The 144179-nt window shown below is 41.4% G+C and overlaps 1 protein-coding gene across 1 annotated transcript; it reads left to right on the forward strand.

Annotated features, from left to right (window-relative positions):
• The first annotated feature begins 9298 nt into the window (after nt 1–9298).
• Nucleotides 9299–90321, forward strand: LOC104672797 (cyclin-Y-like protein 2). The gene is made up of 12 exons (XM_010376650.2): nt 9299–9402; nt 10637–10735; nt 26221–26299; nt 61700–61774; nt 63977–64011; nt 68714–68814; nt 71578–71613; nt 74776–74827; nt 75653–75772; nt 80539–80705; nt 89014–89176; nt 90211–90321. Exons 3-12 carry the CDS (start codon nt 26221–26223, stop codon nt 90319–90321), a joined length of 939 nt encoding a protein of 312 aa, XP_010374952.1. The 5' UTR covers nt 9299–9402; nt 10637–10735.
• Nucleotides 90322–144179: the final 53858 nt, after the last annotated feature.

The raw sequence follows: 144179 nt of genomic DNA on the forward strand, positions 1-144179 counted from the left end.
TTGTCCCTACCCAAAATCTCATCTTAAATTGTAATTCCCAAAATTCCCACGTGACAAGGGAGAGACCAGGTGGAGGTAAGTGAATCATGGGTGCATTTTCCCCCATGCAGTTTTCATGACAGTGAGTGAGTTCTAATGAGATCTGATTATTTTATAAGTGTTTGGGTAAGTTCCTTCTTTGGTCATTCTCCTTTCTGCCATCTTGTGAAGAAGGTGGCTTGCTTCCCCTTTGCCTTCCACCATGATTGTAAGTTTCCCGAGGCCTTCCAAGCCATGTGGAATTGTGAGTCTATTAAAACTATTTCCTTTATAAATTACTGAGCCTCGGGTATTTCCTTATAACAATGTGAGAACAGACTCATAAAGCACATTCCTTTGCATGAATGATACGCCCAGAATGGGTCAGAGCCCTGCAATCTGTTGGCTGGAAGGGCGGGGGCTCTGCAGAGCTGCAGGGAAGCAAAGTCAGCTGAGGGTTCTCCTGTGCTCCTGTGGTTGTTTCAGACCAGCCTGTGTGAGCAGGTATGGGGCATTCTGGGTGGTTGGACTGTGCAATTGCAGTCACATTAGTGTGTGCACACAAGGGAGTATGTGAGGATCTCCCACCATTCACCTGTGACCCTCTCCCCCAGAGCCAAGCCCCTTCCTGTCCCTCAGTGTCCAGTTAGGGGTCAGATTTCTTTTCCCACTGAGTCCTGTTGTGGTTGCTGACTCTTCATGCCTCCTGATTGAGAGAATCAAGGTGGAGATCAGGGACTAAGGCAGGACAGTGAGGGGCTCAAGATCCCCCAGGCCCAGCCCCCATGCCCAGTGTATTCTCCCTCTTCCTGAAAGGGAAGTGACCCAGACCTACCCCTTCCCTCTGCTATAATCTGATCCACAGGCCTGTCCATTGCTCCCTTACCTCCCCTGTATCTACCCCTGAAATGACTCATTGCTCTGGGGGCTGTTCCTTCTCTGCTCCAGATCATCCTACCACAAATGGGCCCAGAGTAAAAGACATCAGGGAAGAAAAGGGTATCTGGGAGTCTTGATCTCCAGACTCCTGGGTCCTTTTGATCCACAGGTTGAGCCTGACATCACCACCCCTAAGAGCCTCAAGATCTCCTAAACAGAGAGCCTTCTGTCCTAGGGTTTAGGGCCACTTGCAGCAGCAAGGCATTTTCAGAGGCCCTGGATTGAGGATAGACTCTGCCTCACTCCTGTTACATCCAGAGTATGCTATATACACCTGAAAAAGCTCCCTCACTGTCCCTAGGGAGCTATGTGCTCAACTAAGGAGATGGGCTCAGGAACATGATGGTAACTCAAGGTTCTGCCAACATTACTTGACATACGAAAATACAGAGGTTTCTAGCACTGTCATGGCCAAGATTTTGGTTTTGGAGACCTGAGAGCTAATCAGCCTAAAGATCCCTTACAGGCCCTGAGCATCCCACCTTCTGGCTGTAGGCCGATCTGCCAGTTCCTTCTCCAAGAGGCAGTGTTTGCTGACTATACCCACATGAGCAGTGAAGGGCTCAGTGTCAGAACGCGCAAACTTAATGGATTCTGATCTCTGGGAACCAAGAACACAAAATGCTCCCTGACCCGTACAGGTGAGGTGCACAGGCCATGCCCAGCACATCAGGTATCCTCCACACCTCTGGAGGTGTGCTGGCCGGGAGCCTCATGCTGGCACTGCAGAATGGAAAACAGGACAGACAAGTCACGAGAGAAACTCCCACCTCAGGAAGGAAGACCAGACCTGTCCCTAGGACTGAAGGACTAGTCCCCAGCACCAAAGAGTACATGGTCCTCCATCACAGAGTGTACTATGTTGACTTGGCTAAGTGAAGAACTTCCAGATTCCAGGAATTTTTCTCCGTTCCTGAGAAACATCCCACTCAGTAGGACATCCCCAGGATCAGAACATCTTCCACTCCTTCCTTCTCCTCTTCTCTTCCCACATCTATCACTTTCACCTCAAAGACACCTCCTGAGTCAGGTCCTTCCTTTCCATCTTCCCCACCTAAACAATCAACATCTGTCTGCTCCCCAGCCTGCCACCCAGAGCTCTTCACCAGGCTGCTTATACCTGACATAAATCTGATCCTGTCCTTCCAGCTCTGACCCCTTAGACTTCAGAACAGGGGCCAAACTCCTTGGCACAGCACACAAGGCTCTCATTATCTGGTCCTTCCCCCTGCCCACACCCCATGCCTATGTGCCAGCTAACAGAACACCCATGCTCTTCACTGTGCCCTTCCACATGGTGTTCCTTCTATTGGAAATGCCATTCCTCCAGTTTTCCACCTGAAAACATCCCACTAGTTCTTCAAGTTCCATGTTGAATGTCAATTGCTTCATAATACCTTCCCCAGCTCTCACAGGCTGAGCGATTGCAGCTACTCTTGACCTCCTAACCCTGGGTTTGATATTGCTGTCCCTGCACCTCCCTGCTTGAGTGGTCTGTGTGTGTTTTATGGTCTCATGTGAGTTGCTTGGGGGCACCAGCTCTGCCATTCATCTTTGTACTTATCCTCTTCCATCCCCACCCCAACCCCCAGGCCTAGCCTAGCACAGTCACCTTCAGTGAATGTTTAGAGGGCAGATGAATACAGCACGAGTGGATTAAATTCCTAACACATATATGCAACTGCTTTTCAGATCTGATATATTTTTTCCCAAAGCATGGTCCTCAAACTCCTTGTATCAATGTTACAGAGCATGGGGACGCTTATTAATCCCACAGATCCACAGGCCCCCACACCAGACCTGCTGAGGCAGAGGCTTTCCCTCCTTATGCTGTTCCTGGTCTCCCTCCTGAAAAGCTTCCTCCTCCTTCCCACCTCAAGACTAAACCCTTCTCCTTCTTTGGTGTCCCATCCAAGCCCTGCCTCCTCCAAGCAGCTCTCCCTGATCCTATTTCCCTGTTCCATCTAATCCAGTTATAGTCTCTCCTATTAATCCCATCCCTCACCAGATCTGGAGCCCTGGGCAAGGAATGCATGTTCGTTTTGTGTATCATAGGGTACAGCCTGGCACAAGGGGCATGGGTGGCAGATACTCAGAAAACAATTTGAACATGATCAACAGGAAAGAGCTGGGGCTTCCAGTCCCCCTGGCCCCCACCTGCAGGTTAAAGTGGTTTCTCAGTTGTCTTTCCTAGGGCTCATCTGAAGGGGACAGGAAAAGCGGTGGCTTTTGAGAGTCCTGGGGAGGTCGGTCACCCCCTCAAGTCCTCAAGTCAGGATGCTTCCTCCTCCATGGATATCCTACCCCTTCCACCAAGCATCAACTGTGACCAAAGAAGTCTGTGGACAATCCTTCATTAAAGACCCTTGTCTTGTCTAGTAAACATAACTGTGAAATCCCATACACCAGTCAGGGTCACAAGCCCTTCTCCAGGCTTCCTTCTAAGGAACCTGTAACTAGCTGTTTTCCTATCTGCCTCCCCACTGCCTGCCAGCCCTGTGGGGCACCGATCAACACTGGGCCTTCAGTCTCCTCCCTACGGCCTGGCACACATTAGAGACACAATGCCCAGTGAATGAGTGAGTGACCCTGTGAACCAAATAATCAAGAATGAACACTAGGACAAGGCAATATGAGATTTCTCCACCCCGCATACTTTGTACTGTTGGGGCAGTGACCTAGCAGAGAGCAGTGGGAGAGCCCTGTTGCTCTCCACCTCTCCCCACTGCTCCTGTACAAGCTTCCTAAGTGAGGCCAGGAACCGATGAAGGAAGGTGTGGGTCTCCTAAAGCCCAGCGCCATCCTAGCCTGTACCATCATCTGCAGCTCTGACCTTGCCCACTATGTGGGGCTGCTCATGCTTACTGGCACCCAGTTCCTGGGTCACTAACCTACTCTCCTTTATTTAGCACAGCCTTGTCTGCTTGGGGAACACAAAGCCCTACTCTATCCAGAGCATTGTCCTATCTAATCCAAAGCTCCTATGCTGTGATGGGTGCCAGATTACTCAGTTTACCTTGCAGTGGATTCAAGACAAGGGTGTGCTGTGCTCTCACCTGAAAGGAGGTGGTCCTGGGCTGGAGTATTTGAGGGAGCTACTGCAGGTGCGTTGAGTGGATGAAGGGGTCTGCCTCTCCCTCCTTGCTGGAGGTTTTCATCCAGACAGGGCAGGGCGAGCATCACACAGAGGTCTAGAGCCCAGTGGGCTCAGGCAGCTATAGACCCCATGACTCATCCCAGGAGTTGCAGGAGAAGGGGAAAGTGAGACAGTACTCTGCCTGTCTCTCCTGCCTCCTTCACCTTCTGCAAGAGTGGTTGGTGGATGCATTTCCTTGGGGCCAGGCCACCAGGCAGAGCTTCCTAGGGGAGCTTTGGGAAAAATCTGAGGCTTCCCAATAGTCTGCTGGAGCCCTGGAGTCCAGGCCTGGATGAGGATGTGGTAGGGGGTAGGTACCAGGTCTCCCTGCCCCATGGCTGGTGCCCCTTCAAGTCCAGCAGCCTGCCCCATCTTAGTCCCTGTTCTGACCATGGCTGGAAGGAGACAGTGGGGAAGAGACTGCCAAGACCAGCCTGCCTTAGTTGGGTGGATGGGAGACAGAGAGGGAGCCAGAGACCACCTGGGTGGAAATAGGAGGGAGCCCTCAAGGGTGGGAGGTGGAAGGGTAGGAGGGAGGGGACACTGCTAACCTGGAGTGTGACTAGTGAGAGGCAGGAGACCACAGTCAGAGGGCCCAACACACCCTGCTCTGCAGAGGATGGCAGTTTCTTTCAAGGGAGGGTCGTTTCTGTCTGCCTCTCAGTGGTGGCTTGGCCTCCGGAGAGGCCGGCTGCTCCTGGGCCTGGGCTGCGCTGAGGCTGTGGTCCTTTTTGGAGCCAGATTGATGTCTGGTCAGGCTCTTTAGGACCGGTGACCTTTCTCAGATACCAGTCTCCTTTATGAGCCTGGTGTGTTTTCTCAGACACTTGTCTTTTCTAGAACCGACTTCTCTGAGATGGACCTTTGCTCTCTCACTGCTATCTTCTCCAACACTGATGCCTTTCTTGGGGCCAGTGTCTTCTCTGAGACACCTGACTTTTCTGGAACCAGCTTCTTCTCTGAGCTGTCTTTTCTGATACCACTGTCTTCTCAGATAGTTTTCTCCAAGGCTAGCACCTTCTTGGAGATGGAAGTTTCTTCTGAGACCAGTCTCTCATCCAGTGCTGTCTTCTCTAGCATGGAGGATTTCTGTGAAACTGGGGACTTCTCTGTTTTTTTCCCTCCCTCTTGGTTCCCTGCTCACCAAGCTCTCCTCCTCCAGGGCCCAGGGACCCCGCTGCTCCTGGCTTTGTCTCTGGTGAGGTGGGGTCTCCAGTTCCTTCTTGGGGACTAGGAGATGTTGCATGGCCTGCCAGGGTCTCAGCTGTCCCTTCCCTCCTCTGCCTCCTGCCTCTCCCAGATGGGGGCCTATGCAGCCTTCACCACCTGCTACCTCTGCCTCTTCTGGCAGGTTATGATACCTTGGATGTCCTCATCCTCATCTTGGGAGGCTGGGGGCAGTGGCTTGGAAACCTATGCTTCTTCTATGCTTGAGAGTCTGAGTAGGGAGGTGGAGTTGGAAATATAATCACAGAATATCAGAAATGGAAGGGACCTTGGGTGTACCTACCCAATGGAGATGACTTCAGGATCACCATGGGGAATACAAGAATGTCAGGCCCTGGCCTCCTCCCCACCACCACTCAAATAAGAATTATCTTTACCTACTCTACATATTGGACTTCCAGGGGGTCATTAGAACAAAGCACTCCATGTTTTTTTAAAAAGTTAATAAATGTCTAGTAAGGAACTATGCCATGTTTAGACATAGTCAACAAAAATTAAGTAACTATATTATATGTGCCAGATCCTGTGCTAGGCATTGAGGGTCAAAAGAAATAAACACAGCTCCTGCCCCTTAGATCTTAGATCAAAACTAGAAGTATTCAGGGATTTGCCAAAGGTCTCACAGCTAATTGACAGGAGAGCTTGGAGTGAAACCGAGGGCTTCTGACGCACCATTCCACTTTCCTGTCAGTCGCATGGGTACAGTTCAGACCAAGTGATAGCTACAGGTATGACTGTGGCCTAGGGCACACATCTTGTTCTCCATTCTCTGGGGGACCCAGGGAAACAACAGCATGAAAGGATTGTCAAAAACCCACAGCACTCGGCCTCAAGCGGAAGGAGATTCTTTTCCTTCCTCAACTCCCTCTTCTCCATGTGATTTCAGGCAGGTTAACTCACTTTCGAAGCCTCAGTTTTCAAATTTGCAAACAGGGCTTGCAAGGAAGTAAAATGAGACTCATCTCATGAGAGTGCCCAGCACAGTCCTGGCATGCGAGTGGCATTCAGTAAATTCTTGGCCTTTCTCTTCCTTTCCTCATAATCTCAACGTCTAGATGGCAAAACCAGTTCCAGTGTTCCTCCCCTCAGAAGTAAATTACGGGGATCAGGATTAGAGGGAGGCAGCCTGGCTAAGAGGAAGAGGTGTGCCCCAGAGCTGGACAGATCTGGATATAAACTCTGGCCCTGCTGCTCTGTAGGTATACGATCTTAGCAAATCCCCTACGTATCCTTCAGCCCAGTTTCCCTTTTTGTAAAACGGGTTCACAATACCTCCCTCTCAGGGGTATTGTGAGAACTCAGTGAGCTTTGGCCACAAAATGTCCCACAAAGTTTTGACTCATAGATGATCTCAATAGTGACAATCATTGTTATGAAGAGGGTGGAACCTAGCTGGGCTGAGGGGTGTGGAGAAGGTGAGGAATTTGAAATTTATCTTTACATCCTTCAGCCTCATTCCTTGGGCTTCAGTGCTTGACCTGAACACGCTGCACAAAATCTGAGGCAGTTAATTCATCCCCACCACCCAGGATACTACAATGATGCCCTGGCCCCTACCCTGACCTGAGCACTTGATGATCTCCATCTGGCTGAGCCTGGGAGCCTCGTTCTCTGTGGTGCAGCTCTGGCTGCAGTGGCACCATCTGAGCTTCTGCTCCTCCTTATCTTCCAGAGACCACTACCAGGCAAGGCTCACAGATGGGAGGAGAGGGTCAGCACAGCACAGAGAAACACAAGACCCTCCCCATTGCATACTCCTATGGGGCTGAAAGAAGAGACCACATACCCTTCTGGCCTTCATTGAACACAAGAGGCTGTCAAATGTCTGAAATGTGGCTGGTCTCAACTGAAACATGCTGTGTGAAATACACACTGGATTCTGAATACCAGTTAAAACTCTCATTAAGAATTGTGTATACTAATTACATGGTGAAATGGCAATATTTTGGATACATTGGGATAAGTGAGCTATCATATTAACATAATTTTACTTTTTACTTTTTTAATGTGACCATTCAAAATTTTAACATTTTAAACGTAGTTCACATTATGTGTCTATTAAATCTCTCCAAAGCTGCAGGGAATTGGTTTAAACCAGGGTTTCTCCACCTCAGCATCACTGACACTTTGACAAGATAATCCCGTGTATGAGGCTGACCTGGATTATAGGATGTTGAGCAGCAAACTTAGCCAATATCTTCTGGGTGCCAGTAGTAGCATCCCCCAGCTGTGACAATGAAAATGCTTTCTAACATTGCTGAATGTCCCTGGGGGGCAAAATCACCTCAGATGAGAATCCCTGGGCTGGGCATTACTCTGGACTTCAGGGTGGGAATGTGAGGCCTCCCTGCCTGGAGATGACTAGGAATGTGGAAGGGTGGGCATGGTTCTGCCTGAAGGAAGTAGATGAACTTGCCAAGTGCCTCTCTGTTTTTGGTCCTGCGATTCTTAGATAATATTTCTCGGTGGACAGTCAGGGAGAGATTTCCTCAGAGTTACTCAGTTGCCCATGGAATTTCTTAGCTTTGGGGAGGGGGAGACTTGCAAACAAAACCAATTATACCTGAAAAACCCCGATATCATCTCCCCTTTGCTTCCCAGGGGCTCTTGGGGTCTCTGTCACCTTCTAGACGAAAAGAGCTGAGTCAGAGAGCTTGACAGATGGTGATGAAAACTCAGACAACTTTTACTTGTCTGAGGAGCAAGGGGACCCCACACACCATACTTTTGGCTCCTGTCCCAGTGACCCTTAATTCACATGGTTATCCAAGTACTCTTGTAGCCAGCCAGCCAAGCCCCGCCAATTTATCCATCTACCACTCACTCACACATCTGTGTACCCAGCCACCCACCCATTTCAATCATCCTTGTCCCACCTTCCCTACCACACACTCACCCCCTGCCCCCTAGCCCATCTTCCCTTCCAATCACCACACCTCTTCTAATCCAACCAAGGAGCAAATGCATACTTGCTGAGCAATTGTGACAAGCCAGAACCATTTCAGGAACTGCGATGGAGAAGGGAGGGGGGGTCAAAGAACATAGCAGGGTACCTGCCCTGGAGACACTAACAATCTAGTAAGAAACAGAAGAACGTCCACCACCAACTCCCCCAACCAAAGTGCACAAGTCAGTCTGCAGAATGAGAACACAAATGCTACAAGCCAAGATTATCTGGAGAGGCTCAAGGAAGAGACTGAACCTAGGCTGGACTCAGTGAGCGACCAGGCCTCGGATGTGGTCACTGGCAGTCCAGGCAAAGGTAGGTACTGAGCACTCCAGGAGGCCAGAAGGTTTGGGGTTTGCTGGAGACAAGAGGCTGTACTTCCCTAGGAAGGCAGGAGAGGGCTTGAACAGGGGAGTAGCAGACTGTGAGAGTCAGTCAGGTGAGCCCTTCTTGGAACCTCCCTCTGTCTCCCCAGTGCTTACACCTGTGTTGGAAAAGGCCTTTGTCTTCCCTTCCAGAGTTACAGCAACGACTATAAGGCCTACCCTTGCCACTCCTGGGTGCCAAACTCTCCCTTCTCTTTGCTCTCCAGCCTCGCTTGCTGCCCACCTCTAGTTCCTACTGAGCCTCTTCCCTCCTGGATGGTATAAAATGGTGCAACAGGGAGTCTTAGAAATGGCAGTCAGGTGATCTGGTTTCTAGTCCTCTTGCCCTTGGGTAAGTCATTTCCTTTTCTCTTTTTCCATTTTCCCTCCTAAAATCAGACAAGACAGCTCTCATTTTTTTCTAGGTCCAGCATCACATACATTGAGCCAATATTCACTAAATGAATACTTCTGAGCATCTATTATGTGCCAGGCACGCTTCCAGGGACTAAAATCAACAAGATCCTCCCCTTCATGGAGCACAAATCCAGAGTGGAGGAGAGTCAGACCATGAGTGAGGAAAACAAGCTCATGAACAAAATGTGCTAAGTGTCACTGGGACAACAGAACGAAATAAGCAATGTGGGAGAGGGTGGCTGGGTGATGAAACCCTCTGAGAGACCTGGTTCATGAGAGGGAGGCAGAGCCGGATCTGGCAGCCAGAGTCCCAGGAGGAGGGCACAGTGAGTGCAGAGCCTGGATGTGAGGAGGTAGGTATCCAGGGGAAGAGAGTAAGTGTGGGCCAGAGAGTGGCCTTAAGGGAAGTTGGACAGGGTGGCAGGGCTAAAGCATGTGGTCTTGAAGACCAAGGAAGGACCTTGGGTTTTAATCAAAGTGTGCTAGAGAGCCCTGCAGAGTTGTACACAGAGAAGTGACAGGGTGGGATTTCTGTAGTTTCAATCTCTCTGGCTGATTTGTGGGACAAGAATGGAAAGGGCAGGGGAAAGGGGAAACAGGAGACCTGTTACGAGGCACCTGACAGAGAGATATGGGAAAGGGATGAATTCGGGGCACATTCTGAAGAAAGAGACACCAGGTTTGCTATTGGATTGGATGTTGGCTGTGGGGGTGGGTGAGGAAAGAAGAATTAAGAATGAGATTTTTGGCCTGAGCCATTCCTGGAGCTACCATCAGCAGGACGGAAAGACCAGGGGAGCAAGGAGTGTGGGGGATGTTGGGTGGTAGAGTAGAGGGACAGGTAGGAAATAAAGACCTGTGTTTCTGGCTTGCTCCAAATGAGATGTAAGTAGTGAAAAGCAAAGGAGATCAAGATGCTGCAGTCAAGAAGCTGGAAAAATACCAATCAAGGGCGTTGGCATAGACAAAGGAGCGAGGGCCTCAGTCAAATGCTGCTGTGAGGGAGAATGAGACCAGGTGGAGCAGTGAGTACAGGGGTGCCAGGCTTCCTGGAAAGGGCAGCTTCGGTGGATGTGCCAGAGCCTGACCCAGTTGGTGAGTATGAATGAGAATGAAGAAAGGAATTAGTGATTAGCAGCACTCTTTTGAGAAGTATTATCGAGAAGAAAAGCAAATAGAGGGGTACAGTAAGTACCTAGAAGAGGATGTGAGATCACAGGATGCTTTTTTAAGTTGAGGTATAATTTACATAAATGTACAGATCTTAAGTTTTGCTTTTCTTAAAAAAAAAAAAAAGAGCAAATGCAGGAGAGGAGAGAGGGCCTGAAAAGAAAGGGTGATTAAGATGTCCTGCAGTAAGGGAAACAACTTCAGGATAGAGCATCTTTTTTCTCTAGTACCCAGCATGGCACCTGGCACCCAACAAGTGCAGATCAAAGTGGAAGAGCAAGGCAATGTAAATTTCAGCAGTGCGGGGCTCTTCTCCTCCCTAGGAACTACTCAACCTCTGCCTTGATACTGAAGAGCACAAAGCAGGAGAAAACTCTATGTCTTTCCCAAAGGCAATCTGTCTGTCTCTCTTCCCAGGAAGGTCAGTGCCTGCCAATCACTCTACAGGAAAGGATGTACCTTTGAAGAGGAACTTTCCGGACCCTCTTAATTCTGCCATCAGTGCAGCTCTTCCAGGTTAGAACCTCAGTCCCTCTGTCAGTCTTACCTCCACTTCCTCATGCAGAATGGCCCCAGTCAAATGTTTCTTCCCATGGCCTTCATCGTGGAACTTAAGTAAGGTTCCCCTGGGCCTCTACATGACTCCTGTGGGCTCTGGGTTGTCTGTAGAATGATCATTCATCATTCACTCACTGCATACAAACTGATGGTCTCTTATGAGGTAGGATTCAATGTCCCACCTCTCCTTAGTTTTCTTGTTCAAAATTAGAAATGCCAACTTCTGCTGTCTTTCATCTGATACCACATCCCCAGCCCCCACACCCCACACCCGTGTCCCTTGCACATAGTCTGGGAACAGTTCTTGCCCTCCAAAGCTGAGGGATTCTTATACTGGGGAAAGTGACCCACATAGCTCAAAACACCTCTTCCCTGAGCTGGCAGGGCTGGAGCCTCCAGGACCCCTGAATCGTGAGCAATCCAGTTTCCACACGCTGCCCTCAGCCCTTGGGGAAGTGGTCTATTTGTTTACCCTCCAGTGAAGACTTATACGGTGTCTGATCAGAGCCTGATCTCCTTGGAATTGACTCATTCGCCAGGCTGGATCTGGTCCTGAGAGGTCTCCAGGGGGCTGGGCTGTAGGAGGTGGGACCCAGGCATCTTTTGAGTGTCCCTGAGCTTCACACCAAGACCCCACAGCTCACTCGAGGTGATGTGGCTACCACTCCTCCTGCTTGGGAATCATGGGGCCACCTTCAACCCCTGACACTGGCAAAACCTGAGTCCCTTGAGCATCACCACCCAAGCCTGGGAAGAAAAGCTGTCTCCAATAAGCAAAAGTTATGAGGAAATTGATAGAAATGGAAGGCAAAGGTCAGTCCCCAGGAGGGACCGCAGCAGGTGCAGGTGTTGAGACTCCTATGAGAATAAATAAATAATTAGGGGCTTAGAACAGTGCCTGGAATTTGCTGATGTGGAGAATAATAATCAATAACTAAAGGAATAAAGGAGGAAGAAAGGACACTCACATGTGTGCTTACTCCAATGAGAGGTACTGCTCTAATGTCATTGACATTCCTCTTTACAACAGCCCTGGGAGGTAAGTGCGTGCTATCCCCATTTTGTATATAACTTTCCCAAGATTACACAGCTAATAAAATAGGAAACCAGCCAGATGCAGTGGCTCACATCTGTAATCCCAGTACTTTTGGAGGCCAGGGCAGGTGGATCACCTGAGGTCAGGGGTTTGAGACCATCCTGGCCAACATGGTGAAATACCATCTCTACTAAAAATACAAAAATTAGCCAGCGTGGTGGCAAGTGCCTGTAATGCCAGGTACTCTGGAGGCTGAGGCAGGAGAATTACTGGAACCCAGGAGGCAGAGGTTGCAGTGAGCCAAGATGGTGCCACTGCACTCCAGTCTGGGTGACAGAACGAGAGTCTATCTCAAAAAAAAAAAAAAAAAAAAAAAAAAAAAAAAAAAAATGGAAACCAAGATTTAAATCTAGGTCAGCGTCTCAAGTGCCCATACCCTTAACCACTTTACCACTGCCAAAAAATGCTGCTGGGGAAGCCTGGCTCTAAAACAGAGTGAGGTTCTACCTCCTTGGGAGCTCAACAGCTGAGCATTCAGAAGGAACAGAGGGACCTCTAAGGTGTGGGATTTCTCACCCCAGGACAGGCTGCAGCTCAGGGCACAGCCTGGGAGGGCAGAGTTTTGGGGAAACCCAGTGGCCAGTGCAACATTGACCCTCAATACCAGAGTCAGGCCTGGGGTGAAACCTAAAGGCCCCAACAACTGGGGGTCCCAGCAACTCTCCCTAGTTGAGGGCACAGCCCCAGCTGATGCCTACCACTGCTTCCCTCTGAACAATGCTTTCCCACAGTCCTGGCCTTCACTGGGGGACCTATTTCCCTCCTTGTGCCTGCATGTCATACTGCTATCCTCCCTATTCCAGACTTCACCAACTCCAAAATGGAGCTCCTCTTTTTCTCTTAAATTCTCTCTAAAGGACATGTGCCCTGTTACTCACTGGAGAGTTTGTTTGGATCTCTCCTTTTGGAATTTTCTTCCTAAAGTTTAACTTCCATCTATTCTGCAGCAACTGACAGCAACGGTTTAAGTGCAGTGGTTAGTAAAGGTCATACTTACAAGTAAAATCCATTTTCCCAAATTGAATTACAGGTACATGCCCCTTATACAACAGATCAAGGCTCAGATGCTCTGGTTAAAGTAGGGAGAGGATGTGAAGGCTGCCCCAGAAGCATTTTCTGGAACCCTGGGGCTCAAGAAACATAATTTTCAATTCTTAGGGGCTAGGATAGAGAAATGGGGAACAAAGGAGAAAGCCGCAGTGGGGGCTGGCCACGATCTTGGACCCACCTTCATTCCCTAAGCGGGGCAGGCCTTAGGTTCTCCTTCAACATAAAGGGTCACTGTGGGTGGTCACTTCCAGCCCTGATGGTCTTGGGCAAAGTGTTGGGAGTGCCTGGGGCAGTGCATGAAGGTAGGAAGGCAGCTCAAGCTCCTAGAAAATGATTAACCACTGGCTACTCAGTCCCAGGTGCTCTCAGATCTACCCCTCACCTCCTGCAGACAGGCCAGTCGAGGGAGAAAAGATCAAGGCCTCTGACCAGGGCACCCAGCCAGCCCACTCATCACTGCCCCTATCCCAGGACTGGAACACTAAATTTTCTACTTAATGCCAAGGTAAGCTGCAGATTGGCCCTCAGCTGCCCACCAGCCTCCCCACCCACACCCTGACTAGGATCATGCTTGTCACACTCTCAGCACAGTCCTCCCAATCCTGGCAGGCTCCGTTGACAGTGACCTTCTCTCCTCCCTCCCCACTGAAGCTTGTTGTTCACTTAGGGAGTGAAGCAGAAGTGGTCCTCTATTCCAGGTGCCTCATTAGGGTGACTGTTGATGGCAGCTGCACCTGCCCATGGGGCTATATGAGAGCTAAGACTGGACAGAGGGGACAGGTCAGGGGCCCCTGTGGCTGAATTGGTTCCCCAGGGGTTTCCCTGGCACATACCCTGGACATCCTGTGGGAACTTGGCTCCACCCATGCACCCACATGAGTCCATGTTCATCAGAGCAATGGACAAGCTAAGGCCGGACTTGCTCCCATTTCCAGTGCTCTAGCTGCCTCCCTATACCACACACCCCTGTACATATGCAGGTGTGTTTACAGACATAAAATGATATCTATCCCACCAGACTGTGAACTTCTGAGAAAGTAGTGTCTGGTTTCCTTCTCACCAGAGACTGTTTCTGAGAAAGAAGGGTCCTTGGCCTACTGCAGGCCCAGAAACCTCCTTCCCACTGGACTGCACAAGGGTCCATTCTCCATTTCTGATCAAGGGCTTAGATTCCCAGTGTATAAGCTTATTCTCATTCAAATTAGTCCATCTTGCAGATAGAATTAGAAGCCAGGGGATGACCTTGGGAAATACAGTCTATTGAGTCTAATTGTTCTTGCATGTCTACTCCATGTAATAATGAAGAATTTGCTCCTTTAGGCTCCAGTACTGACAAGGAGCTATTATCCATGGGAGTGAGATTAGTCTGATAGAACACAAAAGCCACACACATAAAGGGCTGCTTTCAGCCCCAAGAGGAGGCACCCAGGCCAGTACTGAAGCGAGAGAGGGAGGGGCAGGGAGGTGCCTGACCAGATTCTGCTCATGGGGGAATTTTGACTGGAGTTGAACAATACATCTCTACCAGGTCACACCACAAAACAGGGCCTGTGTCAAGACAATGCACCTATCTGTGCTTCAATTTTCTTATATATAATTGGGTGGTGATGATAACTATCTTGCTCATCTAGTGGAATTACAGTCAGTAACAAACACGCAATATAATGTACATGAAACCTCGTTCATTCATTGATTTTTTTTTTCTTTAAAACATGGTCTTGCTCTGTGGCCCAGGCTGGAGTTCAGAGGTGTGGTCACCACTCACTGCAGCCTCAATTTCCTGAGCTCAATCAATTCTCCCACATCAGCCTCCCAAGTAGTTGAGACCACAGGTGTGTGCCACCATGCCTGGCTAACTTTTACATTTTTTGTGTGTAGAGATGGCGTTTTGCCGTATTGCCCAGGCTGGTCTCAAACTCCTGGGCTCAAGAAATCTGCTTGCCCCGGCCTCCCAAATTCTGGGATTACAGGCCTGAGCCATTGCACTTAACCTATTCAATGATTTTCTTTTTTAAAATTTTTCATTTGTTTTTACTATATTTTACCATTCATTAATTTTTAATAAACATTCACAATATCTGATACTCACTAGGCATCAGACATGTGACAAACATCATGCTAGGTGAGGCAGCTGATGTAATGAACAAGATCCAGTCTGAATGTCCAAGCAACAAAGCAAAATTAGCACTAACCATAAAAAACAGCAATGATGGTGGCGAGGATGGTGGCGAGGATGGTGGTGGTGATGATAGTAATGATACATGTTCACCCCAGAAGGCTCTGATGCCTGGTGACTGATTTTTGTGTGTGGTGATTGTTCCTCCTCCTGTTCATCTTGGTTATGAACTAAGAGAGATTAAAATGCTTTTGTACAAAGGAGAAAGGATGTATGTTCAATGAAATACATCTCTCTGCCCATTTAAATGTAGAATTTTCAAGAGAGGCAGGGATATTCAGTGTTCACCACCTGGGTGAATGGATTGGTTTTCAGCATCTGCCCTGAGAGGCTCCAACCACTGTCACATCTTTGATCTCAGGCCTGTGGGGGTAAGTGTGTGCAGGAGGGTTAGGATGTGGCATGTGGCCTGGGAGCTAGCTTTCCTCCCTGGGCCTCAGTATGTCCACTTGTGAAGTTAAAATGTCTACTTTCCCATTGCTTAAGTTTTCTCAAGCTAACTTATCACACATCAATCTACTGAGATTCACAATGATGATAATGGTTTACCAGAGAACAAAGAGAAATGTGTTTTATATATATATACACACACACACACACACATACATACATACATAATATATATCTTAGATATAGATTATATATGTTATATATCTGTATACATATATGGGTTTTGTTTTTGTTTTTTTTGCATTTTTTTTTCTGTAGCAGCGGTCTTACTATGCTGACTGGGCTGGTCTCACACTTCTGACCTCAAGCAATCCTCCTGCCCTGGTTCCCCCATATGCTGGGGTTACAGGCATGAACCACTGCACCTGGCTATGTTGCATGCTTTTGAATACTTTTTGATTGAAATAAGACATTAGAAATACCCATGAGCTAGTATTACAGAGCAGGTTTCTCATAGATAAAGACAACAAACATCCCCTACTACGAGTGTTCTGCTGTGGCTTTTAATAGTATTTACAGAATAACTAAGTGAAACATGAAAAGAAAGAAAAAAAAAAAACAGAAAAAGAAGTGGTGCTTGTATAAAGTTCTTGTATATAAAGAGAATAAGGAGAAAAAACTATCAAAAATATGGAATATATAGCAGACCTGTTTTCTGAAGATAGTTCCTGTATTTCTAAAGTGCTGGGAGGATGGAGTGCAGAAGAGAGGTGGTGGGAGAATGAGATTTGCTACAGTACACATCCATATTTGGGGCATCATGGCAAGTTCCTGTTCCCTATGCCACAGTGGTGCAGTTGACAAATTCTTCAATAGAATCCACTCTCAAACATCAACTTTATAAATTATCTGAAAATATAAAATTATAAAAGAAAAAAAATCCCAAAGCATTTATTTCAAAGACAAGCTAAATAAAATTTGCTACTGACTTACTTCAAATCTTGCATAGCAATGAGTAACTTTCTTTCCTTAGATATTCATCTTCTTTAAGCCAGGATTTAGATTACCGTAACTATATCTTATGATTAACTGAATAGCTTCATTAGCAATTTCTTCATCAGGTAATTTCATGGCTATTTTCCAAACGAAATCTATTCCTATCAACTTCAGCTTTTCTACATTCTATTCAAAAGATAAAACAAATTATATAGCACACCAGGATCACAAAATTATAGACCATTATTTTCTGTTACATCTTGAGTCCACAACACTTCAGTTCAACATCAATCAAGGCTTCAGGACCTCAGCTATATATGAAAACACTATAATACTGATATGGACCTTGAAAACAAAAACCCACCAACCACAGAAGCACCGGCAACCTCTGTGGGAGCTAGAGTAAGTGTGGAGAGTTTTCTTCATATGTCCCTAAACCCAAAGTGGACATATACATCAACAGGCTATTGAAGCAAAAACACAGAAGGAATAAGATGGGCCCCCATCTTCATAACTTTTCTTCAAATGGAAATGGAGTCAGGCTAGAAGCAGCTACTAATTCTTGGGGTTCAAGCTAGTTTCTCCAGAGCTCTGTTAGAAATACCAGGATGGGCCAGGTGTGGTGGGGCTCATGCCTGTGATCCCAGTACTTTGGGAGGCTAAGGCCAGGAGTTCAAGACAAACCTAAGCAACAGAGCGACACCCATCTCTACAAAAATAAATAAAAACAATAACAGGATATAGGCTTTACAAGAGCTTGTAAAAATTTTTACCACCCAAAGAAGCCAGATATTGAAAAAAGGGAACTTGAAAGCCAGCTCTCACTTCGGTCCAAGGTGTCCAGAAACTGGGGGCCCCTGGGGAAAGGACCGCAGACACCTGTGGGCCGGCTCCGTGGGTGGCCCTGAACTTGGATGGTGGTCCGACGGCTCCGGGAACCACGCAGGCTGCTGTACCCACTGGGGCTGGGCTCACCAGGAAGTAAGATCAGCAGAAACGGGGTCGCTCACAACTGGTGCCAGGTTCGGGTTCCTTAGGCCTCTAACCGCAGGGCCCCGTCCCTCCCGTGCCTGGTGGGTGCTTCCTCAACTGCTCTCTCCCCACGACGGGGCTGCTCTTTTGCCCAGGGACTCTGGGGCGGTCCCGGCCCCCAAGAGCGCGAGGTCGCAGGTCCCAGTACTCATGCCGGAGGCCCTGGCGTGCTCGGGCTGCCCACGTGGACCTGGGGTCCCCACGCCTGGCTCTGGCACCGGCAGAGGGAGGGCGCCCTCCGGAGTGGGCGCCCTCTGCTTCGCTGCTGCCAACCCTGCAGCTGGAGGTCAGCTCCTCTCCCCAGCCATCCAGGCCTCAGCTCTGCCCTGCCCCGTGGCCACTCCGCTGGCCACTACCCTGCCCCGTGGCCACACCGCTGCTGCCCCAGCTCTGTCCTACCCCTGGTCGCGTCGCCAAGGCAGCCGCCACAGCGCAGTGCTACCTTCTGGGCACCAAAGGAGGGACCTCTCCTTTCCCCAGCCATTCTGCCCCACTGTCTTGTTCTACCCAATAGCCGCCTACCTCTGACCATCCCGCCTCCTGGTCTCCCTGCTTCCACTACCACCTGCCCGCTGCCTGCTGCTCCAGTCCCCTCTGCCGTGGCAGCCACTGCCACCGTCCAGATAGTGCAACATCCCACAGCGGTCTCCTTAGCGCCCGCAAGTTCCAGCCTCCGAGGGGGACGCTGGCGGATGGCGTCAGCGCCAGCTCCTCCTGCTCTGACAGAACACAGTACAGCCCTATGCGAAATCCACAGGAGAATCAAACCCTGGACCAGGCCCTCAGCAGACTTTTATACCAGCTTTATGCAAATAAAGGCTCCTGGAACACGTGTTCTAATGGAATGAGAGCAAGTCTATAGGACAACTCTGATTGGATAATTGGTCCAATCAGATTAGGCCAAAAGGTTCCTCCTCATCCAATCAGATCATGTGTCCTAGGAGGCTGCACTTGCAGAAGGTGGGTAAAAAGGCTGTTGAGGTGGGGCGGTCTTCTCGTTTGACACTCTTCTGGGTCTGTGTGCTCTGCTGTCCTATTCTGGCAAAAGGAGGAGGAGCTGGCCTATCTGCTGGGTGGCTTTATTGGAGGCTGGAGTCTGCAGATGGCTGCAGTGAGATGGCAGCCGCTAGGAGGGGGACCTAGGGCAACAGGAGGTTGGTTGGTGGGCGGATGGCACGGGAGGTAGTCTCGCACTGCTGGAGGTGGCCTAGCTTCAGCATCAGTGGAATTGATGCAACCACGCTACCAGGGGATGAGGGATGTGACTTTGGAGTTGGTGGCCGGGGGGATAGAACACTGCTGGGGCCGGGGGAGGAGGGTGGTACAGTGTTGCAGCAGGTGGCAGGGCCAGGGAAAATAGGGTTCATATTTCCAGCCAGGCTGGGGGACAGCATGCCCATGCAGATAGCCTGGGAATGTCAGGATTCCTGCCATGGATTCCCAGGTTTGCATCCTTGCACTTTGTGTGGCCAGGATTGCCTAGGAGCCACTGGGCAGGGAGAAGCCCCATTATGGGAGAGAAGCAGGGAAGGAAGAACCCAGGGGGCCCGGGGGTGTCGGGTCTTGTAGATAGCTGCATCAAGAACCGGGAACTCGCACCTGGATGAAAAGGGGTCACCAGGTGTGCATGGCACTGAGGGACTGGTTCCCAGTTTCTGCTGCTCCTAATTCCACCACATCATAGCTCCAGTGGTTGCGATAGTGTGCGTGGTGCCCCGAGCCTCAAGACCTCCACCCAAGTGCCGAAACACCGCCAGGAGCCAGGGACTGTGTTGTCCACAGCCCTCACCCCCAGAGCCCCAGTTTCTGCAAAGACAGGCTGTACTTTGGAGGGTTGGTGGGCATGAGTGCATCAGCTGAAACCTGGACCCTTATCCTGAGTGGCCAGCATAACAAGGTGACACAACTTAGTGTCACCACTCTCCTCACCCTACTCGAGTCAGATGGTCTAAGGTGGAGTGTGTTCAACCACAGGGAGGGGCAGATGTGAGATAGTGGTGGGGTAACACCCAAGTTGGCAGTCAAGGTCTGGTGGGATGTGGAGGGTCTTCTAGGAGAAGTGGAGAAGTGGAGGGGCCATGGGGCTATGGAGTCAGGAGAGGGGTGAGTATGCCAGGCCCACTCTAAACAAGTACCATAGTCCTCCAGCCAAGCTGGCCCCAGCAAGCCGGGTGCCATCCTACCCCTGTATCTGCTGTTAGGCACCAGGTGGCCTGGCACAGAGCAGGAGCCTGCCTCCTGGTGAAATCCAGCTCCCATACCTAGCCTGGCAGCTGCACACACAGAGGCCATTGCCCAGTGAGCAAGTGGGTTTGGGGGAGGGTGGTCAGCCCAGCCAGCAAGATAATGAGCTGGGAGTAGAGCCACCTCTGGTTGGGCTTTAAGGTGGAGTCTTTCCAGACCTCCAGCACTCCAGGTTGCCAGCTGCCTGCTGAGGTTCTGAGTTTACTCCTTAGCCCTCAGTTTCCTCACCTGACCAGGAGGACCTATATGGCAGTGTTTAGATTATTAGACTTGTTACTTTGGGAAACCCTCAGCCTACTGATGGTCTGAATATTCACAAGTCTGAATTTGTTGCCTGTTGTCTGGGATTGACCCAAGGTCTTCTCATATGAGATGGGGATCCCAGGACCCCTGCATTTAGGATCCAACCACCAGCATCCCTTGTGGGCCCACCTGGGCCTCTTCATTCCAGTTGTGTACAAGAACCAAATGTCCAGACCTGGTGTCCTATCTGTAGCTCTGTTTTTCTTAGTGTATGTTTGCTATAATGGCAAACATACCTGCACCTCGTGGAGGTGCAGTCACGTCTGTTCTTTTACAGGTTGTCTGCAGAAAGCTGCTGTCCTGCTACAGTGGCAGAGTTGAGTCTTTGGGACAGAGATCAGTGGGAAAACCTGAAAATACTGACCTCAGGCCCTTTAGAGACCATTTTTAATTCTTGATTTGAGAGTTATATGGTGGGACTGGAGGCTTTGCACCGAATCTTTTATCACCACCACTGCTGTAGTCTCTGCTGGTGTGTCTGTCAAGTTAGGGTGCCATGGTGCCTCCCTTGAGGGTATTGAGCTCCAGTGTGCTAGTTTTGGGGGTGCCTGCTTCATGGTTGCTCATCTCACCTGCAGAGGTCCTGGGCCTAATCCGGGCCAGCAGGATGAGTTGGTCATTGAAGGCTGGAGCCTGCAGGTGGCAGAGGCACTACGGAAGCTGTGTTGCAGTTTGTGGCTCTGGGGGTGGTGACTCCGGCTCCCTGGACACCCAGGATGTATCTTTTTGAATTTGGAAACCTTCCTTAAACCTCCAGCCTCAGAATCCAGCCTGATAATCCCCAACAATCACATGTAAGTGTGCATTCAATACATGTAGTGTATTTGCAGAGTTATGGAACTATAGGCACAGTATAATTGAAGTGCATTTCCATTCATCCCAAAAAAGGTGATGCTGTTTGCGACCAGTCCCTATTCCCTTCTAGCACTAGACCACTGTATGTCTCCCCTCTGTCTCCAGAGGTTTGCCTTTTCTGGACTTGCCTTGCCAGTGGAATCACAGAATGTGGTCATTTGTTGCTGGTTTCTTTCTGGCAGCTTAATGTGTTTGAGTTCCATTCCTTTTGTAATGGAATTTTGTAAAGTATTATTTTTGTAATACTTTACAAAATAACTTTACAGAATTATTACTTTACAAAAGTAATAATTTTGTAAAGTATTATTACTTTATTTTGACTGACAAAAAGTATAATAAAGATATACCACCCATGTTTTTCCTTTCATTCCTTGAAATGTATTCAGGTAGTTTTCATCATGAACGTGCTACAGTGAATCTTGGTGTGCACGTAGGCTATCATAGCTTATAGGCGCATAACTGGGAGTGCAATTGCTGTGTCAAAACAGTAGTTCCTTCTTAAACATTTTGAAAAACTGCCTCATTGTGTCTTAACTGGCTGCACTATTTTACACTCCCACCAGCAGTGTGAGATTTTGCTGTTTTTCTCACTCATGACAACACTGTTGTTGTTGTTGGATTACAAGGTGTAAAGTGGTATCTCTCTGAGGTTTTGATTATAATTTCTCTAATGGACTAATATTAAATACATTTATACATACTTATTTACAATTCGTATGTATTTTGGCAATGGTAAAAATTTATATTAAAATCTCATTTTTAAAATTTTATTTTTGTCTCTTTTTATAGTTCATATTTTTCAGTTTAAAGTTAGTTTTAAAAAATCAGTTTAAAAAAAGTCTTAAAAAACATTTTAGATTAAAGTTACAGTTTTTAAAAAAAGTTACAGTTTTAAATAAATGTCCTTCCCCATGTGTTTTTTGGGGGGTTGTATTTTGAATAGTATTGTTTCTTTAATTATATTTTGAGAATGTTGGTAGTGCACAGAAATGCAATTGATACTTCTATCTTGATCTCAATTGTCTGCAATATTGCTAAACTTATTACTTTGAGTGAGTTTTTAGTAAATTCCTCAGGGTTATTATTATTATTGTTATTGAGACAGTATCTCAGTCTGTTGCCAAGGCTGGAGTGCAGTAGCACAAATACAGGTCACTCCTTCCACCTCAGCCTCCAGAGTTGCTGGTTCTACAGGCATATTGCCACCCTGCCCGACTAATTTTTGTTTATTTTTTGTAGAAATGAGATCTCACTATGTTGCCCAGGCTGATCTCAAACTCTTAGACTCAAGTGATTCCCCCACTTTAACCTCCCAAAGTTCAGGGGTTACAGGCATGAACCACTGTGCCTGGCTAGGACTTCTTATACATGAGATCATGTTTTGGATATGAAAAGGCAATTTTACACTTTCCTTTGGAATCTGCAGTCCTTTTCTTCATTTGTTCTTGCATGATTTTTTAAATTATACTTTAAGTTCTAGGATACATGTGCAGAATGTACAGGTTTGTTACATAGGTATACATGTGCCATGGGGTTTGCTGCACCCATCAATTCGTCATCTACGTTAGGTATTTCTCCTAATGCTATCTCTCCCCTATCCCCCCAACCCCCCAACAGGCCCTGGTGTGTGATGTTCCCCTCCTTGTGATTTTTTTTAACAATGTCGTCAAGGACAATGTTGAATAGAAGTGGCAAAAGCGAATATTTGTGCATCTTGTTCCCAGTCTTATGTGGAAAACATTCTTTCCACTAAGTGTGATGTTTTCTGTAGGTTTTCTATAGATTACCTTTATCAGGTTGTGGAAATTCTCTTCAATTATTGGTTTGGTTAAAATTTTGGTTATATTCTAGGTATAGTGAGTTTTTTTTCTGTGTCAATCCGATAACCACATCTTGGTCTTCCTTCACTTTTACAATATGGTATATTACATTAATTGTTTTAGCCACTTTATTGACATATAATCGGTGTACAGAAAACTGAATGTTTATTATATTCAATATGATAGGTGTGGACAAACACTTGTGATATAGAACTACAATCAAGATAATAAATATATCTATGTTAATTGTAATGACCACAGGGCCCACACATTCAGGGACTGAAGAATCATTTAGAAGAATAGATATGAATTGATACATCAAGTTGTTTTAGTTGCCACTTAAACTGCATATCTGTGCACACTTCCTCTTGGTATAAGCGTCCTTAATTATTTTTAAAAATTGAGTTCGTTTTGCTAGTATTGAGAACTTATTTTGCCAAATTCAACAGGGGTAGTGTTCTGCAGTTTTTTCTTTTCTTCTGTGGTTTTTGTGTTATAGTAATTTTGGCCTAGCATAATTAATTGGGAAGTTTTTCCTTCTCCTTTTTTTGTATTTGTAAAGGATTGGTTATAATTGTTCATCAAATATTGGCAAAATACACATCACTGATGCCATCGAGATTGGGAATATTCTTGGCATGAAGATTTTTATTATTTTTATTTTAGATTCGGGGAAAACATGCTTGTTTGTTACAAGGGTATATAGCATGATGCTGAGGTTTGGGCTTCGACTGAACGCCTCACATATGCAGTGAATACTATACCCAATAGGTACTTTTTCAACCCTTGTCTCCTTCCTCTCCCCACATTTTCGAGTCTCCATTGTCTTTTGATTCCCATCATTAATTCCATGAGGACCCAATGTTTAGCTCCCATGTTTAAGTGAGCACATGTGGTATTTGTTTTTCTTTTTCTCTGTTAATTTGCTTCGGGGAAAAGGCCTCCGACTGCATCCATGTTGTGGCAAATTGCATGCATCCAGCTCTGCTATACATAATTAACACCAGAAGCCTCAATTTTTTTTTTTTTTGCAAAGATAGGGGATTGGATTAAATGTATCCAACGTATGTTTTTAAGTAGTTTAAATACAGAGCCAGTTAGATCACTTGCTCATTTTGCTAAAATATATTTGGGGAGAGAGAAGGAGCATTTGAGGATTTTAGGCTATGGATGGCCCCACATTCTCATTTAAATTGTCATGGGACCATCAGCTAAAATTAAAGCATTTTACCCAAGAAAATGCTTACTTTCCTCACAAGAGGATATTTGCATCTGCTACAGAATTTTCTTTTATCCTTTATCATCATTTCCGGTTTTCTGGGTCCTTTAAGGCTGTTTTAAGCTTTGTGTGGACTGATAGACAAGATGTAATTTAACTCTTAGAGAATCAACCTATAGCAAATTTCAGAGGACAGTTCATGTGATCCCTTGATTCCATTCCTATCCGGTGACTTCCCCTGTGTGGGAAAGATTTCCAAAGATTCATCAAGCAATAATATATAACTTTCTTTTGAATTATTTTTCCTCGGTTTTTTGAGCATGAATCTTCAAGAAGAAATCATTTATATAATGTATATTATTTAGATACTTTGTAGCTGCAATTTGGCATGCAAAACTATTTTTAACAGGTATAATTTTCTAAATATATCGAATAGAAAATATTCATTTCTAGACACAGCATTTGTGCATATTAAAAGCTGTTTACTGAAGAAAATAAAATGTACGATTCTATTTATATGGGGTACCTAGAATGGGCAAATTTAGAGAGGTAAAAACAGAATAGACTTTACTGGAGGTAGAAGCGAGAGTTGTTTGGTGAGTACAGAATTTCTGTTGGGAAAGATGAAAAAGTTTGGGGCATAGGTAGTGGTGATAGGTACATAGCATTGTAATTGCATTTAATGTCACTGGATTGTACACTTACAAATAGTTAAGATGATAAATATGGCATGTATATACACAATAAAAGCCTGTAACTTCTAAGAAGATATATATATATATATATATATATATATATATACACACACACACACACATATATCATATGTACGTACATGTATACATATACATGTGTACATGCATCCATAGGCTTCAGATTAAATTTGCCTCTTCTCCTTAATTTATTATAGAAGGCCAAGTTAGGTAGGGAAGGAAAAGTAGATTAAGTTGGTCCTGGGAATTTTTTTGTTTTTGAATTTTATTTGGCTTACCACTGAGAGTAGAAACTCAATTTGAATGTGGGTGCCACTCTTCTTTATAATTCAGAAAATATTTCACTATTTTGTTTATTTGCTGTAAGGGCAAGGACTCTATTATTTTTTTCACTATGGTACAAGAATATTTTTAGGACTGAATAGTTATAAGATGCAGAGGAAGGTAACCTTGAAGCTCAATTCTCAAAGTGTTTTGTATAAAATTTACCATTTTTGTAGTGTTGACCTTAGGGAATTTTCTAAGCTCACCTATTTGGCTTCAATGAACTATAATATAATGTGCAATTTCTTTTCTTGTAGGCCAAGAAGTAGCCATGTGAACAGTTGGGATTTGCTTCCATAAAATTCCTCTCAAGTCAAACAGGTCAGAGAAGAAACTAAAAATAAATTTGTGGAAGTCAGCATTCATTTATGACTAACAAAGATGAGGAAAATTCCATGAGAAATAGCAAGCGCAGAGCTGCTTCCTTAATAAAAATCTACCAATCTACTTCAAATTTAAACCCAGTTGTTAATTAAAAGAGACACATAAAATACATTGGCATTAAAATAACCTCAGGAAAAGGAAACCTGTTATCACCTCTCTTTTTAAACATCATTCTTGAAGTGCTAGCCCGTGCAGACAGGGAGAACTGAACAAGCACGTATATAGGAAAGAAAATGGAAAACTTGTCATTTTTGGATGATATAATTGTCCACCACGGAAACCCAGAATAGTCAACAGTAACTTAGAACTAGTAAGAGGTTGGTTACAATTGGATATTCATTTAGAAAAGTCAGGAAGTTGGGCATGTCTTCTACCTGCAGGTCTGGGAATACATCAACGAGGGAGGTGGAACACAGGTTCCAGTTGGGTCTTATGAAAGTGAGGAGGAAGCACGTGGGCAAGGCAGGACTCCAGAGGCACTAGAGGCTGATGGCTTCTCTTTGTTCTCCCCACCACTTTCGCTGGGGCCCAGGAGCTGAGTTCCAAGACTTGGGGAATAGTGGGCTTCTGGAGTGAAGTGGCTGATGCACCAAAACATCTTTTAAAGAACAGATAAAGAACAGAAGAGTACCTGGGAGAGCTGGTTGAAACCAGGACATGGTGGGACCATTGGAAAGGACTCTGAACCACAACAGCAGAGGGAGATCTAGACTTGCAGGGACCCAGCCTCCACACTAGGCCTCTTTAACTAGAGTGAGTTTTGCTAATTTGAAAAATGACACCAAACAGAATTTTACCATTATGAGTGATGGTCAATGTTTCACCAACTCTTTATTGACAGATGAAGCTGCTTTGGTGGAAGGTGCTAAAAAGCTGGGCTTTGTGCAGTGAGAACACCATACTCAGTCATCATGGAAGCAGTAAGTGGCAAACTTGTGCACATTTTAGAACAGCTACTTTCTTGACGATTGTGTATTGGACATACCATGTGTATTGTATTGCAAGAATGATAGCTAAATGTTTATTTTTCTATCTGTGAAAAAACAGAACTGTTGAAAAGTTGTTAATGTAATTATATTATTAGTGTTATTTGCATTACAATACTTGTTCATTCTTTAAGATGCTTCCCCACACATCTTTTTATATTGGTGTGAAAATATTAGTAGCAAAGAACTTCAAAAGTCTAGTTTTCATTCTACAATAGTTGGAGAATTAATTTTGTGTTGCACATAAGGGCATATTCTATGTCTCTTATAGCCTCAGCACCTAAGATTTCTTACACAGTGAAGCCTCACAGTCCTTGGCTTCTGGCTGGCTGGCTGAGAGAGAAGAGGTCAAAGCTTAATATCTCTAATCTATATAGGAGGGTTTTTCTTCACTAAAGTAAAGGGAGGTCATGTATTTTCTGATTTTATTTTTTTTAGTTTTGCTCCCTATGGTCCAGAGGAAGAAACTTAGTGATAGAAAAAAGATTATATTAAGAATAAGATCAAATAGGGACCCTTGAGATGGGCAACAGGGTAAAATGATGAGGATAAGCAGGGCAGGGAAGTTTGTCATGATGACCAGTTAGAAGGGCTATGATGCATTCGAAGTTCACTTCCAAGAGCTATAATAGAGTGATATTGTTTCTGACTGTTTAGTACTGTAGTCCGCTTTTGCCTTTGCTTCTGTGCAAAACCTGTGAAATATCAGGCCTTGTACAAAGTGCTTATTTCTTAGCATCTGCAGTTTCTTTTCTTATGGAGTACAAAGATCAGATTGTGTTTATTTTTATTTTAACCAACAGAGGGAATTTAGCTTAGGGAAGTGTGCAAAAATAATAAAACAAAGTGCTGATTGAGTATAATATTTCCTTTACAGAAGCTTTTTAAAAATGAGCCCTTTCCCTCTTCCATTTGAGGCTTCTAACCTTAACTGGAGAACTTTCAATTGTATGGGTGCTGCAACATTTATCTGCTTTGAAAAAATGGAGGTTAGGGGTGGTGGGAAAGACAGACAAGAATAGCGGCTTCTGCCACACTCACATGCCAAAGAAAGATGAGCTTCTCGAGAGCCTGTTGATACCGTCCTCTTGGTGTTAGATGCCAGATTGTACCACTTTGTTATTTCATTGAAGTTTTTAGGTCATATTTCTGGGAGTGAAAAAAAACAAAAGTCTGGGCGCGGTGGCTCAAGCCTGTAATCCCAGCACTTTGGGAGGCCGAGACGGGCGGATCAAGAGGTCAGGAGATCGAGACCATCCTGGCTAACACGGTGAAACCCCGTCTCTACTAAAAAAATACAAAAAACTAGCCAGGCGAGGTGGCAGGCGCCTGTAGTCCCAGCTACTCGGGAGGCTGAGGCAGGAGAATGGCGTAAACCCGGGAGGCGGAGCTTGCAGTGAGCTGAGATCCGGCCACTGCACTGCAGCCTGGGCGACAGAGCGAGACTCCGTCTCGAAAAAAAAAAAAAAAATACCCTATTCATTAGGACTTGTAAATAATCATAATAAATATAATCCTATTAAACCATTAATACTGGGGTGTCGTGGAACCACAAATTGTCAGATTAGATATCAGGTATTTACCAGGTATTATGATGACCTTGCTGGTCATCATAAGAGCTGAGTCCGTGGATGCACGAGGAGGTGGTTGACATAGCCATGGTACCGAGAGATGTGGCTCCTGGGAGTGGAAGCCCTGCCGCTAGACAGTGGATAGTAGCACTGAGTACCTTTATGAACCAAGATCTGAGAGAAGATGGGACAGGCTGAGGAGAAAGGGAACTGGTGGATCCAGAAAGAGGTGAATAAAGATGGGTGAAGGCTGGATGAAGTAGATTATTAGTTGTATTTAGGATACAGTGAGGAGTAAAGAGTTGTGGAGATGATTATTCAGTCATGTACTTGGTCATTCAAACACATTACTTCACTGATTATTTCTCTCACCCCAAGAGGTGAGTGCTATCACTATTCATCAGTAAGTCAAACACTTAGTGGAAGAAACTGAATTTAAATTCACCTCTACTGGGCTCCGAAGGCTACATTCTTTCTACTGTGATGTGTTAGGGAAATACTAGATTAGATTAAAAAGTTTGAAAGCAGGCCAAGTATGGTGGCTCACTCCTGTAATGCCAGAAATTGAGAGACAGTAGGATCACTGGAACCCAGGAGTTCAAGACCAGCCTGGGCAATGCAGTGAGACCCCATCTCTCAGAAAACAATTTTAAAATAGCTGGGTGTAGTGGTGCACACATGTAGTGCCAGCTACCTGAGAGGATCACTTGAGCCCAGGTGGTTGAGGCTGCTATGAGATGTGATTGCACCACTGCACTCCAGCCTGGGTAACAGAGTAAGACCATGTCTAAAAACAAAAACAAAAACATTTGGATCCCACCATCTGGGATTTTATAGATGGAAATAAATTGTGATTCTTGACTGTCTAACTTGAAAGAACCCAAAGAAGAATAGCATTTGAATAACTGCCCTAAAACCAGGTTATCATCTCTTATTTGCACCAAGATCCAAAAGCCTTTGAATTCCAAAAGTTTTGTCCTAAGTTTGGGGAATAGTCATTCGGCAGCAAAACCTAATCAGAACTGACATGAGGCTATTATAATCTTTACGAATCTCATTACATGTGATATTCATACATTTTGCTGCAGAAAGTGGATACGTTATAGCAAACAGTCTTACCCCAGACCCTGCTTGGTACATTATGATAAATGGTCTAGAATGTGCATATACCTTTATAAAATTGGAAAATTCTGAATTCAGAAGCATAACTAGCCCTAAGGTTTCTGATGGACCCATGCAGCTTTGTGTTCTTCATCTTCATTTCTTGGAGGTAGCTACACCAGCCAATTGTTAGGACAGCCATATCAGTGAAGAAAAATGAGAAGATTTTACCAGAAGAGCAAGCTATGACCCTAGAAGACTTGTCAGAAAATAGTACATGTTGCAAGAGGCTAGAGGTTGGGAAGGGGAGAGAAAGCAGAAGAGATGGGGGCAGAGAGAGACAGAGAGAAAAAGTGGGTTTATGAGTGGGAGAAAATTGCTTTGAGATTTTAATACTTTACACTTTTAATAGCTAAGAGTCTATTTATTTTTTTCCTTTAGATGGTACAGGAACAGACATTAGGAATCCTTAAAGTCCTGGAATTTTCTAGGCCTGTATCTCTTTTATACACTTAAAATAAAATATGTTTTAAGTGTATGAAGGAGTTTTTGAAAGTTTAAGTGTATGAAAGTTTTTAAATGTATCTTTTTAAAAGCTTTATCTCAGTTCGTTTGTATGATTGTATGGCATGACTCAATATAGTACTTAAGCGTTAAATACAGCAAACATCTCTCCAAATCTTCTTCTCCTTGGAATTTGAGACTTTTTTTTAAAGAAAATGAAGTAAGTTATTTTCTTTGTTTTATTTAACAGAAGTTTCATCTGCTCCTTTTCTTTATACTTCTAGAGTTTGATGTTCTTGCATCAGCAGCTGCAGACGAGTCTGAATAGTTTATATGTGTGATGAGGGCATTATTTTCATTGGCATTTCCCACGTCCTATGAGGTCTTTCTCCTAGCTGCATCTGAGCATGCCTCTGGAGATCTGAAAAAGTGACAAATGATGACAGATGAGATAAATTCGTCTCATTAGAGGGTTGGTCCATGTAGGACAGCTCTCCTGCACATGTGTGTAAGCATTTTCCCCCAGAGCAGTTTTGAAAATTAAGACCCATACATATTTTTTAAATTATTTTATTCCACTAGGATATTTACACTTTGTTATGAGAAAACGCATCTTAATTTTTTTTTTTTTTTTTTTTGCCTCTTTAACCTTGAATGGTTAATGCTAAAACAGGGTTCTGTTGCTATCTGAATCGCATCTTTTCCTGTTATTAAAGTTAGGGTAGTTTTTTTGTAACCTTTATTAAATGATTCATGAATTGTTTGCTCTGTCTGCTTTATAAGCTATTGGATAAAGGTCAGTACTGCATTTGCTTGTAGGAAATACCTTTCAGATCTAGCCTTAAGGTTTGCAAGTGTGAACTTTGGTTAGACAACAACCCTTGGTGTTACATATTTAATGAGAGAGATTGGGGATAGTTGATGACTGTGATAGCTCATGGATTGGGTGGTGATGGTGTTCTGGGTATGGAGGTGAGGGACGTGTTAGGCAGCTCTCCAGAATTTTTTATGCCCCATCTCTTGTTGGAGACTGTCCATTACTCTCTAGTTGCATTAACTAGGACCAGCGGTTAATGGACAAGCAAGAAGGAGAAAAGGGAGTTAGATAAAATTGGGTGAATATGGATTAAGATGTGAATATTATTATTATTATTATTATTATTATTATTATTATTATTTGAGATGGAGTTTTGCTCTTGTTGCCCAAGCTGGAGTGCAATGGCATGATCTTGGCTCAATGCAACCTCCACCTCCTGGGTTCAAGCAATTCTCCAGCCTTAGCCTCCCAAGTAGCTGGGATTACAGATGTGCGCCACCACGTCCAGCTAATTTTTTGTATTTTTAGTAGAAACAAGGTTTCACCATGTTACCAGGCTGGTTTCAAACTCCTGATCTCAGGTAATCTGCCCGCCTCAGCCTCCCAAAGTGCTGGGATTACAGGCATGATGTAATACCTCATCTGGCCGATAAATTTTAAATTATATGGGAGAATAAGAAAGAACAGGTCATTTGTGGTTATAGTTGTGGTCTCATCTCTTTTTAGTTAATCTTTTACCTGATGCCACTTAATCTTTTTTTTTCTTTTTTTTTTGAGATGGAGACTCACTCTGTCACCCAGGCTTGAGTGCAGTGGTGTCATCTCGGCTCACTACAACCTCCTCATCCCACGTTCAAGTGATTCTCCTGCCTCTGCCTTCTGAGTCGCTGGGATTACAGGCTTCTGCCACCATGCCCACCTACTTTTTGTGTTTTTAGTAGATATGGGGTTTCACCATGTTGGCGAGGCTGGTCTTGAACTTCTGACCTCAAGTGATCCACCTGCTTTGGCCTCCCGAAGTGCTGGGACTACAGGCATGAGCCACTGCGCCCAGCCTCACTTAATCTTGATAACACTCTTTTCAAGCAGTTGCTTTACCTATTGAGAAACTAAGACATGGATTTGATTTTTGTTGTTGTTTTTTGGTTTTTGATATGGAGTTTCGCTCTTGTTGCCCAGACTAGAGTGCAGTGGCGTGATCTTGGCTCACTGCAACCTCTGCCTCTTGGGTTCAAGCGATTCTCCTGCCTCAGGTTCCCAAGTAGCTGGGATTACAGCTACGCACCGCCATGCCCAGCTAATTTTGTGTTTTTAGTACAGATGGGGTTTCACCATGTTGGTCATGTTGGTCTCGAGCTCCTGGCCTGAGGTGATCCACCCACCTCAGCTTCCCAAAGTACTGGGATTATAGATGTGAGCCACTATGCCTAGCCTCTCTTAATTTTGATAACGCTCTTTTCAAGCAATTGCTTTACATATTGAGAAACTAAGACATGGATTTGATATCTTTGGTAAGTGCACACAACCACTAGATAGTTGAGAGAGAATGCAGCAATTTATCCAGAGCTGAGGAAAGACTATCCCCACTCTTAGGTATTTAAAGTTGATTTGGAAGCACCAAACTGAGGAGCCACAGAAATGGGTGGTCCAGGGCCTGCTGTAGTTGAGGCATATCTCAGAAGGATAACATGTTGACATAGGCATGGATTGGAATGTATAGAAAAGGAGAATGGCGAGGCTTGTGTGCACTTGAAGTCTGGAGGTTGTGCATGGAAGGATGAGTGGGAGATGAGAGGAGGCCGCACAAGTGGGTGGAGAGCAGTAAGAAGAATTTATGGGTGATTGGTACTAACCAAAGCCTTGGTGGGTGAGGATGGACCATGATGAAAGATATGTGAGGAACTGTAGATGCTTTGGTGAGGAAAGGATAGAGGAAGAGTTTATTGGTGCTGAATTGGGAATGTTCTAGAGGTTTGTAATTTTTCCTACTCCAGTTTAAAGATGAAACAATGAGGAGCTTTTGAGTCAAGTGGATCTATACTGAATCTTCCAGTTTGCTACCTAAAGATCAAGTTACTTGATAATTCTGAGCTAAAAAAGTAAAGAATACTTTTAGAGAGTAGAGCCGGAAGTCAATCACATACACAGCCAGTGACAGAATTCTCTTTTCCTTTTTTTCCTACTGCAAATAGCTTTGCTAGTATATTTTTATGGCAGGGGAATAAATAGGTTTCTGTCCATTAGATGTAAATGAAAAGACTAGGATATACACAGTTATGTTCAACTTTGAGGAAAAAGGTAGGGAAAGATAAAACTTGACCGTTTTTAGGAGTGTCAGGCCACCTTTTGTTTTTATTGATGTTTAGCTGTAGGACACACATTCTATCAACAGAGCAATGGTGGCCTTTCATTTTTTACTCTCCCAGTGACAGAGAAAGGATGTAATTGTTCAAAGTCTTTCAGTGCAACTTTAACTCTACTGTAAAGGGGCTGTAAGTATTGGTGCAGTGTCATGTATAGCAGAGAGTTCTTGGCAACCACTTTGTCAATCAGCTGCTTTTCCTAACTGCGGTCCTCATAATTTTCTTATTGTTTGCCCGAAGCTGAAAGGCTCTTTCAGGTAGGTTGTCAAGTTGACTTAGGAGTAAAAACCCATGGATGATAATGGTGGTTCAAGGCAGAGTGGCACACATGGTCAGTTTCAGCCAATAGTTGTTTCAGAGACAGCAACTCAATGTGTCAGGCAAAGTCCTTAGAGTATGAATTCTGATTCCAGTTTTACCAGCATTGTGTTGTGACTTTGGGAAGATAAAGAATTTTGGTTGGCTTGTGATGATCTTCTTTAAGTGCTCTAATATATAGATATATGTTCTCTAGCAGCTATTCTTCTCAATTGTTGTGGTTTATTTTTTGTTCATCACCAAGAGCTGTGTTGTGGGTACGAGGGCAGTGTCCAACTGTGACTGCATTATTGCTGCTCCTTTTCGTCAAGCTTTTTGTCCTGTCTGCTCCCTGGTACCCAAATCTAAATGTATTCTCTAAGGAATTTGTGAATCTTATTTTTTTTTTTTTTTTGTATTTTATGTATTCCCTAAGGAATTTGTGAATCTTATTTGTGAATCTTATTTGTTAAATCGTGATCTTATGTATTGAGGAAAATAATTATTAAGCTTATTTTATTTGACTGTCAAAAATATAAAGCTATTCTAGGATTACTGATTAGTTGAAAATCTTAGTAATCTTTACCAATTGTGGGAAGAACAGTGGTTTCATTTGAGTACAGTATGACTAGCGGCTTTTAAAAATGAGGAATACATGGGGATTCTCGGGGCATTATATTTTACCCATGAAATAATTCTGTTTTTAGTAATAGCTACTTAAATTAATTTCATCTAAGTTTTGTTCTCACATTATCTGTTTCTTAAGCTTTTTATTTAACATTATATTTTACACAAGAAATAATTATTTTTTAGTAATAGCTACTTAAATTAATTTCATCTAGGTTTTGTTCTCACGTGATCTGTTTCTTAAACTTTTTGTTGATTTGACATCGAATTCTAAGTACTACAGAAAGTACAAAAGGTATAAATGTGAGGCAATGGAGAGATGAAGGCTGTAAATATAGAACAGTGTACATACGAAAACACCACAGAGGCATATTCTATTTGTATAGGGTTATTTTATTTTTACAGGATTTGTTTTTTTCCAAAATTCAAGCTAGGCTCCTCTAGTTTTTATAGCATATTAGATTATCTGTGGAATCCAGTACCCTAGCCCTGTTTGTCATGATGGAAATAGTCACAGGGCAATGAACTGTGTACACCCACGTGTTTCTGGGCAGAAATGGGTTGGCTGCCTACTGGGTTGTGTCTTACCTGATTAGGAGCTTCTTCAGTATCAGGAAGCAAAGTTGTACTTGAGCAATTTAGAATGCGCATTTTACCTTTTCCACTTCTGCACAAAAATGTAAATGTTGGGATATGAGTTTTACAGATTTGGGTGCATGTAGGCACTGATGTTTCTCTGATGACTCTCCTGGCAACTTTGGTTCTCCCCAGTGTTGTTTTTGTTTGACTTTTATGTACAGAACAGATTTTAGTCTTGTTTGGACACATCTATACCCAATTGGTTTTCCAAGGCTCATGCCTGAGCCCAACCGAAGTCTGTACTCCTATTTGACCACTGAGTATTCTCATGGACACTGGAAAAACAATAATACAAAGCCATGCTAAGCACACTGGCTACAAGGTTTATTGAAAGGTTTTCCAGGCACAATGTTTCCATATTTTTATAGGATAGTGTATTTTGTGAGACACTTTAAAAAGTATTAAAATACATGGGGGAAACATTATGCCATCTGGATATTTTGCCACAAAAGGTAAATGAAATGTGAAAATGCTATTTTTGACCATTGGAGTTATACTTTCTGGTATGTTGGCTGGCTTCACAGGAGCATATTCTTCTACTGCCTGCCCCTTTCCCCTCCCACCTACTCCTCCTGTGCCCATGGCAGGGACTAGATGTGTAGCCAAATCAAACGTCAATTTCCTGTATAGCCCTCTGTAACTCATCACCAGTAGTGCAGAAAGAGGAGGCATCACATGTAGAATCAACTTTGGTTACTGGTCTCTTTCTTAGAAAACTCAAACAATGTCATAACTGTCATAAGAAAACTGTTTTCTTATTCCTGTCTTATCCTTTTGACATTGGTTGATCTATGACTTGAACAAATAATTCATGGAACCCATTGTGAGCAGGAAAGGAGTTATCTGAAAGACTTTAAACGACGCTGATGTCAGGTTTTCCTGCCAGTGATGATAGCTGGAGATATGCTCAGATGCTGGCTGCTTTCTTGCCTCAGTGTGTTCTGCTGAATACACGATGCATGCACTTGTGAATACATGCACATACATGGGTGTAGCTGCTTGAAAGGCTGGATCTTTCATGGGACAGCACATTAGGCGTTTTTTTCCAAACAAGGTCTCATAATGTCATCCAGGCTGGAGTACAGTGATGTGATTATGGCTCACCGTAGCCTCAAACCTCTGGGCTCAAGCAGTTGTCCCACCTTAATCTCCCAAGCAGCTAAGATCACAGGTACATGCCACCAAGACAAATATAAAAGAAAATATATATTTTCTTTTATATTTATTTTGTAAAGATGAAGTCTCCCTATGTTGTCCATGCTGATCTCAAACTCCTGAGCTCAAGGCACATTGGACGTTATGTTGCTATGTTGAAACATACTTCCTGCTTCCTCGTATTAATACCTGCTTACCATACATGTACACATGGATAATGCACAGCTCCTGTATCTCTCTGCTGTGGGGAATTAACTTATGCAACTTCCTGTGCACTCTCCATCTTACAGTAGAAGTGGTTTAGTTAAAAAATAGGAGAACTGTTTTTAAATATCCCTTTGGAACTGTGTAAATGTTGAATTAAAGTGTCCTTAAAAAGCAGTGGTTTCTTTAACTTTTGAGCATGTGTGATGTCCCCTGTGAGGTAAAACATTCTGCTTGCTTCCATTCACCAGTGGCTGATTTGCTGGCTTGTGCACTCTGTGGCTTACGCTGTTCTCTCTAAGGATGATTATGAGGAGTGGCTGCAAGGCTATTAAGAAGCCAGCACTACGTTGAAAAATGGAGCTCAGTGGTTGGAAGAGTGTGGTCAGATCATTGAGAAGTTAAACACACATGATAGTCTTTACAGGTCCAAGAAGGACTTAAGCAGCTACTGAACAAAATCTTTAAACAGGCATCCTTATACTATATAGTGATGTTCTCTTCTTGTTCTCTGTGTTTCTTGTTCTTCTCCTCTGCTTGTTCTTTTTCTTGTTCTTCTCCTATTCTCTTCTCTTGTTCTCTGAGACATTTCTTTGTTTGCTTTAAGAAGCACTTAATTTTCATGGCTATCTGAAATATCTAGCCACCCTCAACTAAGAATGACAGCTTAAGAACTCTCAGTCCAAAAACAGCATCAGTGACTTTCTGGCTTTGCTTAGGATTAGGCTTAATGAGATTAGCTCACCGTGTTGAGTTACATGAGCAATCAGAATGCTGTGGGATGATTAGACAATGTATACACTAAGCATTCTCAGACTTACTTATGCTAATAATATTTAAGCTTTGCCATTGCTACTCTGTATTGCCTACTTTATTTTGTTGTTGTTGTTACGGTGGCTCTCTTCACTCTATCCCAAGGCATTAGGTAGCTTTCTTTTATGGGAGTCCCTCAAGTCTGAGAGCTGGATTTCAACTTTTTCTGTTTTATGTCAGCAACAATTAGACCATCCATTTTCCAATTTCTATAACTTTGAAGCCATCATCTGTTTGCTTTTTTCATTCCTTTTTTATTTTTTAATTCCTTTTAGTATTTTATGCTCAGTTTTTGTGTTTCTTATTCAATTGTTTATATTTAGTTATTTTCATGGAATTTGGGTAGGAATAGAACTGAATTCAAGTGTTCATTTGCCTTGATTTAGTGGAACTACCCAAAATTACTTTTAGAATCTGAAAACAGTGATTATATAGACTGGGCAACTTACATAAAGAAAGAGGCTCATTGGACTTACAGTTCCATGTGGCTGGAGAGACCTCACAATCATGGCAGAAGATGAAAGGCACATCTCACATGACAGCAGACAAGAAAAGAGAACTTGTACAGGGAAATTCCCCTTTTTAAAAGCATCAGATATCGTGAGACTTATTCGCTATCACGAGAGCAGAAAAGGAAAGACCTGTCCCCATGATTCGATTAGCTCCCACCGACTCCCTCCAATGACATGTGAGAATTCAAGATGAGATTTGGATGGGTACACAATCAAACCATATCAGCATTTTACTTGCAAATTGTATTTTAAAATTATATTAAGTTACTATGTTGCTAGTCAGTCACAAAACATTTAAACAAATTGCGATGCCAGAACTCATATATTGACATGCAGTGACTCCTGGAAATCAGTAGAGAAATGTATTAGAAAAAACGTTCTGGCAAAGACCAGGCTGATTGTTGGCCTTATGACCCAACCTCAGGCATTGGTCACATTAGCTCACAGAGCTAAGAAAAATCAAGTACTAACCTTGTTATCAAGACTTTAGGTACTATTGCTTTAGATAGATAAAAGATTTATTACAAAGTTATCCTGAAGAATATGTCCCTCATCCAGAGAACCCAGGAGGTTATGATAATCCCTGGAAAGCCTGACCAGTAGTAGTAAGAGTAAAAAATTACATAGGGATGTGAGTGCAGAAATATTATCTCTACTGAAAATAAGTTTTATACTAGGCAAGAGTTACAGAGTATATGTAAAACTTTAGCACACGGAGTCAAATCAGATGTATAAGTTCTATATGGTTTATGGGTTAACAATGGTAAATCCACTATGTGTATGAGAAGTGAATTAGCACAAATGATTGGAATAGCAAATAACTCCAGGGTTCAAGATGAGTTAATTGCTAGAGCACAAAATAACCAAGACATCTCTGACTTATGATGGGGATGGGTAGCAGCAGTTTGGATGAGACAATACCCAAACATCATTCCCAGGTTAATCTAAACTAAAAAATGGAAGATTTTAGAAGAAGCCATTAAAATATCTCAAGAATATGGAAGATTATTATTAATGTCTGATGGGACAGTACTTTATAGAATACCTGGGAAATTTCCCATCAAAAATGACTTTTTAAAAAGTCAAGTTATTATATCCAAGATAAATCCAATTACAACATACACATAATATACCATACTGAGGTGGGAAATTAAAGAAAAATAAAATTAAAAAGAAAGAGAAATAAGCTTTCCTGTAATAGGCTGACTTGCCCCAGAGGCAGCACCAGGCACAGCCCAGACCCAGGAAAAGTCTTTTCCTGGGTAATATTATCTAATATTATCTAATGTACTCTGGAGACTCTCCCAGCACTCCCTCAACGTAGGCAGAAGAAAAACAAATTTTCCTTTGTTTTAGGGTATGAGTTTATAGATTCTTGTTCTCTGAATTAGTAACGTCAAGTATTCTGTTTTATCTAAAAAATACAGCGAAGGTCATGAGAAGCCTGAGCAGGCCTGAACTACAGCTGTCTAGGCACCATAGTGAAGGTTATGGGATAAGCCTAGGCAAATCTAGATAACAAACATCTGGGTTACATAGCAATGGTTATGTGCAATCCTGAGTTATGAACTTGTTACAATTTGATTAACTGTCTTTGTCCTGCCTCTGTATCCTGCTTTCACACCACTGTAAGCTTGCTTGTAAAGCGTGTATAAAAGTCAAGTGCTGTCTTTGTTTTGGGCCCAGTCTTTGGATGTGAGTCTGCTGGGCCTGAATGCAGTCAATAAAAGATTCTCCTATTTTAACCCGAGGTCTCTCTTGTCCTCCTAAATCCCACAACAATATAACACTAATCTTTTGACTGCCATAAAATCTTTCTTGCCTCTAAACCAACACTTCATTCTATAGTTTAATCTTCTTTCCACTTTTTCTGTTCTCTTAGCTTAAGAAAAGATTATGACAAACTCTTTGTATGTTTTTCATATGTACTTGCAAAAGATTATACAATTTTATTGTGATTATTCTTGCTTTAGGCTGAAACTTCCCTAATCTTCCCTTAGAGATTGTGGCATAGCATGCTAGTTTCCTTTTCATAGCCAACTGTTTCTTCTGCATTTATCACCCTAGCTATGTGATTATGTTTTCTGAGCTTCCCTGCAGCTTGTTACGGCTATTCGACTAAGCTTTAAGCCAGTGATTTGTAAGCACTGTGCTATGAGTACCTTCTAAAATCCTTCTGCCTTCTTCTCTTCATCTACCAAGCAATCTGGAATGAAAATAGAATAGCTGAACATCAGTAGTCCTCCTAGGTAATGCAGGCAGCAGTGATGGCAACACAGTCTGTTAACTCCTTTACTAGAAGATAAGTTTCAGAACAATAAGAATCTTGTTTATGTTGGTCAAAGCAATATCCCCAGCACTCACACAAAGTGTATGGCATGTGCTAAGGGCTCAGGTATCAAATGAGTATTGAATGAATGAATAAATTAATTAGTTGACTCTGGAATCATGAGTAAACAAGGTCTCAGCTTATTTCACATAATCAAACTCCTGATTATTTCAAATCACATCACTCTATTATTTTTCTCTTTACTGCCTCAGCCTTGCCAATGTTATAGAAAGGTAAGATTTTTAAAAATGTACATCAATATTCGTTTCCATTAAAATGTTTTGAAAGCTATTTTCATAACAATGCTTTCCAATATGTTCCTGCTTAGCAAGTTTAAAATTCTAGGACTTCAGACAATATTATTCTTAACACAGAATGTAGCCACTGGATCCTGAGGATTTCACTAGACATTAGTTACTGAAGCTGAACTTTCTTGAATTCTTATCCTTCCACTGTGGCCTCCCGCATTTCAACATATCACCTATACTTATCCTCAAATTTTATTTAAATTTTTCAACAGAATTAAATTAAATATTAATCATCACTCCTTCCCTGTTTTTTGAAGTGATCCTTTTCTTCCTATGATAACAACTCCTCTGGGTCCTTTTCATGGCCACTTTTGTGGTTATAGGGTTTGTAAATACATTTTTTTGCAAATGCGTATAATTTTCTTAATTATTTTTTACTCTTCCTCCAAAGTTGTTGCTATTTAACTCTTCGTGAGAAAAATTAACTCGTGTTTTACTTTTGTTATATACTTATTTATACTTGAGCTCCTTGATTTTTGCTCACATTGCTTTTCAAGTTACTTTCCTTTTAGAGAAGACATCATTTGGTTTTCATTAGGTGTAGCAAGTTTTTCTTGATAGGTGTATCAACGAGTGTAGACTTCTCTGTACATAATTTTCTTTTTCCGGAGTAGATTTTTGAAAAGTCTATTAAAATAGAGAAAAATAGAAGTCTTCAAAAGAACTCTTCCTAAACCTCCCCTCTACCAGAACTATTTCTATAGTCCATGGTCCTTTCTCCCTTCTTACTTTTGTCTGAGTCCAAAACTAATCTGTCCTTGATCTGCATTTCATGCACTTGTGCCTTCTCAGGGTTCTTTTGTGTTTTTTCTTCTCTCTTGACTTCAAAAATGAGGTTTTTGTGTTGGCTCTTACCCTTTAACATAGAACTATACCCACCCTTCTAAAAAATCTCAGAATAAAAAGGCTTGCTTTACCATATATCTCCTTTACTACCTCATCTCTCTTCTCAGTGAAATATTTGGGAAGAGAAGTACTCAGTTTATGTCATCATTTTCTCACCTCCAGTTCACTTTCCCCACTGCCTGACATCCAGCTCACTCACACACATCCCTTGTCACTAACTTGCCATAGACAATATTTAGCTTTCTTGTCCTCCTGGCAAAATTTGACTCTGTGCATTGGGATATTATGTATTCAGTACCTATTGACCAGGCACTGTGTCAAGTCCTGCTGTTATAGAAATGAGAAGCAGACATCCTCTCCATTCTGATGAGACTCAATGGAGCAGCTATTCCTGATTCACATACAGATCCCTTGACTTGGCCTAGATTTTGCAAGCTTCACTTAATACTATGTAAATCTCCCTATTCTCCAAGTCTTTCTTTCCAATTCCCCTTACTATACACAACTTCTCAAGGCAATTATCTCCATGTTCATGGCTTCAGTTGTTTTCTCTATTCTCTGAGGACAATACAATTATAAATGTTTTCATTTAATAGCTTTATTTTATACAAGATGCCTCATTTGCTATAAACACAGATTCAAAGTTCCTCCATAAAAGTAATCGCTAAAATACGGTGATATTTTTAGCATGCAAATTTTAGGGAATTTCCCAAATTACTCTTAATGGTTTGATTTAATATATGTATTGTTTTTGAAAACACATGTTGGGATGTCACAAATGGACTTAGCTTACAGAGATTTATATCCAACTCTTGACTAGAGAGCTCCATTTTAATGTGATGCTGAGACTAAAATCCTATGTTTTCTTTCTTACCTATTTTTCTTCCTACATTCTCTGCTAGGAGAAAGGCACCACTGTTTCCCCAGTCCCCTACACCAGAGCCTTAGCAGCTCTGTTTTCCCTCTATCTCCCCTCTTCACATATAATTACGAAACATTACCTGTTCTATCTCCCAAATGATCACAAAACTTTTCCCTTTGCTTTAGTCACTGCCACTGCCTTTAACATTACTATTCTTTAAGATGAAGCCTGTTAGTTGGTCCTGTTGTTTCCCGCAATCCCTTGTTATTGTTCAGAGTGACCACACTGCACACACCTCTGACAGTGATGCCTCACCAGTGATGGTTCAAAGATTCTCATGTTTTCAGAATAAAATTAAAACCACTCCAACACCAAATTTGGAATCAAATAGACCTGGGTTTGTATCCTAGGTTCATGCACTGTCCAGAAGTGTGGTCTCAGAAACTGAACTCTGTAAGCCTTTGTTTGCTTCTCTGCCTAAACTCACTGACAGTGGGGACTGTTTCACATATACAGTGCCTGGCATGTAGAAGAGACTTAATCAATTATTATTATGCCAAAGGATAATAGACAGAGACACAAACAGGAAGAGGCACAAAGTGGTGGATCCCATGCCAGCCTGGAAGAATGAGATGAGAGAGCAAGAACTGGGCATTTAGGGAGGGAGGAAAGAAACTGACTGGACCCTATGGGGAAAACCTAAGGGGTGGGAATGCAAGGCAGAGCCAATCTTTGTTCCTGGTGCCCAGCCCTGGGAAAGCTGGCTACCAGGCATGAAGGACCCACAGGGTCCAGTCAGTTTCTTTCCTCCCTCCCTGAATGTTCTTGCTCTCTCATCTCATTCTTCCAGGCTGGCATGGGACGCTCCATTTTGTGCCTCTTCCTGTTTGTGTCTCTATTTATTATCCTTTGGCATAATAAGCATTATTTGAGGCTTTTTTTTTTTTTTTTGGTATATTCTTTCCTGTTTCTAAATAATGTCTCAAATACCTCAGTGTTCCAGTACCTATCACATTCTCTCTCTTTACCTGTTCAGTTGGTATCTAAATAAAGGAACCAGGTAAGTGCCCAAATGTGTTCCCTTCCTTCCATTTATTAGAGTATGGAAGAAATAATACTAATACTCAGGACAATTCATACCCAAATATTTTGGAATTTCTTATTTAAACTCAAAATAGAGGTTGCCATGGTATTCTTAATAGGTTGTTTTAAGTCACCTTGATAGAAGTTGCTAATTCCTTCTAACTATAATTTGAACACAGAAGGAAAGAAGAGTGTGCTTAAAATAATTAGGAAAGATGTGAAATGTTACTGCCAGGGCTGCAGAAAAATTAGAGTGTTTTTCCCTCCAAAGGAATTTACCCATGAAGTTCTGTTTACTTTAAAATTCCCAGTTTATGCTGGGTGTGGTGGCTCATGCCTATAATCCCAGCACTTTGGGAGGCGTAGGCAGGTGGATCACCTGAGGTCCAGAGTTTGAGACCAGCCTGATCAGCACGAGAAAACCACTCTCTACTAAAAATAAATAAATAAATATTAGCCAGGCATGGTGGTGGGCACCTGTAATCCCAACTACTTGGGAGACTGAGGCAGGAGAATCGCTTGAACCTGGAAGGCAGAGTTACCATGAGCTGAAATGTGCCTTTGGATTCTAGCCTGGGTGACAGAGCGAGACTCTGTCTCAAGAAGGAAAGAAAGAAAATTCCCAGTTTAACACAAAATGGGTCTCCAGATTTATTCTGGTGACTTAACAGACTTTGTTTACCTCCTTGTTCTAAAAGAGAGGTGAGGTGGTTCATGGTCAAAAGTTTCAAAGAGATGAAACATAAGGTTAGACTTCAATTTGTAATGTAAAGATTGAAAGTTAAAATGCCAGACCTTAACTATGCGACAGTGTTTGTTGCCATGGTTCCTCCTTCCGCCTCCTGCCAGAAGCATCTTGTTCAAAGATGAGAGAGTTGGAGTTCTTCAGACTTTAAACTGCTGGGAGAGGCAGGGGGATGGGAGGAGATAGAAGAGAGGAAACATTTGAAATTTTGCCTCTAAAATTTTGGAAAGAGATAAATCTAGGTAAAAATAATTCTGGGTAACAATATGTCTTGAATAAAAAGTAAGTCTTCCAAAATAGAAAACACTGTATCATAAAGATATTTAAATCCAGTTGGTTCATTGGTTTCATTTAAATGTCAGAGATTTCATTAATTTAGAGGAAATGTCTTATAACTCTTCTATATAAACTTTGGTTGGGCTCTTAAGTTTTTAAAAAGGTAGAATAATTAACACTCATCATGAATGTGACTTTGTAACTGGGATGTACTATACTCACTTTTCAGGATATTTCAGAATTGTCTTAAAATAAATAAATACATTATGTGAATTAATTGATTATACCTTTATCTGCAAAGCATGTAAGTACTTGTGCAACTTCTGCTTTGTTTGGAGGTGTAAGGTTAGACTCTGAGTGATTTTACACACGAGTTAGTAAATGGGTAGTTTTGGGTGAGAGCCCAAAATAGGCTCTCTCTTTTCATTCTTTAGGATTTACAACCCTTTTTTTTTTTTTTTTTTGAGATGGAATCTCACTCTGCTACCAGGCTGGAGTGCAGTGGTGCGATCTCAGCTCTCTGCAACCTCCACCTCCCGGGTTCAAGCGATTCTTCTGCCTTGGCCTTCCAAGTAGCTGGGACTACAGGCACCTTGCCAACATGCCTAGCTAATTTTTGCATTTTTTAGTAGATATGGGGTTTCACCATGTTGGCCAGGATGGTCTCGATCTCTTGACCTCGTGATCCGCCCACCTCAGCCTCCCAAAGGGCCGGATTACAGGCATGAGCCACCTCACCTGGCCTACAACACATTTTACGTATGTCTCATTTGACCCCTCCAAATACAGATAAGGCCTGTGTATGTTCTCTCTATATGGCTAATGAAGAAACAAAAAGATCTTAAATGACTAGTAAGACAGCTACTAAACAGAACTAAGGTTTTTAAGTCCTCAGAATGACATGGAAATGATAGATATGCTGAATTTAGTTCTTTAAAGTTTTTAAAACTCCAGAATACATCTTATATTTTACCTGTAAAGTAGACCTGTCCTTTAAAATGATTTTTTAAATGATTTATTCCATTTAAACTTCATTTTACACAACTCAAAGACAACATTTACCTCTTCAATTTTTTTTTTTTTTTTTTTTTTTTTTTTTTTTTTTTTTCTAAATAAAGGAGAGTCTGACTATGTTACCCATGCTAGCCTCAAATTGCTGACCTGGGCTCAATATATTTTTCCACCACAGCCTCCTGAGTTGCTGGGACTACAGGCAATCTGTCACCTTGCCTGGCCCTATCTCATGTCTATACATTTATTTCAATGGGTAAGAATAAAAGTAGAGGTAGTGAAATAGCCCAGGTTTGTCATTCAAATAAACAAGTTGATAAATTCTAAAGAATTTATCTTGGTTACTGTGAATTGAAGCTGAGGGTGCATAGGACAGGAGAAGGTGGCAAGAGGCAGGTAAGGGACCAGGCATTAAGCATAGGGTGATAAGGAGTGTTACAGCAGAATAGCTCTTAAAAAAAAGTTTGAGCACAGAATTTCTCATTTTGTGTTGATTACCATGACCATTAAATTTTTATTTCAATTTGTCTTTTTAATTGTATTTGTGTGGAATTCGATAAAACAATAAGCGAAATCTCAATTTCAGCATTTGCCTATTAACTTTTCATAGAACCACAGCTGAACACCAAATGATAAAAGTATAGACACATTGAAAGGTTGCTTTTAAAATCTTTATTTGAGACAATTTTATATTGGTATTCCTGGAAACTGAGAAATTTCTACTTAGATGTGAAACATCTTGGTTTTTTATAATGAGGAATTGAATTATTTCGGTTGTTTAGAAAAAAATAGACACAAATTATGCTCTACTTTTGTCTTCTCTCCTGAAACATTTCAGAAGAACATGATTTATTTAAGGCATTTCAAACAGCTGTTTCTAAGAACTCAGAAGTGTTTTTTACTACCTTACCTTCATTTAGCAGCATAGGTAATATAACTCAAGGTAGTAACCGTAACACAAAATAAGGTACCGTGATCTTATTATCCAGTTTCACTATTACTCACCAATTTTTCATACAGCCTTTTATGTTCTGACTTTAGAAGCATTAGTAATTTGGGGGGTAAAGGTGCCCTCCAGTGACCCATTTCTTTCCCCTACCCTGGGGGTGAGCGAAGGAAAGAATGGACAATATGAAGTGAAAAAGCCTCTGAGCAACAGACTTGTCCTCTTTTTGGTAGCTATTTTAAGCACTCCTTTCCATTGTGTTTAATGGAAAACATACAGAAAATACAGAAAAGTAATTTGTTATACTCAGAATACTCAAAGCTAACATTCATTATGATTCCGGTATTAATTCTTTCTTAATCTTTATGCATGTGAATATAACATTTCTTCAAAAACAAGATTACTGTAGATGTGCTGCTTCCTAACTTTACCTAACATGGTGAAGTAATGACATAAGTTCCTGAAACAGTGCTTGACACCTAGAGAGCACTCCAGGATATCTTTCCATGCCTGTGCACCTGCACCCTGTTCTACCTCATGCCTTCTAACAGAATCTTGGTATACCATGGACTGGTTGGAACGTTACTTATTTACCTGTCATTTATGATTGGACATCTTTTACAGTAACATCATACACAGTTCCATTTTTTTTGATCCTGGGGACACAAATAAAAAATGTACTTTGATAATTGTTGCATTGTACTTCCCTATAAAATTCAGATGTACGTTTTTGTCTCAGAACATGAATCAATGGGATGAGTCATTTTGTAGTTAAGGTAGTTTAGTATTAAATGTTCCTTTGCCAAACCGAAGTTAACCATTAACTTTTCACTGGACATTAGAAATTCTCATTAAAATTTTTGTGATTCTTGGTAGCTCTTTTGTGGTTCTTGGACGTTCTGAATAGCTGCCCCTTTAAGAGTTCTGATGCTGTCTTAGATGACCAATCAAGAGACAGCACTAGAAGAAATCTTAGAAGATGTGGGAAAACTGGGAGAAGCTTAACTAGTTTTAGGTACGCTGAAACATATCTAATGAGCATATGTGTTCCAGATGCAGGGCAAATGGTACTACACAAGACAGACTCCCCATCCTAACTCTGAACCTTACATTCTAGAGGGAGCTAGGAATCAATAGCACATGAATAATCAAGAATGTGAGGTGGTGAAATGTTTAGAAGAAAGTAAAACAGAGCAATAGATTGAGGAGGAGGGCAGTTTTACACTAGGGAAGGAGGTGGATGTTGGCTGCTTTCCTTAGGTGACATGTGATCAGTTCTAAAAGTGAGGGGAACCTTGTGAGGATGTGGGGAGCTTCCACACAGAGAAATAACTGCTTTTGAGGTCCTTACATGGAAGCAAACTTGGTTTGACCAAAGGACAGAAAAACACAAGTGTGGCTGCAGCAGATTGAAAGACAGGCCAGGTGGTTAAGACCTTACAGAAAGACACAAGGATGGCTGCAGCTGAGTGAAAGGCAGGCCACGTGGGTTAAGACCTTGTATGCAATGTGAGCCCTGACAAAGATTACAGACTTTGTGATGAGAATCCATTGGAGGATTATAGCCCAGGGAATACTGCTAGTTCTTTAAGAAAAAGATCAGATTAGCTGCTTTGTGAGAATATGCTGGGATGCAGGTGAAGGTGGAAGCAGGGAGACCAGCTAGGAGGCTGATGGAGTGGTTCAGATGAGAGTCAACAGTGAACAGAAAAATAAGAAGCACCTAAAATAGGCTGACTTGAAGAAATTAAGTGAATCCAGAAGTAGGTAACAAAGTGATCAATAGGCAAGTCACAAAAAAATGCAGATGATCTTTAAACACATATTAACACATAAGAGAAAGGCAAATGAAAACTATGCTGCAGTTTCTCTCTTATTGGGAGAAATTTCAAAAACTTTCCAATACATCCTTTGGTGTGGCTGTGAAGGAAGTTGTGTCTATATGTTGCTGGTGGAAATGCAAAGTGGTTTGGCTCCATGAAGAAAAACTTGACATAATCTCACAGCATTGTAAATGCATTTATTTATTTATTTTATTATACTTTAAGTTCTAGGGTACATGTGCACATGTGCAGGTTTGATACATAGGCATACATGTGCCATGTTGGTTTGCTGCACCCATCAACTCATCATTTACTTAGGTATTTCTCCTAATGCTATCCGTCCCCCAGTCCCCCACCCCCCAATAGGCCCCAGTGTGTGATGTTCCCCATCCTGTGTCCAAGTGTTCTCATTGGTCACTTCACACCTATGAGTGAGTCATGTGGTGTTTGGTTTTCTCACTTTGTGATAGGTTGCTGAGAATAATGGTTTCCAGCTTCATCCATGTACATACAAAGAATATGAACTCATCCTTTTTTATGGCTGCATTAGTATTCCATGGTTATATGTGCCACATTTTCTTAATCCAGTCATTCATTGATGGACATTTGGGTTGGTTCCACATCTTTGCTATTGTGAATAGTGCTGCAGTAAACATACATGTGCCTATGTCTTTATAGTAGAATGATTTCTAATCCTTTGGGTATATACCCAGTAATGGGATTGCTGGGTCAAATGGTATTACTAGTTCTAGATCCTTGAGGAATGGCCATCAGTGGAGGCTGCAGAACAACAAAGATTGTCTGCCACAATGGTTGAACTAATTTACACTCCCACCAGTAGTGTAAAAACGTTCCTATTTCTCCACATCCTCTCCAGCATCTGTTGTTTCCTGACTTTTTAATGATTGCCATTCTAACTGGTGTGAGATGGTATCTCATTGTGGTTTTGATTTGCATTTCTCTGATGGCCAGTGATGATGAGCATTTTTTCATGTGTCTGTTGGCTGCATAAATGTCTTCTTTTGAAAAATGTCTGTTCATATCCTTTGCCCACTTTTTGATGGGGTTGTTTTTTTCTTGTAAATTTGTTTGAGTTCTTTTTTTTTTTTTATTATTATTATACTTTAAGTTCTAGGGTACATGTGCATAACGTGCAGGTTTGTTACATATGTATACTTATGCCATGTTGGTGTGCTGCACCCATCAACTCGTCAGCACCCATCAATTCATCATTTATATCATGTATAACTCCCCAATGCAATCCCTCCCTCCTCCCCCCTCCCCCCTCCCCATGATAGGCCCCAGTGCGTGATGTTCCCCTTCCTGAGTCCAAGTGATCTCATTGTAGATTCTGGATATTAGCCCTTTGTCAGATGAGTAGGTTGCAAAAATTTTCTCCCATTCTGTAGGTTGCCTGTTCACTCTGATGGTAGTTTCTTTTGCTGTGCAGAAGCTCTTTAGTATAATTAGATCCCATTTGTCAATTTTGGCTTCTGTTGTCATTGCTTTTGGTGATTTAGTTATGAAGTCCTTGCCCATGCCTATGTCCTGAATGGTATCGCCTAGGTTTTCTTCTAGGGTTTTTATGGTTTTAGGTCTAACATTTTAGTTTTTAATCCATCTTGAATTAACTTTTGTGTAAGGTGTAAGGAAGGGATCCAGTTTCAGCTTTCTACATATGTCTAGCCAGTTTTCCCAGCACCATTTATTAAATAGGGAATCCTTTCCCCATTTCTTGTTTCTGTCAGGTTTGTCAAAGATCAGATGGTTGTAGATGTGTGGTGTTATTTCTGAGGCGTCTGTTCTGTTCCATTGATCTATATATCTGTTTTGGTACCAATACCATGCTGTTTTGGTTACCGTAGCCTTGTAGTATAGTTTGAAGTCAGGTAGCATGATGCCTCCAGCTTTGTTCTTTTTTGCTTAGGATTGTCTTGGCAATGTGGGCTCCTTTTTGGTTCCATATGAACTTTAAAGTAGTTTTTTCCAATTCTGTGAAGAAATTCATTGGTAGTTTGATGAGAATAGCATTGAGTCTATAAATTACTTTGGGCAGTATGGACATTTTCACTATATTGATTCTTCCTATCCAAGAGCATGGAATGTTCTTCTGTTGCAGGAAGTCAGGGACCTCGAATGGAGGGACTGGCTGGAGCCACGGCAGAGCAACATAAATTGTGAAGATTTCATCTTAATATGGACATTTATCAGTTCCCAAATAATGCTTTTATAATTTCTTATGCCTGTCTTTAATCTCTTAATCCTGTTATCTTCGTAAGCTGAAGATGTACATCACCTCAGGACCACTGTGTTAATTGGGTTAACTGTAAAAATTGATTGTAAATCATGTGTGTTTGCTGTAGTACCAGCTACTCAGGAGGCTGAGGCAGGAGAATGGCGTGAACCCGGGAGGCAGAGCTTGCAGTGAGCCGAGATTGCACCACTGCACTCCAGCCTGGGCAATAGAGCAATACTCCATCTAAAAAAAAAAAAAAAAAAAAAAAAGTGTGTTTGAACAATATGAAATCAGTGCACCTTGAAAAAGAACAGAATAACAGCAATTTTTGTGGAACAAGGGAAGACAACCATAAGGTCTGACTGCCTGCAGGGTTGGGCAAAAAGAGCCATATTTTTCTTCTTGCAGAGAGCCCATAAACTGATGTGCAAGTAGGAAAGATATTGCTAAATTCTTTTCCTAGCAAGGAATATTAATATTAATACCCTGGGAAAGGAATGTGTTCCTGGGGGGAGGTCTATAAATGGCCGCTCTGGGAATGTCTGTCTTGTGCAGTTGAGATAAGGACTGAGATACATCCTGGTCTCCTGCAGAACTCTCAGGCTTACTAGGGTTGGGAAAACCCTCAGGCTTACTAGGGTTGGGAAAACTCTGCCCTGGTAAATTTGTGATCAGACCAGTTCTCTGCTCTTGAACCCTGTTCTCTGGTGTTTAAGATGTTTATCAAGATAATATGTGCAGTGCTGAACATAGACCCTTATCAGTGGTTCTGTTTTTGCCCTTTGTCCTGTTTTCTCAGATGCATGTGATCTTTGTCGGATCCTTATCAGTGGTTCTGCTTTTTGCCCCTTGAAGCTTGTGATCTTTGTACCTACTCCCTGTTCTTACACCCCTCCCCTTTTGAAATTCTTAATAAAAGCTTGCTGGTCTGAGACTCAGGTGGGCATCATGGTCCTACTGATATATAATGTCACCCCTGGCAGCCAGCTGTAAAATTCCTCTCTTTCTACTGTCTCTCTTTATTTCTCAGCTGGCCAACACTTATGGAAAATAGAAAGGACCTATGTTAAAATATTGGGGGTAGGTTCCCCCAATATTCTTCCATTTGTTTGTGTCCTCTTTTATTTCATTGAGCAGTGGATTGTAGTTCTCCTTGAAGAGGTTCTTCACATCCCTTATAAGTTGGATTCCTAGGTATTCTATTCTCTTTGTAGCAATTGTGAATGGGAATTCAATAATGATTTGGCTCTCTGTTTGTCTGTTCTTGGTGTATAGGAATGCTTGAGATTTTTGAACACTGATTTTGTATCCTGAGACTTTGCTGAAGTTGCTTATCAGCTTAAGGAGATTTGGGGCTGAGATGATGAGGTTTACTAAATATATAAGCATGTCATCTTCAAACAGGGACAATTTGACTTCCTCCTTTCCTAATTGAATACCCTTTATTTCTTTCTCTTGCCTGATTGCCCTGGCCAGAACTTCCAACACTGTTGAAGGTGAGAGAGGGCATCCTTGTCTTGTGCCAGTTTTCAAAGGGAATGCTTCCAGTTTTTGCCCATTCAGTATGATATTGGCTGTGGGTTTGTCATAAATAACTTTTATTATTTTGAGATACATTCCATCAATACCTAGTTTACTGAGAGTTTTTAGCACGAAGGGCTGTTGAATTTTGTCAAAGGCCTTTTCTGCATCTATTGAGATAATCATGTGGTTTTTGTCATTGGTTCTGCTTATGTGATGGATTATATTTATTGATTTGCATATGTTGAACCAGCCTTACATCCCAGGGACGAAGCCAACTTGATTGTGGTGGATAAGCTTTTTGATGTGCTGCTGGATTTGGTTTGCCAGTATTTTATTGAGGATTTTTGCATCCATGTTCATCAGGGATATTGGTCTGAAATTCTCTTTTTCTGGTGTGTCTCTGCCAGGCTTTGGTATCAGGATGATGCTGGCCTCATAAAATGAGTTACAGAGGACTCCCTCCTTTTCTATTGATTGGAGTAGTTTCAGAGGAATGGTACCACCTCCTCTTTGTACCTCTGGTAGAATTCGGCTGTGAATCCATATGGTCCTGGAGTTTTGTTTGTTGGTACACGATTAATTATTGCCTCAATTTCAGAGCCTGTTATAGGTCTATTCAGGGATTCAATTTCTTCCTGGTTTTGTCTTGGGAAGGTGTATGTGTCCAGGAATTTATCCATTTCTTCTAGATTTTCTAGTTTATTTGTGTAGAGGTGTCTATAGTATTCTCTGATGGTAGTTTGTATTTCTGTGGGATCATTGGTGATATCCCCTTTATCATTTTTTATTGCATCTTTGATTCTTCTCTCTTTTCTTCTTTATTAGTCTTGCTAGTGGTCTATCAATTTTGTTGATCTTTTCAAAAACCAACTCCTGGATTCATTGATTTTTTGAAGGGTTTTTTGTCTCTATCTCTTTCAGTTCTCCTTTGATCTTAGTTATTTCTTGCCTTCTGCTAGCTTTTGAATTTGTTTGCTCTTGCTTCTCTAGTCCTTGAGGTTAGGGTGTCAATTTTAGATCTTTCCTGCTTTCTCTTGTGGGCATTTAGTGCTATAAATTCCCCTCTATACACTGCTTTAAGTGTGTCCCAGATATTCTGGCACATTGTGTCTTTGTTCTCATTGGTTTCAAAGAACATCTTTATTTCTGCCTTCATTTCGTTATTTACTCAGTAGTCATTCAGGAGCAGTTTGTTCAGTTTCCATGTAGTTGAGCAGTTTTGATTGAGTTTCTCAATCCTGAGTTCTAACTTGATTGCACTGTGGTGTGAGAGACAGTTTGTTGTGATTTCTGTTCTTTTACATTTGCTGAGGAATGCTTTACTTCCAATTATGGGGTCAATTTTAGAATAAGTGCCATGTGGTGCTGAGAAAGATGTATGTTCTGTTGATTTGGGGTGGAAAGTTCTGTAGATGTCTATTAGGTCTGCTTGGTGCAGAGCTGAGTTCAAGACCTGGATATCCTTGTTAACCTTCTATCTTGTTGATCTGTCTTATATTGACAGTGGTCTGTTAAAGTCTCCCATTATTATTGTGTGGGAGTCTTAAGTCTCTTTGTGGGTCTCTAAGGACTTGCTTTATGAATCTGGGTGCTCCTGTATTGGGTGCATATATAGGATAGTTAGCTCTTCTTGTTGAATTGATCCCTTTAACATTATGTAATGGCCTTGTTTGTCTCTTTTGATCTTTGTTGGTTTAAAGTCTATTTTATCAGAGACTAGGATTGCAACCCCTGCTTTTTTTGCTTTTCATTTGTTTGGTAGATCTTTCTCCATCCCTTTATTTTGAGCCTTTGTGTGTCTCTGCATGTGAGATGGGTCTCCTGAATACAGCACACTGATGGGTCTTGACTCTTTATCCAATTTTGACAGTCTGTGTCTTTTAATTGGGGCATTTAGCCTATTTACATTTAAGGTTAATATTGTTACATGTGAATGTGTTCCTGTCGTTATGATGTTAGCTGGTTTATTTTGCTCATTAGTTGACGCAGTTTCTTCAATGGTCTTTATAATTTGGCATGTTTTTTCCATAGGCAGTACCAGATGATTCTTTCCATGTTTAGTGCTTCCTTCAGGAGCTCTTGTAAGGCAGGCCCAGTGGTGACAAAATCTCTCAGCATCTGCTTGTCTGTAAAGGATGTTATTTCTCCTTCACTTATGAAACTTAGTTTGACTGGATATGAAATTCTGGGTTGAAAATTCTTTTCAAGAATGTTGAATATTGGCCCCCACTGTCTTCTGAGTTGTAGAGTTTCTGCCAAGAGATCCACTGTTAGTCTGATGGGTTCCCTTTGTGGGTAACCTGATCTTTCTCTCTGGCTGCCCTTAACATTTTTTCCTTCATTTCAACTTTGGTGAATCTGATAATTATGTATCTTGGGGTTGCTCTTCTGGAGGAGTATCTTTGTGGTGTTCTCAGTATTTCCTGAATTTGAATGTTGGCCTGCCTTGCCAGGTTGGGGAAGTTCTCCTGGATGATATGCTGAAGAGTGTTTTCCAAGTTGGTTTCATACTCCCCATCCTTTCAGGTACACCTATCAAACATAGATTTGGTCTTTTCACATAGCCCCATATTTCTTGAAGGCTTTGTTCATTTCTTTTTACTCTTTTTCTCTAACCTTGTCTTCTCTCTTTATTTCATTAATTTGATCTTCAGTCACTGATACCCTTCCATCCTCTTGATCGAGTTGGCTGTTGAAGCATGTGCATGTGTTATGAAGTGCTTGTGCCATGCTTTTCAGCTCCATCAGGTCATTTAAGGTCTTCTCTACACTGTTTATTCTAGTTAGCCATTCGTCTAACCATTTTTCAAGCTTTTCATCTTCCTTGCAATGGGTTTGAACATGCTCTTTTAGCTCAGAGAAGTTTGTTATTACCAACCTTCTGAAGTCTACTTCTGTCAACTCATCAAAGTCATTCTCCATCCAGCTTTGTTCCATTGCTGGCAAGGAGCAGCAATCCTTTGGAAGATAAGAGGCACTCTGGTTTTTAGAATTTTCAGCTTTTCTGTTCTGGTTTCTCCCCATCTTTGTGGTTTTATCTTCCTTTGATGTTTGATGCTGGTGACCTACAGGTAGGGTTTTGGTGTAGATACCCTTTTTGTTTATATTGGTGCTATTCCTTTCTCTGTGTTAGTTTTCCTTGTAATAGACAGTTCCCTCAGCTTCAGGTCTGTTGGAGTTTGCTGGAGGTCCACTCCAGACCCTGTTTGCCTCGGTATCACCAGCAGAGGCTGCAGAACAGCAAATATTGCAGAGCAGCAAATATTGCTGCCTAATCTTTCCTCTGGAAGCTTCATCTCAGAGGGGCACCCAGCTGTATGAGGTGTCAGTCAGCCCTTACTGGGAGGGGTCTCCAAGTTAGGCTACACAGGGGTCATGGACCCACTTGAGGAAGCAGTCTGCCCATTCTCAGAGCACAAACGCCCTACTGGGAGAACCACTGCTGTATTCAGAACTGTCAAATAGGGACATTTAAGCCTGCAGAATCTGTCTGCTGCCTTTTGTTCAGCTATGCCCTGCCCACAGAGATGGAGTCTATAGAGGCAGTAGGCCTTGCTGAGCTGCAGTGGGCTTTGCCCAATTCGAGCTTCCTGGTCACTTGTTTACGTACTCAAGCTTCTCAATGGCAGATGCCCCTCCCCTAGCCACACTGCTGCCTCGCCATTCGCCATTCGATCTCAGACTGCTGTGCTAGCAGTGAGCAAGGCTCCATGGGTGTGGGACCCACTACGCCAGGCATGGGAGAGCATCTCCTTGTCTGCCAGTTGCTAAGAACTTGGGAAAAGCACAGTATTTGGGCAAAAGTGTCCCATTTTTCCAGGTACAGTCTGTCATGGCTTCCCTTGGCTAGGAAAGGGAAAGCCCACGGCCCCTTGAGCTTCCCGGTGAGGCGATACCCCGCCCTGCTTTGGCTCTCCTTCCGTGGGCTGCACCCACTGTCCAACCAGTCCCAATGAGATGAACCAGGTACCTCAGTTGGAAATGCAGAAATCACCCATCTTCTGCATCGATCACACTGGGAGCTGCAGCACGGAGCTGTTCCTATTCTACCATTTTGGAATGGATCCCCGTAAAAGCATTTAAATCCAGAAATCCTACTGTGAATAATTTTTCCTGAAGGTGTACCCATGAATATAAAATAACATAAACACAAAATTTTTGTTCTATTATTTTCAATAGCAAAATATTGGAAATAACTCAAATGTCTAGAAAGGGACTGGTAAAATAAACTGATAAAACCATGCAGAGGAGAACTATGGAGCTGTAAAAAAGAAAGAAATCTCTCTTTACTGCTATGGAGTGATTTCCAGGTTATATTATGTAAAAAAAGGCAGGAGGGACTGGGTGCGGTGGCTCATGCCTGTAATCTCGCACTTTGGGAGGCCAAGATGGGTGGATCACGAGGTTAGGATATCAAGACCATCCTGGCTAACACAGTGAAACCCCATCTTTACTAAAAATACAAAAAATTAGCTGGACGTGGTGGCAGGCAACTGTAATGCCAGCTACTTGGTAGGCTGGGGCAGGAGAATGGTGTGAACCCAATAGGTAGAGCGTGCAGTGAGCTGAGATTGCGTCACTGTACTCCAGCCTGGGCGACAGTGCGAGACTTCATCTCAAACAAGACAAACAAACAAAAAGCAAGGAGGAGAATGTACAGTAATATACCTAAAAGCAGGCAGGGAAGATATATATTTGCTTACTGTTAAAAAAAAAAAAAAAAAAAAAAAAAAAAAAAAAAAAAAAAAAAAAAAAAAAAAAAAACACTGGAAGGGATTCTTGATGATGATGTGTGACAGTTTTTCCCTTAACTTCAGTGGGTAGACAAAGTACATATTTGCTCAAGATGTTATTTTGGCATTGGTTTTCCAGTGAATGCTAACCATTCATTTTTGCTTTTGAGTTAATTTGTGAAAGCTTTTCTTTTTTTTTTTTTTTTTTGAGACGGAGTCTCGCTCTGCCACCCAGGCTGGAGTGCAGTGGCCGGATGTCAGCTCACTGCAAGCTCCACCTCCCAGGTTTACGCAATTCTCCTGCCTCAGCCTCTCAAGTAGCTGGGACTACAGGCGCCTGCCACCTCACCCGGCTAGTTTTTTGTATTTTTTTAGTAGAGACGGGGTTTCACCATGTTAGCCAGGATGGTCTCGATCTCCTGACCTCATGATCCGCCCATCTCGGCCTCCCAAAGTGCTGTGATTACAGGCTTAAGCCACCGCGCCCGGCCGTGAAAGCTTTTCTTTGTAATATATTGTGCATTTTTTAGTATATAGATTGCTCTTACATTTCATTTGATCCTCATAAAGTTTTGAATTTGTTTGATATAAGAATTATACTTGTTTTACATGTTAGGACAAGGCCTCTGAGAAGTACAAATCAGGTTTTTCAAGGTTTGGATATATAAGACTTGGTAAACCAAGAGTGTAAATTCTACGTAAGACTAGATAGAATGACTCATATGAATTCAATTGAATAATCTTTTTATTTTACCTTCTTAACGTTTATTAAAGTAATTAGGCTTTAGAGTTAAAACTATAACATTCAATGGTGAGAAATGAAAAGGAGGTACTTATAAACCAGAAGTGTTCTTTTTCTTTTAAAGACAGATTATTGCTCTCACACAAGCTGGAGTGCAGTGGCATGACCGTAGCTCGCTGCAGCCTTGAACTCCTGGGCTCAATCTATTCTCCCACCTCAAAGCATCTGAAGTAGCTACGACTATAAGCGTGTACCACTATGCCTGGCTAATTTTCAAAATATGTTTTATAGAGATGAGGGTCTCACTGTGTTGTCCTGGCTGGTCTCAAACTCCTGGTGTAAAGCAATTCTCCCACATTGACTTCCCAAAGTGTTGGGATTACAGGCCCAGAAATGTTCTTAAATGCGTAAGAAGTAGAGTTAAGTGCTCTTAAGACATATATAGGCCAGGTGCAGTGGCTCACGCCTGTAATCCCAGCACTTTGGGAGGCCGAGGCAGGCGGATCACGAGGTCAGGAGATCGAGACCATCCTGGCTAACACCCGTCTCTACTAAAAATACAAAAAATTAGCCAGGCGTAGTGGTGGGTGCCTTTAATCCCAGCTACTGGGGAGGCTGAAGCAGGAGAATGGGGTGAACCTGGGAGGCGGAGCTTACAGTGAGCCGAGATCGCGCCACTGCACTCCAGCGTGGGTGACAGTGCAAGACTCTGAAAAATAAAAATAAAAAGAAAGAAATACATAAAGGGGGAAAGTATACTACCTAATATGAAACATCACAGCTCAGTCACAGTCACTAAAACAGATCGAGGAGTTAAAAAGATATGGCAAGACTGAGAACTGACATGGAGGAACTGCAGTGGTTAGGAAGCCGGAGGTGGGTTTGTCCAACCTGGGAAAGCAGAATCAAGGCATGAATGAGCCTGAGACGGGCACAGAGGAGCTCCACGTGTGCCCTCACGTGATACAGGCAGGCCAGCTCAAGGCTATCAGGTAGATAGCATCTGAAGTGAGAAAAGTCTGGCATTAGATTAAAATCTCAAACTGCATCATAATTGAGAGTCTTGGAATGTTTTTATGGGCCATAAAACTAATACCAGGTACAGTATAGAGATGATAGAGCAGGTCGGTAAATGCAGTAAGTCTTTACATAAACAGATGCCCAGCAGTTGGCTAGAAAGTGTTGATGTATTTTATTTAATTTGGATACATGAAAGTAATATGTTGAAATTAACCTCTTTCTCTGAATATTCTCCTTCTGTCAGTCAATTCCTTAATTACTGCCCTCTCCCTTTAATATTTTGACAAGAAAAATTATTTCTTGCCAGTTTTCAGTTGCATAATTTTAACACCTTTGGCCTTTAATAATGCATTTTACTTATTCTAAATTGCATACATTGTTTGTTACATTTTTAACATCTTTACAATTGAGATAGATCTTATGATTAATAGAATCTTAGAGAAAAACCAGTATTCATGGTCAGTGGGTCTACAGATTCCTTCTTCTGAGGGATGTTTACATTTAGACCTGAGCATAACTTTTTTAAGTCATACATTTCCCCATCATTCTATTATGCTGCCAGATTACATTGTAATTTAAATTGATAATACAAAAATGCTGGGTCTTCAAATACAGTGATAGTTATAATCCCTAATCATTAGATCAAAAATATTTTCCTAGTTTCAAACATTTTAGGAGGTTACAAAAATAATTTTTGAAGGCATTCACATATAAGTTGTGTAGTTATTGTGTTTTCATCCTCTGGAAGTCTCTAAATCTCTTCATGTGCCTGTTTATGGGGTCTAATATTTTATTTAATGGTTGGCCACCTTTTGTGACAATGAAAAACGAGTAGTGTGATTTCTCAGAGTCTTCTTAGGCTATTGGGAAAAGAGTTAATGGAGAATGCAGAAATAACAGTGTATGTGTATAAGTTTACTGTCTAATGACTCAAGTGTCCGTTCTATAAAATAGCAATATGTGGTATTTGCCATCAGCAGAAATTACAAGTTATATAGAAAATTGTGGTAGGCTATAGACATAAAATGAATATTTTCTGTAAACCCCATACAAATTAACACTAGCAAATTCCTAGTGAATTCAGTACATACAGTATGTACAAATGATATGAAATTCATCAAAGTTGAAATAACATTGTTAACTATGGAAAAATGGTCAAAGTGTATAATCTAATAAACAAATACAAGCTAGAGCCTCAATAGTGTTCCTCCTTCACATCAGTAAGAATTTTTTTTAAGTATCAGAAGCTGAACTAGAAGCTAAAACTGGTGTGATTTGTAATCCCCTAATATGCCCATATCTTCTTTAGAAAGCAACTTAGCGCTGTATATTGATTCATGAAAACAATGTCACCTTTGTTCTAGTCATTCCACTTTTGAAAATCTTTCCTAAGGATCTCTAAGAAAAGTACAAGATACTATACATGAAGGTTTTCCTCATAAGAACAAAACTTTGTAAATGCCTAAATCACCAACAATAGGGCATTGGCTAAGTAAAGTACAGGAATAACACTTGATGAGCCAATATTTTCCAAAGGGGTCGAGGTCATTTGTAAGAAAACAAAACATAAAGGGTGTACTGCTTAGAGCTATTTTTTTACCATGCATAAGGAAAACAAAAAGTAACGGTTGTGAGTTTTAAACAAGGCATTATCTTGGCTCTTGCAAATTTCTGTTCTTGATAAGACATTTCTTAAAGAAGTAAGCAAGAGACTTTTGCCTATTCCTACCTTTAGTGTAACCATCAATACTATCAATAGTGCTGACTAACCAGGTCTCTTACAGTTGCCAGTTGAAGAAAATCCACCTCACAATAGTTAAAAATGTTTATTGAAAAATTAACTTGTATAGCCAGGGAGTTAACAGGAGTCAGTGAGGCACTACTTGACCAAGGAATCAACTGATATCCTCAGAACCTTCTCAGTTATGCTCTTTTCTGTTGATCTCTCCTGAAAAATACCCTTCTCTTGATGGCAGTGGAGCCACTGGCAAGTCCTGGTCAGCTACCAGTCCTGTGAGTCAGTTCTTCCTTTCTCCTCTAGTTCTTGGGAAGTCCCAGATGAACTGTGATTGACTGGCCAACCCCTTGGTCAGATGCCCAGCATAAAACCCCAGGAATGGGGGTTGTTACTTGGGTGATCTTATTTTATTTCCTGTATGTTTTCATTTCTTCTTGATTTTCATATTGAAATACACAGTAGCACGTCTTGGTTTTATGTGCGGGGTATATGTGTATGGGCATAAGCCTGCTACTTTTGGAATCTTGTACATAATTTTCCTGGGCTTCCATGGAAAATTCCAAATTAAACATTATGACACAGGTACTGAAACATAATATGAATTCTGCAAACTTTACTTGTTATGTTTCACACTGAAATGATAATATAAAATTTGCTTTTTTGATAGAAAGTAGTCATGGACTCTTTCAGAAGCTTTAGGTTAGGGACAGATATACAAGTTTCTTTCTGTCATGTTGTGCACAAATGATTTTTATTTTTCCACATAGCTAACATTATATCATCAGATTTTCAAATATGTGGGAAAAAGCTTGAAAATGACTTTTGTGTAAATTTTTTACATAAGAATAGTTTTCTCCCAATGAACTTCAAATCATGGAGAAAAAACAGATTTTTTAGCTATGTAATATTCTTGTGAGATGGCAGTATTATTAAAATGGATGATTCAGATTTCTGCTAAATCAGAAACTCCCAAATTATTTTTATACTAGATTCTAACCACTTTAGTTGGAGGGAAGAAAAGGATCATGGGTAGATAAATTTGTGAATTGCTGAGTTGGACAGTATTCACTAATAGACTGATTAGTTTTTACTATATCACTGTGCACTTTGATTCTGTAAAAGCAAGGGATAGAGTGGATTGCAATTTGCCCACTAAACCCCTTTTAAAAAAGTAGAACAGTTATTAATATATGATTTGGAAAATATTGCCTTAACTATTACTCTGTGTGGCTCTTCACCTAGTTTCTTACAAGATTGCTTAAGATAAGTGGGTTGAGATGGACAGTGCTGAGAAGTGTCATAGGTTTGTATTGTTTTCCTTTGTTACAACTTGTATTATGTGATGACAAAGTTTGTTTAATAAAAATTCAGAATATTATTTTTAGTCTTGCTTAAATGGATTATCTCACTTTGATGCAAGGTGGACTGTAAACAGACCTACCTTGACATACGTAGGGCCAACGTTTTTTAGAAGCAGGTCTAAGTAAGATCTGTTTCAAAAGTACTCTTGATGAAGTCCCAGATGAATCATGCTGTTGGAAAGAAGTGAGATTTTAGCTTTGGAAATTTAGGGCAAAAGTTAAAAATCATTTTCTGACATGAAAGTGTCCTTGTAGATTAGAGCATTGAACTTTTCATGCAGTCCACTTAAATCTACCTTGATGAATTGCCCCTGAATAAATCACAGCTAAGTAAATGAATTAGCCATGTTATTTTCTGAGGGATATTGGCCAAAAAACAGTTCTCTTTATTTTACCATATTTTATATATTTAACTAGTTTCTGACAGTAATTTTTCCACAGCATCACTTACTGCTTGAGACTATTCCTAAAATGTGCTGCGAATATCAGTAGAGAGGCAAGTGATTATATTTGTATTTGATAAGTAGAAGTGGTAGATGCAGGAGGCAGATGAGGGGCAGGGTCCCTGGAGAATCTGTGACCTGCCTATGCACTGGGAGAATGGGGTGGGGTCACGGGAAGTTTGCATCTTGTGCAGTGGGGAGGAGCCTGGCCTTTTCAGCTTGTGTGTGGTGGCCTGGTATTCAGTCTGTGAGCTGGGAGCCCGCTGGAAGGATCCCCTCTCGCTTTTCTGAGATTATTTTTTTTCCTTTTTGCCAAATAAATTCTGTTCTACTCATCCTTCAATGTGTCCTTGAGCCTAATCTTTCTTGGTCATGTGACAAGAACCTGGTTTTAGCTGAACTAAGGAGCAGAGTTTTGCAGCAGCAGGAGTAGGGCATGTCATATGACTTCTCTTTTGCATTAGATTATTTAGTTTTAGTCTCTTTGAAAGTCCTTGACATAGCTCAGTTTTATTCCATATATATACAGAGAGACTATAATTTTGCATTCCCAAGTAGAATTATTATATTTTTGCCTTTATTTCCTTCATATTTATTACTAGAAACTTTTTTCAGGACCATTTAAAGTGATTAAAATGAATATGTAGCTATTTTAAAAATCATTTTTCCTGTTCACATGAATTATCACATTTTTTTTCTCTGTAGATAGAGCTTTGGAGCCAAACCCTTCTGATGATCCAAGGGCAAGCACAATCTTCCTGCGACAATATCAAACAGATGGTGAGACGACATTGTTTTTCCACCAAGAAGACGACTGAAAACTCTCTGTCATAATGAGTATTTTACAGAAAGTATTTAGAAAAACTTACATTGGTTTAAATTTTTCAACTTTTCATATATTCAATTGTCCTGTTTTAATGTGTAATGTACTTTAGTTGTTACTGTGTGAGTGAAAACATGTAAACTCTCTGTTCACACATTTTGCTACCTTTTAGCAATACCATTTGTCGTGATTTAAGAGTAGTCATAGATTTATCTATATTCATAATTTTTTGTCTTTTGCCCTTTTTCCCTTGCTCCAAAGAGTTCATTTTAATGATGAATGATCTAATTTAGGCTTCAGCTTGGTTTTTATTTAAACAAATAAAAAATCATTTGTTCATCAATGGGGATTGAATTTGTAATTTCAGCCTCCTCTTATACAGTGCTTTAACCATATGAGTTTATCACATCCAAGTTTATGCTACTCAAAACTTTTAAGCTATTAAACTTCTCCTGTTAATGTAATATAAATTTAAACATCCAGTACTACTGCTTATTTTTAAAATGTTATGTTAAATTCTAGTTTGATTAAAAAGCCATACACAACCAAGTTTTTTTAGTTAATTTCAACAGCAAGAATATAAATGAGGGTTCCATAATAATATTTGAAGTAATGCAGCACAATAAAATATGGGTTTCTAATTGTGCTTTTATGGTTTGTGTAGATTTTGCCTGCCTTAAGTCAGTCATTTCAGGTCAGGACTTGTGTTTGTTCATTTTTGCATTGCTATAAAGACATACCTGAGTCTGGGTAATTTATTTTTTTAAAAAGTTTAATTGGCTCCTAGTTCTGCAGGTTTTACTAGCATAGCTTCAACACCTGCTTCTGCTGAGGGCCTCACCAAGCTTACAATTATAATGGAAGGCAAAGGGACAGCAAGTGGTTTCACATGAGAGAGGGAGCAAGGGAGAGGGGAAGGGGGAAGGTGCCACACTCTTAACTAGCTCTTATGTAAATTACCAGAATGAGAATTTGCTCATTATTGTGAGGATGGCACCAAGCCATTGATAAGGAATCCACTGCCATTACCCAAACACCTCCCAGGAGGCTATGTCTCCAACATTGAGGGTCGCATTCTCATATGAGATCTGGAGGGGGGAAAATACCTAAACTATATCAGAATTGTATTTATCAGTTTCTTCCAGAGCCATGGGCTTCTCACAGAGTGTGTGGAAGCAGTGAAGGCTATTTCATGTCCCTCAAGTCTTCAGTGGTAGGAATGTTTGCCTTCAAGGCCTTCCAGCATCAAAGGAGGAGGCAGTGTAGGAAACAAAGCATGGCCCAAGTCCCTCTTGGAGCTTTTATTATTCTGGCCTTTGTTAGAAAAAAAATGACTTCCTTTGCTGCAGATACTATGTCAAATTAAGTTTGCAAACTCATTTTAAAATTTAAATGTAAGATAGGTTACTTTCCAGTTGTGCAAAGACACATTTTTTTTGTTGGTGACATATTAGTAGATGACCAATAAGTGGTTTGAGATGCTTACAGGGATTCTGGTGCATCTACAGATTTGTACCTGGCCAGGAACTAGTTCTTAGAGCCACTAGCTCTTAGATTCTGGTAATTAAAGTAAGCCATGTGTAAACGCAGAGCGAGAAAATACCAATGAATCGTGGCTCATATATGCAACAGTTAAACTTATTTATTAGTTAGATTTCTCATCTGGCTTAATTTGTTATGCCCATTTTTTTCTACATGAGGGTTATTTCATTTGACTGTAGAATATATACATATATAATTATATAATACATATATATTTCGCCCCCCTCCCTGAGACGGAGTCTTGCTCTGTCGCCCACAGCTGGAGTGCAGTGGTGCAATCTTGATTCACTGCAACCTCCGCCTCCTGGTTCAAGCAATTCTCCTGCCTCAGCCTCCCAAGTAGCCGGAATAACAGGCGCGTGCCACCATGCCTAGTTGTGAATGTAATAGAATATCTGTTAGGACAAAAAGTAAAGCCAAGTTTTAAGATTTTACTTTATGAGATTTATTATGCCCTATAATTTAAATTATAAATAGTTGGAAATTATTTTTAAATGGAATTTTGTCTCATTTTGCATAGTTATCCCTATGTTATTCCTTTTGCATAGTTATCCCAGATGCTAGCAACTATTTTATTTTGTGATATTTGTATCAGAACTAACTTTTTTTATTCTTAGTTCAAGAAAAGAGAAAGAGCAGCCGCACAAACCATGTAAGTAAATACTCACAAAGTTAAGAAATTCATAGTTTGAAGTAAAATATGTCTATCTTGATTCCTTAAAAATAAAATGGGGACCCAGTGCTATTAGCATGGAACTCTCTTTGTGGACTTTGTAAATGTCTTCTATCTTTCCAAGTATCAGATTTATGCAGAAAAGTCTTTAGCTTAGTGTGTCCACCTTTTAAAGGATGTGACATGCAAGTTAAATTTTCAGAATCTGGTTGTGGTATAAAGATCTTTATTTAATCTTAAAATAAATCCAACAACAAAATTAGAATAGCTAAGTTAATTTTCCACACTATCTATTGACTTTCTGGTATAGCAGGTAAAAGCACAGCTTTCTGGGTACACCATGATGTTATTTTTTTCCCACTGTTTTTTCCAATTGTAGCACATTTTTTATTAAATCAGTAATATTTACATGATTCTGCTTATGCCAGTGTTATTTACTGCTAAGTCATATGGTGTTTCAGCTGTGCATCTGCATTACATATCCTTCATTCATTTAAATGGTTCTGACATCTGAGCACTTCTGCACTTCTCCCAGATAATCCTTTTCCTCGCCTACTTTAGTTTACCCAGCCAAATGCTGGATGTTAATGTAATATAAATTTAAACATCCAGTACTACTGCTTATTTTTAAAACGTTATGTTAAATCTTAGTTTATTTGATTAAAAAGCCATACACAACCATGTTTTTTAGTTGATTTCAACAGCAAGAACATAAATGAGGGTTCTATAATAATATTATAGTAATCATAGTAATAAGAGTAAGTAGCCCTGGGCTGGTCTCTCTGCTTTCACATCCTGTAATTTTTAGCATAGAATTAATTGTCTGACTATATACATTTGCCTGTTCTCTAACAGTTATTCTTACCCCAAGTGTTGTAACATTTGTCACATGCATATCAAAAATATTCATCAGCTCAAATACATCTGTTTTATATTTCTCTTAGGGCAACTTTCCTTGGCCCTTTGTCATCATAGTTCAATGTAGAGTGACTTTCCTAGATATGCTACATGCTTACTTTTCTAGGGTATCTCTTGAAAGTCTTCTGAGATCTCACATAATTGCCCTCCTCTGAGAGATTCCCTGAGTCCTAGATTCTGTGTTTCCTTCTGCCTTGTTATCCTCTCTAGTTGTACTAGAGCACATTTTCCTGGGAAAAGGCATGTGGGAATATGTTTAGAGACCCAGCCAGTCTTAAAACCCTTCCTCTTTGATACAGAATAAAATTTTAGGTTGAAACTAAATGTTACAGTTCTAAAGGTATTTTGTAATTCTGTTCTCATTACAGTATTGTTTTTTAATCTGTTACCATTGTATGATACATTATTTGTAACTGGGTTTTACATATCTCTAGAAGCTTTTTAGGACCTTCTTTCTCTCTGGGATTCTGAAATTTTAAAATACAGCTTAGTGTGGGGATTTTTCCCTTTACTGGAGCTACTAAGTCTTCAGATCATCTCTTCAAGAGAATTTCTTTTCTTCTCTATTTTCTCTATTAATTTTTTTGATATTCTTGTTATTCAGATGCTGGGCTGCTTAGACTCGTGTATCCACATTGGTTTTTAATCCCCTCACTCCCTCCTACTTTCCAGTTTGTCTTTTCATTCTACTTCTTGGATATTTTTTACTTTATACTTTAATATTTCTCTTGTTACTCTTGTTGAGGATTTTTTTTTAAGTTTTGCTTCTGAATTTTTACTGGTCCCATGAATTATTTTTTCCTGTTGTTTTGATCTCTCTTGTATGGTGGTCCTTGACTTTCACTGGAAGCAGGACTTCTGTCCACTAAGGAGAGTCTGTGAGATTTTGGAAATGAAGCCAGCATTTCATCTGGGGGACTTCAGTGTATTATCTGGGGATCTTTACTCTGGGACCATTCAGTTCCTTCTGAGAAGGATCTCCCAGTTTTCTGCCCGGGATATAAAAGCATGGCTACTTGCTTTCCAGAAGCAGAGGTGGAGTTCTGCTTCTTGATGTACAGTTTTTTCCATCTCTCAGGTTTTAGCTATGGTATCTCTGAGCCCAGAAATTTCAACTTTTATATATCCGGAGAACACACATTTAAATTCCTTGTAAGATGGAAGGACAGGTGGACTTCGGGCTCTAACCACAGATTTTTCAACTGACCTCGCTGGCTTTTATTTTATGTTTCACCCTACTTTCAAAGGTGCCATTTCCCTCTAAGTTGAAGTCTGCCTTGGATTCTGGAAGACAAACTGGCTTGCTTGTTTCTGTTCCAGTCACTTCTTGTAGGCACCAAAGTTGTGCTACCATTGCAGACACCACTCCATTATCTACTTTTTATAATTCAGCATTTATTAAAAATCATCACTGTCATTCTTCTCTATTGGTCCTGCATATAACTTTTATGAGTAATTCTAATGAGATTTCAGGAGGGAGAGGGAATAAATTTATGGTCAATCTATTATATTTAACCCAAATTTATGACCTATATTTAAAGTGTAAATTATAATTTAATTTCAGTATAATTAATATTAATCCAGAGAATTTAACATATATATTTACAATAAACTTATTACACTTTTCTACCAAGGCCTTTTTAAATTTTCTTTTTATTTCTGAGACAAGGTCTCACTTTTTCATTCAGGCTGAAGTGCAGTGGTGCAATCTCACCTCACTGCAACCTCCATGTCCCAGGTTCAAGTGATTCTCCCACCTCAGTCTCCTGAGTAACTGGGATTACAGGCACCCACCACCATACCTGGCTAAATTTTAGTAGAGACAGGGTTTCACCATGTTAGCCAGGCAGTCTCTGACTCCTGACCTCGAGGATCTGCCTGCCTTGGCCTCTCAAAGTGCTGGGATTATAGGTGTGAGCCACTGTGGCAGGCCCTTGTTTAGTATTCCTATCCAAATTTTATACCCTGCCATATTGTTTCATCACTTCACACTATAAATGGAGCTGTTTTCATTAATGTCCAAAGTGTTGGAAATAGTAAATTAAAATGTGTTCATTTTTAGTCTGATCAGCATAGTAAGACTGCATGTCTACAAAAACATTAAAAAAACAAATTAGCCAGGCATGGTGGCATGTGCCTGTTGTCTTACCTACTCAGCAGGCTAAGGCAGAGGATTACTTGAGCCCAGGAGTCTGAGGCTGCTGTTAGCTCTGATTGTGCCATTGCACTCCAGCCTGGGCAGCAAAGTGAGATCTTGTCTCAAAAAAAAAAAAAGGTTAATTCTTTAAAAACATACCTAAAATTTGTCCTCCCAAAAAGGAGAGAGACAAAAGTAAACTTCAGAATTTTCAATGGGCTAAAATAAAAGGCAACAGGTACAACGGAAAAAAAGTCAGTATAGGAGTTCAACAGATACTGGACCTTTGATGGTAATGTTTTGGTTTTGGCTTACTAAACTATGAGGTATGATGATTTTCTAGTCTTCGTTATTCAACCTTAAGACTACTAAGTAACACCTTCCATTTTGTGTTAAAGTTTGCAAAATTTTACATTCTTGGTATTTATGCCGACTGAATAAAGATAATTTGTTCCTTTCTAGTTTTGACTACCTGAAATAATACCTATAAATAGTAAACTGTTAGTGTTTTTGATATAGTAAGATTTATTTTCCAAATTGGAACTGATTTAATTAATTTGTCAAGCACCTGTTGAACTTTTAAACTTGTCCAAAATTCTGTGCTCAGCATCTCCAGGTAGAGAAGAAAGGACTCTCCCTTCCTTGGAAAGACCTATTTTCTTATGAGGAGAGTACTCTCTAAGAATTGGTATCATGTAACGAGTCGTGAATTAGACTGACTAGTTTACAAAAATGGAAATATTTTGTGGTGTGGTTGCTGGCAAAGGAATCTCAGAGGGTAAATGGGGTCATGCTTGCTGGGACAAAGAAAAAGAATCCTAGGCAGAGAGCACCAGGAAAATGTGTGGCAGGAAAATGTGTACGAGCAGGTCAAATGACTTGTAGAATAAAATGAATCAATCTTTTGAAAGAGTATTATTTGTTTATCCATTCATGAGAGTGATGTCCTGGCAGTCTTATTGAAACATGAAGTGAAAGTTAAATTCCTAGAGTTGTCTTTGTTATCTGTTTTCAGAGTGTGAGATGATATTAAAGTCATAGTCTTTTTATCTTCCATGTAAGAAAACAGGACTTGAGAATGCTATGACTTTCTCTATTGTTGGTTATGAAGCAGCCCTGGCACACAGAGCTTCTGAATCTAAAACACTTATTTTGTCCCGCTGTCTCCTGGAAGATTACATTTAGGATTAGTAACTTAGTAATGTAGCATTAATCTTCATTCATTGCAACAAAATGCTCTTGTGCCAATATTATTTAATGTATTACAGCTTATTGTAGTAAGTAAATAATAGAAAATCTCAGCTGCTTTATATTGCTTTAAAAACACTGAAATCTTAGACATTTCTCATTATTTATAAAGGGGAATTCACAATAGACGCTTGCCAGGTCTGATGATAGGTACCATATTAAGGGCAGCCTTTTATAACCCATTTCTCAAACATCCTCTGTTGAATTTAAGAGCCTCCAATGGGTTTCCCATGGAGTGCACATGATTCCACACTCAGTTCACGAAGTATAAGAAGTACCTTAGTACTCTGTCATTTGACATTTTAATCAATGGGAAAAAACACACTTTTATCGGTTTAACTTACTGTGATGTTTTCTTCTATTTCCCTTCCCCTTCAGGTATCTACTAAGCATTTTACTAAAAAGCACAGCTCGTGTTCAACCATATACCTAGATGACAGCACAGTCAGCCAGCCTTATTTTACAACCACGGTAAAATCGTGAGTACAACTATGATGTCAAGGGACACAGCCCCTTTTTCTAAAATCATCCCAGCCATCCTCAGTTATTTCAGTCATTTGATTATCTTTTTCAGCAATCAGTCTAAGAAACTGTTGTCAACTATACATTGATTTCCAATTCTAAATATTAATTTTCAAAAAAATATTAATTTTCAGTTTCTCCTTTAACTTTAGACTTCACATTGGAAGGGAAAATTGGTTAGCAAATAATCAATCCCTGGAAAAGTGTAGTTATTTATTTGATGCTTTTTTGCCTTATGACAATGTTGAATACAATGAGTAGGATAGGTGTCCTTTATAGGATGTTTTCCCCCCAAAAAAAAGTTTTTTTATGAGTTACAGGCCTAAATCAATCAATATGTACTACTTTTGACATTAATCTTGGAAGAAGGAACAACTTTTTCTCTACTGGCACCGTAGTATATCTGCATTTGACTTCCCTTCATTTTGCATGAACACCTCATAGGGCACAATTGAAGATGCACTTTTAGAACAACCCAGGATGAGCCTTTCAAGTTTATTTTAAAAGCAACAAAACCACCACCAGCTCTGTTGGGGCTGCCTAGAGAACATCATTATCATCTGCTTGGATTATGAGTGTTTAATTTTTAGAACACAGTTTTAGAACACAGTTTGGAAAGTGCTAATTTAGAATATTAACGTCTTTATCTTTCATTTTACTTCTTTTTCTTCACAAGAGGATGGTTGTCAGTTTTACTTTTCATTCTATAAACATAGATGCTTATAAACAATTTTGTTTCTAATGCACTAGCTTTCCTAGCCAAACCAATTGTCAGTAACTTCTATTCTAATTAAAAGTAGGAAATTTACACTCATAATAATGTCACTTTTCTATCTCACTTCTAACAGTGGTTGAGATAAAATTGTGTTTCATCAAGAACTTGACTCAAACTCTGTCTAAAGTCTTAAGCTTTGTGACCTATTAATTAATCACTAAACGTCTGTATTCAACCAAGTCTCTAAATCCTTGGGGAAAAAAAAAAAAAAATGCTGTACTTTGGCTAGAGTCCCTGGCTTCTATTCAAAAGATTGTAATATGTTAATATACAATTCAAAAGTAGTTTTAAAGATTAATCCTGCTCAAACAAGTATTAATAAATTTTATCTTTTTTCTCCATCATTCTAATTTTTAGAATTCTACTTTAAGTGTAATTTTAATTTTTTGTCAGCAAGTTTGATAAATGATCACCTGGTATATTCACTATTGGTAAAATAAAGGTTTATTGAGCAAATTAACAGGACAAAGTGGGTTTATAAACAGATTTTGGAAAATGTTTTATATAGGTGAGTAGAGCATTGTTCTCAATGGAATGCATGGACCACATTTGATTACTTATGCAAGTTTTCTTAAAATGTATGTCTGCAATCACATGCTTCTTCCTACCTCCACCTCTCCTTCAACTCTAGGCACTCAGAAGCCTTTTAAGAAAATAGGGATGGATGTGAGGCATTCTTATACGGATAAAAGCATCTCAGAAGGTTCTGATTTGAACCCCAACTCAATCATTCCGAAACCCTGCTGTACATTAGAATCACTTGGGACATTTTAACAACAACCTGATGTTCAAAGTTATACACAATGCTAATTAAATCAAAATGTTTCATGTTAAAAAGAAGGCAGTTTTTAAAGCTCCTCAGTTGATTCCAATGTGTAGCAAAGTTCGAGAGCCACTGCCTGATTTGAATTTAGGACAACAAACCGCTCCTATGTGGTGGGACATTGGGCAAGTCAATTTTAAACATTGTTTTTCTTGTCTTTAAAATGGTGTTGGAGTAAATGTCATTTAGATCCTTGGTCCTTTTTAGCAGGTAACTTCAAATTCTTTTATTTTAAAAGTATTTTAGAGATTAAAAACTTCTTGAAGCACTATAGACATAGCCATCTTAGATACTAATGTTACAAGCTTTTTAAAAAATGCTAATATTATATAGACCTACTGTTAAAATTCAGATTTGCCCTCCTTCAATTATTTGAGCCTCATTTTAGATGTTGTGGGCAGATGGAAAAACATAACTTATGTTTCCTGATACACAGTGTCTGAAGATAAGAATGCAGTAACATATATTTGAAGAGTTTTATTTGTTCATAAATATTTCATTTAAACTAATTGAAAGTACCTGCCCTTAATATTATACTGTGTAGTGCTATGCTGCATTATCGTTAGCACTGCTTATTTTCAGAGAGCTATGATTGATTTTGTGTGTACTTAGGTTTACTAACATTAATTATGCAAAAGTGGTTTTAAGTGATTTAATTTGGTATGAAACACTTTTATCATTAATTTTTAGGAAATAATAAAACATGGATGGGTAGGAGATAGTTAATTAAATCAACTAAAGTGCAAGGCCTAACAACTTTAAAAAAGCACTAGTGTATGTCTTAAATTTAAGCATATATACACATGGGTATAAGTTGCATGGGATGAAAGGTTTTGTGGGTAGAAGAGCATGTAACAGGGAAATATGTTATGATTTATATATTATAATCATCAACAGAAACATGTCTTCTAACAGTATATTGCCTAGCATTTTGATCCTCATATTTTTGTTAAAAACCAAAAAACTAAAACAAGAATATAGTGCCCTAATGGTAGTGTTCTAAAGTAAAAGATTTAAATTTCAGAGCCACTGGGATAATTTCTTCCTCCTCCCTTTTTAAAAAAGTTTTTAGACCCAACAAATGATAAAATCTATTGTTATGATTTTTTTCTCTTTCTATAGTGTGGCCTTAGCAATATATTATCACATGAAGAAAAGGTGAGCTCTTTTAAAACCTTTCTTGTTATTCCAACTGATTACATTTTATAATATCAAGTTCAGTGTTAGTTCATAGCTATAGACATCATCAGCTGTATTGTGCCTACTAAAATATTGAAGCACATTATTTGTGTTTTCTTTCACCCTTAAGACTGTTTTAAGTCCTAACTTACTGAGAATCCCAAAGAATCTGTGTAAGAAATTAAAATTGAGATCTTTAAAAATCTATTTCTGGTTTAGATTTTACTACCTTAGCACTATTGATATTTTGAGCTAGATAATGCTTTGTTTTGAGGAAATAAATGCTTTATTGGTGCATTGCAGAAAGTTTAGTAGCATTGATGGCTTTTACCCACTAGATGTCAGTAATAAGCAATAACCCAGGTTGTGACGACAAAAATATTTTCTGAGAAGTATATCGTTAACATAAATAACATTTTTTAAAGAAAAATAACTTCTCTACAATAAAAAGTAGAGTAAAAAGTGTGTCATATATTGATATTATTGCAAACCTCTAAAGTTTGGCATAATAGAAGACAGCTGTATTCTCTTCGCAATATTTTTAGAGAAGCAAATAAGATGATCAAGCTTCATGCAATTATGTAACTACCAAAAGAAGTATCTTTAAAGCTTTTAGATAATTGTGAGTGTTCTTTAATACTACCTCAAAACTCCACAAGTGCTTGTTTCTTAGTTGCAGGGGAATTTTACATATCAATACATTTATTCCATCAATACTCACTGATTTTTCTTGCACAGTAAATGGGTCTTTTCCCCATGCTTGCTTGTATAATAGTATGCATTGGTTATTTGGCAAATAATGGTTTATGTCTTGTTGTGTCAGAAACTCACTTTTGTTAGTATCACCACGTCTTATTAAAAGTTCTTTAAGTACTGAGAAGCTGTCAAGTTTACAGTAGAAGAAGTGTGTTTTCCAAAGTTCTGGTTTTTAGCCTGAAAGCTTGACTATTATCATTGAGAACAGTTATTGTCTTTTTTTGTTTAGATTTTATAATAAGTTCATGGGTGTATGCACAGGTTTGTTACCTAGGTAAACTTGTGTCATGGGGATTTGCTATACATATTATTTCATGCCCAGGTATTAAGCCTAGTACCCAGTAGTTATTTTTTCTGATCCTCTTCCTCTTCTCATCTTCCACCGTCCAAAAGATTTTAGTGTGTGTTGTTCCCCTTTATGTATTAATGTGTTTCCATCATTTAGCTCTCACCAATGGGAACATGTGATATTTGGTTTTCTATTCTTGTGTTAGTTTGCTTAGGATAATGGCCTCCAGCTCCATTCATATTCCTGCAAAGGACATGATCTTGTTCTTTTTATGACTGCATAGTATTCCATGGTATATATATACCACATTTTCTTTATCCAGTCTAACATTGATGGGCATTTATGTTGATTCCATATCTTTGCGTTTGTGAATAGTGCTACAGTAAGCCTATGTGTGCATGTGACTTTATAATAGAATGATTTATATTCTTTTAGGTATCTAGTCAGAAATGGGATTGGTCGGTTGAATGGTAATTCTGTCTGTAGGTCTTTGGGGAATTTCCAGACTGTCTTCCACAATGGTTGAACTAATTTACACTTTCACCAGTAGGGGAACACTTATTTTCCATGATGTAAAAGGCTCACTTTATTCATTTTTGAGAATGATAGTTGTTTTACTTTTAAGTAAAAACAACATTTTATTTTAAAAAGTGATTATTCAGTTTACATTTAAATCACCAGTTCTTTTTCTTAACACAACCATACTGCAGTAAGAAGAAGTGCTTCTTGTTAACTTTCCACTTTTTCAGAGTATTAAATAGGAAGGTCAAGATTTAATAATACCATTAATTTTTACTGCTTCATCAAAGGCATTCTTAACTAAATCAGACTCTCTTTTTTAACTATAAGGGGCTGTGGAGAATAGAATGACTACTAGTGTAAATTGATCACCTTGATTTATGCTGAGAAAACAGCTATTTCACCCACTTGCTTTTATAAAATCATGGCAAGTGTCAAACAGTGAGAAAGCAGGCAATGCCTTCGTATCCTTTTAAAAATTACATTGTTTTTTGTTTTTAATCAGCTTTCTCAGGCTGAATTAGTATTTTTATCAGAACAGTTTTGGCTGCTTGGGCCTCATGAAAAATGGTGTAGGGGATCTCCAGAGGTCCACAGAGTACATTGCAAGAACCATTGGTTTCTTAAACAGGCAAAATGTATTCGCTGTATTAACCTTTTAAATTCATCAAAGACTGGCCTACTTCAAAATAAAAAAACAGATAAGTTTTTAATTAGAACTACTTAAGTAAACATATCATGAGAATCTAATACTGAGAAAATGATAATAAAGAGAATAATTATACTATTCTCAGTAATTGATAGTCATTATTATATTATTAATATTTTAAATTAGTAATTATTAAGAGAAAAAGACTACAAAATCTGAAACGCATTCACATTTATTTATTTATTTATTTATTTATTTATTTATTGAGACGGAGTCTCGTCCTGTCAGTAGGCTGGAGTGCAGTGGCAAAATCTCGGCTCACTGCAACCTCCACCTCCCAGGTTCAAGTGATTCTCCTGTCTCAGCCTCCTGAGTAACTGGGACTACAGGCGCATGCCACCATGCCCAGCTGATACGTGTGTGTGTGTGTTTGTCGTAGAGATGTTTCACTATGTTGGCTAGGATGGTCTCGATCTCCTGACCTCGTGATCCACTCGCCTCGACCTCCCAAAGTGCTGGGATTAAGGCGTGAGCCGCCGCACTCAGCCATATTCACGTTTATTTAAGTTCTAAATACTTTATTGCCCATTACTACTGCTTTCTAAAACATTCTTGTGTTCCAATGTCACGATAGAGGAGTGAAAATATAACAGGTTCATTACCATGGCCTGTTAGGAAGGGTCAGTACTTACTGGCAATTCTGACTGGTTACTGTAATAAAAGATTTCACAGGACTCGATGTGCTGAGTGATAAGAGTTCCGGAGACCCTCTGAAGGTCAGGCTCCAAGAGAAGGATTTGTAAAATGGTTCGCCTTGGTGAAGCAAACACCAAAGCATACAGGAGGCATTATTTTACTAAACAGATATTTTACTAAGATATTAATCATTTCTGAAATAATTTCTTAAATGCACATTTTTACTTTATAGAGATGCAGATAAATCCCTCGATATATTTGACGAGCAGTTACATCCACTTACTGTAAGTGTCACTTTTATTGAGGCCGTATTTTTCTTATAGACTTGTGTTTGTTTCATGCTGAAGTCAAAGACATTTTTAAGTCTTCTTCCCCATGTCATGTTGCATCCAATCATCTTATTTAAGAAGTGTTATAAAAAGGATGTGCTGGAATAAGAAATGATCTGCAGCTCTGGTTAATTGGTGAGCTAATGAGAGTAAATATATAATCCAAATAACAGAAAATGTATCTTTTAAAAATATAATTGTCAGTAGCATCAAATGATATAAATTTTTGTAAATGCCTTTAACACATATACATGATTTCTGTGAATAGAAATAAAAAAATTTAAATTTAAATAAATGGTGTATAAATTAAAAGATGTACTTCCTCAGGTACATAGTAGCCACATGTGGCTAGTGACCATTGTACTGAATAGTGCAGCCTTAGATCCTTATGGTTACAGAAAACTAAATGTGTTTTTTCAAAGTTTATTGAATGAATTATTGTAAGTAAGAATGAATTACAAAGAGAAGAATGAATTATTGTAAGTAAGACTTTAAAGCCTAAAAGCATTTTGCATTTTTATAGAATTATGTTTGGAAAAAGAGTAGAAAGGAACATAAAAATTTTCTGAGCTTCAGCCCATTTTTTTCACTGAATGTTGATGAGTATTGAATTATTGTGGTATCTTAAGATCCCACTGTTCGTATTTTAGAAACTAAAAGACATCTCCCCAGTCCAAATTTTTCTAAGCGACATATAGGCATAAGTATGAATACTGCTGTGTTAAGAATACTTCATTTTTTTTCTGATGGATACTTATATCACATCCTTTCTTCTTTCAGCGAGAAAAGATGCCAAAGGAATACTTTGAGTATGTTCCTGAACACAAGTTTATTTACAGATTTGTCCATGTTCTTTTTAAAGCCACAAACCTAACAGCTGAATTTGCAATAGTAATTTTGGTAAGATATTTCTTATTTATAAAGTATTTTTAGAAGTTGGTATTTGTACACAGGGTCTGGTGCTGTTTTTAAATAAAAGTTGGCTTCTGGGCCAGGCATGGTGGCTCACATCTGCAATTTCAACACTTTGGGGGAAGCTGAGGCAGGTCGATCACCTGAGGTCAGGAGTTCGAGACCAGCCTGGCCAACATGGTGAAAACCCATCCCTACTAAAATTACAAAAATTAGCCAGGTGTGGTGGTGGGTGCCTCTAATCCCAGCTACTCAGGAGGCTGAGGCAGGAGAATCGCTTGAACCCGGGAGGTGGAGGTTGCAGTGAACCAGCCTGGGTGACAGATCAAGACTCTGTCTCAAAACAAAAACAAAAACAAACAAACAAACAAAATGTTGGCTTCTGAAATTATTATCCAAACTTTAAGAGAAACTTATGAAAGCAAAGTAAAACAGACATTCGAGTTGAATCATCATTATGGCTTACAGTGTTGCCATTGCATTTTTCATAATAGAACCATTGCTATTAAAAGAAGCAGGAGAGATTCCTGATTTCTCCCCCCACACTTCAGTGCATATGCAGTGTGCACACATGCAAGGCCAGCGGAGGTGTTGGGATGGGGAGCAGTAACAAAACCATCCAGTCCATGGGCAGAGACGGATTCCAGTGGAGCTCTGAGTCCCAGGCTGCATTCCTCAGGCAGTTCTCATGCAGGCTGTGATTGAGGCTGCTGCCCTGTCATCTTTGTTCCTTGGGCAATGAGTCTTAATCTACCCCTGCTGATGACTTGTGCCTGCTCATGAAATTGCCCAGGAATGTGGTTCCAGTAGGCCTGGGACAACAAGCTTTGCTCATTAGTCTTCCAAGCCGTAGCTGTTTCCTTACATTTACATCATCCCTACAGAATTCCTATTGTAAAAATATCATTTTGAATAATAAATTCTATTCAAATTGTTGAAATTTTTTTACTTCTCTTCACAGCAAACCTATAGAGGAAAATCAACTGCATGGCTGGGAAGGAAAGAATACTTAGGTCAATACTTATTTACCATCCAATTAGAGTTTAGGAGAGAAGGCTTCTGATGTGCACTTGAATCAAAGCCCTCAATGGGTGCTGGACCAGACAGAGGCCTTTTCAAGGAGCTGCAAGTCATTTGGAACTCTTAGCACATGCTGGAGGGAAGCAGGAGTGGTGCTTCCAGATTTAGAGAGAGAGGTGATGCTGGAGGGAAAGCTGGATTGGAAAAGGGAGAGTTTTGTACTCAGGCTAAGCTAGATGTGCCTTTTAGATGGCAGAGTAGCAGTGTCTAGTCATCATTTGGATATAAGGGACTAGAGTATGAATTTGAGGTAGAGATGCAGAATGAAGAGTAATAGCAACTGTTCAAATGCAGAGTAAGTGTGTAGAATAAAATTGGACAAGCCAGGCATAGTGGGCCCATGGCTTTAATCCCAGCTACTTGGCAGGCTGAACTGCGGGGGATTACTTGAGCCCAGTAGTTTGAGTCCACATGGTGAGGACCCGTATCTTAAGAAAAGAAAAAATAAAGCCAGGTGTGGTGGCTCACCCTTGTAATCCCAGCACTGTGGGAGACCATGACAAGAGTATTGCTTGAGCATAGGAGTTCAAGAATAGCCTTGGCAATAAGGTGAGGCCCCATCTCTATAAAAAAAGAAAGAAATTAGCCGGTCATTGTGGCACATGCCTGTGGCCCCATGTACATGGTAGACTGAGGCAAGGAGATTATTTGAGCCAGGAGATGGAGAATGCAGCGAATCATGATCATGCCACTGCACTGCAGCTCGGGCAACAAAGTTAGACCCTGTCTTTAAATAGATAAAGAAAATTGACAGATGATAGATCTGTAAGGACTTATAGTGAGTAAAGGACAAGCCCCCAGAGGAGTAGCTACTAGAGTGGGAGGAGGAAAAGCAGGAGAGGATATTAAAAGAGTTAAAAGAGGCTGTGGTCACAGTGCTGAATGCTGCCGAGAAGTGACTCATTTCATAAACACTCACTGGATGCTGACTCTGTGTCACTCTTCTAAGTGCTGGGGTAGAAGGGAGAACAGGCTGAACACAGTTCTTGCCTTTATGAGCTTATGTTCTAGTGAGAGACAAGTAGTTTTTTCAGGTAGTGTCAAATAGCAGGAAAAGGAAGCAGAATGAAGGGATTCAGAGTGTTGGGGTGCTCAGTGCTTTAGATAGAATGATAAGGAAGAGTCTCTCTAGGGAGCCAACATTTGAATAGTGACCTGACCAAAGCAACAAAGGGAAGAAGTGCTGGTATTACAGGCAGCAGAGACAGGAATGTGTGTCACATGTGTTCACAGAACAAACAGCAAGATGACCGGTGTGGTCAGAGTGAGGAATAAGAGAAGCAGTGGAGATAAGACCACACAGGCAGGGCCACAGCTCACAGGCCCTTTTGGCTTCAGGCCATAGGAAGATGTTAAGGTTTTATTCCAGTTTGATAGGGGACTCATGTAGATCTTGCACAGGGAAGTGAACGCTGTTAATAAAGAGGCTAGGCTATGGTGACTGCTTTGGGGAAAGTAAGTCATGGTTGGGAGGCAGATTGGAGGCAGAGAAAAGGGCTAAAAAGCAATTAGAGTGATAGAGGTGAGCAATGAGAGATTGTGACTCATAACCCAAGCAGACTACCAGTGAAGGCAGACATAACAGGCATTGGAGACAGATTGCAGAAGAGTAACTCAAATGCAGGTATTTGGCAGATGGCAATGTCCTGTACACTATTAGAAAAGGCTTATGGAGGCTGGGCGCGGTGGCTCAAGCCTGTAATCCCAGCACTTTGGGAGGCCGAGATGGGTGGATCACAAGGTCAGGAGATCGAGACCATCCTGACTAACCCTGTGAAACCCCGTCTCTACTAAAAAATAAAAAAAAAAAACTAGCCAGGCGAGGTGGCGGGCGACTATAGTCCCAGCTACTAAGGAGGCTGAGGCAGGAGAATGGCATGAACCCGAAAGGCGGAGCTTGCAGTGAGCTGAGATCCAGCCACTGCACTCCAGTTTGGGCGACAGAGTGAGACTCCGTCTCAAAAGAAAGAAAAGGCTTATGGAGTTGACTGTTGGGTGGAGACTTCCAGTTTTTAAGTGTGAAGGCACCAGAAACCTAGGCAAGAGAACTGTTGGAAGAGTAACGTCAGTGGGGCAGGCAGTGTACATTAAGGAGAGATGGAAGATGACAAGCTGGCATGAGTGCATGGTGCTGTGAGCACCAATGAGAGGACACAGCTGGAGGTAGTGGGGAGTGAGATGGGAACAAAGGAACAGTTAGATTGGGGAAAATCGCTAACTAGAGAGGCATAAAATCTTCAAAAAGAGCTGATTGTAGGAACAGTGTTCTGCAAAAGTGGGATGGGATCAACTGCCTTGAGAAGAGTTGGCATCAGTGGGGAAAAAGAATTCTGTGTCACACTGACCCAGGAGGAAAAATACCAATGAGTGTCAGTCAGCCGGTCAGCAGCTTAGCAGTAAGGCAACAGGAAGTTGAGCGCCCGCTAGTGTTGTTTCAGTGCTCTCTGATTCCTATACAGAGAGCGAGGTCCATTCTCAAAATACTTGAGAGTTTTGAGCTTGGGGGAAAGGGAGCAGAATCTCTGTAAAACATGTCATGCTCAATAGCCATTTATTTTTGAAAACAGGTGAGTTTGGAGAACACTTTTACATCTGAGCTGACGATCACAACCTTCTGACAAGAAATAAACTCATATAAAATAAACGTTTTCCCTTTGTTTTGACATAAAGAGTTCAGGTAGCTCGCAGACATACTCTTCTGCAGAGCGCCCTCTGAGGTAACACCTCCTCACAGCTCACCTGTAATCTTCACTCAGCTGTTCACTTTGCCCAATTCTTTGTATAGCAGATGTTTGATAGATGTAAACTATCAAACATGTGCTAATTCATGAGACTGTCTCACAAACTACTTGGCAGGCTTAGAGGAATCCCAAGGATGCAGAAACTGGCAGCTGTTTCCACCTTTAAACCAACAGAATTGACTAAGTTGCAGGATGTAAGAGAGAATAAATTTTCATGAAGTGATCATGAAGATGGGAAAATAGGGGCTGAGAGGAGGACCATTCTTTTATATACATGTGTTTTTTATCAAGCAACTGAATATTGGTAACCCTATTGGGTAAGGTGTGGTAATGTTGGGTTAGGGGTGGTAATGTTTTACAACCCCTTAGACCTGCACCTGCCATGCTGCTCTGCACAGCGGCCACTGGGAGGCTCTCTTGACCAGCAGTTTTTTAAGCTAGCACCACAAAAGGGTTAGTTTTTGTGAAAAAGGAGATTAACATTTGCTCACTATCACATGGGTTTTACATATTCAAGCCTGACATACCCATAGAATTTCTATCTACCTCCCAGCTAGGAGTGAGACATTACATATGGTAGGCACTTAAGTATTTCCTGAACAACTTTAATCTACACTGGTCCTATGTGTGTGCTGCCTTTTATGAGTGTAAAGATGATGACACTGCCTGTCTTCATGATGGCATTGGCTGACATATGCAGGCATTCTTGTCACCAAAATTGGGCTGCAAATTCCCATAGGCAGAGTAGGCAGCAGAAGTATCTGACCTATGATTGTAATGTGGTCTCTTGCTTTGCCTGACCAAGCAAAGTCTGTAGAGCATAAGAATAAAAGACACTTTCTGGTCAAAAACAGAAGAAATTTGTCATTCTAAAGAGTTCTTATCACAGCACTTGAAGTGAACTAAATCAATGGCCAGTGCTCTATTTTGCAGATTTACATAGAACGACTCTTAAGTTATGCTGAGATAGACCTTTGCCCAACCAACTGGAAGAGGATTGTCATAGGAGCCATTCTTCTCAGCTCCAAAGTTTGGAAAGATGTGACTATATGGAATAGGGAATACTGCAAGCTCTTTGTGAACACTAGCATTGAAGACATGTGAGTTTCTAAGGTTTTTGTGAACTTTCTAACCATTTTCATTACCTTATTTGCTCCCATAAATTTAACACTTTAAGACATATTTTTAAAGGCTACAGTGTGCAGATAAGGAAAACACATAAAACCACATACTTCTTTCTATCCAGCTTTAGTATAAAAGTTCATATTTTTTCACTGTTAATGGGTAGGTCGTGGTGAGTTACTGTTGTAATAATCTGCTCTGCTCATAAGTATTTTTCTGGTGGTTTTTGGCAAATACTTCACAAGTGCACCACCAGAACAGCACAGTACAGTAAATATCTTTATGGCTTTTTAGAAGCTGTCTGTAAGTCCCAGTCTCTTTTTAAGGGACACATGTCTGGCTGTTGAAATAATTGACCGCTCTTAAGGTCTAGGGCCTCTGGATTATGGAGAAGTTATAGCCTCAGCCTCAGTCACACGTTGTAAATTTGCTTTTGCTGATGTTTTCTCCTTTTTATTTAAAAGTCTGTTTTTTATAGAAACCTTGAGATGCAGAATAGTCACAGATCCCTGTGCCCTCCCCATTAGGAATGTTGCATGTGTTTAGAAATTGGGTCAATGAGTTTGAAGCTCCAGTGTTTCCCTGAGGCAGTATGCAAAAAATTGCCGGGGCATCATACAATGCCCACCACACTCAAGAGGCTCCTGAGGTACTCATACAACCACAGCAGCAATTTGTGGGACTTGAGTTACCAAGGAGAGTGCAAGAAATCTTGCTGAGTCATGGGGTTGCTCATAGGTGGTGCCAACATGATACTGAAACATGGGCTTTATGGGGGCTTTCTTCCAGTCTGGCCTTACGACTGTTGTAAAGGGAAGAGCCTTGGAGCTTGTAAGCAGGGTGAGAGCTAGGGAGGCATTTCCAGCAAACACTCTAGCAGTGTCCACAGGACAGTGAGAATAGCTATGTGGGTGACACTTAAGAAAATATAAAGGAACACCTGTTGCAGTCATTGAGCAGCATATGAAGATCAAGATCACGACAGGCAGTGGCAAGAGTTTATTTTTTTACATTTGCCCATTACTCCAGATAAGACTGTCATGTAGAATGTATGTGATCACAAAGGTGGAGCCTGATGGCTGATTAGAAGTCTCTGCCAATTGCTCTTCTCATAGGAATGACAAATTGAGTAACTATCTAAATAAAAAACACCTTTTTTATAACTAAAAATAGCTAAATAATTATAGTATCTGGTTTAAACTTTCTATCACTGAAAAAGGCAGTGAACAGGGTAGGGAATACAGTCTTGAGTTGTTGATGCCAGCCCTCCCTATGTCCTACCAGTGGCCACGTGACAAGAAGAGAATCTGCATGCCTGGGAGAGGGAGAGCACAGCAGTTGTGAGACTTTGCATTGAACTCAGTGCTGCGTTGTCATAGCAGAAAGCAAAACTGGGCTGAACTCAGCCAGTGCCCATCCACGGATGGAACATTTCTAGTCCTAACATGAAGGGAATCACCCTTTCCAGTGGCTGAAACCTGAGTTGTGGGAAGCCTCACTGCTGTGGGATAAAGTACTCTGGGGTCCTTAATAAACTTGAAAGACTGTCTAGGCCACAAGGACTGTGACTCCTAGGCAAATCTGAGAGCGGAGCTGGGCTTGGAGCCAGTGTATTTGGGGGGCATGTGACCTAGAGAGACAGCAGCTGGGGCAGCTCAGGGAGTGCCATACCACCCCTCCTTCAATCCTAGACAGTGTAGCTCACAACTCTGACAGAGACCTCTTTCTTCTGCTTGAGAAGAGTAAAGAGGACTTTGTCTTGCAACTTGGATACTAGCTCAGCCATAGTAGGAGAGGGCACTGGTCAGAGTCATGAGGCTCCCATTTTGTGTCCTAGCTTTTGGATAATACCTCTAGACAAACCCTGGGCCAGAAGGGAACCTGCTGCCTTGAAGTGAAGGACTCAGTAAGGGCAGGATTCTTTACTTTCTGACTAAAGAGCTCTTGGACCCTGAATAATCAGCAGTGGTAAGCAGGTAAGACATGTCACGGGTCTTTAGTGAGACTCAGAGATCTGCTGGCTTCATGTGTGACCCAGCACATTCCCGGCTCTGGTGGCTATGAGGAGAGACAACTTCTGCTTGAGAAAAGCCGAGGGAAGAGTACAGAGGACTTTGTCTTGAACTTAGACACCAGAGCAGCCACAGTGGAGAAAAGCACCAAGTGGCCTGTTAGGGGTCCCTGAATCAGGCCTTGGCTCTTGGATGGCATGTCTGGGCTTACCCTGGGCCAGAGAAGAGCCCACTGACCTGAAGAGTGAGTTCCAGGCCAGGCAGCATTCACCACAAGCTGACTGAGAGCCCTCGGGCCTTAATGAACATCAGTGGTGACCTGGCAGTACACCCCATGGGATTGTGACGCTGGTGAACATGGGGACAGACTACTCTGCCTGGGTAATGGGGAGGGAAGAGTGGAAAGGTGTTTGATGGTTTTAATGCCAGCTCAGTCACAGTAAAATAGAGTACCTGGTGATTTCTAAGGTTTATGACCCCAGGCCTAGCCCCCAGACAGCACCTCTGAACCCATCCAGAGGCAGGGGGAACCTGCTACACTTAAGCAAAGGACAGAAGGCTCTCTGGCTTCACTACCTGCTAACTGTAGAGCCTTGGGGCTTTGAGCAAAGTAGCTGGCAGCCAGGGAGTTATTACAGTAGGGGCCCTGGGCAGTCATAGTGCTATGTGGGCTTCAGATCAGACCCAGTGCTGCCCCAGTTGTAGCAGCCACAGGGGAGCTCCAGGAAGCTTAGCACAGAGAGAGAAACTCTTTTTGTTTGGGGGAAAGTAAGAGAAGAAAAAAGTCTCTGGCTGCTAATGCAGAGAATTCTTCCAGATCGAATCCAAGATCACTAATGTGCTACCTCTACATATCTGCAAGAACTAATGACATTCTTCATAGACATAGAAATAGAAAAGACAATCCTAAAATTTTTATGGAACCACAAAAGACACAGAATATTCAAAGCTATTCTCAGGAAAAAACGAACAAACAAAACAGAAGGAGTCACATTGTCTGACTTCAAATGATACTCTACAACTATAGTAACCAGAACAGCATGGCACTGGCATGAAAACAGACACATAGACCAATGAGACAGAAGACAGAACTCAGAAACAAATCCACATATCCACAGTGAACTCATTTTCAACAAAGATGCCAATAATATACAATGGGGAAAGGATGGTCTCTTCAATAAATGATGCTGGGAAAACTGGATATCCATATGCAGAAGAATGAAACTAGTTTTTATCTTTACCTTATACAAAGCTCAAATCAAAATGCATTGAATATTTAAATTTAAGACCTCAAACTATGAAACTAAAATAAAAGATTAGGAATATTCTTGAAGACATTGGACTGGAAAAAGATTTTTTAATACTCCATAAGCACATGCAACCAAAACAAAAATGGGCAAATGAAGTCACATCAAGTTAAACAACTTATGCACAGCAAAGGAAACAACAAAGTGAAGAGACAACCCACATTCTGGGAAAAGATATTTGCAAACTATCTGTCAAGAGATTAATTACCAGAATATATGAGAAGTGCAAACAACTCTGTAAGAAAAAAACTAATAATCTGATTTTAAAATGGGCAAAAGATCTGAATAGACATTTCTCAAAAGAAGACGCATTAGCTGCTGATGACAAATGCTTCTGGTTCCTGCTGCAAGGGAGTTCTAGACAGGAAAATTACCTGAGCTCAGAAGGTCAAGCCTGTGGTGAGCTGTGATTGTGCCACTCTCCAACCTGGTGATAGAGTGAGACTCCATTTCAAAACTTTAAAAAAATACATACAAATGACAAACAGATATATGAAAAGATACTCAGCATTATTAATCATCAGAGAAATTCAAATCAACACTACAGTGAGAGATCCATCTCACCTCACTTAGAATTACTTTTATCCAAAAGACACGCAATAACAAATGCTGGCAAGGATATGGGAGAAAGGGAAACCTCGCACACTGTTAGTGGGAATGTAAATTAGTACAACCCCTATGGAGAACAATTTGGGGGTCCTCAAACTAAAAACAGAGCTACAATATAATCCAGCAATCCCGCTACTGGGTATATACCCAAAGTAAAGGAAATCAGTATATCAAAGAGACACCTGCACTCTCATGTATGTTGCAGCACTATTTACAATAACCAAGATTTAGAAGCATCCTGAGTGCCCATCAACAGATGAGTGGATAAAGAAAAGGTACATGTACACAATGGAATACTATTCAGCCTTAAAAAATAATGAGATTCTGTTATTCGCAACAATAACATGGATGGAAATGGAGTATAATGAAATGGAGTGTTAACTCATTATGTTAAGTGAAATAGCCCAGGCACAGAAAGACAAACTTCCCATGTTCTCACTTTTTATGGGAGTTAAATGTTGAAACAATTTTACTTGTGGAGATAGACAGTAGAAGAATTGTTACCAGGGACTGGTAAAGGTAATATGGGGGATGGGGAGTAAGAGGTAATTGTTAATGGGTACAAAAATGTATTTAGAATAAGATGTAGTATTTGATAGCACAACAGGGTGACTATAGTAATTATTTAATTGTACATTTAACAATAATAAAAAGATTATAATTTGATTATTTGTATTTAGAATAAGATGTATTTGATAGCACAACAGGGTGACTATAGTAATTATTTAATTGTACATTTAACAATAATAAAAAGATCATAATTTGATTATTTGTAACACAAAGGAGAAATGTGTGATGGATACTTCATTTACCTTGGTAGGATTAGTACACATCGATGGCCTGTATCAAAATATCCAATATACCCTATGAATATATAAAGCTATAATGTATGCACAATTTTTTAAAAAGACTATCATTCAGAATTACTACACTGTATGTATACAACTGAAGTGAGGATGTTGTGACTAAGAAAAGACTAGTGACTGTTGGTTGCTGTTGAAATGGCTGTTGGTGAAAATGACCACTTTACTGATAGTATAAACAGGTGATGATGGTGATGTTGCTAGTAGCCATTTTAGCAAAAGATGTGGCAGAAAATGAATTTGAAACAATTAGAAGTACTTTGAAAATTGCAGACACTAAACTGACTTTGATCACTACCGTCATCAGTCTGCAGACTGATTTCTCAAAGGAAACAAAATTTGTAATTATGAACACCTAGCTCTGCTATAATTGTGGCTAAATTATTCTCAAAACTTGCAACTAAACTGGCTGGGCTCTAGTTCTAGTTACAAGGTCAAGGAATATGCAAGTTCCCACAGATGTGAGCTCCAGGAGCAGTGGTGGTAAAGGCTGGCTGTAAGAAAACCAATTCTACACAATTCTGTTTGTAAATGCGGAAGCACCAGAAGCAATGCTCTGAAAAGGCTGCTTTTGTTCATGATCTTTGGAAATTGGAAAGCATTACAACAAAGTGTTTAATACACATTTACCTTGTCTCCCTGCTGTTGATTATGCATAATAATCTTGTTTTGACTGTAAATTGGACCATTTAATAATGAGTGTCTATCAGGTTTTTCTTAAAACTCTTCAACATCTTCATGTCTTGTTGAAATATATTTTCCTTCAAAATACTAGTTAAACTGAGCAGCTGCTCTTAAGAAAATTTGCTGTACCTGTAAAGGGTATGCTATTCAGTCACTTAAAAAAAAACAAAAAAAACTAAGAAGTTCCATATCCTGCAGGCATAATGTTTATCTTCAGTAACTAAACCTCTATTAATAGGCATAATAATTTAATAAAATATTATATTTCTAAACAGTCAAAATGTGTTCATGGAAAAATATGAGATAATATAAAAGACATAAATACAAAAGTCCTGTTTAGCTGATTATTAAAACATTGTCTGATTTACATTTCTATAGCCCTGTGGTCATATGAACAAGTAATTGATGTTGGAAGTAGTTTCAGATGGGTTTTCAGTTAAACAAATGAGAAAACTACATCTCTGCACATATTTTAACTGCTCTTCCAGAGAACATCAAACATTTGTTGACTTAGCCAGTGGATAAGATATTAAAACTTTAAAACCAAGAAACTAAATATGTTGTTCAGGTATTGATTATTTTTATACAATTAAGTCTTTACAGGGATTACTGTGAAAGTAGTTCTATATTATTGTATATTCATTTGTTTAAACATTTAACAAGAAGCCAGGTACACTGGCTGACACCTATAATTCCAGCAATTTTGGAGGCCAAGGTAAGAGGATCACTTGAGCACAGAAGTTTGAGACCAGCTTGGGCAACAAAGACCTTGTCTCTAATTGAATTTTTATTTCAAATTAGCCCAGCTCAGTGGCACAAGCCTGTGGTCTCAGTGACTTGAAAGGCTTAGGTAAATGGATTGATTGAGCCCCGGAGTTTGAGGCTGGTGTTGGCTAGGATCATGCCACTGCACTTTAGCCTGAGTGACAGACTGAGACCATGTTTCTTTAAAAAAAAAAAAAAAAAAGGTGAGGGCAGCTGTATGATCATCTGAACAAAAGGCTGCTCTCAGCCTTTCTCCCTCTCAGTGCCTTCAACTCATCCCCAACATTCTGTTCTGGCCATGGGTGACAGAAGCTGAGCACCTTGGGGTTTTATTTCCAGCTCTGGAGAAACACTGAGTTTGTAAGTCCCGTGCCCTGCCAGAAGTCATATCATAAAGTGAGTTTAGTCTAGCCAAGATGTCTTTCTTTAATCTTTCTGCCTTCCAATGTTTAAAGAGTATTCCTGTCACTAGACACTAGTGACAGTTTCTCATCTTCGTAATTTCAAGGTGAGTAGAAACTGGCGTTATGCCCTTTGACATAGTCTCATGCACTGAGGCAGAGGGAGGGGATTCCCTTTCCCATCAAATGTAGCTTATATATGTATTTGGGATGAATCCTTGTTGTTTTAGAGTTTTTCCTCCTCAGAAATAACAGGTTGGCTCTCTCCGGATCCATTTGTTGCCATGGTGATGTGCCCATGGCTTTTGTTGGTGCTTTTCGACTTCAGTAAGCCTCTTTCTGTTATCCTTGTGAAAATGTCTGCAAGTTCTTCAGAGCTAATAAATGGCATTCATCATTCCTGTCATCTGATCACTATTATGGGGCCTTGTGAGTGAGCATGGAGTCTGAGCTGTGCGCCTGCACTAAGGGAACTCTCAAGAATGAGCCCCGAGTCAGCAGCACAGATGCATAAGAGGTGGTCACCTTTCTCCTCATCCCAGACTCAGGGTGCTGGATGCAGAAGGGAGTGCAAGCAACTGTGCCTTGTTTGGACATTACCATAGGAATCCAACTGGGTAGCCTTTATTTGTTTCAAAACGGAATTTAGAGATATCTTAGTAGCTCAGAATATATTTTTAAATGAATAGAAATAAATTTTATTAAATGACTTAACAGAAAAAACTACTACATGTTTAGTACATGAACTAAACTTATGTAGTATTGTTTGAAGGGTATCTACAAAATTCTCACCCTAATGTTTTCTTGCAAAAGAAGTGAAAATATAAAGTGCAGAGACATTCTGTAACAAGGAACCACTGAGAAACACAAAATATTTAAAAGTCATGTAAAATTTATATGCATTTTTGAGGATTATAAAATAATCAGTTGACATCAGACTTTTCATTTAGCAACATTTATAGAATTATTTTCTAGTGGAAGTTTTCACGCAGCTTTTGAAAAAAATATTAAAACTGAAAACTTCCTTGTATTTTGTAAACTACTGGGGTTCCAATTCAGTGTGCTTTTTTTATATTTATAAGGATCACCTACAGCATGTAATATCATGGGTCTTTGAGTGAAAATGAAATAAAGGCATTCTCACATTCTGTACATTCATAGGTTTTACCTCAGAAATGAGTTGTTTTCTTGTCTTCAGGTGGAACTGGAACAAGTAAAGGCATTACCACATGTTTGTATTTATAAGACTTTTCTTCACTGAACCCTGTTATGTTTTCAAAGAGAAATGACAAAAACTGAAGATTTTACCGTGTTTCTTAAAAGTTTGTGTTTTTCTCCATTTTAAATCCTAAAATGTCTTTAAAAGCAAGTAGGAAAATTAAGTTTATTATCACATTTTTTACATTTATGATTTTTCCCCAGTATCAGTTTTTCTAAGTTTTCAAAGAGAACTGAGAAAATTGCAGGCTTTCCCATGTTTATTACATCTATAGGGTTTCTCTTCAGTGTGTGCTTTTTCATGTGTTCTAATAGAACTAGAACATATAATTGCTTTACCACGTTTCTTACATCAGAATGTTTTCAAAGATATCCCAGTGGACTAATATTGTCCTATGTTGGTTTTGTTGTGTTCCTCCTCCCACAGAAATGAGCTTGAAAGACAGTTTTTGCAGCTAATTGAATATAACATCAAAGTTTCTGGAAGTGTTTATGCCAAGTACTATTTTGATCTTCGATCCTTTGCAAAGGACAATAGCTTGCATTTGCCAGTTTATCTTCTCAACAAAGAAAGAGCGCAGAACCTGGAAGTAAGGCAATGAAGTCACTAAGGGGGGTTTTCTGTCAACCACCAGAGCCAACATCTGTAACTAGATTAGATTAAGTAGTGATGAGAAAAATGAAAAGCTACAAAATTAACTTACATGCTGAAGAGCTTATTAACCTTTTGGTATCTTATTTCCTGTATTATTTATGGTTTATACAAGAATCCACATTAGTTAAAAATTATAGATCTCTTCTGTGACCATAATTCAGAATATTTTTTAACCAAATTTAATTCATGCTTAGTGGTATTCTTTTTGAATTGCTGCCCTTTCAAATAAGCATATATGAATAATTTCTTGTAATTCCATTTTAAATGATATCTGCATATATAACGCACTTACCACTTTTGCCTGTTTTTTATTACTTAGTTTGCAAATTTATATCATTTTCTATTGTATATATTACAGTGCAGCCAGTCTCATAAGTTTGTTAGGCAAAGCATTAGTGCTTAAGTCAAGAGACCTACACTTAGTCTGTATAAGGTATGAGCATCTCAGGTACTGGATGCAAGGAGTACATGGGTTTTACTGGAAATGGTAACTTTTGGGGGGCAAAGCAATATTCATGGTTTGTGACTTCTGATTTCAGTTGTGAGCAAAGTTACAACTGAAATGGATGCATATTTAAAATTAGTACTTTCTGTGGTACCTTGGAAGTACTTTTGAATAATATACCTTCTACCATAATTAATGTGTCAAGTTCTGCCTTTTGATGCTTTACTCGTTCGACCTCTTTGTATAATAACTACTGCAGACTGGGTAGAATCTGAATACATTAATAAACAATAAATTTTCCTTTGCTCCAGCAATCTAATCATAGCCCTTAAAGGAGATTACCTTAGTGAGGTAGCAGGGAGTAGCATCCCTGGAACCTGGCAGTGTGAACCTCAGCCAAAGTAGCTGTAACTGTGAATTATCTAAAGGAGTCTGCATGTGGGGCTTATCATCAATGGTGCTTGTTAAAAGGTTGGAGCCCTTTTAAAAATTGTACCTCTTTTCTGTTTCATTGACTTTCTTAGGCTGTTTCAAGGATGGAAGACACCAAAATCTTTTATAGTGCTACCATGAGAAGGTCCTTCAGCGCTGATAATTTCATTACTCTTCAGTGCTCTAAAGCCATTATCTCTTGAAAGAAGAAATGAGGGGCTATATCATCTGAACCCCTCATCAAAAAAGACCAGAAAATATTACCTCTCTTGCTCAACAACTAGAAAAGTTAGTATTTTCAAAAGAAGAAAGATGTCAAAGTTGAGAGACTTGTGGACAACTAGGATTGCACTCCACAGGAAAAAAATGGGATCTTTGCATTGCAAGAACTCTCGTACACTCTTCTGTCTTGCTAAACGTAAACAGGTATAAAAATCACTCCAAACTGAAGACTTCTTGCCCACACATAGATTTTTTTTAGTGTGTGGACTGATAGCTGTGAACTATGTAAGGGCTTTAAAACAATAGTTTACATTTTTAGATTTTAGACATAATTTTCTAAATTTTCTTTTCTATTTTTATTTCCCCCCAATATTGCTGCAGATGCATTTAAAATAAATGCAGTATTACTATTAAAACATGGGACTGTAACAACTCATGAAGCCACTGGAAGCAGACTGCTCATTTTCAGGTGTCAAAGTGTTCTGCCTGCCTACTCTTACCATCGGAGCTGCTTGTCACTGGCAATCATTTTAAACAAAAGCTGATGGAGGACATTTGCTGTTCCTATCTTTTGCAAGCATTACTTGCTAACATTTTAGCATGTTTGGGGTCATGAAAGAAAAACTATTAGTTATTGGTTTCCTACTTGTATTAGGGTCCATGGTGTGTTTCTTATAAACTATAATGATCCTTCTCATTTGCTGATAAATTTTCTTATTTGTTAAATAAATGTATTGAGAGATGTTTCATAATGCCAAACCACATGATGATCCAGTGGCAATATAAAAATAATTATACGTGATGTGAGCTAAAAGTTTCAGGGGAGATTCTAGCTTTAATATAGTGTGCTTAGGCCCTCCAGTGCACTGCAGCTTATGTATATATGCTATAAACCTTTATAAAATATCATTCAAAAGTTTAACTGTATTTATTTTTTCTTTTTTATAAAAGATGGGGTCTTACTATGTTGCCCAGGCTAGAGTGAAATGGCTATTCAGAGGCACAATCAGGACACCACAGCCTGGAAATTCTGGCCTCAAGCAATTCTCCCATGTCAGCCTACCAAGTAGCTAGGACTGTAGGTGTAGTACCACTGCCTCTGGTTTATTTTGCAAAAATTGAATATTAAGCTTTTAACTTTTTGTTTCAGTCAATATCTGCTGTCTCCAAGAAATACTGGAACAAACAAATTAAAAGCTAAATATTTAGGAGCTGGGCATGCTTGTAGTCCCAGCTACTCATTTAAATGGGAGAATCACTTGAGGCCTAGCATTGGAGGCAGCAGTGCTCTAGCATTGTGCCTGTAAATAGCCGTTGCACTCCAGCCTTGGCAACATAGTGAGACCCTATGCCTTTAAAGAATTGCAAAACTAAATACATGTATAAGCAATATAATAAACTTTTCAATGATGTTTTATAAATGTTTGTAGCATTGATACTTTTACAAGTATCAAAGCTTAAAATGACACTAAGACTTTTGGAATTTTTCTATTTTTATAAAGTGCCTTCTTCTCTTTTAGAGTAGTTCTTAGCAGGGCTCTTATCTATGTTGATCACCTAAAATTATTTTCCCTACATGTGATAAAGGAAGAATATGATCAGTGTTAATTTATATGTAACAGATTAGAAGGAATTGTACCCTAATAGTAGTAGGTGATTAAATATTTTATTATCCCACATGTTAGCCTGGCTACAGGTATTATATTTCATGTCCTCCTGTTTACAAAGAAGAACTTCCATAAACCTTAGAAATCTTACTTCCTCAAAAATTACTGTTTATGGAGGTTAGAGTTTGGAGATTTAAGTATTTATTGCAGTTTTATTTTCAAATGATAAATGCTATCTATAATTTATGCGGTTTTTATTTCTCATGTTTACATTAAAAGAAAACCTGATAAGCTGTTTTAATTAAAATGTGACTAATATGTTTATAACACTTGTATTTACATTATGTTACATATTTGCCTAACTTAAATGGTTTAAGTCAGTCTTGACATGTCCAAAGACACTTTGATAAGTAGCTTTCACTGTTCATAAGTTGGTTTGATTCATGCCTCTGTTTATGATATAATATTTGTTTTCTCTCTCTCAAGCTCTTTTCAATGTGAAGATAATTTGTTACACTTAAAATCACTGTCTGGCCACAGTACTTAGTGGCATAGTGCATTAGATGGCATCTTTGAATAAATGATTATTGTGCCTGTGAGCAAAAAGGATGATGTGCTTATTAGGATATAAAATTATGTAAATATACAAAGAGAAAGGATGTCCAGAAATAGTACAGAATTAGAACAAGAGGTGTTTGAGGTTTTCAGTTACACAGAAAAAAAAAAATTGGAAGTACAAAAAATAGAATTAGCGTTGCGGTACAGAGGGTGACAGACCACATAATTTGACTTTAGCACACTATTTTCAAGCTTGCATTTTAGTTAAAAATATATCAAATCAGTTAGGTTGTTTTTTGGAACTAAGAGTCTAGCCACTCAGCTTCAGTGATTCTCACTAAATCTTTAATTCTTTAGTACCTAAGGTAAAATCTTTAAATAACTCATCACCTTATCTTGATAAAGTGCTGGCTAAAATCAATGATCTCATTTAACTTAAAAGAAAATATTTATCATAAATTACTGTTTATAAGAAGTTTTGCAGCATATAATATGACAATAAGCAGAAATCCTGTCATATATGAGTGGTCAAAGTTTCAAAAAACAGTTTGGGAGAGAAGCACTGAGCATGAATTTGTGACTTCAGGAGTAAGTCAGTAGAATAAAAATCACTAACATTGCTCTCCCATTTGGCTTTAATTCTAGAAGACAACACAGTCATTTTGATAACTGGGAAATTGGGTCAACTTAGGATAAGAATATAAATGTCACTGAAAGCAGATAGGTTTTCTGACAAATGTTATGGGGCATGGAAACCAAGCTGCTAGTCCAGTGGCAACTATGGCAGTTTTCTTAGAGTTTGATATCTAGGAAATATTTCAACTGTTGTAATATAGCCACCAGTGAAATTTTAACTCCAGTATATTGTGGACTGAACTTTTACATCATTGCAAGGAAAAGACAAAGTTTTGAAATATACATTTGAACCAAGTGAAATTGCCATTCTTGTAGGTCAAAAATGGTTGTCAATGGCAATTTCGTGTGGTTCATGCTAAGGTGACTGCTTAGAACTCAGTGTTTCTGGATAAATCTTATCCTGGCCCTTTCCTTCACATTTCCTCTTTTTGTAACCTATATGCCCACATGTTGCTAAAATCCAACAACACTAAATTCCAATTTCATCACAACTCAAGGTTCATTTTTGGCCTAGTTTTTTTACATTTCTAAATACACTATTTCTTGATTTTAAAAAAAATGCCAAAGCCAATTTTAACCAAAAATCAAATCATTCTTAGTTCTGTATTCAGCTCATTCAGTGTTTCTGGAAACTAGTTTAGCTGCAGTATGCAAGTTAGCTTGAAGTTTTCATCACCAAGGGCTTCTCCCTACACACATTTAAGATGATCGTGGCCTGACTCTTCCTTCACACAGCATTGTTGAGTATGAAACTACTTGGAAAATCACTTCACAGATGGCAGAGAAATCTCCCAGGTAAGTGCTAGTTTCTAGAGAGGATCTGTAGAGTACATCCAGAATCTATCAAGTTAAGGATTAATCTAAAATCTACTCAACAGTCACTTCCAGACCTGATTGGGCCTGACATTCTGCCAGCAGGCAAAGCAAAAGATGTAGGAGCCCTTCAGTGGAGTCTGCACCCCTACAACACAAGTTTCTAAAGCAATTTCCACTCAGTTATTTTAAATGTGTTTGGCAAGTGACAGAATAGGTACTTAATGTGAAATAAATTTTAAGAATATCCGCTTGTGGTTTAGGATCTCCGGGGTGCAGGAAGAAAAGCTAACTGGGAAAGTGAAATATGATAAAAATTATGAGAATCTTGAATCCAGTGAAATAAGGTTAATACTCTTTAAAGAGGAATAGGTTAGGTGATTCTTACAACTGCTGTAAGGGAGCTAAGCAATTTTAATGTGATTAGGAAAATTCAGTAATAGTCACACAACCTAAGGTCTTTAATAAAATACCAGTAGTATCTTCTTCAAAAGACCTCCACTGATTCTCAAATTAGGCTGCTACCTTCTTGTAAGAAAAATTGCTTCGTCTTCTCCACCTTGTCTGTTCTACAGACCCTTACCTGTCAGCCCAAGCTGGTGGCTCCTGTGTCTCCTCGGTATGACAACTGACTCTTCCACAGGTAGAGCTTCAAGTGTTTTCTCCACTTCCTCTTTCACCAGCTGCTTCACCCAAGACACTTAGGACCCTTTTAAACAAAATTCTCCCACTCTTACCCTGGCTTTTTCTGCAGTGCTTGATGTTGGTCATTATGGCCCACTGCCAATGCATTATTAGCACCAGGTTCCAGAGCATGCAGGCTGTATGTGGCTTGCAGACTAACTGACCCCTTGTAACTCCCTTTCATCACTTATGTGAATCCTGTGTTCTCCAAAGCAGCTCTTCCCAACTTGCTGCATTTACCTATTCTCCTGACCTACTCACAACCCTCATCGTGTATTCTCAATCTAGACTGAGGTTGAGGTTGCACCCCCACCTTCCAAAACCTACTATTTCCTCTGACATTAAATTCCTTGTTCTGAAGGTAACCTCTTCCCATCTAATGGAAAGCATTGCATCTCTAACTCTAAAATCAACCTTTTATTTATACCTGCTCCATCAATTATCTTCCTTAAAATTGCACACACCTCCCCAACTTGGGGATGCAGCAATTTTGGTTTGGTTCTCTGAATGTCTGTGTTTTCTCAAAATGCAGTCCTCAACTCCCCTGTCTCTCTTCCACTGAAAGAGCTTATGAAAAATGAAGGTTTTCTAAGTGCAGCGTGGTATCCTAGATTTGATCCTGGAACAGATAAAGAACTTGAGTGGGATATTTGATGAAGTAGTAATGTGTCAACACTGACTTTAGTTTTAACAAATGTGCCATGTTAATAAGATGTTCGCGTTAGGGGAAAATTGGCAATGGTATTCAGAAACTCTGAGTTATTTTGGCGACTTTTTGTAAATTTACTTTTATAAAACAGCCTCTTGGGCCCCGGAACTACTGAGTCTCAATGCCTGGGGCTAAGGCCTGGGAATCTAAATTTTTAAGAGGTAACCTAAATGATTCTTATACAGTCTCAAATTTCAAATCCTCCTCTTGTCAATTCCCTTTCATTCCATGTCCAAACAGTTGTTTCTCCCTTGTTTCACCTGCCTAACTTAACCTCAGTCAATCTGTTAAATCTTCTGAATTATATGATGTAAGTACTATTATTATCTGTTTTTCCCTGATGAGAAAGCTGAAGTAGTAGGAGCTGAGGTGTCCAGGATCACACTGCTCAGAAAATGTGGAGCTGGGACTTGAATTCCCAATCAGCCTGGTTCCCAAGTCTGTGCTCATAACCACTCTGCATCAACCCTATTTCTATTCATGGTGAGCTAAAAAGTTCTCTAAGTAAAGCAGTAAAAGCAGCAGTATTACCAATAATATTATTCTAGGCTTACCTATTTCTTTAACTTTCTAAGTCCAACCAATAGTCCCTCTGCTTCAGCATATGGACTTTGCCTCCCCTGCTTTTCCACTGAGGATGAATGAGCAATGAGAAAGCATGGGAAAGATGTGCTGACTCTAAAGTCCTGAAAATGGAAAGGACAGTTGCTTTTCTCTTAGGATTCAGCTCAACTATTATATTTTCTAATCTGTCTCTCCCAACTGCCTTATGTACCAATTGAATGAAGTTGACAGCGCCCACCCATGTCACCCCCCTTGACATAGAATTCCATACTCCCGTATTGTGAATTCACCTCTTCCTGTGCTTATGTTGCCTCCCCCAAACATTTTATCTCCTAATTAGTCACATAGTTGTGTCTCCCATATACTTATGTCTGGGATCGTTGATGGAGAATGTGGACACACCAGGCATTAAAATGACGTAGCATTAGCCATGTTAGCCAGGATGGTCTCGATCTCCTGACCTTGTGATCCGCCCATCTCAGCCTCCCAAAGTGCTGGGATTACAGGCTTGAGCCACCACGCCCGGCCATATTTTCAATTAAAACATGTTTTAATTAGTTCTGGTTCTAGTGATTAGAATTTCCTTAATTTTACTTGTTTATAACATTTTTCTGCTTATATTTTAAGTACATCTGAAAAATCTGATTATAAAGTTAAAATCTACATCTCTCCCCAAATATTCTTAAAAAGCAGTGTAGTGTATTTCTTCATAGAAACATGAAGAGAAAAAGACTTCCATGGCATCTTTTTACTTTCTTCACTATTGCTTTAATGCATTTTAAAATTAATCTATATTAATTGAGAATAAAGGAACAAAAACACTTTTTGTCATAACTCGTCTTTATATTTGATTTTTTAAAAAGCTCAAACTGTTATTTTTCCTTGCTACAAAAATAATACATACAAAAATTTTTGCAATAACAGTATGGACTGAAAATAGGGGGGGGTGCCCAAGATGGCCGAACAGGAACAGCTCCAGCCTCCAGCTCCCAGTGTGAGTCACACAGAAAAATGGGTGATTTCTGCATTTTCAACTAAGGTACTGGGTTCATCTCACTGGGGCTTGTGGGACACTTGATGCTGGTCTGCGGGTGCAGCCCGACCAGCGAGAGCTGAAGCAGGGTGAGGCATCGCCTCACCTGGCAAGTGCAAGGGGGAAGGGAATTCCTTTTCCTAGCCAAGGGAAATTGAGACACACAACACCTGTAAAATCTGGTAACTCCCACCCTAATACTGCACTTTACCAAGAGTCTTAGCAAATGGCACACCAGGAGATTATATCCCACACCTGACCTGGAGGGTCCCATGCCCACAGAGCCTCCCTCATTGCTAGCACAGCAGTCTGAGATCTAAGTGCAAAGCAGCAGTGAGGCTGGGAGAAGGGCACCCGCCATTGCTGAGGATTAAGTAAGTAAACAAAGCTGCAGGGAAACTCGAACAGGGTGGAGCCCACTGCAGGTCAAGGAGGCCTGCATGCCTCTGTAGACTCCACCTCTGGGGACAGGGCATAGCTAAACAAAAAGCAGCAGAAACCTCTGCAGATGTAAATGACGCTTTCAGACAGCATTGAAGAGAGCAGTGGGTCTCCCAGCATGGAGGCTGAGACCTGAGAACAGACAGACTGCATGCTCAAGTGGGTCCCTGACCCTTGAGTAACCTAACTGGGAGACATCCACCACTAGGTGCAGACTGACACCTCACACCTCACACGGCTGGGCACACCTCTGAGACGAAGTTTTCAGAGCAAGAATCAGACAGCAACACTCACTGTTCAGCAATATTCTATCTTCTGCAGCCTCCGCTGCTGATACCCAGGAAAACAGGGTCTGGAGTGGACCTCAAGAAAACTCCAACAGACCTGCAGCTGAGGGTCCTGACTGTTAGAAGGAAAACTAACAAACAGAAAGGACACCTACAACAAAACCCCATCAGTACGTCACCATCATCAAAGACCAAAGGCAGATAAAACCACAAAGATGGGGAAAAAGCAGGGCAGAAAAGCTGGAAATTCAAAAAATCAGAGCACATCTCCCCATCCAAAGGAATGCAGTTCATCACCAGCAATGGAACAAAGCTGGACAGAGAAAGGCTTTGACAAGTTGAGAGAACAAATCTTCAGTCGATCAAACTTCTCAGAGCTAAAGGAGGAACTACATACCCAGTGCAAAGAAACTAAAAACTTTGAAAAAAGAATCGATGAATGGATAACTAGAATAATCAATACAGAGAAGACCATAAAAGAACTGATAGAGATGAAAACCATGACACAAGAACTACGTAACAAATGCACAAGCTTCAGTAACTGACTCAATGAACTGGAAGAAAGAGTATCACTGATTGAAGATCAAATGAATGAAGTGAAGTGAGAAAAGAAGTGTAGAGAAAAAAGAGTAAAAAGAAATGAACAAAGTCTCCAAGAAATATGGGATTATGTGAAAAGACCAAATCTACGTCTGATTGGTGTGCCTGAAAGTGATGGGGAAAATGGAACCAAGTTGGAAAATACTCTGCAGGATAACATCCAGGAGAACTTCCCCAACCTAGTAAGGCAGGCCAACATTCAAATTCAGCAAATACAGAGAATGCCACAAAGATACTCCTCAAGAAGAGTAACTCCAAGACACATAATTGTCAGATTCACCAAAGTTGAAATGAAGGAAAAAATGTTAAGGGCAGCCAGAGAGAAAGATCAGGATACCCACAAAGGGAAGCCCATCAGACTAACAGTGGATCTCTTGGCAGAAACTCTACAAGCCAGAAGAGGGTGGGTGCCAATATTCAACATTCCTAAAGAAAAGAATTTTCAAACCAGAATTTCATATCCAGCCAAACTAAGTTTCATAAGTGAAGGAGAAATAAAATCCTTTACAGAGAAGCAAATACTTACAGATTTTGTCACCACCAGGCCTGCCCTACAAAAGATCCTGAAGGAAGCGCTAAACGTGTAAAGGAACAACCGGTACCAGCCATTGCAAAAACATGCCAAAATGTAAAGTCCATCAATGCTAGGAAGAACTGCATCAACTAGTGAGCAAAATAACCAGCTAATATCATAATGACAGGATCAAGTTCACACATAACAATATTAACCTTAAATGTAAATGGACTAAATGGTCCAATTAAAAGACACAGACTGGCAAATTGGATAAAGAGTCAAGACCCATCAGTTTGCTGTATTCAGGAGACCCATCTCACATGCAGAGACCCACACAGGCTCAAAATAAAGGGATGGAGGAAGATCTACCAAGCAAATGGAAAACAAAAGCAGGGATTGCAATCCCAGTCTCTGATACAATGGACTTTAAACCATCAAAGATCAAAAGAGACAAAGAAGGCCATTACATAATGGTACAGGGATGTATTCATCAGGAAGAGCTAACTATCCTAAATATATATGCACCCAATACAGGAGCACCCAGATTCATAAAGCAAGTCCTTAGAGACTTACAAAGAGACTTAGACTCCCATACAATAATAATGGGAGACTTTAACACCCCATTGTCAACATTAGACAGACCAATGAGACAGAAAGTTAATAAAGATATCCAGGAATTGAACTCAACTCTGCACCAAGCGAACCTAATACACACCTACAGAACTCTCCACCCCAAATCAACAGAGTATGCATTCTTCTCAGTACCACATCACACTTATTCCAAAATTGACCACATAGTTGGAAGTAAATGACTCCTTAGCAAATGTAAAAGAACAGAAATTATAACAAACTGTCTCTCAGACCACAGTGCAATCAAACTAGAACTCAGGACTAAGAAACTCAATCAAAACTGCTCAACTACATGGAAACTGAACAACCTGCTCCTGAATGACTACTGGGTACATAACGAAATGAAAGCGGAAATAAAGATGTTCTTTGAAACCAATGAGAACAAAGATACAACATACCAGAATCTCTGGGACACATTTAAAGCAGTGTGTAGAGGGAAATTTATAGCACTAAATGCCCACAAGAGAAAGCAGGAAAGATCTAAAATTGACACCCTAACATCACAATTAAAAGAACTAGAGAAGCAAGAGCAAACAAATTCAAAAGCTAGCAGAAGACAAGAAATAACTAAGATCACAGCAGAACTGAAGGAGATAGAGATGAAAAAACTCTCCAAAAAATCAAAGAATCCAGGAACTGTTTTTTTGAAAAGATCAACAAAATTGATAGACCGCTGGCAAGATTAATAAAGAAGAAAAGAGAGAAGAATCAAATAGACGCAATAAAAAATGATAAAGGGGATATCACCACCAACCCCACAGAAATACAAACTACCATCAGAGAATACTATAAACACCTCTATGCAAATCAACTAGAAAAAATAGAAGAAATGGATAATTTCCTGGACACTTACACTCCCCTAAGACTAAACCAGGAAGAAGTTGAATCCCTGAATAGACCAATAGCAGGCTCTGAAATTGAGGCAATAATTAATAGCCTACCAACCAAAAAAGTCCAGGACCAGACAGATTCACAACCGAATTCTACCAGAGGTATAAGAGGAGCTGTTACCATTTCTTCTGAAACTATTTCAATCAATAGAAAAACAGCAAATCCTCCCTAACTCATTTTATGAGACCAACATTATCCTGATACCAAAGCCTGGTAGAGACACAACAAGAAAAGAGAATTTTAGACCAATATCCCTGATGAACATTGATGCAAAGATCCTCAATAAAATACTGGCAAACCGAATCCAACAGGACATCAAAAAGCTCATCCACCATGATCAAGTGGGCTTCATCTCTGGGATGCAAGGCTGGTTGAACATATGCAAATCAATAAACATAATCCAGCATATAAACAGAACCAAAGACAAAAACAACATGATTATCTCAATCGATGCAGAAAAGGCCTTTTACAAAATTCAACAGCCCTTCATGCTAAAAACTCTCAGTAAATTTGGTATTGATGGAACGTATCTCAAAATAATAAGAGCTATTTATGACAAACCCACAGCCAATATCATACCAAGTGGGTAACAACTGGAAGCATTCTCTTAGAAACCTGGCACAAGATAGGGATGCTCTCTCTCACCACTCCTATTCAACATAGTGTTGGAAGTTCTGGCTAGGGCAATCAGGTAAGAGAAAGAAATAAAGGGTATTTAGTTAGGAAAGGAAGAAGTCAAATTGTCCCTGTTTGCAGATGACATGATTGTATATTTAGAAAACCCCATCGTCTCAGCCAAAAATCTCCTTAAGCTGATAAGCAACTTCAGCAAAGTCTCAGAATACAAAATCAATGTGCAAAAATCACAAGCATTCTTATACACCAGTAACAGACAAACAGAGAGCCAAATCAGGAATGAACTCCCATTCACAATAGCTTCAAATAGAATAAAATACCTAGGAATCCAACTTACAAGGGATGTAAAGGACCTCTTCAAGGAGAACTACAAACCACTGCTCAGTGAAATAAAAGAAGACACAAACAAATGGAAGAACATACCATGCTCATGGATAGGAAGAATCAATATTGTGAAAATGACCATACTGCCCAAGGTAATTTATAGAATTAATGCCATCCCCATTAAGCTACCAAATACTTTCTTCACAGAACTGGAAAAAAAACTGCTTTAAAGTTCATATGGAACCAAAAAAGAGCCAGCATTGCCAAGACAATCCTAAGCCAAAAGAACAAAGCTGGAGGCATCACGCTACCTGACTTCAAACTGTACTACAAGGCTACATTAATCAAAACAGCATGGTACTGGTACCAAAACAGAGATATAGACTAATGGAACAGAACAGAGCCCTCAGAAATAATACCACACATCTACAGCCATCTGATGTTCGACAAAACTGACAAAAACAAGAAATGGGGAAAGGATTCCCTATTTAATAAATGGTGCTGGGAAAATGGGCTAGCCATAAGTAGAAAGTTGAAACTGGATCCTTTCCTTACTCCTTATATGAAAATTAATTCAAGATGGATTAGAGACTTAAATGTTAGACCTTAAACCATGAAAACCCTAGAAGAAAACCTAGGTAATACCATTCAGGACATAGGCATGGGCAAGGACTTCATGTCTAAAACACCAAAAACAACAGCAACAAAAGCCAAAATTGATAAATGGGATCTAAGTAAACTAAAGAGCTTCTGCACAGCAAAAGAAACTACCATCAGAGTGAACAGGCAACCTACAGAATGAGAGAAAATTTTTGCAATCTACTCATCTGACAAAGGGCTAATATCCAGAACCTACAACGAACTCAAACAAATTTATAAGGAAAAAACAAACAATCCCATCAAAAAGTCAGCAAAGGATATGAATAGACACTTCTCTAAAGAAGACATTCATACAGCCAACAAACACATGTAAAAATGCTCATCATCACTGGCCATCAGAGAAATGCAAATCAAAACCACAATGAGATACCATCTCACACCAGTTAGAATGGCAATCATTAAAAAGTCAGGAAACAACAGGTGCTGGAGAGGATGATGGGGTTTTGGGCAAAAATTATGTCTTTCTGATTGGTGAGCCTGCTGCCTAAAAAAGGGAATCTCTGAGTCCTGAAGTTTATAATAGAAATCATTTTTATAGGTGAAAGTAGAAAAGCACCAGAAACAGGGACTGGTTTTTAGAAGTGGGACTACCCTCAGAGAAGAGAGGCAAGAGGAAGTTTTTCTGACAGGCATTAGGACCCAGGAGGCAAGGGTCAGGATAGATAGGATAGATGGGCGAGTGTTGGTTGGGTGATGTGACTTTCAGAGTTCTGCTTACAGCTGCAGGGTCAACCAACTTGTTGTTGGGACTCTGGAGCTGAATGGCTTTCCTCTCTGTCAACCCTTGGCTCAGCCCAGAAGTACAGGAAAAGCAGAAGCTGGTTCCAGGCAGACCAATGCTCCCAACTCGGAAGAGTTGGGGGTTGTTAGAGAGCCCCTTCCCAGAAAGCCTGACACCATTGTCTTTAGTCTGGGGGCCATGCTAGTCACTTTTCACTGGCTGACAAGTGCCCAGTATTTAGCCCCTGAATTCTAAGGAAAAAATAGGACAGAATAGCAAGTGAAAGGGATCCAATTGTACTCAGCGCTTAGTGATAGGTGATAATCCCATCTGGGTTGCCAAAATGTTTCTGGAGTTGGTTCCTTCCAGTGGGTTATTGGTCTTCCTGACTTCAAGAATGAAGCTACGGACCCTCATGGTTAGTGTTGCAGTTCTTAAAGATGGTGTGTCCGGAGTTTATTCCTTCAGATGTTCAGATGTGTCCAGAGTTTCTTCCTTCCAGTAGGTCCATGAAATCACTGACTTCAGGAGTGAAGCTGCAGATCTTCGCAGTGAGTGTTACCGTTCTTAAACGTGGCACATCTGGAGTTGTTTGTTCCTTCCAGTGGGTTCGTGGTCTCGTTGACTTCAGGAATGAAGCCACATACCCTGATGGTGAGTGTTACAGCTCATAAAGGTAGTGTGGACCCAAAGAGTGAGCGGCAGCAAGCTTTATTGTGAAGAGCTAAAGAACAACGCTTCCACAGGGTGGAAGGGGACCCCAGTGGGTTGTTTCTGCTGGCTCAGGTGGCCAGCTTGGGTTGTTTCTGCTGGCTCCGGTGGCCAGCGTTTACTCCCTTATTTGGCCCCGCCCACATCCTGCTGATTGGTCCATTTTACAGAGTGCTGATTGTTCTATTTTACAGAGTGCTGATTGGTCCATTTTACAGAGTGCTGATTGGTGTGTTTTCACAGAGTGCTGATTGGTACATTTACAATCCTTTAGCTAGACATAGAGCACTGATTGGTGCATTTACAATCCTTTAGCTAGACACAACATTTCTCCAAGCCCCCACCCAACCCAGAAGCTCAGCTGGCTTTACCTCTCACTTCCAGTAGGGAAGAGATTGAGTTTAGATGAGAAAGGCAGCAGGCTGTGCTTGGGCAGCAAGCAGGGCCCCATAAATCTGCATGAAAATGCTGCTCAGAACAGAGGGCACATTTCAATAATTAGCACATGCTTTAACACCAGCTCATATCTGTCACAGAGACAAGAAATTGTAACTTCTGTGTACTGGGCCGTTGTTCATAGGTGTTGTCAGGGTTAACAAAGTACCTGCTTGATTATTGGTAGCTGGAAATAATTGACGTTGTGCTCACATGTCCATAGGTCTTGCATTCCTCAGAGCTCAGAGACAGCCATACTCACGTGAGAAAGGGCACAGCATGTTAGTAGAGGGGAGCAAAGAGGGAGGCTGGGGGAGGAGCCTGAGACCAAATGCTGCAAACACATGGATAAACCTCAGGAGGCTGGACTTGCTCAGGCAGGGAGTGGGGAGATGATGAAGGACACTGAGGTGTGAGGGTTGCCTTTGATTTTAATCAAAAAGAAGCCCATGCTGGCATCTAACTAAGATCACAGCACCAAAGGAAGGAATGGGAAGCAGGGGAGCTAGAAAGCAGGTGTAGTAAGAGAAAGTTCTGACTCAAAGGCTTTGGGCAGATTTGAGGAATGTGAAGAAATTCGGGGATGAACAGGTTCTTTGTGGTTTGGTGGGGCAGATGGGAGGATGCATTGCTTGTCACTTGATCAGAGAGTCAAAGGGGAGCAGGGTTTGGACCAAGAGAGGTTCTGCACTGAAAACCACGTGTTTATAAATCAGGGTGAGTCCCCCTTGCTGAATCTGCCTCTTTTATCTTGGCTGTTCCACAACATAGATTCCACTGTGCAAATGATCATCTGGACATTGTGTGGTATTCTAAGCCAAAAAGTGACTCTGGCAGTTTCAGCCTGTGAGTATCTTTTGGCAAAGTTCTAGTGTGAGAAGGAGTTCCTGCATAGCGCTGTCTGTCGGACTCAGCTATGCAGGAAAGGCTGGAACCGCAGAGTCCATGAGGGTACACTGCTCACAGGCAGGGCTCACACATGCTCTGCCCCTACGTCCCATGCCCAAGCAGGTCACACCGACTTTGAGGCACTTCCCTGGCCCTAACATGTTTTAAAATTTGAATCATGCTTCAAGTGACTCTTCTGAGATTGGCAATGATGGAAAGAGTTTAAGGAAGGGAACTTGTTTATAATAGTTTTAATTGTAGAAATGACAATTGACACAGATATGTCAGGAAAACATGTTGGAATGTCCTGACTGACAATGGTGATTCTGTGAGCTCAGTTCACATTTCAAGTGCTCTGGCCTCTGACTTCTGGTGTTTTGGAACCTGTGAAACATACGAATCTATGCACATGAAAAATCCAGGCACTAAGAACTCAGCTTTGATTAGCCATAAGTGTGCTCTCTGTAGAAGTGGAAAATAACATTGTAAGGAATATGTTTAATCTACATAACCAAATACATGGTTTTAAGAAGAAATATGGAAATTGGTGCCACTAATTATAGTCATCCTTACCAGTTCATTGAAGTTGACTCAGCAGGCTCTGTTTCTCCCTCTTCTCTGGCACCACATTTAATTGTTCTGTGCAGTGTAAGGTCTGCAGAATGAAACAGCACTCCTTTTCAAATAGTGTCTAATGTGAACTTCAGTGATCCAGACTGGACTCTGGAGCACTCAGCAGCCTGGGTGAGAAGTTTGAAGACTTTGTAAGGACAACGATGTCTTAAATGGGCCATGAGGAACACCATAACTCTGCTTTTAGATGGATTTCCATGTTTCTCGTTTCTCTTCTGCAAGGGTTTTGGAGAGGTAGCATGATGCACTCCTCTGAACAAAATATTTTCATAAGTTGTGTTAATAGAGAAATTTCTTTTGGAGTTTAAGTTTCTACTTACCTTTTGTGACATATTTTTTTCAAAAAACAACAAAAAACCTCATTATCTTCCTCTCCCACAATCGTAGCAGTAGAAAGGAGATAAGACAAGTCCCACGTGGACCGGTAGCTGGGTGTCCTGTAGGATCGCTAAGGCGCCCCTTTTACAAGCAGTCTTTAACATGCAGTCACACCCACAATCTTGGTGCTGGGTAATAAGAATAATTGTATTCATTACACAGTTGAATACAGGAAGCTCCAATGAACTGCTTAGTGGCAGAGGGAATTTATATTTCATTTGATTTCTCAGAACCAGGGTATTGTTGAGAAAGGCATCATATAACCACTGAGTGCTGGTTAAGGGAGGGAAGCCTCACTAAGCAGGGTTCATGTGTTCAAGCCCTGCAGCCAACAAGCATTTGTTGAGACTCTCATTCGGGAGTGGGCACCAAGACACCTCGGGATCCCAGTGAATTCATACTTCCTGCTTCTTATATCCTTGCATTTGGTTACAGAGGTGGCACATGCTTTGTTACTGAGCCTGTTTGAAAATCAGCTCTGGTCAGACCTTCACAACCCACCTACATGGGCCCAGGACTTGGGTGTAGAGAGGAATGAAGGGTTTTGTAAAACCTTTTGCCAGTGTGGAGAATTCTCCTTTTCTCATTTTGCTCTTGCATAAACAAAGATCTTTAAAACAGTTTACATCATTAGAAAGTCCTATGAGACTACCGTGAGCACCTTTGCAGAAAAACAACTTAGAGGTAAATTCTGATGCTTGTCCGTAGTGTGTTAATGGTGGTAGCTGAAACGACATGTCCACGCCCTAGTCTGTGGGTGTGATCTCATTTGGAAAAAAAAATGTCTTTGCAGATGTAACTGAGTTAAGGGTCTCAGGAGAGCAGATAATCTTGGATTAACTTATGTGCTCTAAATCCAGTGATAAGAGACACACAGAGAAGAGACACAGAGAGAATAAGTGAGGGCCACTGAAGGTGGAAGCAGAGACTAGAGAGAGGCTGCCCCAAGCCAAGGAGCACCTGGAGTCACCAAAATCTGAAAGAAGAAAGAAGAGTTATTTTCTAGAGCCTCGGGAGTGAGCATGGCCCTGTCAACATCTTAATTTCAGCTTCTAGTGTCTGGAGCTGTGTCAGAATGCATTTCTGTTACTGAAGCCACCTAGTGTGTAAGAATCTGTTACTGCAGCCTCAGGACACTATCGCATGGTCTCACTTTTAGGCATGGGGAAAGTTTCTCTTCTTCATTCTCCTGGGCTTTAGTACACCATAGTGTGAACACAACATTTTATACTTCCTCATTATCCAACAACAGTCTCCATGCCTGGGATGGCTGAGTCTGCAAATCACATTTGAGAGTTAGAGGATGTCAGAGCTGGAAGGGGTCTCAGTCTTCTCTTAAAGAAAAGATGTTGGGCCAGGTGTGGTGGCTTATGCCTGTAATCCCAGTACTTTGGGAGGCCGAGGCGGGCGGATCACGAGATCAGGAGATCGAGACCATCCTGACTAACACAGTGAAAGTCCGTCTCTACTAAAAACACACAAAAAATTAGCCAAGCATGGTGGCAGGCACCTGTAGTCCCAGCTACTTGTGAGGCTGAGGCAGGAGAATGGCGTGAACCTGGGAGGCGGAGCTTGCAGTGAGCTGAGATTGAGCCACTGCACTCCAGTCTGGGCGAAAGAGCCAGACTCCGTCTCAAAAAAAGAAAAAAAAAAAATGATGTTGGACAAGCCACTCCCTTGGACCTAAATTCTAGACCTGCCCTGACACCCAGGGGTTAAGTGCTTTTTTGAGAAGCTGGTTGATGTGTTTTGTGTTGTTTTGTTTTGTTTTTTCCCCAGGTTGTACTAGCTTGGTCTAGACAGCTCCCAGGATCTGGTTCTAGTTGTGTCCCTCTGTAACCTCACCTTCCACTCCCACCTCCTGGCCTTCCAGCCACAGGAACTTTTCTGAACATGTTCTGATCCTGCTGTTCATATGCTTTTCTCTACACCAGGCCGAGAGAGGGACAAGGCATCCTTTAAACCCAGATCCCTGTCCACTGGCCGTTCCCTGATCCTCCAGGTGGGGTCGCTCTTCCCCCGCTCCCTCTGTGCATTGTACACACTATGTGGATTCTGACCACACTCTAGGGCTACTCACAAGGCCCAGTAGACCTGCAGGGTGTGTTCCCAACCTTCCTCCTAAAGTGACCTCTCATCACTCCCACAGCAGTCCCTCAGATGCACCAGGACACCTCCTGCCATAGGGCCTTTGCACACATTGTGCTTTCCCTAAAGTCCTCTACTCCTCTTTGCAATGGCCCTGGATTATAGTGAAAATGGTCCACATCTTTGTTGTGATTATTTGTTCAATGTCTGTGCCTTCACTGAGCAGCAAGCCCTGTAAGGCATAGATTATGACTTTTTTTCTCTAGTGTAGAGCCCAGCGTGTAGCAGATCTAACAAACAAAGACTTGGTGACTATATGTTAAATCTATACAGATGATCCTCCACGACTTTAGGAGCTCCTCAAGGGTAGGGTCTTCTTAATTTTGTATCTCTAGCACTTAGAACAGAGCCTGAGATCAGGTACTATTTTGCTTACCATTCATTGACTAAATCAGTGAACTAAATTATCCTTTCCTAGAGTTTAGTTTTGTCAACTAGAAAACTTGGGAGGTAAACAAGATCAGTGTCTCTTACACTCTTTTTTAAAATGGTCATAGCTTCTTAGATGGGGCAAAGAACCCCTTTTTTTCTAAGCTAACTTGTCCCACTTACCAATAAAAAAGTGACAAGCCAAATAACAACAAATTGGATAGAAATATAATAATTTAAAATATTCACTCATGCTTTTTTTTTTTTTGGCTGGCAATCCTCTTGTTCTTTTTGCCTTCTTTTTTTCTCTTCCATTCTCTCTATTAGTTGTTAGATTCAAACTAGATCAGAGTTTTCCATCACCTTAGGAAAAAACTGTTGCTGCAGAAAGGCAAAGAGAAAAAAGTTCTCACCTCTCAACTACAAATTAGACTGTTGAAACCAATGGCTTGGTGTCACCAGGGGCCCTTCTGGAAGCAGACACACAGGTGAAATTGAGGAGAGGTGAATGAGTTAAGGGGCTATTTACAGAGGTTTGGGCCACATTCAGGGAGACACATAGCCACTGGCACCAGGGCATCTTTACCACCCTAAGCTAGAGGAGTGAAAGGGAAGAGAAAGTGTGTTAGGCTGTCCTTGCACTGCTATAAAGAAATACCAGAGGATGGGTAATTTATAAGAAAAGAAGTTGCATGGGCTTATGATTCTGCAGGCTGGACAAGAAGTAGAGTGGCATCTGCTTCTGGGGAGGCCCCAGGGAGCTTTTACTCATGGCAGAAGGTGAAGCAGAAGCAAGAGAGAGAGGCAGCAGGTGCCACATACTTTTAAGCAGCCGGATTTCATGAGAAGTCACTCACTATAACCAGGACAGTTCCAAGGGGATGGCACTAAGTAATTTATAATTAAAAAAAAAAACACCCCCATGATCCAATCACCTCCCAGCAGGCCCCACTCTGACACTGGGAATCACATTTCAACATGGGGTTCAGATGAGGACACAGTTCCAAACCATACCAGAAAGCCTAGCAGAAAGGACTGCTTGGCAGGCGCTGGGGCATTCAGCCAGGGACCTAGCAGGGGTGGAGCTGGGGAACGACATGCCCCTCTCCATGCTCGTCTTCCTTTAGACTCTGCTAGGGCCACCCTTGCCTAAACGCAGCCAGGAACCAGGAGGCAAGGGAGTCACGGATAAAGCCCATGCAGGGGAGCCGCCCAGAGCAGAGTGAGGGGCAAAGTGAAGGCCTCCAGAACAGATCAATGCTGGCTTCAGAGAAGGAAGCTTAAAAGGAACTCAGCAACTCATTTATGCCACAGCAATAAATGTGGAAAAAATGTAATAAGAAGTTCTCAGAGTCAGATTTCCTTCCCTCTCCCCACCTTCATCCCTCAAAAGAGATAAAAACCCTTGAAACTGGTGCAAAGGATAGGCATTTGGGGCAGAAGGTAGTGGGCGGTGGGGTTGAAGGAGCCAGCTGAGGGCTGTGTCATACTGAGGTAGAAGTGAAATTCGACTTTAGAGGTGAGGCTCAGACACTGGGCCAAATTAAGGACTGGCTAAAATAGGGCCTGGGCGGAAGCAGCTTTCCATAAGACATGCCCATCAGCGTGCCACATCAGCTTACCATTACCATGACAACACCTGGCAGTTACCACCCCTTTCTATGGCAATAATCCAATAACCTCAAAGTTACACTTTTTCTATAAGTTTCTGCATAAACTACCCCTTAATCTACATGTGATTAAAAGTGGGTATAAATATGCATGCAGAACTGCTTGGAGGTGCTGCTTCTCTCAGTGTACTGCTCATGGGGTAGTACTGCTCTACAGGAGCAGCCCTGGAGCTGCCACACTGCCGCTTCAGTAAAGCCACTTTCTGTTACTCTACCACTGGCTTACCCTTGAATTTCTTCCCGGGTGCAGCCAAGAACCCTCAAAGGCTGAGCCCCACTTAGGGGCTCATCTGCCCCGTGTCAATATCCCCTAGACTGAGTTCCTTAACAGTAAAGAACTGAAACCTTAGATTAACCCCAGAAGTTGAGTGCCTGGGGAGCCTAAGCCACACTTCCAGTGGAGCCCAGGGAAACAGCAAGTCTCCTGAGAGCCTCCAGCACCAGCAGGGTGCATCAGCATCAGAGCTATGGTGGAGTCTAATAAAGGCACAAGAGCCCCCCAGCCCATGTTTCCTGCAGGCCCACGCAGGGCAGGAGAGCCCCCTTTAGGTTCCATGTGTTTCACCTGTGTACGCCCCAAGAAGGTACAGAGGTTGCTGAGATTAGAAGTCAGGGGTACCAAGGAGGTCACTCAGCAGATGTCAACATTCACAGACAATGATGCTTAAAAGCCAGACCCCACACATGAGCTTCTTGAAGTTCTTCTGCAACTTCCCTGAGGAGGAGAGGGGAAACCTCATGCAAAGACTGAATTTACTCAGTTACTAACATGAAGTTTCAGCTCTGGTAGGGAAAGGAGGTTGAGAGAGAAACTAAGTTTATCTATAAAAACATCAAGCTGTGTCTATTTCATGCACACCTGAGTTGTGGCCCTGTTCAACAGACGTCTCCTCGATTGGATCGGATGAGTCTTTGTGTGGCCCAGCAAGGCTTCAGAACTCACTTGTAAAAGTATAGAAAGGACAGGTATCACAAGAGAGGGGACATTTGCCTGGCCTGCCCATCCTTTCCTCTGTCATTTAGCTTTCGTTTCTAATATAGGGTAAGTAAAAAGATTAAAAGCCCCACATGACCTTGGAACTTGATCCCTTAGATGGTAGAGAGATTCATAAAACACAACATACCTTTGAAACCATTTTACTCTCTGGCCTGTGTCACCAGGAAAATCTCTCTCATTGCTCTGCTGACCCCTGGTTGTCAGCCCACACCTTGGAATCCTAGTTTCCAGGCCACTGAAGCCGGTTGATAATAAAAAATGAATCCATTAAGTTTGTACCTGAATTTTTTCCTGCAAGCATCTAAGGAACTGACACCATCTTCTTACCAAAAAAATCTATCACTTCTACTGCATTTCATCAGAGTTGCAAGGGATTACAGCTAAGTCTGTAAGGGAATAATAAAATGCAAGAAATTGAAGATCATTTAGGGCTGAGAGATGAGTTAATTCAGATAAGAAAATGAAGACCCAAGGAGAAAAACAATTATTTCCCAAAAGACCATGTTCTAAGTTAAAGACATAAATCAGGTCTCTTGATTGAAAGACCAAAGTCTTTTCTTTCTGCCATTGTGACCCCCGACACCACCACAATCCCCATCTACATCAGGAAGTTATGGCTGACGCCTTCCACAGATGGACCTGAGTACTCTGTCTACCCCAGGCCCCATACTCAGCACTGGGGGATTACATGAGGAGAAGACAGACTTGGTTTCTGCCTTTGAAGTGTTGACACCTGCCTGCATTGAACTGGATCAAGAGTACTGACTTAGCTTATTTGGAGTGGCTGGTGTGTTCTGGAAGCCATCTTTCTTAGCAAGCTGAGACCAATCAAAGGGTTGATGCCGAAATCTCATCTGTGCAAGCATTGGAAGACACCATCAGCTTTGGACTTTCCATGTCCTGGTTAAAACCAGTAGATGATTTGTGTCTCCCTAAATGAAGCACTTCTTAGTGGTTGGAAAGATGGCTGAGGCCATCATTGGTGTAAGCATTGCCAAGGGCATGCCTGTATGGTTGCTTGGTTCACTCCGGCTACTGTTTAGTATAACGTTTTAAAGATCTGCTGGGAGCGAGGCTTCGGGGCTAAATGATACTAAGAGTCCACCTCAGGGAAAATGCTTTGGTAGACGATGAGGACTGTGCTCTGAAAACTCAACCACTGTGATCCCCACGCCCTATGCACAGGTTTCCATGGGACGCATGAGTCCACGACACCTGCCAGTGCAGGCAACCAGGGCTTTCCAACCCCACGCCCCAGGAAAGGGGTGCCTAGATATCAAAGCAAAGAAAGGCAGTTTGGGATTTATAGCTTCAAAATAGTCTTTGGTTACGAAGAGTCTTGATTTGTGAGACAATAAATTTTGATGCACTAAAGTCTCAAGAGGCCAGGCACGGCAGCTCAAGCTTGTCATTCCAGCACTTTGGGAGGCCAAGGTGGGAGGATGGCTTGAGGCCAGGGGTTGGAGACCAGCCTGGCCAACCTAGTGAGACTCTATCCCTACATTTTCTTAAAAAAAAATTAGTCAGGTATGGGCCCGGTGCGGTGGCTCACACCTATAATCCTAGCACTTTGGGAGGCTGAAGCAGGTAGATCATGAGGTCAGGAGATCGAGACCATCCTGGCTAACACGGTGAAAGCCCGTCTCTACCAAAAATACAAAAAATTTAGCCAGGCATGGTGGCGGGTGCCTGTAGTCCCAGCTACTCGGGAGGCTGAGGCAGGAGAATGGCATGAACCAGGGAGGCAGAGCTTGCGGTGAGCCGAGATTGTGCCACTGCACTCCAGCCTGGGCTACAGAGGGAGACTCTGTCTCAAAAAAAAAAAAAAAAAAAAAATAGTAGCCAGGTATGGTAGCATACACCCGCAGTCCCAGCTACTCAAGAAGCTAAGACGGGAAGATTGCTTGAACCCAGGACTTCAAGGTTGCAGTGAGCCATGATTATACAACTGCACTCCAGCCTGGGCAACAGAACTTTGCTTCTTAAAAAAAAAAAAAAAAAAAAAAAAAAAGGAAATCGTCATCCTTTAAGAGCTTTTCCTTGCCCTTTAGATGAGACACTACTTCTACTGCATCTATAAATCCCCACATCCACTTTCCTCAGTTTCCAACCTCATCTCTTGCACTTTTCCTCCTGCCAGCCCTCCTTCGCGAGACCTTCAGCTCCTTATACAGAAGCCTCTGCCCTGCATGGGACCTTGCACAGGCTCTTCCCTCCCCTTGGAACTCCTCCACCTGCTTCCCCTGCCTGTATTTGTCCTGGTTGATTCCTGTTTGTCTTTTCAGCCTTTTAACGTCATTTCCTCAGAGAAAGATTTGCTGACCTTCCAGTCTAGCTTCTGGTTGTTAGTGACCCCCCTCTAGTTTTCCTGCATGGCAGTTTCCAAAACTCTTAGCATGCTTCAGCATGTGTCCCTTCTGTTAAATGCTTGCCTTCCATAAGCTCGCACAGCCAGGCAGAACTTGATGGTGACTGTCTGGTTTCAAATATCTCCACTCTTGTCACTACCCAATGCTCCCTGAAGAAATGAATCTGAAAGAAACAGAAAAGCAGAAAGTATACATCAAGCCTCTGTGGAAGAGGGTCACTGTAATGACGTCTGAAGCCCCTGTAGGGCTCTCCCTACCTGGCAGGAGAAGCGCACTGTGCCTCAGGGACCTTAGGGAGAAGCCGGGGTGCTGACTGTGGCTTTGGTGTGACCCTGGGATGTCACCCACCCTCCTCCCTGGCCCATCTACAGCCTTTGCTTGCCATAGAGCCAAGTAGCTTCCTTATGCAGTAGGAACTCTTATCCCCATTTATCAGAGAAGCAAACCAAGGTGAACAATGAGCAGACCTGGAGCTGCCAGCATGATCGTGTGATTGCAAAGCTCCTTCCAATAACCCTGTGTCTTATAAATTAAGGTGATGGTGTGGTCTGTGTCCAGCACCACTGTAAAACAAAATGCCCTAGAGACAGTGCTGTCAAATGGAGCAACAGACAGGTAGACAGACAGACAGGTAATCTCCCCTTTGCTACCACCCAGGATGTTGCTTCCTTTCAATCCATTTCCCAAATCCTCCTCTCTCCACATCCCATAATATTGTTGGGGCTTGCCTCCTCCCTACGCTATGTGCTTTCATTAATTTCTTACCACCTATCCCTGAGCTGCAAGCTAGGACTTTGTAAGGACAATTAATTAAAGTGAGGAGGTTCTTAAAAGGAGGTATCGACTTGCAAGTCAGCCCTTTCTGTCTGCAGAATTAATCTTCAGATTACGGGCCAAGAGGAGACATCTTTAAAACAGTGTCCAGCCAATTGGTTTTTCAGATACATTCATGAAGTCGCAACAGCTGTATATGAACCTGATTTCATGTCCTGCTTACCGCCTAAGAAAAGCACATCTGACTGAGTACACATGGGAGTGCAGCTTGTTTGAAGAATCTGTTGCTGTAGAAAGATAAAAAGGAAGGAAGAAAAAGATAAAATGTGTATTTTTAAAAGCATCTATTGTTCTCTCTATCTATATATATACTTCTGGTCCTCAATCCTGGACAGGGTGTCTGCTGTCAGAGATGGGCAAGGATGGGTGGGAGCCACTGGAGAGCTGTTCCAGGGAGGGAGCCAAACCACTCTCTGACCTTAACCAGCCCAGGCAGCACCAGAGAAAGACTCATCCACCACTGAAATAGACAGCCCCAGTGTGTGCATTACAATAGCAAGTGAGTAAAACTGTCTGTTGTACACATGCTGATGTAGGAGCTTTGCGATTATCTAGCCTAATGTGCAGAAAAGGAAATCAGGGCCCTGGCAGGTACATGACTTTCTCAGTCTTGCTATGTATGATCCATTCCCCAAACTGAAATTCAAGACCTCTGACACCCAGGCTGGACTCTGTCTGAGACATACTGCCATTTCTCAGAGGAGAAATTGAAAGAAGCAGCCAGGCATTTTCCTGTTTGACCCCAACACCAGGGTTCTATCTCCCTAAACACTTCTGCAGAGAACAAAAACAAAGGTTGATTTACCAGGAGAGCATCTGTCACTAGTAGTAACACACGGCTTTCACTAAGGGTTAACTATATCCAGGTGTGGTTCTTATCTTCTTACAAGTATTAGTCCATTTACAAATAAAGTGTGGGAGGCTTAGAAAGGTCAAGTGGCTTGTCTAAGCTCACAGGGTGAGTCAAAGCTGGAACCAGAATTCTGGAATAAGTCCTGTGTTGCAAACAATTATTTATTGCCTCAACAGACAAGGTGCACATTAATTTGAATTACTTGAGCTAAGCTGAATGACTTGATTCCTGTTCCTTACATTGATGAGGACGCCAGGCCTGTGCCTGACCCTTGTCAGGAGCTGGAGAGCACAGATGACAGGACAAAGAGAAGTACACGGTAGCCGAATATAATGAACAAAATCTCCTGCTTAGGTCAAACAGGGGCACGGTTGTGTTCTGCCTCATCTTGAGAAAAGTTACCTAAGCTCTGTGATCATCAATTTTCTCATATCTAATATCGACATAGTAGGATTCACCTTTTAGGGTTCTCAGGGATCTTGGGTTAGTCTGCACACATCTCCAGGAACATGCCAGGCACCTGGGGAGCAGTACAGCTCCTTCATGAGGTCCTCCATCATCATGAACAGATGTTAGTAATCATGACTGACACAGATGCTGCCTAAGGGATGAAGACGGTGGTGATGGTGATGATGAAGGTGTGGTTACACTGCTGCTGTGACGATGGGATGACAGTGAGGGTGCAGAAGAAAGAACATGGCACATGTCAGGACAATTTAGGTCAGTGGTTCCCAAGTAGGAGTGATTTCACCCACAGGGGACGTTTGGCAATGTCTGGAGACACGTTCAGTTGTTCACACTGTTGAGGGAGGTGCCTTTGGAATCCAATCGTGGGGTCAGGGACCTTTTTAAGCACCCTATAATGCATAGGAAAGCCCCCACAAGAAAGAGTGATCCAACCAAAATGTCAGTGGGGCCTAGGTTAAGAAACCCTGGTCTAGGAGGACGGGAAACCTGAACACTGGAAGTGAGAGATTGAAGCTTCCAAGAGCCTTGTTGACTACTTAACACGCTCTTTCAGCTACTGCTTTGAACCACACAGAAATCTGCATCTAAAGGGAAGAGGGCAGAATCATCAACAGTTGGGAAGACTATAGTGAAGCCATTCCATGTGACCTCCTCCCTCTACTCACAGGGGCTTGGGTGGGACCAGGGGAAATTGAGGATTGGCAGGTAGATAGCAGGAAAGGGGAATGACGAATGACGAGGGCTGCAATGTTGCAGGGCAAGTTCTGAAATTGTCTGAGAGGTAGTGAGTGATAGAGACCTTTTTCTTGATCTCCCAGTGAAAACTTCAGTAAACACATAACTGCCACTTTTGTAAAGGGGGCTTGCATTTGGGGGCTACAAGGTTGGCACAAGTTAGATCCGGGGGTGCCCGTGGGAGACCTGCCACAGCCAGGCTGCGTGGCAACAGAGAACTCGTTTCTTCCCATGACTGCACTGGTGCATGGCAGCCCCTGACTCAGGTCCACAGTCTGACACTGCTAGGTTCAAGGTCGGACTTCACACCTGGCCCAGATCTCCCACGGGCTATTTATTCCTAAATCCTTCCAAATTCAGCAACGTATTATACCACCTTGAAGAAGATGGGGCAAAGCAGAGGGGAGGCTAGAGGGATAATCCCAAACAGAGCCCTAAATCTACATCAGATTTTCCTTTTAACCAAAACCTACTTGGTATTCAGCAGAAATTTTGAGTCTAGTGCTTGATATAATTTAATAGTGTGCATTAATGACTATAATTTTCCCCTATAGTCAAGATACTAAGAAAATGAGAAGTGCTTCATCTACACCACACACAATAGTAACCAGGACAGACTTGGAAATGACAGCAAAGAACAAGTCTGTGAGGACCAACAGCTTTTGGGGAACTTCGGAGACATGCAGCACTCCACACAGAAAGCACGTTCCATTCCAGTTGTAAGAAGGTTTATGGCTCCCTGATATTTGTTGTGTACTTTTATGCTGACTACATTGCTGTGTGGTGGATAATACTGTTCCCATCGTACAGGTGCCAAAGCTGAGGCCAGAGGGGTTAGGAGATGGTCTATGACCAAGGATAACGTTGAGATGTTTTTAAGTTCAGTTTTTGTTTTTTTTTTTAATAGACAGAGTCTTGCTCTGTTGCCCAGGCTGGAGTGCAGTGGCACAATTACAGCTCACTGCAACCTGGAACTCCTAGGCTCAAGCAAACCTCTCTCCTCAGCCTCCTGAGTAGCTAAGACTACAGGTATGCACCAACACACCTGGCTATTTTTTTTATTATTATTATTATTTGTAGAGACAGGGTCTTGCTATGTTGACCAGGCTGATCTTGAACTCCTGACCTCAAGCAATTCTTCCTCCTTGGCCTCTCAAAGTGCTGGGATTACAGGTCTGAGCCACCATGCCAGGCCATAAAGTTTTATTTTAAGTCCCTAGATGTGGGATTTCATTTTTAGAGCAGCAAGTACTGCCTGAACTAAAACAGGTGGTCTTGCAACTTGCTATGGATTATGGAAATAGTTGGCATCTATATTGGTGAGGTTCTTACCAAAACTCAAAGAGAAGGAATGCCATTTTGAAGAACAAATCTCAACTTTAAGCTTCTTTCATCCATGGTTAAGCCCTATATTTTTGTAAAAAGTATGAATTTAAATAAAAGTAATTTCTTATGGTGAGAATATATTACCTATCACGAAACATGTCCTTCTGTATGTTAACTTACCCAGGCAAATGAAAACTTTAGTAAAAACATTTACATCTATGTCTGTCTTCTAAACTACATCTGCATGTGTGTGTGTGTGTGTGTGTGTGTTTGAGGGGTTCCTACTTTCTGATGTATAGGACTCTGAGGCCTGAATTGTTCATTGCCATAAACTGAGTTACTTCTTTTGGAAAAAACATAAATTTTGTTATTTTAGTCTTCTTTAACTTTCGTGTGTTTGACTTGCCTTAATTATATATTGGTAGAATTAAATGTTTCATGATCAGAATTTGGAGTTTTGCACATGAGTCCACAAGTGTTGGAAGCTTTCTCAGGTGTAGCAATGCCCATCTCCAAGAGGTCCAACTCAGTAAGCCAGTGTTTGTGCCACTATTTATGTGTTTGTTATTTTATGCTTCAAAAAATAAATTAGAACAGAACAGAAATATAATACTAGTGACAAAAATATTGGTCCCATCACTGTAATATAATTAAGGCCGAGATGGAATTGATCAATGAGCTGCATGCGTAAGTCTCCATCTCAAATAGAGTTTCAAATGGCTGCATTATAAAGGAAAAAAACTAGATTCAATGAAATGTGTTAAATATTGTGCCTAAAAGGCACAATGTGTTCAGATATTTTATACTAGTTTTCAGTCTCTAGCAACAGAGCACATCCACCCAGCTGCCACCACAGCTAAAACTACAATACTATTTGTTTTGAGATGTCTTTTATGTATGCTTTCAAGAACTCATTATATACAAAATAGGTGTTTCTAATGTGCTTCACTCTTTCTGTGGCTTCCCAGAGGCTAAAAGCCATATTTGTAGCCCAGTTTTTATGACTGTAGAGGCCCTGAGAGCCTGAATGTCATCTCTTCTTCACTGCTCACTCCTTTAACTGATGTTATACCCCAACTCTATGTAACACTATTAAGTATTTTCTTTGGCTCCAATGTTTTAAAACTCAATTGTCTTTGTTCAGTATGAATTTGTGATCTGTGTCAAATCCTTGTGTTGTGTAGAGAGGTGGGGAACAGGTGAATGCCTAGGGGTTGAGTAAAATGCTGAGCATGCATCAGATGCTGTGCGAGTGACCACGAATGCTGGGAGGACCCTTCTGGCCATTCTTCCATAATGGCAGAGGTGAACAAGCAGACATTAGTGTGCAGTGAGACCACATCTACAGCACAGGTGTGCACAAGGTGACTGAAGACCTGGGAGAAGGATGTATAAACCAGCAACTAGCCAAGGGCTCTTCAATAGCAAAACTCAAAGCATCCCTTCAGCACAGAATATCATCTATCTAAGGAGTAATTTTTTTTTTTTTTGAAACAGAGTCTCGCTCTGTTGCCCAGGCTGGAGTGCAATGGCACGATTTCGGCTCACTGCAACCTCTGCCTCCCGGGTTCAAGCTATTCTCCTGCCTTAGCCTCCTGAGTAACTGGGACTACAGGCACCTGCCACACATCCGGCTATTTTTTGTATTTTTAGTAGAAACTGGGTTTCACCACATTGGCCAGGCTGGTCTCGAACTCCTGACCTTGTGATCCGCCCACCTTGGCCTCCCAAAGTGCCGGGATTACAGGCGTGAACCACCGCATCTGACTCTAAGGAGTAAAAATTTTAAGTTGACTTTTGGGTCTAGTTCAGCTGACAGAGTGAGCATGTATTTATTTCCGGTAGTGGATTGAATGCTTGTGCCATTCCAAAATTCATATGTTTAAAATCTAAACCTCAATATGATGGCATTAAAAGATGGGGCCTTCCGAATTTAATGATCGCATGAAGGCTTGAGGTAGATATTCCACTCTCCCTTTGATTTTTCTAAATATTGCTCACATCTTTTAATATCTGTCTCCTTATCCAAATTTGCCCAATTACATAGTTTAGGGAACCATCTGAGACAGATAAACTCTGATAGAGAGTGCAGAATTTCAAATCTAGAAATTCGTACTCTTCTAAACTATTAAGAGGATAAGAAATAAGATGCATGTATATTATCTATGGTTATAAAAGTAACCAAAAGTGTAACTAAAGATAAAATTATAATGTTGAGAAAATATGTGAAGAAGAAGTGAGAGGGTCTAGAGAAGTGCAAAGAGATAAACTATTTGTCTTCCACATTAAAGTTAGGAAAAAAAAAAAAAGAAAAACCTTTTATCTGAGAAATGTGAGCCGTTTCAAATTACCAGGCCTGAAGAGACATAAAATTGAGACAACAATCATATCCTACTCCTGCTTTTGAGCTATATATCTACCTATTGAAATGTCTTGCTATTGTCACATGCAGCTATGAATTAACCTAATAATGCCTCACCAGACACTATATTCCACACCCCACAGTATAACAATGTATAGCTGATCAGTGATCAGCTTTATTTCTGTAAACCAATGAGAATTCCTGACAGAATTTTGCACACTCCCTTTCCCCCTCTTTTCTTTTCCTTTAAAAACATGCCTATAACAAAGGCCAAACAAAGCTCATATCCAAGGTTACTTGGGTCTGAGCCTCCTGGGCAGCTTGTCCTCATTTTAGCATGTGAGCTGAAGACTCACAAGGCTCACAACTTTGGAAAGGGGACCTTTATTTCTCATAAAGGGTTGCACCCTGCAGGCTGGCCATTCCACAGGCTGAGAAGCATAGCCTCCAGCAGAAGTCCTAAGCAAGCACTTTGAGGGAGGTGCGAAGGAAACAGGAATTTATGCTGAACAAGTTGGCTGAATATACATATTTAATAAGCTGTAGAAGATGTCATGAATATCTGTGAAAGGAGAAATAGGCACATGTGCAATTGAGCTTCATGCCTCTTCATGGGTCACACATTAAAAAAAATGTTGATCTTGGCATGATCTTAGGGTGGAGCCTTTGGCCCTCTGATGTCAAAATTGACACAGAGGAGGACACAAAAACTCTCACTGAGCATCCTCCACAAGTTGCCCAAAACTAGTCCAGAGTTGGTGTTCAGTTTTTAGGAAGGAAAACATTGTGAAACTGCTGAGCTCCCGTGCCAAATGTGCAGAGAGGAAAGGAGAATCCAGTTGTGGCCTCAGATGACTAGCTAAAGGCGATAGAAAAATGAGTTGGCCGTTTCTTGCTTTCAAGAGCTGGTTTCTGCCTACTCCTTAGGAAAGAATTCTGGTTAAAGGTTAATGAGGAAGAGACTTACTGAGCCATGTCTGACCTCCCATCCCATCACGGCCAGGAAAACTCAGTTCTTAAGGTTTATCTGGGATCCTCCTGGCCAACAGTGGGATTTGTTTAGTCCACTGGGGGACTTAGGATTTTATTTTTATTTCTCGGTCTCAAGTAAACTGTTTAAATCTCATTCTCTGTTTTATTCTCTTCTTTTTAAGTAAACAAAAGAGAAAAAATAGAAGAATTCATAGAATTTACATTTAGTCAGTGAGCAGCAGTGTCAATGCTTAAAAATTATACAGTGACACTAAAAAGTTCCTTTCTGCCAAGCTGTGGTTGAGCTGGTAATGAATTCCTAAATGCTGGAAATGACAAGATGTGTAAAACTACCTTCTGCTTTTAAATATTTGGCTAGCCCTCTTCTCCCATAAGCTTCCTTTGTCCGAAGATTAATTATTCTAATATGGTTGGGCCATTTATCCAGAATATAGAATTATGTTAGCTGTCATTATCTCAGACTTGTAGCATTTGAGTCTCTTGCCTGAGCATGGCTATGAGAGGTATTCGGAGGATGCTGTGGGCATGTTTTTGTTTCCTGAGCAGGAACTAAATTCCAGAAGGATCTCACACCTCAGTGCATTCCAAGGCACCCCTGTCGACTATTGTATAGAGGATCTCAAAACATAACAGCCACCTAAGGAAGGAAAGTGGCTCATAACAGACTGAGCTGTGTGAGGTCTGCAAAATTTATCAGGCCCAGAGAGCCATGAGCTTCGGACTTCAGTCCTTCCCCTGCACCATGCCCAGGAGTAATTGTTTTAAGACACTTTTGTTCCTGAGTAGTTGCCCAACCCATTATCTTCATGTTCCTGGAATTTATGATACAAAGAACAATGAATATCAAGTTAATAACATGTTATTTTAATGTAAATTCTAGGAACTATCTTTTTAAAAAAACACTCACTTGTAACTGCCATTAATGAGAGTGTCTATTCAGGGCAACTTGAATCTATGCTCCCAGGTGGCCATCTTCAAGCTCAAATAAACTCTATACTTAATCATAATTTCTGAATCTCGTTGTTTAAGGTTGGTACACCACAACGGTCTAACATCCTCCTGTTTCATGAGCAATAGACACCATTCAAAGGGCTCTTCCTCCAATCTCTAGACTCTATTTGTACCAGCAATATTGACTGTTGAGCAATTAGTTGTTAATTAAATAATCATTGCAGTGTTATTAGCTCCACACTCTGAATGACATCTTTAAGCCTCTCTAGTGTGTTAAGCATGTCTAATGTGTTTTTCCACTTTTGGATAACTTAAGAGACCAAAATATATCACCTCAAAATACACCTCTTTGGCATAAGCATTATTTTGACCCAGTTATTTTTGAGAAACAGCAGACATCAGAGAAACAGAGTAGAAGTCACTATTTTGCAAGAAAGACTTATTACTAAACTGAAAATTTTCTTTCATAAGGGTGTCTTCATTTCAGCACCAGGATGAGAAGGATGGCTTAATCATAAGAGACTCTCATCCACAGAGAAAGCGCTGACTTAAATCTGCATAGCAAACTTCACCCTTTGTCTACCATGATTTTCCTGGTCACCTCCCCAGAAATGGCCTCCCCACAGCATCCTTTCTTTGTTTCAGATGAAGATGGTAGTAAAGCCTGAATTCTAAGTCTTTTTTTTTTTTTTTTTTCAGATTTTCCCACTTTTCCTGAGTATCTCCTATGTATAGAAAAGGAATACATGTTGATAAACTTCTGGTTTGTTTTGTTCTAGTAATCTTTTTTGTTGTTGTTTAACAGGGGATCCTAGCTAAGACCTTAGAAGAGTTGACAAAAAATTACTTTTTCAGCCCCTGCAATAATCAACTTTATTGGGATAAAGATTCATATTTATTGCAGTATGTCTTATCTTTATGGAAATTCAAAAAGAATTCACTCACAGAAGCAAAACTCCAGAACTATACCCAAATATTAGTGAAAATTTAGTGTACAATAAAAGCAGCGTCTCAAATTAGTGGAGAAAAAATAGAATTATTAAAAAGTAGTGTTGGAAAAACCATAAAGATAAAAGATAAAATTGAGTCGATTCATCACACCCTATACCAAAAAGTTCTAAACATAACAGATATTTAAATGTAAAAAAATACAACAAAATAATTTTTTAAAATTGGTAAATGTTTCTATCATCTGGAAGTGAAGAAATGTTTTCCTAACATAAAATTTTAAAACATAAGAAAATGTTTAATAAATTTAAATAAAATGTTTACAGTCTTAGTATAATAATGGCAGAGGCATTTGAACCAGAGTGACTCCATCTTGAGTAGGCTCTGGATAAAATAAGGCTGAGACCTACTGGGCTGAATTCTCATTCTTAGTCACAGGATGAGCTAGGAGGTTGGCATAAGATACAGGTCACAAAGACCTTGCTGATAAAATAGGCTGCAGTAAAGAAGCCGGCCAAATTCTACCAAAACCAAGATGGCAATGAAAGTGAGCCCTGGTCGTCCTCACTGTTTGTTATACACTAACCATAATGCATTAGCATGCTAAAGGACACTCACACCAGCACCATAACAGTTTACAGATTCCATGGCAACGTTAGGAAATTACCCTAGATGGTCCAAAAAAGGGAGGAAACCTCAGTTCCAGGAATTGCCCACCCTTTTCCTGAAAAACTCGTGCATAACTCTCCCCTTGTTTAGCATATAATCTAGAAATAACTATAAGTATCCTTAGTCCAGCAGCCCAAGCTGCTGCTCTGCCTATAGAGTAGCCATTCTTTATTCCTTTACTTCCTTAATAAACTTGCTTTCACTTTACTCTATGGACTCCCCTCAAATTATTTCCTGCTCGAGATCCAAGAACTCTCTTGGGGTCTGGATTGGGACCCCTTTCTGGGAACAATAGAAAAAATAATCTAAGTAAATAGTTAAACGACAAAACAGAATAAATTATTTGCAAAGCATATTTAAGGCAAGGGTTAATACACCTAATACATAAAGAACTTTTTAAAATGTTGGTGTAGGGAATCAATTACTTTATAATTGGCTAAGATTATGAAGACACATTTCACAGAAACATAAGCACAAATATCTATTAAAAATATTTTGAAAGGTTAAACCTAACTTGTAACTTAAAATGGAGATTAAAGGTGTACTGAGTTGTGTGTAACAAGACACAAAAAATCTAAAATCTTGATGACATATTCTGTTGCTGATTCTATGAGAAATAGGCCCTCTGATAAATTGGCAGTATAACTGCAACACGGTACAGTGAAGGAAAATTCAGAAATATCCATCAAAACCATGTATGTATTTATCCTTTCAGCCAGTCATTCCACTTCTAAAGATCTAGCCCAACGATGCACTGGGAAAGAAAAGGAAAGGAAAGGAAAAAAGAAAAAAAAAAAAAAACATGAAAAGAGGCTATTCACTGCAGCACTATTAGAAATAGCAAAAGCTCAAATGCCCACCAGAAGAAAGTTGGTTGAATCTATTTAGAGCAGAGTGCACAACACAACTGAGTACCATGCAGTTGTGAAAAAAAAAAATGAGAGATATCTTCATACACTATATGGAGTAACCTCCAGGCTATAGTAAAAAGATTCTTAAAAAGGAAAATAATGTGTTAGTACACTATAATTTACTGAAACATAAAATTACAAAAATGTAAAAGGGGTGAAGAATACATACATACACACACACATACATATGAATGTATACGTGTGTGTATAAATACACACATGTATATAAATGTATGTGTGATTTCCTTATATTCAAAAAAGAAAAGATAAAATGGTTACTGTATATGCCAACTGTATCTACAACAATGGCATGTGACCGTATTAGTCTCTTTTCATGCTGCCGATAAAGACATACCCAAGACTGGGCAATTTATACAGGGAAAAGGGCTTAACAGACTTACAGTTCCACATGGCTGGGGAGGCCTCACGTTCATGGTGGAAGGCAAGGAGGAGCAAGTCATATCTTACATAGCTGTCAGCAGGAAAAGAGAGAGCTTGAGCAGGGACACTCCTCCTTATAAAACCATCAGAACTCATGAGACTTATTCACTATCATGAGAACAGCACAGAAAAAACTTGCCCCCATGATTCAATTACCTCCCATTGGGCCCCTCCCACAACACATGGGAATTCAAGATGAGATCTGGGTGGCGACACAGCCAAACCATATCATTCCACCTCTGGCCCCTCCCAAATCTCATGTCCTCACATTTCAAAACCAGTCATGCCTTTCCAACAGTCCTCCAAAGTTTTAACTCATGTCAGCATTAACTTAAAATCCAAGTCCAAAGTGTCATGCAAGACAAGGCAAATCCCTTCCAACTATCAAACACAAGTTAGTTACTTCCAAGATTCAATGAGGGTACAGGCATTGTGTAAATACAGCCATTCCAAATGGGAGAAATTGGCTGAAACAAAGAGGCTACAGGTCCCATGCAAGTTAGAAATCCAGCAGGGCAGTCAAATCTTAAAGCTCCAAAATGATCTCCTTTGACTCCATGTCTCATATCCAGGTCACACTGATGCAAGAAGTGGGCTTCCATGGTCTTGGGCAGCTCTGCCCATGTGACTTTGCAGGGCATAGTTCCTCTCCTGGTTGCTTTCACGTGCTGGCATTGAGTGTCTGTGGCTTTTCCAGATGCAAGCTGTCAGTGGATCTACCATTATGGGCTCTGGTGGCCCTCTTCTCACAGCTCTACTAGGTGGTTCCCAAGTAGGAACTCTTTGTGGGGCCTCTGACCCCACATTTCCCTTCTGCACTTCCCTAGTAGAGGTTCTCCATGAGGGCCTTGCCCCTACAGCAAAGTTCTGGCTGGATATCCAGGCATTTCCACACATCCTCTGAAATCTAGGTGGGTTTCCTGAACCTCAATTCTTGACTTCTGTGCACCCACAGGCTCAATACCACATGGATGCTGCCAAGGCTTGGGGCTTCTACCCTCTGAAATAACAGTCTGAGCTGTACCTTGGCCTCTTTTAGTCATGGCTGGAGCGGCTGGAATGCAGGGCACCAAGTCCCTATACTGTACACAACATGGGGACCCTGGGCTTGGCCCATCAAACTATTTTTTCTTCCTAAACCTCCCTGCCTGTGAAGGGAGGGGCTGCCACAAAGATCTCTGACATGCACTGGAGACATTTTCCTCATTGTCTTTGGGACTAACATTAAGCTCTCCGTTACTTATGCAAATTTCTGCAGCCAGCTTGAATTTCTTCTCAGAAATTAAGATTTTCTTTTCTATTGCATTGTCAGGCTGCTAATTTTCCAAACTTTTATGTCCTGTTTCCCTTTCAAAACTGAATGCTTTTAGCAGCACCCAAGTAACCTCTTGAATGCTTTGCTGCCTAGAAATTTCTTCCCACAGATAACTCTAAATCATCTCTTTCAACTTCAAAGTTCCAGAAATCTCTAGGGCAGGGGAAAAATACTGCCAGTCTCTTTGCTAAAACATAACAATAGTCACCTGTGCTCCAGTTCTCAACAAGTTCCTCATCTCCATCTGAGACCATCTCAGCCTGATAACGATTGTCCATATCATTATCAGCATTTTGGTCAAAGCCATTCAACAAGTCTTTAGGGGGTTCCAAACCTTTCCACATGTTTCTGACTTCTTCTGAACCTTCCAAACTGTTCTAACCTCTGCCTGTTACCCAGTTCCAATGTCACTTTAACAATATTGGGTAACTTTTCAACAATGTCCCATTCTACTGGTACCAATTTACTCTATTACCCCATTTTCATGCTACTGATAAAGGCATTCCTGAGACTGGAGCAATTTATACAGGAAAAAGTATTTAATGAACTTACAGTTCCGTGTGGCTGGGGAGGCCTCACAATCATGGCAGAAGGGAAAAAAGAGCAAGTCACATCTTATGTGGATGGCAGCAGGTAAAGAGAGAGCTTGTGCAGGAACACTCCCCTTTTTAGAACTATCAGATTTCATGAGAGTTATTCACTATCCCAAGAACAGCACCAGAAAGACCTGCCCCCATGATTTAATTACCTCCCATTGGGTGCCTCCCACAACAATTGTGAATTCAAGATGAGATTTTGGTAGAGTATAGTCAAACCATGTCTTGACAAACTACGTTAAACTCAGTGGCTTAAACAATAGCCACTGATTCCCATGTTCCCAGGCCTGTGGGTCACACCAGGTTTGTCTTCTTTCTTTGAGATGTGAGTCTGGGGTCAGGAGGGGCATCTCTGCTTTAGGCTGTGGGTCTTCAAGGTAGCTGGTGAAGCTCTGCTCGTGTGTCTCACTTGGCGACCCAACTGAAGGACAGGGCTACCATAAATGAAACTGCCTTTGCAAAGATGATGACAGTGGGAGAAGTCTATCACGGCTGACTCCATCTTGCTTCCAACCTCAGAGACTGGCTGTCTTTGCTCATGCCTGAAAGAGATCAAGGTAACAACAGGAGGAATTTAGTTTATAGTTTAACTTTGAAGGAAGGATGAAACTAGTCTTTCCCTAAAACTGATCCTTCCTTATTTAGGGGCTGAACCCTCCTTTGTAAAACTAACAAAAGGCCACAAGATTATGGGAGAACCCTGAATTCTCCTAGTATGTAGTTATAGTTTCTATAATTCCTTATTGCCCAGGAGTCATGTGGCCAGAGGTCACTAGATTTATAACTTCCCCAGTTGCTCCTACAACGCTACTATTATAGAACCTAAGATTGATCTCTTGAAGTATTTTTTAGACTTTTGCATTCCGGCAACAGACGGACCCCACTTAGACTTGTGACTCATCACTCAACCGGTCCTATGGCCCCTACCAAGAGGCAGACACAGCACATGAGGACTGTTTTCCACACCCCTGTGATTTCACCCCCAACCAGTCAGCAGCACCCATTTCCTAGCCCCTGCCCAATAAACTGTCTTTGAAAAACCCTAACCTCTGAGCCTTCAGAGAGACTGATTTAAGTAATAACTTCAGTTCTCCCATGTGGTCAACCTCATGCTAATTAAACTCTTTCTTTACTGCAACGTCTCAGTGGACTAGTTTTGTCTGTGCAGTGGGCAGGAAGAACTCATCAGGCAATTACAGAAACATAGTCTTCCTCATGGTAGATGAAGCTCCTAGAGGGGTTAATAGAAGCATGTCACACTTACTAATAGCTAGATTTAGAGCACACACAGTCACTCTGCATTCCACTGGCAAAATCAAGTCACCAGGCCTGGCTGGACATTAGCAGGGTGGAGAATACAGTTATTCCATGAAAGTGGGGTAGGAGAAAGGTAAGGGGGTGAATAATTGCATAACAACAGTATAATATAATATAAATAGGTATAAAGGGAGTAGAAAATTGAAAGCAAAATCAGTGTTCTTAATTGTAAATTCAATGATTGACATAATCCAGTAGTAAACTGTGACCTGTAGGCCGAATCCACCCCACGTCCCTTTTTGTACAGCACGTGAGCTAAGAAGAAGTTTTACATGTTTAAAAGGCTTTGCAGAAAAGGAGGAAAAGGAGAAGAAACAGAGGCCATTTGTGGTTCACAAGGCCTAAAATATTAACTGGATGACTCTTTACAAAACTATTTAATGACTCCTGGAATAACTGCACACAGAGAAAATATTCTAAATGCTTTTGAACACAATGATTTGATTACATATTCCTAGTGAAATCTACCTTCTGATAAAAATAACTTTAAGAAAGAATATTAAACTTTTTTATCATCTTATTTTTGGTGTTCGCAATGGTATTATTATTATGAGAGTACTGTATATGTAACACGGAATTAAGCAAATAATCATGTAGTTTTGGGGAATTTGCATTTTTATCATTGGAGAGAAAAATATGCGATCAATAAGGTAAAGTAAAACCATATAGTCTTTGAGTTAAGAGTAGCAGTATGACTTTATTTTACATTTTTTCTTAACACTTTTTTCTGGGCCCTTGAAAACAATGAAAAATCCAGTATCCTAAACAAATAGAAAGATAGCCCATGTTCCTGGTTTGAAAGACTCAGTTCTGGTTAACATGCCCTTTCTCCTCAAATTTATCCAAAATTCAATCAGTCCCATTCAAGTCAGGAATTTGCAGAAATTGACGAGTAGATTCTACAAATTGTATTAAAATGCCAAGTACCTGAAATATTCATAATACTTTTTTTAAGCAGCAAAAAAGAAAAAGTTAGAGGATTGACATATGATTTAAAGACATGTCTAATATATCTTGATATAAAGCTGTATTAATCAAGAAAGGGTCATATTTGTGTAAAGAAATATAAATAAATCAATGGAACAGAATAAAGAATCCAGAAATAGATCCACATATGAATGATCCAATGATGTTCAGCCAGGATGCTGAAGTTATTCAATGGAGAAAGGATAGTCTAATGGAGAAAAGATAGTCTTAACAACAATTGGTGCCATATCCACATAGAAAACAGGAATCCTTAATCTTTACCTCACATCATATAAAAGATAACTCAATGCATCATAGACATTAATTTAAAAACTAAAATTATAAACTTCTGGAAGAAAATACAGGGAAAAAATATTTGCAACATTAGAGTCAGACAGTTTTTTTGATAGAAGACAAAATGTATACATTTTAAAAATCTGCTTTTTGAAAGACATCTGTGATATTGGTCTTTAGCCTGCTTTCCTGACATACAACTCCTTTTGAATATTAGAATCTTCAAAATGATGTATTTTGTTTGCTAATGAGTTGACTCATGACGGGGGGACCCTAGGTAGCTTCAGGATATGGGCAGTTACCAGAAAGACCAAGGCAAGATTCCAGGATCAGGACTTTCAACCGCACCTCTCAAACGCTGAGAAGAGAAGAGGAGCTGAGGGTTAAGTTCATCACCAATAGCCAATGATTTAAATTATCATGTCTACATAATGAGGCTTCCATAAAAACCCAAAAGAACAAGGTTTGGAAGCCAAGGGTGGTAGAGGCCAGGCGTGATGGAGGCCAGGTGCAGTGGCTCATGCCTGTAATCCCAGCACTTTGGGAGGCTGTGGTGGGCAGATCACCTGAGGTCAGGAATTCAAGACCAGCCTGGCCAACATGGTGAAACTCTGTCCCTACTAAAACATACAAAAAAATACAAAAATTAGTCGGGTGTGTTGGCGCCCACTGGCACCTGTAATCCCAGCTACTTGGGAGGCTGAGGAAGGAGAATCGCTTGTTCCTGGGAGGCAGAGGTTGCAGTGAATGGAGATCGCGCCACTGCACTCAAACCTTGGTGACAGAAGGAGACTCCGTCTCAGAAAACAACAGCAACAACAACAAAGAACAAGGTTTGGAGAGCTTCTGGAGAGCAGAACACGTGGAGGTTGCTGGAGGACGGTGCACCCAGGGAGAAAGTGGAAGCTCCACACCTCTTCACTACTACCTCACCCTATGTATCTCTTTCTCTTTATTCTTTGTAATATCCTTTATAATAAACTGATAAACATAAGTGTTTCCCTGACTTCCGTGAGCCACTTTGGCAAATTAATTGAACCCAAAAAGGGGATTCTGGAAGTCCTGATTTATATAGCTAGTAGTTCAGAAGTTCTGAAGACCCAAACTTGCAACTGGTGACCGAAGGGTGCAGTGGTCCCAGTCACAGGCTCAATGACTGAGCTCTTAACACCATGAGATCTAAAACTGTCTCCAGGTAAACAGCATTGAATGGGAGGAGGCCCAGCTCCTGTCCACTGCAGGTTTGATTGCTTGCTCACTGGTGGAGAGAAATTCCCACACATTTGGTCACATAAGTCTTCTGTGTTGATTATTGTGTAGGATGACAGCAAAGGAGAAACAGCTTGAGTTTTTCCACCTTCAACCCATTAAGAAAATTTAAAGGAAAGGTGCAATCTGGGAGAAAATATTCTCTAAACATTCATTTGATAGAGAACTTCTGTTAAGAATATAAGAACTCCTAAAACTCAATTTGAAAAAAGACACACTTGGAATTTTTTTTTTTTTTTTTTTTTTGAGACAGGGTCTCACTCTGTCACCGAGACTGGAGTGCAGAGGTGTGATCTCAGCTCAGTGAAACCTCCGCCTCCCAAGTTCATGCGAATCTCTTGTCTCAGGCTCCCAAATATCTGGGATTACAGGCATGTGCCACCATGCCTCGTTAATTTTTGTGTTTTTAGTAGAGACAGGGTTTCACCATGTCACCTAGGCTGGTCTCAAACTCCTGAGTTCAAGTGATCCACCCACCTCAGCCTCCCAAAGTGCTGGGATTACAGGCATGAACCACCATGCCCAGCCAAACTCTGATTTTTTCAATGGGCAATAGATTTGAATACTTTACTAAGTAATGTAATACATGGCAAGTATGCACATTAAAAAACCTATAATCAGATGATCTGCAGTGGGTGAACACATTATTGGCACATCATGGCACATCCATACCATGAAATTCTACTCACAATAACAATAAATTAATTATTAACAAATGCAGTAACTTGGGTGAATCTCCAGGTAATTATGCTAAGTGAGAAAAGCCAATCCCTAAAGGTCATAGACTATATAATTCCTTTTGTTCCACGTTCATGAAATGGCAAAATTATAGAAATGAAGAATGAATTGGTGATTTCCAGGGGTCAGGGACTGGCTAGCAGATATCAGGGAAGCGTGGCTATGAAAGGGCAGCAGGAGGGAGCCTTATGGTGATGAACCTGTTCAGGATCTTGGCTGTACTAATGTTAGCTTCCTGGCTGTATATCATACTATGGCTTTGTAATATGGTACCATAGTGAGTAAGCTGGGTAAAGGATGCACAGGGTCTTTCTGTATGTATTTTTTAAAACTCCATGTGAATCTACAATTATCTTAAAATGGAAAGTTTAGTTTAAAAAATAATCTTGCAAATAAAAGGGGAAAACCAAAGCATGTGTAACGCCTTCCCTGTTTGCACGCTTTCTCGGTGGAACCACAAAACTGATAAGGGAAAGTTTCTTTTTATGGACATATTCCAGCTGACAAATGAAGAAGGCTTGATGGGACTAGAATATCCCCATGTGTCACCTTCTGTGAGGTGACAGATCTTTACGTGATCATCGACAGCTGTTGACATCACATAATAAGGCCTTATGAACCTCAGGCAGCACCACCTCTAAAGCAGTCTTGCCTCAAAACATCAAACCTGGACTTGATCAAGCATCTGGACTGGATTACGGTTATAGATGGACGTAGAGAAAATATGGATATGGATATAGAGAAAACGCAGGAGACAGACGAGCAAGGGAAATGTCTCTGTGGGACAAAATCCACAAAATTCAGATTGTTGGAAAGTCTCCAGGACAAAAGATCTAGATTCTACAAAAACAACAACATTGAAAAAAAAAAACTGCCAGAAAGAAAAAATATGGAGGGAGAAGATAAATTAAAAGAAACATAAGTTATGCCAGCCAAGTACAATGAATGGGTCTGTTTTGGATCCAGGTACAAGCAAACTGTGTAAAAATTTTAGAAGCATCCATATGACAACTGAGAAAATTTGAACACTGACTTAGTGTTTGATGTTATTAAGACATCATTAAATATTTTAGAGGTGAAAAATTGTATTGTGGATATAATTTTTTTTAAATTTGATATTTAAATTTTTTTTCCAAATATATACTGAAATATTTATAGATCAAATTGTAAAACTCTCAAGTGGCCACTCTTTTGTAATTGTTGAAGCTGGGTGATTAGTACATGGGGGTTACTATATTAGGCTTTCTACTTTTGTATACATTTGAAATATATTGTAAAACTGTTTTAGAAAATATAAACAAAATAATCTAATATTCCTGATATTGGTCCCTGCAAAAGTAATATCTCATGTAACTTGGGAAGCTTGGAGATTTTTATGCATGGCATAAAAATTACAATATACATCCCTCTCCCCGCAGGACATGGAACACATTTGTGAGTCTTTTCACTCTCATCTCCTTGGAGACTTTATTGGGCAAAGAACCTTCAGTAGGCACGAAATTCATTCTCACAAGCAGACTGGTACATTATGCTCCATTTATTGCTCATCCTAAATTACAAACATTTCCAGTGAATGTAAAGGAAGATATGATTGAAAAGGACTCTATAAAGACAGGATGTTTCTGCGCAGTCCTCGTATCTGCTCACCTGTTCCAAACTTTCCAGAGATTTTACCAGAGCTTTAAGACGTTCTCCTGAGGGTTTGTTGTAGAGGGATTTTTCTTAAATAAGGAGTGCAAGTAACAAGTAATAGCCCACCCAATTGGAGATTAACAAAAAGAGTGTCAGTGTTCCCCAGTGTTAAAAAAAAAAAAAAAAAAAAAAAAAAAAAAAAAAAAAAAAAGGCATCACCCTGCACATCTCTGGTAATTATACAAGGGGATATACACAGCCCCCACCTTTCCTGAGTTCAAAAGGAAGGTGGGTTTTGAAAGAAGAACAAGGAGAGTAGATCTCTTTGGATCTCTTGATGCTCACAGCAAAGGGATCAAGGTATCTGAGTCAATTCTTGAGGCTTCTTTGAATACAGGGATGAAGAGAGAATATGGCAAGTTTGACATCAGGTCCCAGAAGTTTTGAGAGAAAGGAACAGATTGCTCTTTGCAAAACAAACCAAGCTAGGTGCATGGAGCCCTAGTGAATGGGAAGCGGAGAAGACATCAATGATCTGAAATGTCAGACAGGTGCACCATCCCTTGTGGGTACCAAATCTGTGCTCTGCATAAACTTCCTCACCCAGAGTCAACTGGGCAGGGGCAACTGGCTATCCTAGCTCCTCTTCTCCAGGCCCTAATTACACCTCCCTGCAATAGGGACTCTGCCATCTAACAGACAAGGAGGTGATTTGGTCCTCACATGTGGCTTTTTCTGCTGGGTCCCTGGAGGTCCATGGTAACCTTTTCTCCATTCTCTATAGGCCACACTTTATCATAAGATTGGAGGCAGAGAACTTCGAAAACCACCCCTTTGCCCTCTGGCCCTGGGTCAGGGTTACTCAAACAACACCTGCTGTCCCAAACCTGGAGAAGTGTAGATTTTGCCACTGATGGAAGGATAATAGCTATTGCTGATACTTAATCTTGGGGGCCTAGAATTCCCACTGTTTTCACAACTCGGAGCTTATTTCTACCAGCCCTGTCAGTGAGGATAAATTGGTATCAATAATGAGCAGAACAGTTTCCCAAAAGCTCAGACAGGCTGCAGGGAACATGTAATGAGCAGACAGTGCAGTTCATGCCAGGGAGCCCAGGTTTATCCAGGCCTCATCCTCACTCCCTTTCTCTACAGATAATTGCACCCAACAGGACCATTCTGAATCACTTTTCTCTCTTCATTTATTCTTCAGTTCCACTCAAAAGGTCAGTTTAGGGCATAATTAAAGTCAAATATCTTCTGCAAGGCAATCAGGACAACCGTTAGAGAAAACGATAGCAGCCTCGCTCTCCCTGTAGGAATTATCAGCTTGTCAGCCTCCAGGCTCATGGAGACAAAGGATCGAAAAGTTAGAAAGATCCAGGTGTTCACCTGTTTGTTCACTTATTCTTTGTGTGTGTGCGTGTGTGGGTGTGTGTGACATTTGTTGTAAACCAGAGGGCAGGAGTCATTGACACAGTGGTGCAGAGAATAATCATATTCCCTGCCTTCATGGGGTATACAGCTTGGTGGAGGACAAAGATGTGAATTCACTCAGTTCCCCAATAAATACTCTCCTACAGTTGAAGACAGGTGATATGATGTGATGTGCAACAGAGACTTTTACATGGTGGGGCCCTGGCAGTTCTCTCTGAAGCTGAGACTGGCAGGACGAGCAGCAGTTCACAAGACATTGAGGGGTGAATGTGTTTTCCAAACAGGTCTTAGCACAAACTGTTCTCTTTGCTGAGAGCTGAAAAATGACAGTGTGGCTGGAGACCATCAGGTGAGGAGCTGAACATGAGATATGACCTGAACAGGTGGAAGAAGGTGGTGAGAGATGAAGAGAGGAGTATGGTACAATAGAGACGGCACATAAGCTGATGTGAGGGTGTCTCAGTTTGGGACCACTGGCCACCTTGTTCCTCTCCCATGTGGTCCCACCATGGGTCTCTAAGGTCTGGGATAAGAGGTTAATGTGTACCTCATACCCTAAGCAGGGGTGGTCCCTGAACTTTGGCAAAGAGTTAAGGAACTAAAGAGATGAAAATGAAGAAAAAGATAGGATGAATACTTAGAAGACCAAAGCTTTGGGATGTTTTCTTTTTAAATTTATATTTTGAAATTTTTTATCAAAACAAGGTCTCACTAAGTTGCCCAGGCTGGACTCAACCTTCTAGCCTAAAGCAGTCCTCCCATCTTGGCCTCCAAATGTGCTGGGATTACAACATGAGTCACCATGCCCAGCCTCCTGGGATGTTTCTCAACAAAACGTTGGATGCCAAGATTGGTTTTTGTGCCACATGCCAACTTCACAGAAGCCAGTCTAAGAGCTACCACCTATACTCAGCAATTGCAGTTCCGCAAGCTTTGGCTCAATTCCCGTAGATTCACCACTGCTTGTGGCCTCTTTGCCACTCAAATGCACTCAGCCTCCCCTGGGGAGTCTGCCGGGCTTGCATGGCTGCTATTACACTTGCTGTGCTGGGACCTAAAACAGTTATTGTGCCCCTAGCTTGACTCCACTGTATTTATGGAGGCTTTGACCTCCTCAATCGCTGTCCTGGAACAGGAAGGTTGGTTAGCACAATTAACACAACCTGGTCATGCAAGGCATTGATTGTCCATAAGATGAACTTTGACCAATGAGAGACAGGAAATGGAAAGAAGCCAGCAGATAAATCATCTGACCTTCCTCCCCTATGACAGACTGTTCTGAGCCACAGTGTTTTACATGTCCTCCCTGGAGATGTCCCACATGACTTGAGCAACCAACTGGAGTTCTGGAGAAACTGTAGCCATCCTGGTAACATATGGCCTTGTATTTGCTTTCTCTCCTGCCTGCTTTATTTCCCTACGTCCCTTACTTTGGTTATTGGGATTGTACCTCCCAATAAAGCATTAGTATGTCAGCTTTGCTTGGGGTTCTGTTTCCTGGGTTAAGACTCTGACTCTTGAATGCTGAGGCAGTATATTGAGAAGGAGTCCAGGTTGGACTCACACCTGGTGAACAAGAGTGCTGTGGTGCATGAATGAGTTCTTCCACAGGAGTGAGAAAAAATACTCAGTACCTGTCACCTCTGAACTATTCTTCTGTGGCAAATATATGCTTAAAGTCAGCAGCCCTTAAACATACTTGAGATCACAGTTGAAGCAAAATCAGACTAGCTTCCAACATAGAAAAGCACAATAGCAAAGAAATATTTGGTGCTGAGAAGATTATAGCTACGAGCAAATTAGGCAATCCCTCTGTGAGACCCAACATGAACTATGGTAAAGGTTGAAAACAAAAGCGTGGATACAATTGCTTAATAGATATAATAATATGCATAACTGTGTGGCAGGCAGTGTACTAAGACCCTCATCTTTCATCCCATTTGCTCATCAAAACAGTAATAAAAAGACATGCACTTTTTTTTTTGTTTTGACAAAGTCTTGCTTTGTCACCCAGCCTGGAGTGCAGTGGTGCAATCTCAGCTCACTGCAACCTCTACTTCCTGGGTTCAAGCGATTCTCATACCTCAGCCTCCCAAGTAGCTGGAATTACAGGTGTATGCCACCACACCCGCCTAATTTTTTGTTTTTTGGGTTTTTTTTTTTTCAGTAGAGATGGGGTTTTGACATGTTGGCCAGGCTGGTCTCTAACTCCTGTCCTCAAGTGATTCGCTCACCTCAGTGTCCCAAAGTGCTTGGATTATACACATGAGCCACCACACCCGACCAGGCATGCATTATTACAAACCCTTATTTTACAGGCAAGAAAACGGCCAGAGAAGTTGGGTAACTAGTCCAAGGCCACACAGCTAAGAGTAGCAGAGTCAGGCTTGGAGCCCAGGAAGTATGGCTTCAAGTTTCATGCTTCTAACCTGAGTGCTGTACTGCTTGGTGGAACTCTCTGCTAATCCTAACTTTCAGTCAGAGGTAAGCATTGCTGATATTATATGCCTGTTCCTGGGGGCTAATACCAGGAGGGAGATTAGACTTTTCTGTCTAATCTGTTGCTTGTCCCTTCTATGAGTCTTGGAATCAGAATCCTGAATCAGAGAGCAACGGACACTGACCAAGGTAGGTGTGATGGTTTGGATGTGTCCCCCAGAAAGCATGTGTTGGAAACTGAATCCACAACACAACAGTGTCAGGAGGTGGGGCCTAATGAGAAGTGTCTAGGTCATGGGGGCTCCACACTTATGTGTGGATTAATGTCCATTATAAAGAACTTGAGTCTGTGAGTTCCATCTCTTGCTCTTTCTCTGTCTTTTGCCCTCTTGCCTTCTTCTGCCGTTGGATGATTTAGTGAGAAAGCTGCCACCACATGCAGCCCCTCGATTTTGGACTGCCCAGCCTCTAGAACCACAAGCCAATTAAATTTTTTTCTTTGTAAATTACCTGGTCTCTGGTATTCTGTCATAGCAGCACAAACAGGCTAACACAGTAAGATATTGGGGAAACAAACTCCAGATGTTCTTGAAGGCTCTTGTTCTTATTTTAGGAACTAAAGAGCAAGCTCCAGCCAGGCGTGGTGGCTCAAGCCTGTAATCCCAGCACTTTGGGAGGCCGAGACGGGCGGATCACGAGGTCAGGAGATCGAGACCATCCTGGCGAACACGGTGAAACCCCGTCTCTACTAAAAAAATACAAAAAACTAGCCAGGCGAGGTGGCGGGCGCCTGTAGTCCCAGCTACTCGGGACGCTGAGGCAGGAGAATGGCGTAAACCCGGGAGGCGGAGCTTGCAGTGAGCTGAGATCCGGCCACTGCACTCCAGCCCGGGCGACAGAGCAAGACTCCGTCTCCAAAAAAAAAATAATAATAAATAAAAAAAAAATAAAGAGCAAGCTCCACCAGTTTCTATTAGAAATGTTTCTTCTTCCATATCGAATATTGTGGGATAGCCTGAAACACCTCTCAATACTTCATTACCCATCTCCAAAATTCAACAGATATGATTTCTACAGACTTTACTCACAGGGGCTCCAGAAGAAGAAGAAGAGACTTGTGTTTAATTGAAGGTGGCCTCAGGCATCAGTGAGAAGCAGCCCTTTTGGAGACTTATCCCCTACAAAGAAAGCATCAGAATTATTATCCTAGTATATGGACATTCACAGTTCCTTCAGCACCATCGAAATGAAAAGACCATGGGGAGATGCAGGGAGAGGACTCTGCACAGCACGGCCAATGTGCCAGGTTGAAGACAGACAACCTCCACAGAACATGGACTTCAATTAGTTAATTCCCCGCCCCCATTGTCGCTTACTAACATGGGACACTGATTAAAAATTAGATTCTCAGATTCTCTGTGAGAAACTTCACTTAAAATTTAAGAACTTTTGCTATACAACGATTGCAAAACAATTACATAAAGATTAATTAGCAAATTCCCAAAACAGCAGTAAACAGCAAAGTAGTTTAATTAAAACCATTATCTCCAAAATCTGAATGTTAATAACAGTTGTAGCCCAGGGAGAAATAAGAGACACACTGGCACAGAGTGGGGTAAAGGGAGGATGTCCTTCGTCACCAATAGTCAGCCCAAGTCCCCACAGCTGCTGTCCTGTTAATTACACGCCAGAACTCTCTGGCCACCGCATCTTGAGAGGACCTGGGCTCCTCCTATGTGCCTCTGCAGCTATAGCCTTGACAAACCTGTCATTGTCGGCCTGCCTTCAAGAAGAGGCCTTTAGTCCTCAGAAGAGGAGGAAACAGGTGGCACGAACGAGACTTTCTAGTGGGGAATTCATAAAATTTGGAATTGTCAGAAAACATCTGTAACCACAAATCCTGTCTTTCAGAAGACACTGTTAAATGTAACTCAACCCAGATCCCTTAACACAAACTCTGAAGTAAAAGTTTGGCAAAGGAAGCCAGTGAGAATGAAATGTAACAATAGCAACTATGCAGTCAGCACACACACCATACAATCTCACAAGGTTACAAGATCCTCATGAAGCCGCATTGCCTTCATTCTGTTATTATTTACTTATTTTTTTATGAGACAGGGTAGTGTGCAGTGCTCAGCGCAGTCTCTAACTCCTGGCTCAAGTGATCCTCCTATCCCAGAGTCCCCAGGGGCTGGGACTACAAGCACATGCCACTAAGCTAAGCTAATGGTTTTTAATTTTTGCGTGTGTGTGTGTGTGTGTGTGTGTGTGTGTGTGTGTGGAGATAGGGTCTGACTACATTGCCCAGGCTGGTCTCAAACTCCTAGCCTCAAATGATCCGCCTGCCTCAGCCTTTCAAAGTGCTGGGATTATAGGCGTGAGCCACTGCACGCTGCCATATTACCTTTATTCTTAAGCCAAAGTCACTCGCTTAGCCTCATGCATGGGGAGCCTTCTCTTTTTAACTCTGAAACCCATTTGTTTACCTCGATACCACACAGATGCCCTTTGGTGGTGCAACATTTAGCGCATTGAAGACGGAGACTCACCATTGTGTGAGTCCAGCGTGAAGTATAGCCTAGACTTGACAAAAGATTGATTTCTCCGAAGAACCCCTTCAGCAGGGAGATCCCAAATCAGAGAGCCCTTGCCCTCACCTGGAGCAGCCAATGTCTGTGCAGCTCCACACGGAGTACCAGCTACTGTGGAAGGGTTGACCTGGACCAATCTAGGACAGGCTGAGGACTGCCCCTCCCCAGGCCCTTCCATGTGTCAGTTCCTGAGTTAGACACTGACTGTCACAGGGGAGGGTGTGGAAGACACCTCTCATCAGAGATCCACACTAGCTCATGCACCTGACTCTGGTGCTGTCCCACCTCAGGATCATTTCACTTTCTGCTGCAGGGCCTTGTCTGATTTCACAAAGACCTCTAGGTCATCCTCATCATGGAAGCCGCCTTCTGACTCACTGTACCCATCCTAGCCATGTCCCTTTGTCCAGGGACTATGTTGATTTGTCTCTTCCCTAATACAAAGCCCCCCTGTCCTCCACCAGCAGAGCCAGACTGTCTGCCTACAAGCCTGGCTTTTTATTCTGCTGCACTCAGAAATTATGCAAATCATGACTATTAGTATAACAGCTTCTGTAGAATTCAGAAAGAAAAGGAAAAAAAAAATATGATCACAAAATCTCTATGCTTGGTTAAAAGACCATTAATTTCCCCATTGTCCTCACTCAGTCTCTTGTTAATATGAGATGTGTGCATCTGAAGCCTGCTTTTCAGTCATATGAACATCCATAAAAGAGACACCAGTCAACAGAAACCTCTGTAACTGCAACGTGAAAGAGAATGAGGGAAAAGTCCAACTCCAGCCAGGATGGAGAAGAGAGGAAAGGTGAGATGTGGGAGGTGGCCCTGGAAGGCCTAGGCGGGGGTCTCTAGAGGAACCTGGGAAGACTCTGCTGTGAGACAAAGCTCCAGATGGACTCTGAGCACTCTCGCTGTCCCACTGGAGGGCCTCATTCCCCTTCTCATTCACCTCACTCACCATGCTAGAAGCCTCCCGAGGGCAGGAGCTGCACACCTGCGCACTTGAGCCCCATCTCCTCCACAGCCCTGAGCAATGAGCAGGCACAGAGCCAGGGCCCGGGGAGCCCATGGAGAAATTGAGCTCCTTTGCTCGCCATCATTTCAGGGAGATCACAGTGGTCTTGTTCCCTGTGAATGGACTGAGTTGCTTCTATCAATCAGGGTCCCCAAAGGAACAGGTGGCACATGGACATCAGAGGATTCAATAACCTGACAATTTGTAAAGATTTTGGTGGAACAGTGACAGCAGAGGGACGAGGGAGCATGTGATCCCAGGTGCTCAGAAGGAGGAAGCTGCCTCAAGAGCAGAGACTCAGTCAGCCCAAGCGACCCTGCAGGGAGGACGCAGGAGGAATGAAGGCCCTGTCTCCCTCCTCTCTCCCTCTGCCCTCCTCCCAAGGGCCCCCCAGGAGCTGAGGGAGCAGAGGCAAGGAAGCCAACTGGGCCATGACTCCAGGTCCCCTCCTGAGGCCCAGAGCAAGGCAGTAAAGCTCTGGGCCAGGCTCTGGCAGCACCACTTGGATTTCCTCTGTAAGATGAAGACAATGGTCCTGGGAGAGCACAGCTGACCATCTGGCACGCTGGGCCATGTCACCTTCCAGTTCACCTCTCACCAGAGGTCCACACCAGCTCATGCACTTGGCTCTGGTTCTGTCCCACCTTGGGTCCACTTTCTGCTGCAAGGCCCTATCTGATTTCACAAGAGACCTCTAGGTCTACACTAAGAGATAGCTCAGAGGGATGGAGTAGGTGTTTACAATGGAGGTGTTGACAGTTATCCTCATCGTGCAAGCCTGGGCGTTCAGAGGCATTCATATTAGGCCTAGCCCAAGTGTTCACAGTCATGCTCATCAGGGCCAGCCCAGGTGTCGCTGCTATCCTCAGTAGGCCCACCTCAGACGTTCACAACTGACCTCATCGGGCCCAGGCAGGTGTTCATAGCCATCCTCATCAGGACGAGCCCAGGGTTCAGAGCTGCCCTCACTGAGATTTGTTTATATTTTTATATGTTCACAGCTGTGCTTATTGGGCCATGACCTGGTGCTCATAGCCATCTTCACTGAGACTAACCTAGGTGTTCACAACTTTTCTCACTGGGTCCAGCCCAGTTGTTTATAGCTGTTTTCATCAGGGTCAGCCCAGGTATTCACAGCTGGCCATGGAGCTCAGCCAAGTTGTTCACAGCTGTCCTCATGAGAACAGCCTGGTGTTTATCGCCCTCCTCCCTGGGTTCAGCCCGGGTTTTTACATCCATCTTCACTGGGGCCAGCCCAGGTATTCACAGCTGTCCTCACTGTGCCAAGCCAAGGTATTCACAGCCGTCCTCATTGGGCCCAGGTGAGGTGCTCACAACTGTTCCTATCAAGGCCAATCTAGGTGTTTACAGCTGTCCTCATCGTGCTCAACCTAGGTGTTCACAGCTGTTCTCAGGGGGTCCAGGCGAGGTGCTCACAGTGAAGCTCTTCTGATCCAGCCAAGGTATTCACAGCCATCCACATTGGATCCAGCCAAGATGTTCATAGTCATCCTTATTGGGGCCAGTGAGTTTGTTCACACCCATGCTAATACATGTCAACCAAGGTATTATAGCTACATTCATCTGGGTGAACACCTCAGCTGCTATCCTCATCAGGTGTTCACTGCTATCCTCATCAGGACCCAGCCCAGGAGTTAATAGTTGTCCTCACAGACCTAGCCCAGGAGTTTATAGTGGTTCTTATCAGGGCAAGTCTGGGTGTTCAGTGCCATCCTATTGGACCCTGACCTGGTGTTCAGAGCCATCCTTACTACTCCAGCCCAGGTATTCACAGTCATTCTCATCAGGGCTTTCTACATGTGTTCATAGTTGTCATCATTAGGTATTTATGGGGATCCTCATCCAGGTGAGTCCAGGTATTCAGAGCCATCCTATTAGGCCCAGTTTAGGTGTTCAGAATCATCCTTGTGGTGCCTAGCCTAGGAGTTCCCAGCTGTAATTATCATAGCCAGCCAGGGTTTCCACAGTCATCCTCATCAGGACCAGCCCTGGTGTTCACATCCATACTCATTGGGCCTAGCTAAGGAATTAGAACCATCGTAATCATCAGGGCCAGATTGGGTGGTAATGGCAGTTTTCTTTACTGCCAACCCAGGTATTCATAGCCGTTCTCATTGGGACCAGATAATCTGTTCACAAACATCCTCATTGGGACCAGTCAAATTATTACAGCCATCCTCATCAGGGCCAGCTCATTTGTTCACAGCTGTACTCATCGGGGGCAGCACAGATGTCTACAGACATCCTCATTGGGTCCAGCCAAGATTTTCATAGCTGCCCTGATTGGGCCCACCCCAGAGGTTTCCAGCTGTCATCATAGGACCCAGCACAGGTGTACACAGTTGTTCTCATTGGGCCCAGCCCAGGTGGGCCAGTGCCAATGAGTGTGACTATAATACCTTACCTGGACCCAATTAGCATGGGCAGGAACAAATTGGCTGACCCCAGTAAGGATGGCTGTGAACATCTGGGTTGGTGGCAGTGTGAAAAATATGAATAGCTTGGCTGGCCCCAAAGAGAACCACTGTAAACACATGGGCAGGCCCAGATGAGGAAGCTATGAAGACAGCCATGAACTCCTGGGCTGGCTAAGATGAGGACAGTTGTGAACAACAGAGCTGGGCCAAATTAGGACAGCTGTAGACACTCGTGTTCGGCTCAGTGAGGACAGCAGTGAACGCGTATAGTGGCCAATGAGGTCAGATGTGAATACCTGGACTGGCCCAATAAGGACAACAATGAACACTTGGCTTGTTCGCATGAGGACACCTTTGAACACCTGAGTTGATCTCGATGAGGACAACGTGAACACATAGCCTGAACCTAATAACAACAGCTATTAACACCTTCACTAGGCCCCTGTGAGAACCACTGTGAACACCTGGGCTTGCCCCAATGAAGATGGCTATGAACACTTGGGCTGACCTTGATGATGACAATTGTGAACACCTTTGCTGGCACTGGTGAGGACCACTGTGAACACGGTGGCTTGCAGTAATGAGGACAGATGCGAACGCCTAGGCTGGGCCCAATGGAGAGAGAAGTGAACACCTAAGCTGACCCAATAATGAAAGCTGTGAACAACTGGCCTGGGGCCACTGAGGATAGCTGTGATCACCCTGAGTTGGGCCCAGTGAGGACAGTTGTGAACACCTGTGCTGGGTCAAATGAGGACAGCTGTGAACACCTGGGATGGACCCAATGGGGACAGCTATGAACACCGGGGCTGGGCCCCATCAGTACAGCTTTGAACAAATGAGCTGACCTTGATGAAGATGGCTGTGCACACCTAGGCTAGGCCCAGTGAGGACAGCAATTAACAGTAATTAAGACTTGGCCTTTGTCTGTATGAAGTCAACTGTGAAAACTTGTGCTGGCTCCGATGAGCCTTCTGGGAAGACCTGAACTGTCCCCAGTGAGGATGGCAATAATATCTTGGCTGGGCCCAGTGAACATGGATGTCAACACTTAGGCAGGCCCTGATGAGGACCACTGAACACCTTGGCTGGTCCTAATTAGGAAAGTTGGGAACATCTGGTCTGGGCCCAGTGAGAATGGGCTGTACCCAATGAGCAAAGCTGTGAAGAACTGGCCTGGATTCCATGAGGACAGATATGAACACTTGAGCTTGGCCCAGTGAGAAAGGCTTTGAACACTTGCAATGGCCTCAATAATGATGGCTGTGAACACCTTGGCTGGCCTCAATGAGTGTTGCTATAATAACTTGACTGGCCCCAATTAGCATGAGTGTGAATGAATAGGTTGGACCCAATGAAGATGGCTGTCAACACTTCAGCTGTCTCTGTTGAGGA

This window comes from Rhinopithecus roxellana, chromosome 12 (genome assembly GCF_007565055.1).
Source record: "Rhinopithecus roxellana isolate Shanxi Qingling chromosome 12, ASM756505v1, whole genome shotgun sequence".
Classification (NCBI taxonomy): Eukaryota; Metazoa; Chordata; class Mammalia; order Primates; family Cercopithecidae; genus Rhinopithecus; species Rhinopithecus roxellana.

Coding starts and splice junctions, on each gene's coding strand:
- LOC104672797 (XM_010376650.2), top strand. CDS start 26,221: ATGAAGCTGCTTTGGTGGAAGGTGCTAAAAAGCTGGGCTTTGTGCAGT. Junction 64,012..68,713: donor AGAGCAGCCGCACAAACCAT/GTAAGTAAATAC, acceptor CTTCCCCTTCAG/GTATCTACTAAGCATTTTAC. Junction 80,706..89,013: donor AACACTAGCATTGAAGACAT/GTGAGTTTCTAA, acceptor CTCCTCCCACAG/AAATGAGCTTGAAAGACAGT.